The 138,005-nt window shown below is 47.9% G+C and overlaps 2 protein-coding genes across 3 annotated transcripts; both read left to right on the top strand.

Annotated features, from left to right (window-relative positions):
• Positions 1–59,669: 59,669 nt before the first annotated feature.
• nudt14 (nudix (nucleoside diphosphate linked moiety X)-type motif 14) lies at positions 59,670–83,223 on the top strand. Its single transcript, XM_018727261.2, has 5 exons — positions 59,670–60,250; positions 71,986–72,029; positions 76,770–76,834; positions 78,691–78,994; positions 81,548–83,223. The coding sequence occupies exons 1-5, from the start codon at positions 60,119–60,121 to the stop codon at positions 81,801–81,803; spliced, it is 801 nt and encodes a 266-aa protein (XP_018582777.1). The 5' UTR covers positions 59,670–60,118; the 3' UTR covers positions 81,804–83,223.
• Positions 83,224–94,068: 10,845 nt separating this feature from the next.
• On the top strand, positions 94,069–125,853 carry jag2b (jagged canonical Notch ligand 2b). 2 transcript variants are annotated; one of them, XM_029258417.1, is made up of 26 exons: positions 94,069–94,394; positions 94,785–95,105; positions 104,812–104,878; positions 108,457–108,729; positions 109,420–109,480; positions 111,844–111,974; positions 112,519–112,638; positions 112,815–112,928; positions 113,877–113,990; positions 114,963–115,079; positions 115,458–115,504; positions 115,693–115,866; positions 117,137–117,287; positions 117,400–117,564; positions 117,657–117,770; positions 117,860–117,973; positions 118,049–118,162; positions 118,321–118,437; positions 118,927–118,954; positions 119,702–119,787; positions 120,248–120,361; positions 120,666–120,781; positions 121,230–121,481; positions 121,758–121,889; positions 122,711–122,855; positions 123,972–125,853. In XM_029258417.1, exons 1-26 carry the CDS (start codon positions 94,326–94,328, stop codon positions 124,433–124,435), a joined length of 3,720 nt encoding a protein of 1,239 aa, XP_029114250.1. In that variant the 5' UTR covers positions 94,069–94,325; the 3' UTR covers positions 124,436–125,853. The 2 variants fall into 2 exon arrangements, with proteins under 2 accessions (XP_029114250.1, XP_029114251.1); XM_029258418.1 differs by lacking the exon at positions 114,963–115,079 and having other exon boundaries at positions 123,972–125,852.
• Positions 125,854–138,005: the final 12,152 nt, after the last annotated feature.

The following is a 138,005-nucleotide window of genomic DNA, read 5'->3' as shown; positions in this document are numbered from 1 at the left end:
CGAGCGCGTCGTGGACTCCTGCGCAATTCGCTGAGGCTCGTTGACTTACAATTACACGTGCATTTATTCATTTAGCAGACGCTTTCCTCCAAAGTGGCGGAAAGTGCACGGGAGGGCTCTACGTACCGGACAGGTGCAGATGCGGGCGCGTGATTCTAGAGGGCTTTTTTTATGGAGTCCGACGATAGCAAGCGTGGCCACGCCTTTCGGGGACGAGGTGCCATAGGAGCAGAGTCAGGCGTCACGTTGGGCTTTATTCTGGCTACGCACCTCACATCACGACACGTGCGGACCGACTCCGACAGTCTCCCTTTCTGGCTATGCTCTCCAACATCATGAGATCATCCTGAGGCTATTGTGCACTAGCACACACACACACACACACACACTCTCTCTTAACCCCTTGTCCCGTACGGGGTTGCGGGGAGCCGGAGCCTAACCCGGCAACACGGTGCAAAAGGCCGGAGGGGGAGGGGACGCACCCAGGGCGGGACGCCAGTCCATCGCAAGCACCCCGAGCGGGACTCTAACCCCAAACCCACCGGAGAGCAGGATCCGGTCCAAGCCACTGCGCCACCGCACCCCCTCTCTATTGCGCAATAGCTTAAAATTAAATTATGATGGAGAAAAACTATGTCCAGTGGAATAATGTCTTTTCATACTGCATTACCCGAGCGCCATTTGTTCTGTCTAAGGTGCGGTAAGCCGACGTAGTGCCAGCTTCCTAGGTGATGTTCTTTGTTGCTCACGTGCCTTATCTCCTTATCTGAGTGTTTCTCTGGGATGAGGGGCATTCTTAGAGCATTAGGAAGCCCTGTTTGCCCAGCAGACTCGAGTAATCAGTTGATCAAGTGCTCTCATCTCCGCTGCAGTAATTGCCTGTCTGCCGGGACAATTATCATTACTGCCCACCCAGGGCAGGGTGCTTACAGGATCTGATGCATCACAGCACCATCTCCTTTTTTCACACCCCTCCAGCTCTGCCAGTTGTACCCCCCCCCCCCCCCCCCCCACTCATCTCGCTGTCTCGCACATTTCTGCTCCCGCTTGACGTGTGTGAGCTGTGCGGTGATGTCACTCTCTTCACAGGGTCCCACGTGAAATGTCAGATCGCCGATTCGGGAATGCCGCGCCACTCCCAGCTGCTCTGGGGCCGGCGAGGTCCCCTGTCATCTGGGCTAATGGGAGGACCTTGTGGCTCTGCCCTAAACCCTGGACTCGTCCTCTGGGGACGTGTCATCTGACGGGGGCCTCAGCTGGTGAGGTCACATGACAATAAATTTTCTGTGGACAAGCGTGCTTAAGTGGGCCTGCGTGGAAAGTGCCTCCGTCCCAGGTGGTTACTCGCAGTCGGGCGTCGCTTGTGCTTTTTTCTCCCCTACTGCGTTAAAGACCCCCGGGGGGTGGGGAGGTTTAGTTGTGTCCAAGAGGGGCTCGGTGAAATCTGTATAGTTTAAAAAGATGCAAAGAAAAAACAGGAGAAATACCGATGCAGGTCTTTTCTCTTTTGGACCAGAACCACGACCAGTGTGTCGCGAGGGATACGCAGGAGGAAATGAAGAGAGGGCGTTGCGCACTGACGACACTCTTGGAATGCGTGAGTATTTCAAGTGCGACCAGACATTTTCCTTCCGAGAGCAAAACGCGAGCCTTTTTATCATTCCGTAACGCGGCTGCGGGGTGCTTGTCGGACGTTCTGGGCTCGGAGGGAATGGCGTCTCAAACAAGGTCACGTCTCCTGCTTCGGGCTCCAATCTCCCGTCAAGAGTTTGGCGGGGGTTGCGGGGGCGGGGGGTGCGGTGGATGGGTAGCACAGACCAGGAGAGTTAGCTGGGCCGGATTGTCATTAAACTGCTAATCAGCGAATGGATGGAGACTCCTCGCCCGGAGCAGGGGAGGGGCGTCGAAGACTGACAGCTCCCTCTGCCTCGGGCTTGTTTACATACAGCAACTACGCGGCGGCTCGGGGACCGAGGCCTGGGCACAGATACAGACGCCGATATGCGTTAATCCGCTCCGAGCCTTTGAAAAGGTCGGGGCGAGCGGCAGGTTCACGACGAGCAAGTAAAGGTAATCGACTGCAGGCTGCCGCCCTGAGCGTGTCTGATCCATCTTCCTGCATTCACGCGCACTCGCAGGACTTCAGACAGAACGGGGAAAAAAAGAGCCGTCGGGGGGCAAGCGGGTCTTTCTCCGCGCCGTGACTTTCCATTTCCGCACCACCCCTGCAGCTTATCGGGACTCTGCAAGTCGAATCTGCGAGACGACGAGCGGCGGCCTCGCCGCGTTCGTCTGCGGCCCCGGCTGACAGCCGGGGCAGAGTTCTGCGCGGGGCGATAAGACCCATCCGTCTTTGGCGAGCGTGCCGGTGACACACCTGGAAATGGAGAACGATGAGCAGAGGGAGCCGCGGCCGCCGAGTGAAATCCTGCGGAGGGAAGAGCCCTGGACGAGAGAGCGAGCCGGCCTTTCTAGCGTTAAGGGGAAGAGCTAAACCGAGGCAGCCCACCCCATCCCACCCAACAGTAATTGTCATGTCAACTCCCTAGGGAGCCTGTCATGATCATTGGTAGGGGGGCACGCCCGGGGAGGGAGCTCCCGGCAGACCCTGAGCCCGCAGAGCGACCATTGCTCATACCTGTCTCCAAGAGTGGGTGTCAGCAAACGTGGAAAAATGCAGCGCCTGCCACTTTTTTCCCTGGACGATGGGGTATCACGGCTCGCGGGGGTTGGCGCCGACTCGAGTTCACGTGCAGAACGATGACTTCCGGTGCGTCTGCGTCACGGCCGCGGTAAAAATGACGGCATCGTCGTCGTCATCCCCGTGGCTTCTCCCGTGAGGAAACGAACTCCCGCAAGGTTCGGCACAGTACCCTCACGTACCCCTGCGCACTGAGCCCGCGCAGTCCTTTTAAAAGACCAGCACGCCCCAACCCAGCGTCTACAGGTATTGAGTTTCAGCCGGGGCTCTTCATTAAGACGATTTTCCCCTGCCCTGCGGTGACACCCTTATTCAGTTGGCATATTAATTAGGCTCCATTCTCCTTTGAATTCCTCATGAAATATTTTAATCAATTCTTGTTTTTTTTTTTTTTTTTTTTTTTTTTTACAATTACCATTTCCTCCAGAAGGGAGAAGCCCTGTCGTTTTCTTCATTTGTGCCGAATTAATTGAGGGTACGGGGCGTTGTGACGGAGTACAGGAGCGCGGCACAGTCTCGCCTCCATCCCCGCGCCGCACTCCGTCAACCTTTCCAATTCCAGCTGCCTAATTACCTTCCTGCGTCCCACACCAGCGCTGCAGGTAATGCTTAATATTCCCCTACTATTATCTAGTTTGCAATGCATGCAATTATCATCTGAATTTCTCAGCATCCACCTTCGATCAAACACATGCCCCCCCCAATTATCCATAGTGTTTTTTTTTTCTTTTTTTAAACAGTATTTGCAGTCGGTGCCTTTGGCTTTTTAAAGACCGCATAAATTATTCAGCGATTAAGAGATTTGGGTAATGGGTGCGTTTCTGCTGCAACATAGACGACCGCATGTCCGACGTGTTTGGATGCTCTTGAGCAGATTCTAAGAACACGGAATGTTTGCTTGCTCTTATTTGCAAAAGAAAGAACAACCAGAGCTCCTCGACCCTGTGTCATTTCACCTCCTCAAGGCACCCTGAATCGGAAGCCACGGCGTCCTCCGTTACCTTGATGGTGCGATTTCATCACATCGTTTTTTCCGTCCGACAAGAACTGGACTCGGTCGCGGTTGCAACCGTCGATTCCTTTCCTTCTGCCACTGCACTGCCTTCCCTCCGTATTAAAGGGCACTTTTCAGAGGCCAGGTGACAGCCAGTGCTCTAATCAGAGCTGACACCGATATCTAAATCCAGAGCGGCGGATGAGCAGAACCGTGCCAGTACCGTGACCCGTGGCAGACTGCGGTCGCCAGCTCCGCAAACTGCCTCGCTCTGTTACATAACCCGCCGACGTGATGAGCGTGGAAGCACAAGAGCAGCAGCAATTCTTTCTTCCGCCGAGCCTTCAGCGCGGCACGGCCAACGCCAGCCTCCGCTGTGGAGATGGAGACGAGGATGAGAAGGGGGACGCGGCGCACGCTGGCTTGCTGGCGGCCGGTGGTCCCCGTGGCGTCGTTGCCCTTGGGTTGCCATCAGATGTGGAAGCACTCTTGACGGGGAGCTACGGTAATGAGCACACGTTCCCGGCTCCCGTTTCCCGCACACCGGTGCTCTTTGAAGGGGAAGAGAAGCAGCTGATGATGAAAAGGATCCCTTCTCTACAGGTCAAGTCCTCTACCTGAAGGAGGCCGCCCACGCCAGGCTTCACCCAAGAAGCTCTAACAAAGAAGGAAGGATGCGACTGCAAAGGATGTCACAGTGAGGTAAAATACTGAACAGGGTAAACTTTATTCCTCATTTGAAAAGAAAAAAAAAAAAAAAAACAAGATTTGAAAACATTTCTCCAACACTGTCCATCCCCCTATTCTAGTGTACTCTTGATGTTTGGTTCCTGCAAGACATTGCTTAGGTCACCAGCTGAGGTGCTGAAACCCTCTACTGACATTTTGGGGGTTTCACTCTCTCGGGGGACCCAGGAGAGCTGGTTCTCTGCAACATTGCGGTCCAATGTAGGCAGAACCCTGTTCTGAACCCTGGCTGTTGTCCTTCAGCCTGACGCCATGTGAGAGACAAAGCGTGATGGACAAATGGAGGTTTGCAGGGGGGTTGGAGTGCTTCGCAGTGCGTATGCTGAACGTGGAGGTCAAAAGCACGGTGTCCTCTGTCCACGTACTGCGGAGACAGGTTCTGCAAGCACAGAGAGAATAAGAATGCGGTCAATTAGCATGGCGGAGGAGAGAACAGCTGAGAAGTTCTCGCGCACACGTCTCACACGTAGTCATCGAAACGAAGGCGAGTCTTGAAATATTAATCCAGCCCACATCTCACCGTAGACCTCCCCCACTCTGGGGAGAAACTGGGTGCGTTTCAGGGAAGCGAGAAGTCGGCTGAACAAAGAGCACCATCAGCCTGAGTCACAGACGCGTCTTGATCAATGAAGAAGGCGCAATGACTACATCATCTCAGCGCTTCGACTTACCACCCTCAGAAGGTACACTTTAAAGAGCCTAACAGACCTGAAGCTGCTCATGTTGTTTTATTCATGTTTTCAGTTCTCTCAAAATGGTATTTTGGAAAACCCTTTGTATCCATTTGTACTGTTTATATCCGTTGATACCTGTCCAGTGAACTTTCCGTAAAATGCTTTTAGCATCTCCCATGCGGTGTCTTGTGATTCCTCATGAATGGAACGGAGGAGCGGCAAACATTTGTTTGTCGGGTTTCGCCGGTCCTTCATTGACAGGAAGGGAGGGAGAACTCAAAAAAGCACTGGCTGTCGACGGATGGTGCCGGAGTACAGCAACGCTCATCCGAAAAGTTCTCTCGCACAAAAACAAAAAGACCAAAGTAAAGTAGGCCCCCCATCCTCCCGAGCCACCCGAGTGCTCCTGAGGACCACACAATGGAAACGATGACTGTCGGTCATGATACCCATGTTCCCTCTATCGCGGTAATTGCTCCATCACTCATGCTGAGACTGAATGAGAATGAGGGGAGCTGCCTGTCCCATCCTGATGTCTGACTGGACAGGCGTAGGCAGGGGGGGGGCGGTGGGACGCCTCTTCTGCTGCCCAACTCATTCTGCACAGGGAGGTTAATTATGTCATTAAGTCAAAAACCGAAATTTTGCATCGGCAAAATCAATCAAGTTGGTTTGTGTCTTTGGGGGAACAATAAAACCTTTCTTTGCAGGACGGCCCTCACAGGGTCTCATTTGTCAGCATCACGGTGCGGCACGACGGCTGATTCATCTTCCTCCAAGACTCTGAGGGTCCTTTGTTGGCACCAGGACACACGACAGGTATGAAGTACGAGGCTCTCCCTCCCATAGGATGGCAATGTTTAAAAAAAAACTCTTTTGATCTGCAACCGGGAAATAAAAGGACGTGTTCCAAGCGGATAAATTCCCCGTTAATGAGTTCGTTTTTTAATGACATCACTTGCCTTTCCCCGCTAAAGGTCACACTTAGCCTGGCGGCTAGATATGTAAATTTAACCGTTTTCTTAAGAAACAGTAAAATTCCTTCGTTTCCAGCCCTCCCACCTGCCCCGTTCTTGGTGTGTGTGTGTGTACTCTGTACAAACAGGCCCAGGCAATGTGTGAACACTCAACGCTCCATTAAGGCCACTTCTGTCTTTTTCAGATATTTTACTTATTTCATCTGTTAGCCTGTGCCTAAATATTTATTCATCGCTTTTCAAAAATGTACTTTCGTGTCTATGCTTTCGTCCCGTTGCTCAGCAATGGTATAGCGCCAAACTGTTTAAATATTTAAGCCAGCCAGTTAAATTGCTACGTTTTATAAGTGCCTGGCAGTAAATCTTAATTAATGGACAACTATTTTGTTTGTTATTAATTTTTAAGCACTCGTCTGTTCACGGGAGTGCTTTGAACGTAGGCGTGTGAGGGAACGCAGCTTGCGACTCTTCTTTTCCAGCACCCGCAATGAAGAATACTTCCTAAGAACACAACGCCTTGCACAATAACCTTGTGCAGTAACACTTGGGGTCCCCCCCCACCCCACCCCACCCCCGCCCCGATTCTATCTGCTGCACCAAATGCACGAGGATGTGAGACGAGCTTGTGCAATTTTAAGAGCGGGGAGGCTGACTGACAGTAAGCTATCAATCAGAGAGATAACAACAGTTATGGTAATCCGCCTCTGTCTGTAGACATGCTAGTCTTGGCACTGGACTTTTAAAGTGCACCATTTATTTCTGATCCATTTTGACTCATTTGGCTTAATGGCTCACATTAAAACACTCTCTCTAGCCTTCCGTAATGGGGTGAATGGCTTAATGGGAATAATACGAGTGACTGCTGAAGCGAGGTACATAAAACCATGTTGAGGATAAAGGGAGTAATTGAATAACTGTGATTAAGCACTGATTTTTTTTCTCCTGCCTCCAAACACTTGGAAGTAGCGAAGAATGTTTTTCCCCCAAACAGTCCATTCGTTTTCAATAATTAAAGCATTACTTTTTGTAAAAGCTGAGGTCCATTTGCAATCCTTGTTTTGAGTTTTTCAGTTTTTTTCTTTTCTTTTTTCACATTTAATTCTGGCAGTGAAACTAAAAAGTGTTCCTGAACAAGAGTTTTCTTTAAACGTGGGACAGCATTGTTTTGTGCAGATTTAGTTTTAACCAAGAAAAAGACTTTTTTTTTTTTCTTTCACAACACCGGGAGCGTCTTTCCAAATCCATTTCTGGTTAATCAGGCAAAACCACAGAATCAAACCATCTATAGCCCAGGCTTCCCAAGAGTTCTCATGCTAAGCACTTTGACGAGAGGTTAACTCAGGTCAAATGAAACTATACACCTAATTTGGACTCTGCATCGATTTCAAGAGCGTGCAATCAGCGCACTACTGTCAAACCGTCTATGGCGTGGACACGTGTTACACGTGTAGTATTGACATGTTTACACACTAGAAGTCTGTGGTCCTTACCCTACTTGACCCTATCTGTCAATGAACGCTTCAGAGCCAGTCTTGCCCAAACAAACTGAGTCTGACGGGCCACCGTCTACACACATCTGGATTCGTGACGGCCAACGAGGGTAAGGTAAACACAAGTAATTACCTGCCTCTCCATCGCTGGGTTCACTGAGTTTTCATTGGGCTGTTCCAGTGTGATGGGGGCCACGGTGGGGCAGCGGGTTTTGCTGGGCCTGTTCTCCGGTGGGTCTGGGGTTTGAGCCCTGCTTGGGGTGCCTTGTGATGGACTGGCGTCCCTTCCTGGGTGTGTCCCCTCCCCCTCCAGCCTTACACCCTGTGTTGCCGGGTTAGGCTCTGGCTCGCCGCGACCCCTCTTGGGACAAGCGGTTTCGGACAATGTGTGTGTGTGTTCCAGTGTGACCCTTCCACGTGCTCCCTCTGTTGTCAAAGGCTGGAGGGGGGCACCATAAAAACCTGTGAGACGTGGGGGTGGGGGAGGGGTGCTTTATTATCCCTGCTCTTCTCTTTCTGTCAAGACACTGGGTGCCATGGGCTGGATAAAATCACACTGAGGTCACCCCTAGCACGCCTGTCCGTTGATCTCAGCACTACAGTGGGAGAGTCATGTGCCAGTCTCGCATCACTGGAGGTGTTGCTGTGTGGTCCTCGCACCCTTCCTCCATGGCGGGCAGTCAGAGAGCTTTTCTCTCATCGGTTGCAGGGTCACAGCACATCAGCTGAAATGGTTATTGTAGGGAGAGCGCTCCGGACCTTATCGAACATCTGCTGCAGTTTCTGATGGCAGCAAGGGTAATCGAATGCCTTGCTACGCTCTGGCCTCATCTCGTGAGGGATCGGGACAGGCAGAGGCGCCTCCAGACCCCGGGTGGGGTCAGTATGGCAGCGTCTCCACGCCTGGTCTGAGAGGAGTCGGGCGCTGCGTGGGCACATCTCTAGGGATGGGCCATGTGGGATCCATCAGACTCTGCAGACTAGCCAGTTCAAACAGAAACCACAAGCCTGTCTTTCTGGGGTGGAGGAGAGGAAGCGTGTGAGTGTGCGCGCACAGGACCCACCACACATGCATGGATCGGACTCTAATTACAGACTAATAAGTGAATAATTAATGTTCCCTCTCGTTTGGCTGCCGCTTTCATCTGAGGAAGGGTAGTTTTTGAAGCAGGACGCCATCTCCAAGTGGGGCGTCGGTCCGATTGGCAAGATCTGCAACTCCCACTGGGCCAATTGAGCCGCTGCTCCGGCTGGGTGGGTTTGTGCGTCCTTAATGAAATTCCCCTCCTCGCTTCCTGTAAACCTTCTCCGCGGAGCCTCCTCGGCTCCTGCCTTGACCGAAAATAAGCCCGAGTAGAGAGGCTCTGTCATAAGTAGGACTTCCTTTTTCTCCAGGGATTTTGAAGGGAAGGGGGCGCGGTGGTGCAGCGGGTTTGGCCGGGTCCTGCTCTCCGGTGGGTCTGGGGGTCGAGTCCCGCTTGGGGTGCCTTGTGATGGACTGGCGTCCCGTCCTGGGTGTGTCCCCTCCCCCTCGACCCCTGTGCCTGCCTGCTTGGGACAAGCGACTTCTGTGTGTGTGTGATTTTGAAGGGATCCAGAAAGCCAGGCAGGCTGGTGTTTCGTGTTTCAACGCCTGCCTCGCGAGTCCCGCACCAAACCCTCTGCAGCCGCTACCTCCTTCGTCCTGATCGCTGGACCCTGCTCAGACGTGTAAGGTCAGGCCTTTCTTTGAGAGGGAAGACCTTTTTCTTTTGGAACATGAAGGCGAAAACCTCCTCTGGCAGCTATCGCTCACCTGTCCCTCCCTCTCTCTCCTTCTCCCCACATCAAGTTGTACCGAAACCGTGATGACTGCACGTTCAGAACCAGGTTCCCTAGAGAAAAATCAGCTTCTGCGTTTGATTTGAGCCAGAGTCCTCCATTACTCGGAGCCCTCTCCACCTTGCCTCTTTATCGTCCTTCAGTTTTGCTCAATGCGCTGCACACCTCTGACCTCGAACCTGTCCATGGGAAACAGGTCTAGGGTGCAGCATGTTCTGGAAGATTTTGCACCACTGGCAAGGAACAAATTGAATTTGCAGTGGAGAAGAGACACAGTGTTTTAGCCACTGAGCTGAAAAACACCCATAGGTCACGCTTCAACAGGAGCACGCGCGCACACACACACACACACACACACACACACACACACACACACACACACACACACACACTTACTTAGACAGTGTCACGTGCCCCTGTGTTTTCCTAACATGATGCTGAAACTAAACACTAAATAATTTGCAGAAAACATTTGGTCAAATGGCCTTTTCATAAATTCTGGAAATGTGCATTTGGAACAAAGAAAGGCTTTTCATCCCTTTGATGAAACACAAACCATATATTTGCTTCCTTTATGTTTCAGTGGCTGTATAATGACAGACCGGAGGCTAAGCCCTGCGCTTCAGTTCCAAATGTCCAAGTCGGCATGGTGTTAGCATCCAATTTGCGTCGGGTACATCGCATTTACTGTGTTAATACTGCTTCTTGAAACCCAGCGTAAAGCTGTCTGTGAGCAGAATAGAAAGAAGCAGTCAGCCACCACCAGCAAACTGAATGATGGTGTTGCTGGTGTATGTTTAGTTGTTATAGCTATTAGTATTTATTTATTCACTGATTTATTTTCAAATACCTTCAGCAATACACTTATAATATGAATATTTCTTGATTCACTTTTCTTCTTCCGGAGGCACAGCGCTTCCACAGCCTCTGGGCCCTTCGGCCGTAGACTCGGATCCAGCTCAGACTGTGTGGCGTTTACACGTTCCGGCGGCGTCTGCGTGGGATTTCTCCGGGAACGCCGCTTTCCCCCCGCAGTCCAGAGATGTGTGTTCTTCAGATGAAGTGGAGATGCTGATTTGCCTGTAGCGTGTAGCTGTCTGAGTGAGTGTGTATTGTTACCCTGCATGAGACTGGTCTCCTGTCCACAGTACACCCCTCCCGCTATTATGAGTTACCTATTGCCACCATGATATGAAAAATCAAGAGTTCTCTTGTGCCCTCTGAGTTGCTGTCATGTCCATGCCCACAACTCAACCGACAGCACCTGACTCTGGTCCAGCACCTGACTAACTGCTCACCCTTTAAAAGACCCTCCTCAGCTCCTATACGTTTGCGGAATCTCATCAGAGACAACTGTCCTCCTTTGTGACGTCCAGTGCACACTCAACACTTGTTCCCCGTTCTCGTCTTCCGATTTTCGTCCCTTCACTTTGTTTCCCGACCACATCCACGGATCTTCGTTCCAACGCCGACCGCAGACCGACCGACCTTTCGCTTCATCACCTGACCTCGTCCATGGATCCTCGCTCTGACTCCGACCGCCGATCGACCGACCGTTCGCCTGTCTCCAACTCCGAGAACTTGCCTTATCCCCTGAATCCAGACGAACGACTCCGCACTTGAGTCCTGCCGTCCGTCCCGGTTCTCTCAGCCCCGCATGACAGTTGCAGGGAAGCCCTACAGTTATGAGCAGGCGCAGCACTGTGCAACTGCACTTCAAGTCTGCACTGCTACTCATCCAGCGTACTGGAGGGATTGGGCTCGGATTTTCTTACGAAAGCAATCAAAAGACCGAGATACGTATTTTATTTCATGTGCAACAGAACGCTTCCGGTTTGCATCATAAGCATCACCCAGCACCACGTCCGTGCAGCACAGACAACAAAGCGTAATCCCATCCAGACAGAATTGCATGTGCGAGCGCCAGACTGACCCGTCAATCACGCGCTAATCACGCTCGTCTTTGAGAGCCGTCGGCCAATAGGAGGCCGGGATGCAGCGCATCAGCAAGCGATGGAGGGATAAGGTCTTATCTGTCACGTAACGCAATGCAGAGCTGTCAGCCAAATTAAAGAGGGGAATGAGAATATTTTGCTGGAGCCAGCTTTTCAACGACCTTCACTGGGCTGGTGCTGTTTGATTTGTCAGAGGGAGGTTACCCTCCCTCACCACTGCTGCATTAACATTTAATCTTGGTGTTTTTTTTTTTTTTTCTGCATGTACTTGCCCTGAAAGAAGTGCTCCGTATTTGAGAAGCAAATGTGCAGATGATACAGTACGGTGTAAAAGAGTCGGTGCAGCACAGCCGCACGCTGGGGATGTGCTTCAGCGTCTCCTCAGCGCGAGCGGAGACGGACGGATGGATGGATGAGCCATCAAACACCCACGTGGGGAAGCACATGCGTAGCAGGGGCTTTTAAGGTTGGGTTGCCTTGTCTGAAGTTTCCAAAAGGAGAGGGGTCCTGGGGCTTCTCTGTGTTGACAAGGAGGAAAGTAGGGGGGGTTGGGAGAGGTTGGTGCTTCTTCTTCTCGTTTGATCTGGTCCTGAAAGCGAATCATCCGTCGCACTTGTTCCTCCTTGTGCAGAATTAACGGAATTGTTCCACAGTCACACTTGGCCGAGCCCGGCTGCAGGGAGACCTAATGGATGATATTTCCCTAGCCCTGCTTCCTCAGCGGTGCTGTTCACCCCTCCATCGCAGCGGCTCCCCCTCGGGGCTCCAGTTGTGCTCTCTCCTCGTCAGAAAATAGGCAAACTGATAGGGGACCCTTGTGTTGTTTCCACACGCTCCTGGTCCCGGGTTTGAGTTAAAACTACGTCACTTCAGGTAAAATCTTGAGTTCTTTCGAAAATGTCTTTCACTGATGACATTTATACATTTTACGGTTTTATACTTGGGTGCAAAGGAATTATGGTAGTTTTCATGTTTTCATCATTCATTGAAGGGTCTTAATTGGTTGTATATTTCTGACCAGTTTAACTAGGGGACAGCTGGCGGTGTTTTGGTTGGAGCTGTGACCTTTGGACACAAAGGTTGCAGGACTGATTCCCACCTCCAGCTGTAGTACCCTTGAGCAAGGTACTTACCCTAAATTGCTCCAGTAAAATTACCCAGCTGTATAAATGGGTAAAAAATTGTAAATAGCTTAAGATTGTCAGTCACTAAGGAGAAAAGCACGAATAAATGTTATGTAGAAGTGCTCCATTTACAACTCTAACGAATCAGCCAGACTAGGCCATCAAATCAAAGTCTTCCAGAATCCTTTGAACGAGAAGATCTAGTTTAGAGATGGTTGTCTTTTAACAAGTCAGCTCTAGAGAATGTGGAAAATCAGTCCATCGCAAACTCAAAATGATGTGGAATCCTGACAGGTAATTTCTTTGGAAAATGTCCAGCTGTACCTGATTTTCCTGCCAAATATATACATTCTAACATATGCATTTGCTAACAGCACTATTTTATCCAAAAAAATATTAGACTTTTATGTCCTGGCCACAGCGCTATGCTGATGAAGGAGTTCTTGGATTTCTCAAAAGCCTGCTTCCTGTTCCTGCTTTATATGATTATGAGAAGATTTAGCCTGTGAATGTCTATCTTCATGATTTCCCAGGAATGGCCATAATCACTGGTATTCACTCCAAAACTGGAAAAAGGCCTTTATTTCTCTTTTGCCACATAGACTTTCAGACAGTACTGACACCATAATAGACACAAGCTTTAAAGAACAAACTCCTACTTCTCTAGAACCTACGCTAGAATGATGATGCAAGCCTGCAGCGTTGGCATCGTAAGCATTCTGGTCCCTGGTTATTATCATCATGTATTGGGAGTTTCCTCACCGAATCTGTTTAGAGAACCCAGGAGTTCTGTGGCCCAGGGTCGAGCACGTGATGTAGGGAGTCCTGGGCCAAGGTCTGGGGCTCAAATCCAATTCCCTTATGACAGCCTGCTTGTCAGCACTGCCTGCTTTCTTGGGCACTCTCTCGTCCACGAGACAAATCCTCTGGTCTAATCCTCCCAAAGCCCAGGCGAAGAGATTCTCCCCAATTCCTTCCTTGCCAGTGACTCAAGTCTGTGATGTTCAGACAAAGCCCACACAAAAGGATTCTCTTGAATTCCTTCTTGCACAGGAGTTGGGTTTGTGACAGTCAGCGACAGGCCAGTTTCGCCCAGTCGTTCTCGGTGAGGAGACAGACGGACCTGAGATGAGCTCCCCAGCTTGACCGTGTTCCTCAAGCTGGTGGTAGCTAACAAAAACCGTGGCCTGAGCATGGTGAAGCGAGTGTGTATGGCAGCTGCTGCTCGTACGTGAGCAGTGATTTGTCACATGCCGAACGGAGAGCAGAAGCAGAGTTACAGAGATCTGGTGGAAGAACAGGACTTGTTGAACCCTTGTGAGCAAAGAAAGGATGATGGCTCATGCAGTCTGCAGTGACACTGTCACCAAGCCCCCCGCTTCCCCAGTGCATCACTCATTGTATCGTTGTGATCCTCAGAGAACAGGGATAGAGAGAGCAGAAGGGAATCGTATGCACACTGAATCGCCCCCCACGTGGACTGTCTTGGGGGACATTAGTGCCAAACTTCCTGATGCATACCTTGTGCATCAGAAGAGATGGAGAGATGTGAGAGGCACAGCAGGGTGTGTGTTTCTGTGTGGTCGGGTTTGATCATGGGGGTCGTGTCTCACCCAGCTCCTCAATGTTGGGTGAAGCTAATGACAGCATTCACAAGTCTGCAAAATCCCTTCCCCTTCTCCCCAAGGCTGCTGGGGCACCAGGCGTTTGTCTAGCACTCATGATTGCCATCCCTTTCAACAGTCCACATACATGATCTTAGAGACTCAACTGTCTACCCGTCTTTACAAAAAATGACATCAGAGGAGTCTCCCTACAATCAGCAGACTTTCTGTGCAGAAGCTGACCTCTGAAACATGTCTAGATATCCCTGAATGAGTTACCTTAATGTTATTGTGCAGATGTGCCTGCTATAGATTGTATTCCAGAGTAAAGCATGTAAAGGACATAAGAATTTAATTTCCCTTTTAAAAATGGTACAGTTCTATCAAATGATCTTCATTCAAATCCTTCTATGGAAACATTATCGTCATTTGCAAAGGCATGTTTCTATGAGAACCAGCAACACAAATCTGAGGGTAAATCCAGTCATTGGGGTTCAGTGTTCCCACGAACAGGGCACTTTGACAGTTCTCTAACTGTTTTGGACTCGGGACTTGGATCGCACTATGAAACTCTCCCGAAGCCAAGAAGCGGAGGTGGCGCTCGTTCCTTTGTGCACTGGATGTTCTGTCTATTTGTCTTGTGAAGCCTTTTCCCTGCAAGACAGTGCTCTTTTCAATATCCTCCACTAGCGGAAGCAGTACAGGAAAGGACATCAGTGCTGGGTGAAATGGATTGTGGCTGAGTGGTAAAGAGAGGGCTCTCGAAACCTCTCGCTCTGCTCCACTCCATGTAGGCCTTCCCAGCCTGAGCCAGCACACTCGCTGGTCACGTCTTCCATCCACGTTTATTCATTTAGCACACACTTTTCTCCAAAGTGACTTACATCTCAAAGAAAAATACAATGAGTGAATCACAGCAACACATTACATGCATACATTACAATGCATTACAGTTTCTTGTATACAGAGTGAAGTGCTTGGGCCTGGATGTTTCTTTGGTGTTCAGTATGTGCAATGTCTTCAGTGGGTAGTGTAGTGGTTACAGTTACTGCCTTTGGCTCTAGAGGTTTTGGGTTCAATCCCCACCTCCAGCTGTAGCACCCTTGAGCAAGGTACTTACCCTAAATTGTTCCACTAAAATTAGCCAGCTGTATAAATGGGTAAATAATTGTAAGCTTGTCACTGTAATAATTGCAACATTGAAAGGTGCTTTGAATAAATGTAAATTAGTCTTCCCATGTGTGTTTGTTGATTCACGGTGATGGAATCAACCTGTCTTACTAATACTGACACCTGGCTTCGACGTGCATAGACTGCCTCTTGGTTTACCACACCTGGATCGGAGCACAAGTGTGAGAGTGGAGCTGGAAAGGGCGAGGCTCCTGCTCTGCATCATCAAAACGGAAGCACCTCACCGGTGACATGATATGCTGAGTTCTTTTTCAGAGGGATCGGGACACAGTTTGATGTCATTGTATAAGAGCAGAGCAGATAAACCGTAAGTCTCTTGTGTGATCGGGAAACACACCGCCTACAATCTGCCTACACGTGTATTCCCGAAATGAGGGAATAGTTCCCATCCCCCCGTGAGGTACAGATCTAATTTAATTTAGTCAAGAAACTGGGAATTTGAAGGAACAACTGGGCACTCTGAGCTGAAAACTGGAAGACAAGGAAAGAGATGGCGGGCTTATTCTTTTATGGACCAGAAGTAGGTAGTGTGGGGGGGGAAAGGGCTGGTCATTCTAAGGTCAACTGACATTACTGACCAAAGAAAACCATCACCCATTTTGTACCCATCACCCACATGATCCTCACTGCATGCGTGTGTGTGTTAAAGGGTGTTTGCTCAAGGCCTGTGGCCCATTATGTTCTGCATGGGGGTACTGGGTTGAAAGTCCCACGTCCCTTTTGTTTCGGGTTGTGGTTACAAGGGCGCCTCCTGCCCTTTGTGTCCAGAGTGGGGCTCTACGGAGAGAATAACACATCTGCCAGGGCACCGGGCCTCACAATGGGGCAGTGGGTGCACAGCAGAAGCCTGCAGAGCCCGTGCCTCCACACAGGACCCTTCTTGGAGCCTCCATCTGGCCCGTGCCGCAACAGATGTTCGTGCGCGGAGGGGACACCCCTCCTCCACACGGTGCCTGTTGCTCCCCCTGCACTCCTGCACCCCAGCCTCTCTCCATCACCTCATTTAAGCATTCTGATCCTTTTCATTCAGCCATAAGTCTCCCAACCACCCCCCAGCCCGTTTTGAGCCAGTAAAACAATGCTAGTCACGGTGACTCCACCTCCTCAACCCCTACCACCACCCCAGCCGCGACTCTTTCTTCCATACGAAGGTCCCAGCATCGACTTTGAATTTCGAAGCACGCTTACAGTTGACAGCTGCTGTGTCAAAGTTCTGTGAGTTGCACATCCACATTTCACTTTAGCTTCTGCTTTGTTCCTGAATGGTCGTGCTCCTCTGTTTTCTTGCAGCGTCCACCCAGTCATTGTTTTTAGCTCGGACAGCACGTGTGTTATACCCGGGAGCTGCCATATGGAGCCATCAGTCATTAAGCATATACCTGTGATAGCTTGCTGCATAGTAACGCATTCACACGTCTAATACGTCCGCATGCATAAAACAAGGGCAAAAAACAGCAATATTTCAATGGTGTGATCACATGCTACTACCAAAGAGGATCCAAAAAAGTACATTCCAAATTCAGGTAAATTAACATGAAAATCAAATCTTATTCTTCTAATTTTTTCCTAAGTTAAACACTTCTATTCTCCACATCCTGTATTTATAGAGGGAATGGTACATGTAATTACATATATTAAAGTATGTAAGTGGGGGGGGTGCAGTGGCACAGTGGGTTTGGCTGGATCCTGCTTTAGGGTGGGTCTGGGGTTCGAGTCCCGCTTGGGTTGCCTTGCAATGGAGTGGCGCCACGTCCTGGGTGTGTCCCCTCCCCCTCTGGCCCTATGCCCTGTGCTGCCGGGTTAGGCTCTGGCTCCCCATGACCCTGTATGGGACAAGCAGTTTCAGATGATGTGTGTGAAGTATGTAAGTATAATCAGCCTACATTCCATCGTAATAAAAAAAAAGTTAAATTCTTTAATTTGTCCCAAATGTAGTAATGATGTAAAGAATAACGTGTCTTCAGCTGCAAGGCCATGGCGTGAGACTCGTGCCATACTTCGAGGCCATTTTAGTAACACCTCCCCTAAAATGGATCCAAGTGTGATTTCTCAGGGACAAGTTATAAGTTTGCTACGGAAAACCAGAAAGAAGTCTCATTTCAATGATGTGATGCTTGGTTCAGAGAGAGCCGCAGATGTGCTTTACTCAGCGTGTTCTTGTATTCGACTTGCTCAGTGCAACCGGAGTCCTTCCAAATGTATTCCAAGACTGGGATACAATATTAATTTCCTATTTCACATAATGCACACCTCACTGATCACAGCACAAGAAAGCCCCCTGTCCTGACCCCAAGCCCAGCCCCCCGGCCTGGCACTGGAAAACAACTCCACAGGGACAACAGTCTGTTGAGCGACACCAAAAAATGTAATTTCAGCACAAAAACTCTATAAGGCCTGAGCACTTTTTAGTGTTCACTGAGGTCAGATCACAGAAGTCCAGAGCTCCTTTTTTTCTGAGGAAAAGGAAAAACTGGAGCCTGCTTTAAATTCAGGATTATGCATATTTTTAAGGGGCTTGTCCTATTTCTGTTGTCTCTCTGCGTCTTTGAATTTTCAAGACGACGCTAGACATTGATTTCAGTTTAATGGAAACAAAAAATGAGGACAACAATCACTGCACTGGCGTGAGCTACTTTTCCACACTTTTCCCTTAACTTTACTGCCACAGTGTCCACACCTTCATTGCTGTGACCGCTACTTGTACCAAGAACTCAGGCCAGTAGCCTCATTCAACCCAAGACACGTACATATTCTGAAAAACCTGAGAAGATCAAGACATACCGTAACTCCGGGACTCTCTGGAAATGGAACAACCTCACAGTGCTTGGATACAACAAACAGTAAGACTATGGTCTCACCATCCCATGCACAGTCTTGGAACACAAGAAGCTCTGGAAGTGGAATTTGGAGGGAAAATGTATTCTTCTGGACTTTTAGCAGGTATTTGCTGTGTCCCTTAGAGCAGTTCCCTTACAGCCCTTGTTCTAGAGTTTCCCACTGCCTGTGGGCTAGGTGTTTCGCAAAACAGCAGGTGGGTTGCATATTCCTGAAACTGTTTGTACTGGAAACATCCCTCTCATTCAGATGTGGGTGGAGTATTATTGCCTGGCAACAAGGCAACTGTTGTTTTTCAGAGTTTGTTTTCTTTAAGGTTACCATCTTCAGATAAACTATCTCCTGCTGTTCATTCACACATTCGTCATCCTGCTTGAATCACCTTAAAGGTGAGCTCATGGAAAGAAGATGAGCTCATAGTAATAAAAATGTATTTACTATCTCAGTTTGTATGGCACTGTATGGTTTGTGTCAGCGAAAGCGAAACTTTCAGCGTTGTTCGATAAATTCTACTTTAGGATGTGCAATGTTCTGTGAGTGATTATGTCAACCGAGTGTCAGTGACCCGGGGGCACAGTCTATAGTGCTGCGGTGTCACAGTGGCTGAGTGGTGTGAGAGGACGTGGGTTTGATTCCCTGCCGACAGGCTGTTCAGGTGGATCGGTGACTCTAAAATCACCCTTAGTGTGTGTGTGACAAACAGAAAGTGTGTTTCACTGGTGTAAGGATGGGTGACACATTGTAAGTCATCTTGGGTGAATAAAGTGTCCACTGACAACACTGCATAGTGTTCATTGGAAGTCATTTTGGAGAAAGCATCTGCTATATTAATAAGTGTAAACCCAACTAGCAAACTGTGAGAAATAAAGGAAGGGCTCTTACATTTAACAGGGTAGAGCCCCTGACTACATTTGTCTTGACATGGTGGCAAATCAGAAAATCCAGTTTTACTGAATAGTGGTTCACAACTGCAACTGAAGTTTTTTTCCTTCTCTTCAAAGCCAACGAATGCTGTAAATGTCAAGTTGCCCTAAAGCAGTGAAACCTGATTAACTTGATACATAAAGACTTCTCTTTGCTGTTTGGATCTGTCATTTGGTTTGGTGAGTGTGATCCAAAGTGACACCCTGACTTTTTTTGACAAAATAAGTTGATATCTATAAAGTCATAGTCGACACACTGGAGTCAGTGTTCCCTGGTAGGACTGGCTTGTTGTTCGCTCCCATAATTGCTCTGGTTTCTGGTCTCTCACAAGGCCACCTCAAGACTAGCCTTCTTGGGTCATGAATTGGCTGTTAAATACCTGCCTGCATTATGACAATAATTCCTTCAAAATAATCACACCTAGCATCATTCACAATGATCTTCTGAAAGGAACAAGAGAAATTCTGGCCCAGAGATGGCAATCCCTTTGCTAATGCACATCCAAACAGTAGAACGGTGCTGCACTTCCTTTGACCTCACAAAGGGCCTCTTCTGATCTTTGGGCGCCATCCACCAAAGGGAGAAAGTCTTCTCCTGACCTGGTCCCAGATGCACACAGGGAAAGCACAACACCCGCGTAGGGCTTCCATAAACCTGCTTTGAACACATAGGTGCTGGAAAGAAATCCAGATGCACTTGTAACCCTTGACGTTTAAAAGACTTTGTTCAGTGCGAAGGCCTTAGATCACACAACTCCCAGTATGGGAGCAGTCAGTCCTTATGTGAGCTGTTTCCATTGAGAGAGGCAGATTACTGCACCCAGAGGGCTGGTTACTAACGCTGGCCTTGTATCCTCATTAAGAGATGTTCCGTGGCCTCTCTGCCTGTAGAGATTTCCACACCTTTTGCCAACATTGTAAGGGTTACCTTAAACACAGCACACAGAGATAAACGTGAGATCTGTGTTACTGTGTTTTTGTAGCATAACATCGACAACGAAAAGCGAGTAATCAGCAAATTCGAGCCAAGAACAAGGAAAAGACACGGAGAGGGAAAGCTCCAGGGGAATTTTACAATGGGCTACCTTCCAAAAAAACATCAAAAAAGGCAGTAGATTACAGAGACACTGCAAGTAAGGGCACTGAAGCAGGTGGGGGTGCCTGACCTGCTGGCGGCTATGAATGGGCGGAATGGTGTGATGGACCCTACTGACCCCCTCTGACCCCCGCACTGAACAGCAGTGGTCAGAGAAACAGACGGCGAGGGCGTAATTTGTGCTCCAGTTCTCCTCACACATAAAGAGCCATAAATTCAAGGCACAAAGCTGCCCAGTCCCACGCAACACTAACCCTCCACATGACAAAGGTGGTACAACCACACCGCATATGTCAGGAAGAAGCTTTTAAAGGACAGCTTTGGAAGGTTATCTTTTCCACATCTGCACTACTCACCATAAGGAATCTGACACCACCTCCTCCAACCATAAAAAAAGTCGGAACCATAGTTGTCAGGGAGAACAGGGCGTCATTTTTTTCGGCCCAGTATTTGTGCAGCAGTTGCTCATGTCTCCCCAGACTGGGGCACTGAAAGGCTTTGGTTGATCCACCCCAGCTCCATTAACTCTATGGATTAGATGGAAACTTCATGGACTGAAACGTCACACTGCTGTCGTGGAATCCACACTGACAGATGTTGGTGTTTGTCTTTTACTTTGTAGTATTCAAACTGTCTCCATCTGCATAACAAGCTTCGCTCTTTGATTACCATCAGGCAGAAGTGTTCCTTTCTTTAACACTTAGTAGTATCTTACTGTTTAATTTTACCTGTCTGTCTGTGAATTCAGTACACAAAGGTACGCATCTTAATGTCTTCACAGGGTTATTGTCGCTCCATTACAGCAGCAACTCTTCTGAGATCAGATTGCCCTGTCTCAGTAGGAACCAGCTGAATACCACCTCATTGCGTTGAAAAGGGTCTGCTCTTCCAACAATGCCAGTCAAATGACTGGTGGAGCAAAACCTGGGTGTTCCCACTTGGTTCATAGTATCAGGATTACCTATGAGGGAGGTAGAGCATGGGCACATGCTGTAACTCCAGAAGTAGCCAGATGAATGGTGAAGCCAGTGGTTGACTGCTCCCAGAAAAAAAGGCTCACTGCCTTGTCTATAGTCATTGACAGCTTCTGTTCTTGACTGCTGCTCCATAAGTTAGATCAGAACTCAAGCAGGGTCAGTAGTGACTTCAGAAAGATTACCCCTTTGTTTGTCAGTAACATGTCCACTCAAGTATGTTCATTGTTCAGCAGTTCAGAGACTAAATGCAGTCCAGCAAGACCTGAACCTGAATCATTACCAGCTGTTCTCTCTCCTGTCCATACACTGTCTCACTAATGATCTTGAATTCAAGGCCTTGTATGGCAGGTGACAGTTTGTGTCAGAACATGTCTTTGGACCAACACCCACGCTTCCATGGTCTGCTCAGTCAGTGGGAGAGGTGACATGTTGAAGGTAGTTCTTTCAGTCCTTGAGCACCAGCAGTCCCTTCTAAGCGTTTTCCATGTCTTTGCCCGAGAAACCACTCCCATTGCTAGCCGTTGTCTTCACACTGCTCCCATCTTGGTGATTCGACAGCAAAGAATGCGACTATTAGTTCTTCCCAGAGTTCCACGAGAATATGTGAACCACTATACTGCAGATAAGATTTCATAACCCCCTGTGACACATGACGGGGTATTCAGATTAGCATGCATTAGGAGAGACGTGTCCCTTCCAATCTTTGTGCACTGCAGCTGAATGTGTGCGGATGATCTCCCAGCAGACAGACAACGTCTTGGAGCCGCGAGCAGCTGATGACTGCAGTAACAGATGACCGACCCTGAGGAAACTGCTGCCCACGCGCCGTGTGGCTGACGCGACACCGGGGGGTTGGGGTTACCCAATGAAGCCAAGGAGGACATGTAAAACTGGGCATCCAATCTGTTCAACGGTACCCTCCTAACTGATCATGGTGCTTTTCTTAATTAAGTTAGAAGAGGAAAAAGGGCAGCTGCTACAAAAGTCATTAAAGAGCAGCCATGCCAACGTGGGGAGAAACTGTCTGTGGAGTGTATCTGTGACATCAGGGTTTCTGACTGCTGAGCAGAAAAGGAACACTCTAATCCTTTACCTGGCTTGTCTCAGCACAACCAGAGCTTAGCAAATGATGAGCTGAGCGTATATTCCCCCATATTTGTATAGTCTTTTTTTGTTTCTCTTGTGATACATTGAACAGGGTCCCTTAAGGGCTATATTTCGGGCTGCAATGAAAGCAGAATATTCATGTAACTGTTCCATGTTAAAATATTTTGCCCTTTTCAAACTCCATGTTCCTTGGGCAATACACTTATCTGAATTTCATACAATTTCCAAAACTTGTTACTTTGATTCCTCTGCATGGGGTCAAGTGCAATAAAGTGTTTTCAAAACACTTCCTCCAGATAGGGAGCGACTGGGGGGTGGGTCGGTAGGCTGCTCCTTTCTACCCCTTCAAGAGTAGAAGTGATTTCTGTGTCTCAGGGTATTCGTTGTTAGACACACTGTCATTGGCATCCATCAGTCTAGAAAGACCATGGAATTGCGCCTTGGTTTTGTCCACTTCACGGTGGTTTGCATCGCCGGCCATGACTGTGAAGGCCCAATCGAGAGTGACAGTCCTCGCCGCAGTTGCAACAGATGTGCTGGGTGCCGTTCATATGTTCCACGTGTGTTTGCGCTAGACACACTGTACCAGTTAGACAAGGTGGTTTGGGACTTTCGGAAACTCCACTCTAAAGTAGAGAGACCAGCAAGGTGGGAAAAGAAGCAGCTGGTTGTGGTCGGTCTACTTTGCCGTTGGGTTTGTCTAAGTACCTTGCTGATGTGGGATCACAGAGCCTTCCTAAGTGCGCTGCCAGGGCCAGGTAATTACTTGACATCAATTAACTTCCAAGGTAATTCAACGGAAAAGATGCTCTCTTTACTCTATTTTGTTGCTGCTGGTGGAAAGGCACTGTAATGAACTGTGCCGCATGAAAAGTAACAGACAAAGTGGAAGAAAAAACCCGGCAGGGGGTCTTTAAAGGACGACCAGTGGGACCGGCCGTACGAACAGCACGTTGGTGAGAGTTCATGTGCGCTCCAGAGCTGGACGCACGGTCTGAAGACAACGTGCCAGGGAAACAATTTGCTCTTTCAGCTGAGAACAAAGCCAGAAAATGCGTGCGGGGGAGTGGACTTGAGAAGAGCATGCAGTACTATGTGGAATGCTAACATTTCTGCCCTTATTCTACAACCCCCAGTGCCACCACCCAAACACTGTGGCTGCACCCCCCCCCTCATGCCACACGACAATAAAGGGGGTGTGCTGGATGCCTCATGAGAGAATGGATGGGGGGGGCTGTCTGCTGAAAGTGTGAAGAGAGAGGGAGGGGGGCAGGTGGTGCAGCTCGTGCTGGGCCCCACCCTGTGGAGGTTTTCCCATTGTGGCACCCCTCAAAAGGAACAGCTGTCGCACCCCCCACCCTTGTCTGCCTGTGTTTGCAGACAAACCCAGGGAAAGAGGTGACAGCGTAAGACCTCAATCGGCCGCCTGCTACTACCACGCTTGCCCTCAATTCAGGCGCCGATCATAACAAGCGTGTCCTGGATTCATATGAGCCTTCTCTGGCCCTGAACCCTCCATTGTTCTCCCCCCGAGCAAAAAAAAAAAAAAAAAAAAAATTGCTCAGCTGCCTTTGGTCTCCTACACTCCCTTTGATATGAGGAGATTTGCTCCAATGGAATGGCTGCTGCCACATTCCTTTGTGTTTAAATGGAGAAGAAGCTCCGTTCCATAATTCACCAGAATAAGAGCATCGCTGTGCCCTCCACTCGATCCCTGCCCGGCGCTTCGGCCCCACGGAGGGAAATCACTGCCATTCAGTATTTACAGAAGTTGAGTTCTTCTCTTTGAGCAGTTACAGATTCAGGATGGCCAGACTGTGGTATAAAGGTGCTCTTGTGGCTCATTGGTTCTGACAGTGTCTTAAAGAATGGTCTCCGTTTCTAGGCAAAGTTGATTTCCTGTACTGCAGGTGTCATCGCACTATTCTCTACCAACTTCCTTTGGAGAAACTTCTAACTGCACGAGTCTTCTTTTTTAGTCAGCAATACTGGTTTCTTGGGCGATATTACTACAGTACGTCCATCCGGTTTAGGCCGAACCGAGCAAAGCTGGACGTAGCCCGGCGGCTCCAGGGGTTGCTCCATAATGAGGGCTATGGTCTTAAGCGGTCGCACAAGCGAGGTTGCCCACCACTCACCTGCACAGGTCTGTTTGGCCCATTTGTCAAAGCTGGGCATCTCGCTGCAGACTTACTGGCTCTGCATCAGAGATGTTTAAAGAATAATCGAAAATTTACTTACTGTGCTTCTGCTTCCTATGAAAGATAGGATCAGCACTATTAGATTATATTGCATATGCCTTTGCGCTAAAGAAGTTCTCATTATGGTTGGCAGGCAAACAAAGAAGTAAACGGCGCCCCACTGCAGAGAGTATTTCGCTGAGGTAACTCACACTAATGGATTGACAGGTGAGCAGATGGGCGAGCTACACCGACACCGGCAATCTGGGCACTGGGATTATTTGGTGAGCCGTGCAACTGGAAAAGGCCCAATGGAAGAAGTGCCGCGAGTTCTCTGAGACCTGGCAGGTGTTGAAATAGCTGGTCCAGTGGGGGCCCAAGTTATCCGCCCATCCACCTGGACCCAAACTTCCTGTTATTACCGCTTTGATGGTACATGCTTGTCAACTTCCTTTTCTGCTGCCACTCTTGAGGACCAGTCTTCGGTACGATGGGCACTTCCCTCTGGTTTCCTGTCCGAAACTCCTGTTTGTTTAACCCGGAGGACAGCCGTCCATGTGCAGGATGAGATAACCACATCGGTGTTCTCCCCCACAGTGCTCGCTCCATGGGATCCTGGGAGATATCCGCATTATTCTATAACGCTCTTTCACATAAAATGAGATGTCTGCATGACTGTGTCTAAAAAATAGTGGCCAGTGTGCTCCTGAACTCAGAGGCCATTTGTGCCTTGCAGCTTAAGTAGGACTTTGACACCCAAACAGAAAGTAACTACTCTTTAAAAGCTGAAGAGATGCCAAAGGAACAGTCACGTCCCATGAAAAAGGACCTTCCTTGGCACAGGAACTTCAGGGATACTGCAGAAGATGGAATGCCACAGACAGTCTGTGGGGCAAACTAGAGGCAACATCACTCCTCTCCATAACATCCTTTTCACTTCTGTTTACAGGAACTGTGCTGCGTGAGGAAGGCGCTGGGGGCCCGTGACTAGGAGCCTGGGGACAACGCTCCCGTTCTGCTGGGCTTCGTGAAGCCGGGGGGTGGGGTTGGAGCTGTCTCCCATGCAGAGCTAAACAGGGCCATCTGGCCGGCTGCCCGGCGATGCCTGTCCTGCCAGCTTTGCCCGACACAATGGAGATATGGGGACCCGTCCTGAGGTTCCCCGGCTGGGCAGCTCTCGTGACAAAGGGAGAGCAGGGGGCGCCCACGGGAGTACCGAGACCAGGCCCGGCTGCTCCCTCAATAAACCATTTGTCGACAGATTAGCGCGGCAGTCAAAAACAAGGAGGAGAAGACAATAGCGCTTCCCAGGCAAGGGGTGGCACGGTCAGCGGAGTCTTCACTGCACGCACCGAGAAGACAGCAGCCCAGCATCTGGAATTAGAATGAGCTCTGGGTCAAGGGCTCTTCAAGCAAACGAATGAAAAATCTTAAGCTTGATGCGGCTCAGATATATTACATTGCGGGACCGGCACCGGGCCTTTGTTTAAATTTAAACCACAACCCTTGATTAGCAATGCCAATGTTAACTAGCACCGCTGTACGCGTTACAGTTAATTAGTAATCATGCTGTGACAGCTGTCAGTGTGTCGAAACACACCCTGTCAAACACAGTCTGCTGGTTCCCCTGTGGTACGGCGTTTCTTATGTTGCCCCAGGGTTGTGGGAGGTGTGTGATGCTCCGTGTACAGGCCTCGACACGATGCTGCATGGTCCTACCCCTGTATCCATCCTTTTGAGAGAAGATCTCTTTTTGCCCTGTGGATGTAGGGTGGAGTAGTGTGATGTGATTGATGGGAGAGCACAGGGGGTGTCACATGACTAGAAAGTGTCGCGTTACTAATTCATACACGCACTGGTGTCCTCTCCTTGCCGGGGTGGAGCTCCTGCCGTACTGCTCGCTGGCACAAAGAAGAGCTAAATAATTCATTCGGCCACCACCCTTCAACGCCACACCCTCGCGTCCTAAGATTTCCAAAATGCAACAAACTCGGTTTGGTCTACAAGCTGCCGGACGTGACGTCGTGTTCGACCGGGGTCGAAGGCCACACTTCCACAGCCGGGCCGCGTGGCAGGAGCCCCTCCGAAACGGCAGAGTTACGGGGGGGTGGCGGGGACTGTCACGTCGCTGCCTTATAATGTCTCGCTCTGGGAGTCGTCAGGCTGAGCTTCTTTCTTGTCACCCGCATTATAAATACAGGACGATGAATCTTTCATGCGTCTCCCGGCTGGGGTCACGTGACCGAACCTCTGCAGACCGGCACATCTCTTATTGATGGCCCATGGCACAGCGGAGCAGTGGGGTTCAGCTCTAGTTTACTGCAGGTCCACCAGAGGCTGGTGCGGTGCTGACCGGAGTCGCCGCTAAACATTACTGCACAGTCACTGCAACTGCATGTCGCCGCACTGTCGCTGCGACGGGCACACAATAAACCAGCTTGCACCCGTTCTCAGGGCTTGGTGACGTGGCGGTCTGCTCTGGTGCGAAGCTCAGCGTCGGGGTCACCTCCAGCAATCTTCGTCAGGAAGCTCAGCTAGCTTGTTAGCGCTCATTTTCATTCGCACTGCTACACCTTCGATTCCGCGCTCTTCCACAACGCAGAGCGCGTGCCTTCAGAAACACACTTGGCCCATATGCCCGTTTCCTTAATCACGACTCCACCTGCTGCTAGGGTACCCTTATCCTGTTTTTTTCCCAGAAGGCCTAGTTCCACTTAGCTCATATTCCCTGCTATCATCTGTGGGCCGAGCGATCAGCGCCACCACCCCCTCCCCACCCCCACCCCCACGCCTGCTTCCTGCCAGGGAGATGACAGACGGCTTCTTCTCCCCTGGATTCATGCGCCCGTCCTCCAAAGGGTTCGAGGAGCCGACTGCTAGCGACGGTCTAATGAGGAACTGAGGTGAACCCCTGTAAGGGCTATCTGTGACATGAGGAGACCCCCCCCACTGCAAGACAGGGGGCAGGAGTGCGAAAACACATAAAACCACAACGTTTAACGACAGGCGCCCCGTCATTCTAGCGGATTATCATTATTGCGCATATTTTTTTGATACTGTACATCGCTGAGCCTGTGTGCGTTCGCCTCCCCTGACCTCACATGGACAAAAACAGAAACCAGAAATATTACAGAAGCTGCCGGAAGGGAAAATCTACTTGGGAATTGGAGACGCACACGTTTTTATGGGTCGACAGTCAGTGAAGTTAGCAGCAAGCTAGCGGAGCCGGCGATGCTACGGTTTAGCTTGTGAAAAGAGCGCCACCCAGTGTGCGTGCACGGTGTACACACGCGTGCTTCTGAAGGCACACGCTCCGTGCTGTGGAAGAGCGCGAAAAAAAAGGTGTAGCGGCACACACACGTTTACACACCGCTTCACGACAGAATGAGAGTTTCGTTCGGACCTGCCTTAAGAAACAGAAACCGCAGTATCCATAAAGTTAGCATTCGACTCTGAAGAGTTTATTCTAGTAAGATTTCCAGATATTTCCTATTGGTGTTCAGTCTTTCGGACTTTGTTCGACAGGCCAGTAAAGAACCCCCGTCCCTGGTTCGAGTCCCCACCACGTCACAATGTACGTCTGTGGTAAGGAGGCCCGCGGCACAGAGGTTTTCGGCGAATGGTGCTCCGTGTTCTCCCGGCGTGTCCTGGCGCCTCATGAAGAACTAATTGGCTGCAGCAAACTGGTAGTAAAAAACCACGTGTAAAATTACATAAAAATGGTGTGGAGACAAGAGGACAGCAGCTCTCCTTCCTATGTTTGATGCCCTCCACTGTGGCCTCTGGACTCCTCACATGCCCAAATCTGGTGGCTCTACAGACATGGCTCCAGTGTCATGTGAAGTAAAGTCACTTATGAATTTTGCTCCGTTTGTGCCTGTTCCCCGCAGGTATACATGGGCTCCTGGTCTTGGCAACACAACTAGTACAGTACTGCATTAGATTGTTAGGTGAACACTGAGTTCGATGCTCTGTTTGCAAATAGCGGCCAACCCTCCACTGGACAAGCACACACACACTTTGACTGAAGCCACTTGTCCCAAGGGGGGGTCGCAGCGAGCCGGGGCCTAACCCGGCATCACGGGGTGCAAGGCTGGAGGGTGAGGGGACGCACCCAGGACGGGATGCTCGTCCATCACAAGGCACCCCAACCAGGACTCGAACCCCAGACCTACCAGAGAGCAGGCACAGGCCAAACCCGCTGCACCGCCACACCCCTCCGCTGGATAAGCAGTTATTGATAATGAATTATGGAATGAAAACTCACTTTCAATAGCTGCTGATCCTGCAGGGTCACCGCGGTCCAGGGCCTATCCCAGAATCATTGGGCGCAAGGCTGGGGGGGGGGGGGTATACCCTGGACAAGATGCCAGTCCATCACAGGGTGCCCCACCGCACACACACTCATTCAGAGTGGGTGTTCAGCTCAGTGAACTGGTAAATAGCCCCAGTAAAAATTAAAGTGTCAGCCAAAGCACTAAATACCTAGAAGGGAATAAGAAGTAGAAAACAAGCATAATAAAGAGAGAAACAAGTAATTAGTAGAAAATAAGAAATGGTGTAGTTGTGTGTACAAGCACACACACACACACACACACATTTTCAGAACCGCTTGTCCCATACAGGGTCACGGGGAACCAGAGCCAACCCGGTAACACAGGGCGTAAGGCCGGAGGGGGAGGGGACATACCCAGGACGGGACGCCAGTCCGTCGCAAGGCACCCCAAGTGGGACTCGAACCCCAGACCCACCGGACAGCAGGACTGTGGTCCAACCCACTGCGCCACTGCACCCCCCTGTGTACAAGCAAAACTAACATTAATCTTACAAGAGTGATTCCCCCAAAACAATTTAACCCCGTTATGTGAAGAATTGGTGCACATGCAGTTCAAGAACGATTGTTGGAACAGCGCCACCAGCTGGTGACTAAGATGGATAGTACAGTTTCTGAAGCAGACTTCTTCCCTGAAAGATTCCCTTCCAAGCCGAAGGACTAAATCACGTGCAGGAGAATTAATAGCAGCTGATGCTTCAAACAATAAGAAATGAACATGACTTTTTAAATGTTCATATTCCTACAAGTGGAAATAGTTAAGGCGGCACAGCAGGTAGCCCTGGTACCTCACAGTGCCCAATCTGCGTGGGTGTAGGTTTGAATCCAACTCACCCTGTGAGTTTACGTGTTCTCCATGGGTTTACTCCATCCAGGTGTACCCTGACTAGCCCAGTTCCCTGCATTTCCAGGATAGGCTCCTGACCACCATGACCCTTCCTTAGATTAAAGACTTACGGGCAGCAAATAAAAACAGCTGTCAGTTGTGCTAAGAGCAGAAACACTGAGCTCAACTACTTTAAGCCGAAAACACTGGAACGCCTCTTCATTTTCTGTGGTTTAGTAGACGGTTACGGTTAGGGCTAGGGTTAGAGTTAGCGTGGCGGGCCCTTTTATCTGTCATATTTCTGTCCATGAATTAAATGAAACAGGATGAACATTTCTGACATGTTTATGAGCACCTACTGGGCTTAGCATGTATTTGGCTGGGTCACCAAGGGAATCTGGCCAGGCCCACATTAAGTGTTGTATGTAAAATGGACCAGAAGCCAGATGTCCTACTGAGTTCTGAACTTGGGTTCTGGATGAAGTACCCCCAGGGTGGGTTAGCTTGTCCCGTGGTCCTACATGCCACTGCGGAGCCGCAAAGACGCAAGGACCAAGACCAAGACTGGCCTGTAGCTAGGAAACAGACATCGGCTGCAGCTTTGGTGCTGAGAAGAGGGTCGGTGGAAGGCTGTACGGTATTTGTCCCTTTGGGTCCATGCTGTTAGCTACTGAGATAAAAATGCAGTTCGCTCAAGAGTCAGAACACGTTAATAACAGGCCTGTGGGAGAAGAGGAAAGAACTCTAGATGATTGTAAATCTTTTTCGTCGGACCTTCTCATACAGAGCTGCAGGAGCGCTCCCACAGCAGCCCTTGGCCTTCCAGCTCTACTGTGCACCCGCATGTACCGTATCTGCATTCTCCTGCTCCTCCGATCATGTCTGCACACGGCTGTGACCCAGTTCTGTTCCGATGCCAGTAAAAAGAAATAAACAAGGCACAGTGAGAGATCGACGGTGAGACGAGAACGTGGCTTTGAGAGACGCCCCTCCGGAACCAGGGAGACGCGGGTGAGAGCAGCAGCTGCACTGACTCCCCAGTGGCTGCAGGGTCCCGCAGGACCATGTGAGGCCACATAGTCAGTGTGATGCAGCAGCAGGGATGCGACACCCCCACAGTTTGACTCAGTGTGTCGGCACTTTAGCAAGGACCCCCCGCGGGAGCTTGGCAGGGGATCGCCTGGCATTTGCCACTCCTGCCGCATGTCTCCCTCTGACACGCAGACACTCGATCCCACCCACACAAACGGCAGACGGGGGGGGGGGGGGGGGGGGGAAGACACTCTGACGGAAGCACTGACTGAAACACAACCCTTGCAGGGTGGGCAGGGTGGATGGGACCGTGCTGCGCCCTCTTCGCTACACTAGTTTATAGGGTCACACAACACCCAGAAAGGGAGAAACTACGAACCCCTACGGCAACCTCAATAAAGCATGGGAACGTGCTTCCTGATACCGACAAATATTCTTGATGCGAGTGAGACGTATTTGAGACATCAGCAGTGCTCAAGCAGCTCCACTGAGATCGCTTCTGACCAAAAGGGCTGCTGATGGGTTAATATCAGTCTGCCCAGATCATCAGTGATTCATGCTGCCCCTCTTTATGGTATCCCGGGGCACCAGACGTACAAGAGTGTGTCGCGTACAGCTCTCAGGAGTCAGTAACACACACAGTCCTCCTCCAAGCGGCACTCCGCAGTGACATTCCAACGCGACTTGTCAAGCCGATAATGTCCCCGTCACCCGTTTGTGAAGCAACGTATTTCACTGAAACGGTTCGGACGCAGGGCTCTGACAGCGCATCACAGGGTCGCATCCCAAACCTGCGCCCAGGCCAACTGTCCTTCTTACCCTTCATTTCCTCACTCATTTGTCACAGCACACCCCTCCCCCAGGCCCGTGTCCCCAGTTTTCCCTCTGACAGCACCTGAGCCAAGCAGCCAAGTTCAGCGTGAATACATGAATAAATTAGCAAGGCAGGCGATCCGAAATACAGTGGAAAACAGCAATCAGAGAAGCTGATTAAATTACATTAAATTACATTTGCTGTGACAATTTCTCTCCCAAACAGCACTGAAGCTTTTAATGGCAGAGACTTCCTGCATAATTAAACTGCCCCCCTACCCTCACTGACTGGTGATGATCACAGGGTGGGTAGCAAGTAAGATGGAGAGAATGGTTAAGGACCGACCGACTGGGCTGGTAGGTATCTGTCTCTGGGGCCAAGAAGGCGCAATCCCGCTGGCTGACCATCTTCAACAGGGAGCACAGGTGTAAGCGTAAGGCGTTCTCTTCTCCTATAAATGCCGAGAGGCAGAGTGAACATCGCCGGCGCCGGGCTAGAGGTGAACGGGTGCTCTAACCCAACTGCCTCAGCATTGCTCCACCTCACATCGGGGTGAGGGGGTACAGCAGGTGGCTGGACTAGCGGGTTCTCGCACGTGCTCTTTAGACCATGCCCGACAGAGCATCCGTCATCCCAGCACTTCCAAAAAGCAAGCTGAGGAAGTTCATGGAGCAGCCTGAGCTCCCTCCAAAATTTCCCCTGCCCCTTACTTTGCTCAGAGAGCATGCTGGGAAAACTAATGGAGCTGCTCTCCCACTGGCTTACTGTCCTTTCCTCTGTTTGTTTGTTTGCTTCCCCCACAATCCACGTGTGGGGCTGATGCTATTAAAATTCATACTTCCGTCTGTCAGATCTTTCCTTTCTAATTCATCCCACCATCAGTCTGAGCGCAAGCGTCGAGTGTGTGGTGTGTTCAAAGAGAGGCAGGGCGGCCCACTGCTGGCGCGTTCGCGCTGCGGTCCATACGGGACTCCAGGCTGCTGGTGACAAAAGGCTGTGAAATGCACTCATTTCTGATTCAGAGCTGTAGAAAAAGCAGAAAAATTGTGCTGCACATCAAAACCGCGGCAGCCGCGCAAAGAATTTTAAATGGGGAACGTGATCTCTTGTACATCAAACAGTTGACTGCAATTACTTTATTGTGTTCAGAGTACTGCACCAGAAAGTTCCAGATGCTGGAAGTCTCCAATTTTTTCCTGTTTTTTTTTTTTCTTTTTTGCTGTGAAGAATCACATGCTGGTTAGACAAGAGGACAAAAGCAAGCCGGTCTGTAGCCGTCCTTACAACAACGGGGTAAGTGCTGGCATAACTCAGAGAGAATTTCATTATTTCAGCAGCACTTGTTACAGTGGTAACTGATAGAACATGTATCAGCGCTGCATGTTTACTAGTTGTTTATTAAGAACATAATGGATGATCATACAGTATAGATAACTGCTCGTACAGAACTGAGGTAGCTGCGGCAGGAGCAGGGATTTGTTTTCGTGCCGACAGAAGAAATCGTCTAGGAGACACGGGAGCGTCACAGATCCCGGCTGACACAACTCATCTGTCTCGACATAGAATGAAGGGAACTGGGAACCGGGAAGTGACGAACCCTAACCCTAACCCCTGGATCACATACGACAAATTCCAGCAATGCGCTTCTGATTGGGTGCCTCGCCGTATAGCTTTCGTAGATATTTTATATGATCGAGATAAAGTGACCTTAAGTCGCTCGGTGTGCAGTAAGGTAAACTTCACATTATTTATTCTTCGTATTAATATCAATTAAGTCTGGGGCAGGCACTGCTGCGAACATCTTCCTTAACTCAGATGCTTTGTTTCTTTGGATAAGCAATACTGAAGATTAGGCCAGTATCTCACAGCAGCCAGTTATTAATGTATGCATGAGCCAGGTGCATGTCACGGTCCACGGGCTAATGGGGTTTGTCACGCGAGGGAGCTGGGTTTGCACGCTGACGCAGTGAAACGCTGACAGCCGCTGACTCCGCACCTCCCGTCGGCCCGTTCTCGTCGAGTTTCTGTGCACGGTTTGTGGCCCACGACCATCGGAAGGGGGAGAGCTGAAGAATTCGGCGCTCCTTTATCCAAGGCTAATGGCGCTCGCAGTGTGTGTGTGTGTGTGTGTTGGAGAGACAAATGCGGGCGCCCGCGTTGCACCTTCCGTTGCCAGGGGAGCAAAGGTAGCCTGAACGGGGAGCGAGAAGAGGCGACGCACCGACGGAGTTGAGGAAGAGCTCACGCTTTCCCTCCCGCTTTGTGACGTTGTGGGCACATCTGCTTCGGCGCACGAAGAACGACCTGCAGCAGGACTTGGTTGATGCCCGTCTCGTTAGGCGGTTGCGGGGACGAGGGAGCCGTGGAGCCGGAGAGAGCTTCGCATCTTTTAATCCCTTCCCACACAGGCGATGAGTCAAAGCAGATGAGAAAACAACACAAAGGAGGTGGAAAGAGCACATCAAGAACCATTTGCAACTAATCCTCATCTCCCCGTGCGAATAGATGTGCACGCTTTGGTGTTCAGGCATATATTACCGTAAGAGGCACACTTGTCCTCCTATAGCAGCTTTGGCTGGGTACCTACAGCTCGAACCCGAGCTGACCTCGCTGGCTCTCGCACGCCGCGTTATTGCAGCAGCTCATCCCTTGCTCTTGACGGAGTCCTTCATATTTCACCACATATTGCTTTTTCTTTGTGATGCCTCTGGCAAACAACACACTGTTCTATTTCGCTGTGAGCCTCACAAGACCACACACACACTGCCATAATGAAAGTGCACCTGTGATACATTGCCCTTGGTTTAGCCATTATGGTAAAAACTACATTTCACACTGAGATGTTTCTAAAAGACTAGCGGCTGTGTGTGTATGTGTGTGTGTGTGATATACTGTTATTCTGGCTCAAGCTTCACCCATTCATTAACACAGTCCTTTTCCTTTTACTCTGGTGAATCCTGTAACTGCCTTTCTACGTAGTCTTACTTGTTTTACAAACTGATGGCCCTTGTGTTTTCCAAATTCTCTGCATTTCACCTGCAATAAAAAGGATGGTTTTTTTTGTCCAGAACTGACATGATTAGTGTGTGGCGATACAGTCAAATTTGTGTAAGCAAATGAACAAAAATGGTTATCCATAAACATGGCATTTTCCAGTTCACCCTTATGGCTATGGTGACTGGGAATAATTTAGCAATAAAAATAAGTGATGCAGCTCAAAAGAATCACTCATTAGGTTCCTCAGACTCAAGGCACCAGAGGGATAAGGGAGAGGTTCCCTTGGTAGCCCCTCCACATGGTCCAAGGGAGAGACCGTAGGCCTTTTGAAGGCATTTCCTCCCGGTCCAGAGAAGAAAGGGAGACGCCCCCTGCTGGTCACCCCCCAGCGTAGCTTCACATGCGGATCCATGCGAGTGCCTGAAACCTCAACAGAGGTCATCACTCAAGCCCAGGGGGGCGAGCCAGTGGGAATAGAAGTAGAGCAGTAGAGGACAGACAGCTGATCAATGGTGTCCAGTGGGAGGCGCTGGCCTTCCCAGTTGGCACTTGTGGGCACGTGAAAGGAGTGGTGGCAAGAGAACCACTAAAGGACCGTTGCATGTTCAGCTGTGGGCACTTTCTTGTCCCCCAGGATACACTTAAGTGTGAAATCTCACCTTGCTCGTGGCGAATGACTACAGAGGTGTGAAAGTGACACCTCAGTCTCACCAGTCAGGATGGGAGGTAGCGTACCGGTAACAAAAAGTTAGAGAACCAGCTGGAAACCACAGGCAACCTACCCTGCCTTTTCAGAAATATACGAGTTTTTTGTGGTTTCTAAAGAAAAGGAGTGCAACGGGATATGCAATGGCATCAGAACCTGAAGCTGAAATCCAAGCACTTCCCATCAACCTTCGCCTTCCTGGCCATCAATAGCATTTCTCTGTTCTCTGAGATGCACGTCGCTTTGGAGAAAAGCGTCCGCTATACGAATAAAAGTAAATGTAATTGTATTACCCGTGAATCTTACAGCTGGAGATCAGAGATAAGTTTCTGAACCTCAGGGCTGCCAAGCTTCAAAGACTGCAAATCCAGCACCTACATGTACATACCGTAGTGTGATCAAAATTCTTCTTGGAAATTACACTGCGCATTGAGTATAGGATACTGTCATGAGGAGAACTCTAGAACATGAATATGGAAAAAAAGTGCATCTTACAGTGAAACACAACTCATGCTGTGGTATTCTGGATCAACTGGAGAGGCCTGATGGCTGAGGCCAGAAGACAAGACAGGAGGGAATAGTCCAGGAATGATATCACCATGACCAGGAGCTGTGTAGAGTGTGGTGTGTAATATGTTATACAGGAGGTATCTGCCGGACTGAGTCAGTGTTTCAGCATTCTGGGGGATGCACAGGTTTCTCTCATTTGTATCACCCAGGCTCCTGACTGATGAACTGAGAAAATTCGACATCTATAACTCAGATGCACTTTTGTTTCCTCTGAACTGCAAGTTGCTCTTGGGGAAAGCATCTGCAACGACCGAATGTAAAGTAAAAATATTTTCCAGTTTCATGGAGAGTTCCTTTCCTGACAGGTGCATGGGCCTGTAGGGAGATGAAGTATCTCTGTCTTGGACTCTGCCTGAACTGTAGATGGTGGCCAGTTATCCTCTTTGAGATATCTAAAGCTGCAGTGTGAAAAAATACATCTGTGGCGACTGGTGGAAAAGAGAAGAGCTGAGCATGGACAGAATTGCAGTGATGGCAGAGTCTGTGAGAGGCATTGACAGAGCGAAAGGGAGGCTCTGCAGACAAAATGTAAGGGGCCGAGAACTGAATCCTGTGGAACACCGCTTGAGACAGACTGATCCAGTGGCAATCCTTCGATTCCAAGCTGTTTTGGAGACGAAAGTAGGATTTGGTGGTTGATGGTATCAGTTGCAAGGGGGATGCAGTGGTGCAGTGGGTTGGACTGGGACCTGTTCTCCAGTGGGTCTGGGGTTCAAGTCCCACTTGGGGTGTCTTGCAATGGAATGGTGTCCTGTCCTGGGTTTGTCCCCTCCCCCTCCAGCCTTATGCCCTGTGTTGCTGGGTTAAGCTCCAGCTCCCTGCAACCCTCTATGAGACAAGCAGTTCAGATAGTGTGTGGGTGTGGGTGATATCAGTTGCTGCAATGGAAGACAAAGAGAAATGGTATTCCCTGGTGGTGGATAATGTGGGGTTGCAGGGAAGAGAGAGCATGGAACAAAAATAACTTTTACTGTATTTTCGTCCTTTTATCTCATCATTGCTGTATTTGACTTGTGGTATTTTTGTTATTACTTTTTGGAGGCCGTACACACATTATATCAGCACAGTGAATTAAACGCACCATTGATGGGAGACAACTTGTGATTGCAGTAGAAAGCACATACATTTTGAGTGTTGTACTGCTAAAAAAAAGGTACCTATACAGTGTTTGAAACTATGAAATACAATATTTAGAACTGAAATAAATGCAGAAACTGAAAACAGTTTTTTTTGTAATTTTCAAATGCAAGCATCCCTTTAATAGTCAACTGTGGAATAAAAGTGTCTTATAATGAGACACAGTCACAAAATAGAGTGACATCTGCCAGGCAATGTCCAGTGTAGTGTCCTATAACTGGATTCGAACCCTTTAGAGCAGCTGAGGCAGGGATTGTGATCTCAGCAAGAGCCTTGAGGTACTCCTGGTCCCTGAAAGCTCTTCCATCTCCAAGAAGGAGCGGGACCTGGAGCGTGGAGATGTGCCCACAAACATCTGGAGGACCTGAAAGCAGATACAACACACTGATGTACTTTCAGCCTTGACACTATTAGCTTTAGGGGCCTTTAAAAGCAGAACACGGGCTCCCCCTAGTGCTAGAATTGTGTCATGACTTCATCATCATCATCATCATCATCATCATCATCATCCATTACATAAAAACCACACATATGAAATACTGGCAGAATCTAGTGATTAAGCTAGATGAGTAGTGAGACTGAGTGTTAATATTGACGATGATTGTAATCACTGGTTACTATATCACTCCAACATGGATCACACATGCTTCGTACATATAGGGGAATACATTACAGAATTCTTAGCTGTTAGAAGATGCTTTTCTAGGAATGTAAACTGCGGCAAAGCCAAAGTGAAGTCTTGCCTAGCGCAGAATCAGTGCTGCTGAGTGCTCGTACGACGATGACAAGATCGACATAGGAATTGCAGTAACGGTGTTGAGTTCTCTGGTGCTGTGGGCTTATGATATGGGCAAAAGGGCCTTGTCCCTGAGGCAAGGCAAGGAAAGAGGGGAGGCAGTGGGGGACGCTACAGTCGGCCGGCTTTAATTCGTTCCCTTACCACCTAAGCAAGGTAACTGAATTTTGCAGTAATCCAATCGATGTCGTAACAGCAATCACCGGTTTCCTGTTTTTCTGCTGCCGCAGGCGGCACAAAACAGTTTTCTCATGCAACTGGTGAATAGGAGCAGCAGTAAAGTAGGTGGTGGAAGCGGGGATGGGGAATTCAGCTCTGACAGCAGCCCTGTGTTGTCCTGAAGGTTGGCGGAAACGGGACGGGTCCCAGAGGTGAAAGGGTTAATTAGAAGATAAGAGTCACACGCTGCCCATATAGCATGGTCTGGGCTATGTCTCGAAAGGGCATTATGGGAAAAGGGCACAAAGCAGCTTTGTGCTGTTGTCGGGCCTTTTCTGTCTCTGCCTGGAAAAATTGGAGCTACATGGTCACATGGATGCTGTGTAATGTGTGCATAACCCAAGTATCCCACTGGGAGAAACACTAGTGTCATGTTGTGTAAAAATCTCTTTAATGGGAAAGAATCCCTGTCCCGTTAATAACGAGTAAAATGAAAACATCTTCAATTTTTTTAACATTTTTTTTTTTACATTTATTTATTTAGCAGACACTTTTCCCCAAAGCAACCTCCAATGAACTCTATGTAGTGTTACCAGCCCACAACCTTATTCACTGCGGTGACTTACACTGCTAGATACACTACTTACACTGGGTCATTCATCCATACATCAGTGAAACACACACTCTCTCGGTGTCACTCACGCACTATGGGGGAACCTGAACAGCATGCCTTTGGACTGTGGGAGGAAACCAGAGCACCCGAAGACTTACACTGCTAGATACCCTACTTACACTCGGTTACTCATCCATACACCAGTGGAACACACTTTTTCTGTTACTCACACACCATCATAGCGCCGTTAGTTTTCCTGGCTTTTTTCTTTTTATATTTAAAGTTTAACCGTAGACAGTGTCCACTCAGAATTAATGCTGCAGGAGAAGTTGTGTCTTGTTGATAATCTTGTTGATGCTTTACTGCTCCATCTCTCATCCGCTGGTTTCTTCTTCTGCGTGAACTTCCCAGGAGTTCAGCCACGCTGCCCACGAGCACTAAGGCAGAACAGTTTTACACATTTGCACTTTTACACACCCAGCTCTGGTAGCATCTGTCAGTGTGTTGCCTGGCTGAAGGGTGCAGTGCTTTGCTCTGGTTCACCTCCAGGTTTTCCCCAAGTGTTTCCACCAGCTGGCGCTCTTGTCAAAGTAAAGAGGCTCGACATACGTGAGAAGGCCACAGACACTCGAGCATGGGCAGTTCTCCTTGGGTTCTTAAATTCTTCAATAAAGGAAGGAGACGGTGACTTATATCAGTCATTTACATTTATTCGTTTAGCAGACGCTTTTCTCCAAAGTGACGTACATCTCGGAGGACAATACGGAAAGGGCATTACGCCGACAGAATGAGCGCTTTGTCCGTTTCTAACCGTTTATCGAGCACGTGCTAGATCATGGGAGAAGTGACTCTAAAAGAAGTGAGTTTTGAGATCCTTCTTGAATGTTGAGAGAGATTCAGCAGTTCTGAGTGAGTAAGGAAGGTCATTCCACCATATGGAGCCAGAACCAAAAAACCCTTGTGCTTTTGATTCTGGACCTCTCACTGCAGTCTTATCGTAATCAGTGTAAACTCATTTTTTTAGTAGTAATTAATATAAAGCATAGCTAGGCGGCACGGTGGTACAGCGAGTGGCGCCACTGTCTCACAGCACCGGGGTGGTGTGAGAGGACATGGGTTTGATCCCCGCTCAGTCTGTGTGGAGTTTGCATGTTCTCCCCTTGTCTGCATGGGTTTCTTCTGGGTGCTCTGGTTTCCTCCCACAGTCTAAAGATATGCTGTTCAGGTTCACTCATGGTGTGTGAGTGACAGAGAGTGTGTGTTCCACTGATGTATGAATGAGTGACCCATCGCAAGTAGTGTGTCTAGCAGTGTAAGTCACCACGGTGAATAAGGTGTGTGGGCTGATAACACTACATAGAGTTCATTGTAAGTCGCTTTGGTGAAAAGTGTCTGCGAAATAAATTTAAATGTTTAAAAATTCTAGCGGGAGCAAAGAAATCAGCGTTACTTCGTGTACACAAATAACGTTAAATGTCGTTGCTAATTATACGGCCACGTGTGCGAATGACATCTTCCTAATTCTGATGCAGCAGCTGTCAGGTGCCTCATTGTTCCAGTGTTACCGGTGTCTTGTGAAAGAGCAAAAGCAGGAAGGTGTGGTGTCCCGTTGGCCTCAGGCTCGTGCCCTCGGCGCGGTTCCTTCCCTCCCTACTGACGTAGGCCACGCTGCTGGATGTTTACAGTGCACCTTCTTACTCTGGGGGTAAGGTTAGGGTGTTTAAAGAAGGTCAAAATAATAAAAATGTGAAGTGAGGAGGAGCTGCATGACAGCACGACAGCAGACCCTGTTCGTAGAGCAGTACCATGTGAGCAGTGTCCTTCCAGGCCACCGAGTGACGCAATAGCAAAAGCTCGTCCCGGGGTAACCTGGACCATGATCTACTCACTGAACCCCCCTGCTGATCTTGCCAAACGCTCAGGTGTCCCCAGGGCTGCGACACGCTGAGCTGATGACGTACAAGGTGGACTCCGTCTTGGGTTGTGCATCGCGCGGGGCCAGCGAGGTAGGGTACAAGCCCCCACCAGGAGCTGAAAGACCAGAGGGCACTATCCCCACGTCGTTGAAACACGCTCTGCTTGGTGCTGCGGCAGAACCCTCCCACAGTGCGCAGCCCCCTCGGACAGCCCCCCCTGCGCGCACTGTGCGTCTTGCACTTTCAGTCCATCGCAGCACCGCGCGCTGCCTGTTACGGGCTGCCTCCCGTGCCATGCCGCTCACCTCGATGATGGATGAGCGTTCAAGGTGTTGCTTTCGCTTTGGCTGGCAGGATGTTTGTACGCCCTCTCAAGCTGCTCTGCTTCATCCTGCTTTTCTGGCCGATTTTTACTGGTGTCTCAAAGGTCCCTGGGTATTTGGCTTTGGACTCTGTCTCTGAATTTTGCCAAGCATGAAACAAAGGCTGTCATGCAGTCTGGAAAAAGAAGTCCCAAATACCCAAAAGGCCCCGTAACCAACTTTCTTCTGTCGCCTTTTTTCTTTTCCAACAATGGAGCAGTCTTGATTTGATCAGCTTTTGAGGGCGATGTCTCTGAAAGTCATCAATGCAAATGACAGGTTATTTACAGGGGCGAAATATACTGCTAAATCATTGGGATCGCGGGGGGCATGGTGGGGCAGTGGGTTGGACCGGGTCCTGCTCTCCGGTGGGTCTGGGGTTCGAGTCCCGCTTGGGGTGCCTTGCGACAGACTGGCGTCCTGTCCTAGGTGTGTCCCCTCCAGCCTTACGCCCTGTGTTGCCAGGTTAGGCTCTGGCTCCCCGTGACCCTGTATGGGACAAGTTGTTCAGAAAGTGTGTGTGTGTTATTGCGATCTTCATCAGAGGTCTTACCTGTGGCTGAGTTTTACACGCTGGAATAATGACGCGTGGTAGCGCCGGCCTTCGAAAACGCTCTCGAAATCTGTCGAGTGAAAGCTGTTGTGAACAAGAGCCGGGGGGGGGGGCAATATCATTTACCGACTTCTGACTTCATGCGTCAAAGGGCGTTCGTGACATTTTCTGTAACGTGAAGACTAGAGAAGAACACCGGGCGAACCTATACGCCGTAATGCGTTCCTGTTTTAAGAGATGCTTTCTGAGTGCAATACGTTCCATCCCCAGCCGTACTGTTTCACACTTCATCCATTTTCACAGCAGGATACTTCTGTGAACCAATTTAAGGTCTTTTCAAAAAGGTTCAACACCAATACTGCTCCTGGGACTTCAGCCTTTTTCATTATTTGTGTTATATGTATATTAGAAAATATTGTGCTTCGCTTTGTTTCTATTCAGTCCTTCTGTTGAGTTAGAAGCAAATAATCAAATTGCCATGAAGTTACACAACAGAAAAAGTGACAGGAACATCTCGTAAATATAATGCGCATGCAAAAAAACAGTTCATAGAGCAACCAATAAAAAGACATTTTATTCTGCTAAGCGACAAAGGATGGGGAGGTTCAGCCGATACCCGCTCTGTGGTGGGTCGGGGGTTCGAGTCCTGCTTGGGGTGCCTTGAGATGGACTGGCGTCCCGTCCTGGTTGTTTCCTCGGCCCTGCGCCCTGTGTTTCCGGGTTAGGCTCCGGCTCTCCATGACCCCACTCGGGACAAGCGGTTGTTGCGCACGGATGGATGGAGAACATGATCTCAAATGCTTTTTTTGCCCATTTACACAAGTAACCTCTTTAAATGACCCTCGTTCTGCCAGAGGTTTAGGCCAAACCTTCATTTGTCAAATAAACAGAAGAACATGATTCATTTGGCATTTACTGCCTTAGCAAGCACTTTCACCTTTTATAACAACTGGATTTTTTACTGAAGCAATTCAATCTAAGTGCACCGCCTGAGGGTCCAGGAGCAATTTGCCTTCTTTGAATTTACGCAATTCCTTACCTGCCACACCTAATTCTTTCATGTTTAACTTCAGCTCAACACCTCTTTAAGGTGTGTGAAAAATGACGAAGAATATCACAATCCCGTGGACTGTCCGTTCTATTAAAACAGCCCAAAGTTAAAGGCTGAAATTCCTCTTATCGCTGAAAATAACAGTAGCGGTAATAAATGTCATAAATAATAATTTGGCCATAGAGCGGTGTTCCGTAATTTATGACAAATGCTCTTACGGATGTCACGGTAACCATGACTACAGAAAACAATTGACTTTGCGAACCTTATTGCTGTCAGCGTCTGAATTTACGTTTCATCTGGTTAGCTTCTCAGGTCACCAGTCGTTGAAAATGTATGCACAATATACAAAATATGTACAGCAACTGTTGTGGGCTCACTGGTCATTTACACAAAAGCAGAATTTACTGTATTAAGCAGGACCACAAATCCATCCTCGGCCAAATGCCAGGACGGTCATGAGTATAAGCAATGATAAAGTGTGACAATACCCCAGAATGGAGAGATGCATGAGAAATGTTACCAAATGTTTTCAGCACAAATTATGGATGGTAGTTATATTCACAAATTATAGATGGTTGAGTTTGGAATGTGCCAGTAGAATTCTTAGGAAAGTCATCAGACACCTCCAAAAAGCACGCTGACAGGAATGTGGTCATGTCCGTTCTTCTCGGTTAATGCGATATATCCGCGTGTTAAGTAGCGTTTCGTCGGTGGGGGGACGGAAGGGATTTGGCCCTGCCGAAGGCGTGCTGTCCGAGAGCGTCGATCCGCACCGCGGCTCAGGTGTTCGTGCGCTTGTGGTTAAGAATCTCAAAGATCCAAACGCCATAGAGGCACAGCATCAGCCCCAGCACCGGTCCTCCCCCCTGCACACAAACACATCCTGTTGCTTAGTTGACGCTTACTGTTTTACCCTTGTGCAGTGGGATATGTTACAGTACCTATTCGTGTAAAATACCTCCTTCGGTGATACATCGGTAGAAGCCCTTCTGGGGATTGAACCGGTAACCTTCAGCACATGTGCATTCATTCATTTAGCTGAAACTTCCCTCCAAAGTGACTTCCAATGTTAAGATACCTACAATAATTTACACATTTATGCAGCTGAGAAATTTCACTGGAATAACTTAGGATGGGTACTACAGCTGGAAGTGGGATTCAAACCTGTAACCTCCAAATATGAGAGTAGCAATTCTGTTACACCTTCTACTGCCCCCTTGTCAAGTTCCATTATTATTTCGCTCTCTGTTGCAGCACATTCATAGAAAAGAGTTAAAAGTTCTGTTCCATGCTGTCCCACGTGAAGATGTTAAGACCTCCAATCGGGTGGGCCCTTCGAAAATGCCCCCCCCCGCGAAAGACCTCCAGGTGAACAGGAACAGGCTAGATCACCAGTTGCGTGGCTGACTTTGCCCTCTGTCAAGGACCGTCAGTCACCGAAGAACGACACGTTCATAACCCAAGTGAAGCCAGTCTTCTTCAACGAGATGAAACTGCGAGAAACAGTTAGAAATTTGCTATTTAAAAGGCCGTGGTATCTCATTTGTACGACTAACGAGGACCTGTAAAATGCATGCCTTCCAGCTAAATGGCCTTGTTAATATTCATGGAGTTACAAGCTTGAAGTTTTTAATTACAAGATATTCAATTTTAATGTGTTGTCATTTAAACTTTCTAAAGAGAGTTTTTTTTTTTTTCTGGGATCAAGTTAATGATTTTACGCTAATGGTTATCTGTACAGTTACAGGGGGCACGGTGGCGCAGCAGGTTTGGCCGGGTCCTGCTCTCTGGTGGGTCTGGGGTTCGAGTCCCGCTTGGGGTGGCTTGCAATGGACTGGCATCCCGTCCTGGGTGTGTCCCCTCCCCATCCAGCGTTGCGCCCTGGGTTAGGCTCCGGTTCACTGCGACCCTGCTTGGGACAAGTGGTTTTAGAAAGCGTGTGTGCGGGTTATCCGTACACTACATGCCAACATTTGCATACAATAGTAGGTGCAAAGCTTTCAAGCCTGGATTGATCATGAGGCTGGGAAGCCCTGGCTGCCATTGAAAGCGCTGTGCTGATAATAGGCCTCATATGAGACCGCAGCTGATGTTGCAGTGGCCAGAGTCAGTACTTGCTTAGATTCATGTTAGTAGGTACTGCTTATGATTCCCTCCAGGGTAACCGCAGGCAGGACTCGGGTAGCGTGTTGAGCTGTGTCGTACAGAGGGTGGCTCATTCCCATTAGCCACGGATGGTAATCAGTTAACGCCAAACTGACAGGCACTAGGAGTGTCAACTTCCCACCACCCACAGCTCGTACTTGAGTCAACTCGTTTGCGCAGCTTCACACATACGCTACTGGTGTGGGGGCGTCTGTCTGCAGAGTCAAGCTTTGAATGAATCCGGGCACCAGGCAAAACCCGCAAAGGCCAAAACGCTCGCATGTCTCATTTAAGGCTGCATCATTCTTTGCCCCCGCTCTGCTGTAGAAGGAGAGATGAAAAAAGGCCTGGCTTAGGAATGCGCCATTTCGCAAAGGAATGGATCGGCTGCCCCCTTGTGGTCGAAGCACCGCGGTCATTTGAGACGGCATCAGCTGGCATGGCCCGGCGGTCAGAGAGCTGGTGGCCCACAGGCCCTTGGGCTTCCCGGTCCTCCACACTGCATGCTGTGTGATCCTTGCCTTTTAATTAGAAAGTGTTGCTGTCAGCTTCTGCAATGGGTGGGAGAGTGTGAGTGTGAAACAATGAGCGATGACAAAAATAAGTGTGTATATTCGCCTGGTGATAAGATAATTGAGCGTGTGTTTCCATAATCAAATTTAGCCAGAGATTTTTTTTTTTTTTTTGCATAGGAACCCGAAAGGCTGAGAGTGCAAATAAGTTTCCGTGCTGCGGAGACCGTGGGGAGCTGCAGTAACGCTGACTTCTCCATTCATACCGAAGAAAAGCCATGACAAGTAAGGTCTGCTGACGAAACTATCCTAAAATCATCTGTTCCCCAAATCAATCCGTAAGCAAACAAAGGGACGTAGAAAGAGCCCTTGTGGGTCTTAACAAAACAGTCCCCAGTTTGAATGGCCACTTAGAATTTGAGGGATACGAAGGAACGGGATATGTGAATGATACCTGAGTTTCCATGAGGACACAGAAGCCACAAAACCTTTCTGTAGGGATATGACACATATTAAAAGAGACAATAGCTGTAGGCAATATACAGACAGAGCAAGGAATGCTGGGCAGGCAGAGACAGGCTGCGCTTGAGCTCTCCCTTACATGCGGGTAGCATACCATGATTTGTCAGTGCAGAGGAATCGCACCAGCAGCACAAGTGTACCGCTTACATTATGGGGCCGAACCCCGGTGGACCCCAGTGAACCATCGACCACCTCCAAGAGAACTAAACATCATTAGATTTTACGATGTATTCCCATTTCGCTTTCCGACTTGCTCCCCTCACTTGGTAAAATAAGTGTTTATATTAAGAACAGGTCTCATTCGCACTAGTGTTTGCAGAGATTAGCATGACACAAAATGATTCAGCCCTTGCAATATCCCTGCATTGTTAGGACTTCCTTGCTGGCTGAACGGGGTGCCACCAGGGTGCGTTCCGAAAAGAGCCCTTTATCGGTGCTATCTGCCGGACTGGCCGGGCGGCCGCTGACAGCTCCTGCTGTACACAACGATGCAGATAAAGGCAGCGCTGTATAAATACGGCACAAGCTGCGGTAAAGCGGGGATCGGGAGGAAGGCGGCATTGTAACTCCAGCACAATGGGTTCATTCTTTGGCCTGGGCAGAATAACAGGGCGCTGCTGGAGCTGGTGGCACGGAAAGGGGTCCTCTGGGAGAAAGCAAGGGGTCCCCAACAGCTAACGCCCTCAAAGCTTCAGGGAGTTCCCCCGCAAGGCTCTTTTTCTCTGTTACATTTGTCATTTGCAGACTTTAGATAAGAACAACAACAAAAAAAGCTCAAGGGTCCAGTCTTTGACAATAACGCTGCACCGCCCTGGCATAACAGCCCAACACCCTAACGCAATGAGTTAGGGCCAAAGCCAGGCCCTGACCACTCCTTGCCCTCCGCTTTCTCTACAACGGATCACAAAGTTGGAGTCGAGTGGGTGCAGGCGGGAGGAGAGTGTTCCGTCTTAACCCGAGAATCCAGGTGCAGAACCCAGCCACGGGCACAGCTCTCGACCAACGAGCAGGCCCTTCCGTTACAATTGTCATTTAATTTGCTGACACTTTTCTCCAAAGTGACTTACAGTGTTAAGCTCACACACACACACAGTCTGAAACCGCTTGACCCAAGCGGGGTCACGGCGAGCCGGAGCCTAACCCGGCAAGACAGGGCGCAAGGCTGGAGGGGGAGGGGACACACTCAGGACGGGATGCCAGTCCATCACAAGGCACCCCAAGTGGGACTCAAACCCCAGACCCACCAGAGAGCAGGCACAGGCCAAACCCGCTGCCCCACCGCGCCCCCGGTGTTAAGCTACTACGTGCAATTATTTACCCATTTATATACAGCTGGGTAATTTTTGGCAGAGCATTTCAGGGTAAGCACCTTGGTCACAGGTACAGCAGGAGGTGGGATTCAATCCTGGACCTTTCGGGAGCAAGGAAGTGGTTTTAACCACTCCTCTATCTTCTGCCCTAAATGCCCAACAAAATGTACCATCCAGGACTTAAGTGCTTACCAGCCAATTGTTATTAATGCAGTGTATAATATTGCCGTGTAAGGTAATACTATAATTAGCCTTTTGTGTTCATCCAGATGCACATTCCATTGACAGCTTGACAAGAAGCGGCTTTTACCTTTAGTGTGCACTCATCTCATGTTTTTCAAGAAGGCCCAATTAAAAGAAACGTTGCAGAAAAAACAACTGACGTTTTTAAGATGTGCTGCAACATAAACTCACACACATCCATCTGTTCTGAACAATGGGGGGGGGACTGATTCACCTGCAGCAACGCATTGAAATGATACGTATGCTTACGCTTGCAGTGGTATTTACACGTGCAACAGGCCTTCTTTACAAATCCTCGAGCCGACAAATACATGTTGATTATAACCCTTTTAAAATCCAGATAACTCGGGAACGGTCGCCTTTGTTATTCCAAGCAACGTAATCTAGCGCTGATCCTGTCGGGTAACTTTACCATCCCCTCTCCATTCAGCAGCACATGAGTCGCTTCTGTTCTCAGATAAGGAGCCCGTCTCCTATTTCAGAGGTGAAAATTAACACAGGGAGCTCAGTGAGAGTGTGAAACAGCTGTTCACACAACTAATGAACTGTACCTTCCTTTTGTCCTCTTCGCAGCAATTAGTAATGGACCCTAACACCATATTGCTCCCCGGCTTGGTATGTTGAGCCTTCGTGAGTAAAAAGAGAATAAATAAATAAATACATACACACACACACACACACACACACACACACCGTCTGAAACCGCTTGCCCCATACGGGGTCGTGGGTAACGGGAACCTGACCCAGCAACACAGGGTGTAAGGGGACACACCCAGGATGGGATGCCAGTCCATTGCAAGGCACCCCAAGCAGGACTCGAACCTCAGACCCACCGAAGAGTAGGACCTGATCCAACCCACTGCACCACTGCGCCTCCTGAGAATAAATGCAGAATAAATGAAACACCATACTCTGCCAGGTATTATTAATTATTGTTTAAATTAGGCCATTATCTAAGGTGACTTACAATGTCATCTGTATGCTAAACTACTTACGATTATTTACTCATTTACATAGCAGGGTATTACTCACCAAAGCAATTCAGGGTAAGTACCTTAATCAAGTGTAGTACAGCTCGGAGCAGGGTTTCCACTGGCAGGCAAAAGCTCTATCCACTACATGACCCCCTGACCCAGAACAAGCAGTTGTATTGTTTATTTGCCATTTGGCCAACTTCTTTATCTAAAGCAATTTATAACTGGCAAGAGCGTGAATGAACCCAGCACCCTTTAGGGTACAAGCCATTGCAACTACACTACCAAGTGTTCTGTAATAAAAAAAAAATCCAAATACAAAGTAACACATTGTAGATCACAAATAAATGAAAAAATAGCAGTCGGTTCAGATTCGAAAATGCGAAGAAAGATAAACCATTTGTCACATTCTCTGAACTTGTTATATCCAGCCAGTCTACATCTAGCTGTTTTGATAGTTATTAGGCAATGGATGTTAAGGTACTTACAATGACTTAAGCATTTTACAGCTGGGTGATTAGCATGTGTCCCTCTGTGGGACTAGTGATGTATCCACGGGATAAGGGTGTGCTTTAGAGAAACATGGTCATGAATCTGGAGCATCATATCTGTGAAACCATGAACAGCCGCTGCTCCTAAAGCAGAGACTATATTTAATGTGAAATTTTACTTCTACCAATGTACATATGCACTCATTTCAAAATCTTTCTTGGCATTACATGTATTCAATGGGGGAGAAATTTGTACTACACACTTGTCTCTTCCTGTCGTTTAGCTAAAGAGCTATTCTACTTGGCACGGACGTATAGCCTCGAAGTTGCTTGTTCCATCAAAGATACTGCTGTTCCTTCAGCAAAGTACACACACACATTGTCTGAACCACTTGTGCCATAAGGGGTTGCGGGGAGCCAGAGCGCAACCCGGCAACACAGGAGGGGGAGGGGACACACCCAGGACAGGGCACCACTCCATCGCAAGGTATCCCAAGCAGGACTCAAACCCCAGACCCACCAGGGAGCAGGAGTGGGTCCAAGCTGGTCCAACCCACTGTACCACTGCACTACTGTGCCACCCCATCCCCTCCTTCAGCAAAGTACTTAAACTGAATTGATTCAGTAAAATATTGGGTCAAAATTTGCATTGGATGAAAGAGGTCACTCTGTTTTACTCTCCCATGGGTAAACTTCCTTTGGTTCCGAGAGACACAGAATAAAAGCGGTGAGTGACATACCTCTGACATTAGATTGCTTGTGCACCTACATTATCATACTTTATATCCATGTGTGTCCACGTACCTCTTTAGGTGTTTATTTTTAATCGCACTGAACAGCTATTGTTCTTGCAGGTCCTCCGTTTATCGTCTCTTGTGTATGTCTGTGTCTTCCAGTCGTGCCTCTTGTGGGCTTGGGCAAGTATCACAGATCAAGTTACACTCCCCAAGAGTGTCTGATTCATTATTCATCAACACATGTCAATTGTAATAGAGGAGCGGGGTTGGAGCACGGCTCGAGACAGTTGACCATGCATTTAGACACACTGGAGCGAGCTTTAGTTTACGTGGAACCCGTGATCCCTGAAGCATCTAAGAAAGATGGGAGGAAATGCAAAAATGAAGGAGTGGGACCTGTGCAGTTGGAATGCCGCATGGCCATGGTGGTTGAGCCCTCTTGTGTAAAACAATGGGATTTGGGTTTCAGTCCCATCAAAATAGCTCTCCTCTCCAGGAGGGACCAGCTGTTTCACAGTAAATTGCCAGAGATCAAGGCCTGGCACGCCTGTCGGGTCCTTTGGTTCCCTAGTGTGGGCCAATGGCCATCTGAGCGAAAGGCCAGGGCGCTCCGACAGTTGCTGTACCCTCCGGCTCTTAGGTTCCTTTTAAGGTTATTCATATTGCAGTGGGAATCACTTTCTGTGGCCTGAAGGAGAATGGCGAAGGAGCTCAAGGTATATTCATATCTATTTATGTAACTGTATATTTCCTAATGCTGTCTGGTTTGCAAACTTCTTGTACTGCTAAAACTGAGAAAGTGTTTGAGGGTTTTGAAGTCTTGCATCACAGCTTTTGAACTGATATTCTAATCTTAGAAAATTCCTCTACTTTTTTCCAAACTGGTGTCCCACTTTTCAGGAAAAAAAAAAATTGTTAAATTTTTTCCTGATCAGTGTGGGTTGTCCTAATGATTGTATGTATCTTAGCAGTTCCAGCTACAAAGGACCGTGCTTTTCTACTCTTGGTCTCTGCCATTGCGTTTTAGCACACTGTAGAAGGGGCTTTTGAGAGAGGGTTGGGGGTTCCATAAAAAAATGACCTTGTCCAGGCAGCAAAGCTGAGACTATGACAACAATAATAGCCCTGCCTAAAAATAAAAGGGGCAAAATGACAGCGGAGGTTTCCATTACAAAGACCCAGGATTGACAGCAGGGTCTCTTTGAAAGCAAATGACAAAAGACTAAGGTCTCTGGCGATCAGGTTGCCTTTTTCTTGACTCCACCTGGGAAAAAGAAGGTTATCGAGGACCGTTTGAAGAGACAGCAAGCAGCCATCTACATCCGTCTGAGGTACAAAGACTGTACTACAACACACTGGGCATGTGATCCGCTACCACTGCTCTCTCGTGACCTGCGAACGTCTCACTGCTGTGACAAGTCCGCCACTGGGCACGCCCAATAAGCCGAGCACTCCGGCTAAGAACCCTGCCACCCTGATGTTTTCCAGTTTCACCTTCCTGCTGAATATCGGCTGCTGGTCCATCTACAAAAAATATCTTGACATTTCTAGAAGTTAAACTTTGATTTGATGAAAGGAATATAAACATTGTGCTTGAAAGTCATATTTACCTGGTCTAGTTTTCAAAACTGTACCAATACAGTGAGAAAGGAGGCTTTCAGGGAATAATCATAAAGAAATTGTTTGCTGTAATGCAGGTGTTTAGGATATTTCCCTCAGAAACCAAAAGACAACTGTATGTAATGAAAGAAGGACCTATAGCATCACAGGGACCAACATAAGCCTGCTAAGGTAGGTAGGACTTGCAACCAAGGCCACGTTATACCCACCAAATATACTCTAAGGAGATACCTATAGGCATCTTGCATCGATCCCCACCTCCAACTTCAGTACAAATGAGCAAGATACTTACCCTAAAGCTGTATAAATGGGTAAATAATTGCAAGCTTGTAACTGTAATAATTGTAACCTTAACACTGTAAGTCGCTTTGGAGAAAAAGCATCAGCTAAATGAATAAATGTATGTAATATAAATCTTATCTACCAAAAGTATTCTTATAGACAATATGGGTACCTTTAAAAATGCAACTCTGACATCATCCTTTTGTCTTGATACATTTTACTTTTTGAGATAGAAATCAACTCTCCATTGAACTTTTATTGTGTCATTTCCCTGTACTGGAATAGAAGCACACCTCTGACAGTTATGAATTGTTCACTACAGTGATATGATGAAATTCGAGTGGAATTTAAATAATATTTTAAATAGTTATCCCATTTTAAAAATTACCCAATTTTTTCAACGAAAGGTTACTGGTGCAAATTTATCATTCAAAAACACTTAACATAAGTAATGCTGAACATGATTTGGTAATGGGTTCACCAGAAAATGGTAATAAAGCAGGAGTGTACACCATATGGCCCATAAATCCGTTCACTATAGGCCAGGAGGGAGCCATAACTGTACACCCATTATTAATGAAAGAACCTGTCTTTGGGATAGAAAAACATTGCATTACCAATCAAGAAATTGTGTTAGTAGTTTTGAATGGGTTATATGTAGTTTAAATAAAGCCATGTCAAACACCATTGAAGCACACAATAAATAATACGGGCAGAAGGAGCAAGGGTTTGCTTCTGTTAGTGATGAAAAAAGAGACCACATTAAGTGAGCTCCATGGTCGGCCTCCCTCATATGACCTCATCTCTTAACGTACTGCTAAGTTTCAGAAATTGCCTAGTACGTTGTAAGAGAGAGACAGATCATAACTCAAAATGATGAAAGTTCACGCCCATCACACCCACTCGCTTTGAGGAGCAGGTTAAGAGATTAAGCAATAAGGGCCCAGAGAAAGGAGGGCCAGGTGGATGCCTTTACAAGTGACCACAGGGGCAAAGGAACAGGGAGGAGGTTTAATGTGTGGCTACAGTGCATCTTCTCGTCTTTTAAATCATTGACAGCAATTTGACATTGATGTGTTAATGTACTAAATGTATTCAGAATGGTACATAAGAGTATGCGTGGAAGGATAAGAAAGGGCATAGTTCTTGAAATATGTTAGTAAAGATATGCCAGTGACCTGAGTTCTTAACTATTAGAGACCGGTACATTATAGATGTATTTTTTAGCCCTGTATATGTAATCTTAAATGAGGTTGCATGTCCTGGACACCCCACTCGATTCCTTATTTCACAATTATGACTTCATGCCTTATCGGACTGTGCAGACAAGCAAAGTTGTATTCAGAGTCAGGCAACCCAGGCCGAAGAAAGATGTACTCATTCATTTTCAATAACACATTGTTTTGCCTTGCTGTATTTACTCAGATGCGGGTGAGCTGCTGAAGCGTCGTATCCTGCCCACGTGTAGAGCTTGGGCCCAGGGCCCAGGCAGGAAGCTGGTGGGCCAAGATTGGGTCCATTGGAGGTGTGTGGCACTGTAAGCTGGCTTGGCCTAGCTGGGTGGTACTGCCAACATAGTATCACAGCTCAGGCAGATGGATGGATGGTCACACCCATCCCTTGGAAGTATACTGTAGGCAGGCCCAATGTTTTTACTGCTAATGCCAAACATTAACTTGCTCATGACTTGAGGAAATCAGGGGAGGTGCGAAGTAAGGAGATAGAGTCTAGGTTCCATTTCATTAGGGACCTAAAGAATCACAAAAAAATTCTCCTCGTAGTTAACTGCTGAAGAGCAGCACGGAAATGTGTCAGTCAAGTTTATCCCGAAGTGAATTGTAAGGCCTACCCAAGTATTTCATAAACTCTGATAGTGACTCGCAGATAATGCTATCAGCCCTCGGATAGTGCTATCAATCCTAAACTAAGATACACAGCATCTTAATGCATCTGCACAATGGTGGATGACAATAGATTTGTATGCACTGAGTCACGTGCATGGAGGATAGGGGATACAGTGCTGTGGGACTGTGGGGATTTCTGCCACTTACTCCCTAGGGAGCATGGATGATTACACCCTCATTATCATCTGTGGCCATACACACTATGGATGTGACCTTGAGATAAGCACACAGAGTCCTTAACTGTGGAGAACAGAGAGCAGGCTGCTGAAATCTGGGCTCCTCTGTGACTAAAAGCAAAAGCCAAAAGAGGGTGGCTGAAAGGTAGGTGCATATAAAATATAAAAAGATTAATTTTGTTAGGTGATGTGAAAGAAGTATGCTCTGCACTATGACATTTCACTATATTGTCTGAATATTGCACATGGCTAGCTTTATTTTAGTGGCAGTAGATGGTGTGGTTAGAGCTGCTGCCTCTGAACTTGAAGGATTCATACACCTCCTGATGCAGTACCCTTGAGCAAGGTACTTACCCAGAAGTGATAAAGTACAAATTACCCAGATGTGTAAATGGGCAAATTGTAAGTAGGTTAACATTGTAAGTTGCATTGGAGAAGAGCATCGGCTTAATGAATAAATGTAATGCAAATTCTTATTCTTAATAGCTAGACTAAAATGCGTGTTATTGGACAATTAAAAAATGAGTTCATTGCTACAGTTTTTAGCTCAAATGTTCCCCAATAAAACTGGGGCATTTTGCACTATTTCCAGCTCTTTCCCATGGGACTGGAGTGCAGAACATCTCTCAGCATCTTGACAATTAACTAGCTCTTATTTTCCAGAAGTGTTTCACACCTTCTAGTGGAAAGTCATGGAGATTTGAGCTGCTGCAGCCACCAGTGCAGAGCAAGAGGGGAAAGTTAAATTTCAGTGTAATGTTTAAAGGGGGGAGCGCAGTGGTATGGTGGTGCAGTGGGTTTGAGCAGGTCTCAGCCCAACCCACCACACCCCCCTAAGGGGGAACACTCTTTTCACTCACTCACACACACACACACACACACACACACACACACACACACACACACACACACACATTTTCTGAACCGCTTGTCCCATACGGGGTCACGGGGAACCTGAGCCTACCCGGTAACTCAGGGCGTAAGGCCAGAGGGGGAGGGGACACACCCAGGACGGGACGCCAGTCTGTTGCAAGGCACCCCAAGCGGGAATCGAACCCCAGACCCACCGGAGAGCAGGACCCAGTCCAACCCACTGCGCCACTGCGCCCCCCCACATTCTTTTCAATTTTTCCTTTACATTACATTGTGGGTGACATGGTGGTGCGGCAAGCGGCGCTGCTGCCTCACAGCATCTGGGTGGTGCGGGAGAGCATGTTCGATCCCCACTCAGTCTGCATGTTCTCGCTGTGTCCGTGAGGGTTTCCTCCCAAAGTCCAAACACCTGCAGTTCAGGAGAATTGGTGACTTTAAATGGACATCAGAGTGTGAATGGGGGAGTGTATATGTGTGGCTACCCTGCAATGGACTGGCATCCTGTCCATGTCCAGTCTATGCCGCCCCTCAGTCTGACACCCAGTGATTCCAGGATAGGCAACATATCACCAGGACCCTGATCAGGACAACCAGTTTCTGAAACTGGATGGATTATACGTTGCATTATTCTGCAACGCAACTGGTTAGTCATACAATCTAGTAAATTCTTGTTATAAAAGCATCGTTTTGTATGTTCTCTTTGTATTTCAGTAAATTTAGGAGCAGTGTACCTCTGGCTGCTGTGCCATGCTCGCTATTTCTTTAGGTGAACAGTCTGGGTGGCTTGTAACCTGCAATAGTACAAGACTGCGATCAGGAAGAAGTAGAGTATAATACATTTACATTTAATAATTTTGCTGACACTTCTCCAGAGCCACTTAGAATGTTACACTTACAAAGATTTACTCTTTTATACAGCTGGGTGGTGTGTGCTGTATCAATGCAGGGTAAAATGCCTTTCTCAAGGGTACTACTGCTGGAAATGGGCTTTGAATCTGGGTCCTTCTGCCCAAAAAGTGACTACTTCTGTAAATACAGTATATATCTGCTAACAATGAATGAAAAACACACGACGAAAATAACAGCATTAAATACTAATCTGTGTATAAGACGGGGGGCGAAAAAAAAAGCCTGTGTAAAATGCATATTATATTAAAGGGAATTAAGGCAGACGCGACAGCCTTGTTTGTGGGCTTTAATAAATTACCAATAAAATGATAGTAATTGCGGGACGTTAGAAGCTGTGCATAAGCGTGTAGCGGAAACGCTGTTAATTTAAACCCCACTAGCAGCGCAGTTATTCCAAAAGTTCGCGGTTAAGTGGAAATAGGCGCTGAACGGGGTGTGTCGGGTGAAGTGAAGTGTGATTTTCGGGATCGAGGTTACTGGCGGGGTGGGGGGAAGCGCGCGCTGCGCCGGCGCGAAACGCTCCGGGAGTCGCGCGGGAAGCATCGCCGGAGAAGGAGCGCGGTTCCGCACAAATGTTGGGATGTTTTGTCGAGAAAAAGAACGCTCGCCTTTGCGCAAATGTGTCTAACAGCGTGCTGCATAATCATGATATAAGGAGGCATTTCGAAATAATTACTATACTGCTATTAATTATCAATGGGGCACTTTTACAGAGGCGATAAAGTCAAAATACAGCACTTCCGGTTTCACAGATCCATTAGTCTAACCTGGGTGTTTTCATCATTATCAAAACTTACTTCGTCCTGACAGGGAAATTAATTAACTATACTTATGCTGTACTTGGCCTGCAGGTCTTTGGAATTGGCCGTAGATGGCAGAGAGGTTAGAGTCGACACCTTCAGAACCAACCCTGTCGCAGCGTTCTCGATAAGGATTCCAACCGTGAATGATTAGAATATGCAACTATATAAATTTAACTCTCTAAGTCGCTTTGGACGTGGGTGTCACGTAACAGTAGTAATATATTCCTTTGTTTTCTTATCCATAAGTTAACATGAGGGCATCAAGTCTGCTGTAGATTGCGGGCTATTTCACGCGGTATCACCTTTGCGAGTTGACTCGCGTCCTGGCTGCCGAACACCTGCCCCACAGGGACCGCGATGAGCTCGCAATGTTTACTTTTACTGATTATGATAAGATTATGATAACGGCGGCCTGAGGAATGTACGCGCGACAAGCTGCCAAAATTTCAGGTGCCCTTAGGAACATAATTTACTTTCAAAGTCGTGTACCCCTCACACGCCAGTAGTTTCAATTCCACTAATGTGGAATTTTTATTTGTAAATGTAAAGTCTTTGGCTGCCGATTTTATGATCTCGAGTCACGGCCGTCCAAAAGTCCTTCCAATAATAGGCCTATGATGTAGATTTTTTTTTAACGTTGGCTGGAATAGGACTAGTGATTTAGATTTTTTTACACTGATTACTGTATAGTTTTTACCTGCCACTTTTAATCCAAGGTGCATTCCCTTCAATTAAACACGCATGTGTAGAGCATGGCAATGTAACACACTCACTTTCACACACATTATGGACAATTTAGAGTCACTAATTGACCTGAAACATGTCTTCGGACTGTGGGAGAAGGGAGCAAACCTTTCCGGAGGGAACGGACTCAATTGCAAACTGCACACAGGGTGAGATGGAGTCAAAAGTGGGTTTGACTCCATCTCACTCTGTGTGGAGTTTGCATGTTTCTCCTATTTGCATAGGTTTCCAAAGACAGTTAATGTTTATGAGTTTGCATTTGAAGTTGAAGACAACATAACCTGAATGCGGAATAAAAACAATTATATACCTATTTTTACAGCAGGAGTACTAATCAAACAGTGGAAGGTAAACCGAGACCCTTCAGACTGTAGGGAAACCGCTCTAACCCTTGCCAAAACATTCTCCCCAGGAGTGAACCTGGAAAGGTTGAGACACGGCAAAATTGGTTATTTACTTATCATTTTCATCCGTGTCCATCGTTTCATACCTCTGTGAATCTCATCTAGGATATATTTCCAGTGTCTTAGGACTGCTGCAACATTTCCGGTATTTCTTTCATTTCCCAATACAAAAAAAACTGGCCCAAGTGTGTGTGCACGGCTGATGGACACTAAATATTTTAATGCCTTTCTGTAAAGTTCAGGAACAACTTCAGTGACTTTGTGTTTATTTACAAGGCTGAAAATGGTTCAGCCCTTTGTTATTTATAACAATTTTTTGGTATGTACAAGACAGTGTTGTCAGCAATCAAAGGAGACAGGGTTTCTAGATATAACTGGTGTAAAGAAATCAGCTTTTTCTGATAAAACTTTCAGTTATAGGACCCTTGAGATGAGGCATAACCTACCAGCCAATGATGGTGATGCCACATCAGTCAAAACATTTAAGCGTAGACTTTTTGTTAGTATACTGTGATTAGAGCTGCTGGTGCTGTTTTTTCCCTTGTCTTTGTGTTAGGAGTTTTGTTTCCTATGTTGCTCTCTGGCTTTTCTTCCATACTAATCCTCAGACGTCCATCTTATTCTTTAGTACTCATATTAAGTCGCTGTGAAGGATGCTATATGGGAATTCATTGAATTGAATAGACCTAGATTACAGATAGAGTTATTTGAAAGGTAACAAAAGATCATCTGGAAGTCAATGTGGTTTTTTTACATGTCAGTTGTGCCCTGAAATGAGGTGCAGTGCCAGTAGAAATTTTGTTAAACTAAAAATGTTACAGAAATAAATGCACTTGATTTTGCAGGTAAAATGACAAACACACACACACACACATTTTCAGAACCGCTTGTCCCATACGGGGTCACGGGGAACCAGAGCCTAACCCGGTAACACAGGGCGCAAGGCCGGAGGGGGAGGGGACACACCCAGGACAGGACGCCAGTCCATCGCAAGGCACCCCAAGCAGGATTCAAACCCCAGACCCACGGGAGAGGAGGACTGCGGTCCAACCCACTGCGCCACCGCACCCCCAAAATGACAAATATTGGAACAAAATATATGTTCACTCAGGCTTATAGTTTTACAAGCACAAAGGGAAAAATAATAGCAAAACTGTCAGTGGTGTTCCTGGGAAATGTAAGCATATCAAGTACCTTCCCTTCTTTGGCAGATGAGTGCTGTCTTGTTTATACTTTCTGGGAGATCAAGTTTCCTCAAAGAGAAACCTGGCTGAATTGAGTGTGAATCTGAAACGAGCTTAGCCCTTCTTCTTCATTTATCCCACTATTGTATGCTGTTTAAGAATATTCATATTAGTGTGTGTGTGTGTGTGTGTGTGATTTTTAAAAGTAGCTCACTTAACATACCTTATGAATATCTGAATACTTTTAAAGTGTGTGAGGTGCAGCAGGTATGCTGCACAGTGACATACCTAGATATTCTTGTTTTCACTTTTGGCTGCTTATCATTTCACACTTGACTGATGTTGTCTAAAATGTGTTTGGAATTACTTAACCCAACACGTTTACAAGATAACCTACGAAATAGAGCTTGGTAATGTGGTGCATGTGAAACTTTATCGTTTTGCGTTAACATATTTTTATTTTATATTCAGTTTTCCCAAATATTTGCTTTCCCAACACTAATTTTCTTACATTTCTAGAGGATGATGAAATCTATTTTAATTAAGGACATCACAAATAAAAACAACGGAAATAAAAACAACAGAAAGGCATTGCAGCTGCAAACTTTTGGATACCTCTAGGCGATTGGAAAACCCAAGAAACAGAACTTTAGGTAATTTAACTTTGCTTCTGATTTACGTATAAATTTGTCAGAAATGGAGTAACGATTTGATCTGAAAGTTATAGACTACCTTTGGTGTAAATTTCATACACTTAGACTGCTCTATTTCAGAGCTCAAGATCCAAAACAGTTATGGCTTCGCTTAGCCGTCTGAATGCAGAAATGGTTCCCATTTTTACAGTAAGCTATTATTTTCTACTGGCTATTTAAATGTTGTACTTGAGGCTCTGAATCCTAATTACTCTTGTTTAGGATTGCACACACACAGAACACACAAAGAGACTAAACGTACGTACAATTTTGATTAAATTAATTGAAATAAGCCCTTTTAAGACTGTTCTGGTCAATTTTAATTTCACTGCAGGCAAGCGCACACACACACACACAGGGACTTTGGAGTCACCAGTTTATCGAAACTGTATTTCTTTGGATTGTGGGGGTCAGCTGAGGACAGCACAAGGGGAGCTGAAGCTGGACTCAGATCTGCAAACATGGAGCTACAAGACGACATTGTGGCCCTACGAGTCCCTGTGCTGCTATTGTTTTTAATTTGAAACGGATAAACGCTGGCATGCTGTGTATACAAGTAATATAAAAAAAGTAATTTGTGAAAAGCAATGTTTAGATACTGTGAAATTTATAGCTGCCTAATGAAAGCTAAGGAACAGTGAATACAGGCCTATTATAATCTCTGCTGACAGAACTAATATCGCCTTTTTATTTTCCCTTGTATGTACACTATCTACTCAAATTCTTTAGCATAAATCTATATTGTCTTATATTCTTATGTTTTAATAACTGCAAAACATTGTATAGTATTTTCCAGAATCAAATAGGATAGAACAGAAGCAGAAAAAATAGATTAAATACCAGTCCTATAGGACTCTGATGTACTTTGTGATGTGCTTAATGTTTATTTTGTAAAAGTTTTAAACGACTTGAGACAAAGCGATTAAAGTCAGAAAATTCAGCAAAAATAAATAAAGTGGTCCTACAGGACACTGACAGGAGACTGGCGAGGTCATGTAGGGTTTTTAGATTCCTCACACTACAGAAAAAAAGAACATACTGTGTATTTCAGGGCTTTTGGACTGGGAGGTCGTTAGAATTTAGCTCTTGTTACTTGCCACACTGTCAGGTGTTGAATAACACATTTTGTGGCTGCATGTTGTTGCCAAACATCATCTATTTGGAAACATCGAGGAAACGAAGGCGTCAGGCGAAAAGGGGGGACCGCGAACACGAGACGAGAAGCGCGCTCTCCACACTCAGGCTGTCCTCGAGACGCATTCCGACGGTGCGCCTCTATAGTGTCCTTTATGGGATCCCGTAGGCTCCTCTCCCCGCTCTCCTCCGTGGATGCTCTGTTGGTGTGGGGACACCGGGCGGTGCGGCAGCCTTCTCTTAATAATGGAGCAGATCAACAACATCCAGGTGGTTCCGTGCACCAGCTCAGATTACCTGAAGCCACTGAGGGTGCATTACAGCCAGGTGAGTCCATGCAGCGCCCTCATGCATGATGAGCGGGCTCGTACGCGGACTGCATCATCATCATGTCACCTTAGCTCGTTAGCGCCCAGCCCCCATCATTCCCCAGAGCAGCCCCAGCCGGCGCTACATCCTTTCGAGTACATCCTCACATACCGCCATGGGCGCTTTTTTCCCCCCCTTTTTTTCTTTTTAATTTTTAAATAACCTTACAGCCACCGAGCACTTTTCCATCGCGGTCGCAGACGTTTAGGATACACGCTTGAGCCGGGGAAGATCTGACTGGCGGTTACACACTAGCGCCGCGTCCTTTCGCGCTCTTGTCTTGCTGCAAATCCAAATGACATCGCGGCGTGACACTTCTGCTGTTTTTTTGCAGCGTCTCTCCGTTTGCGTTGTCCATTCTGTTATATACTCTCAATCTTATAACTTACTTGTCACGCTCGTTAACCTAAATTCAAGGCCAGAACGCTCCATTTCTAGTTTTTTTTGTTGGTAAATTAAACCAGTTGGTAGTCGCACATTTTTGTCACCGTTCCTTTTTTTCCATTCCAGCAGAAACGGAAGCAAGAAAGGTGGGTTTGCTGCCTTTGGGGTCCGTGAAGACTGTCCCAAGGGCTTTTTCTAGTCAAGATGCATAGATAGCTTCGTCTATACTATAACCAGTATTTGTTTGTCCAAATTCGCCCGTCCCAGTGAGTGACCTGTCACGCGGTCCAGTCAGTGCGCGCCCGCGCGCTGCTCTGCTCTCGCGCTTGCGTCCTAAGCGAGGCGTTCCTCAGGGGTCAACACTGGGGCCCGTTGGATTGGCGCCATGGTGTGCGCTGCTCAGACATCACGCCAACGGAGCCATTTGGGCAACACGCGTTCTTCAGCTGTGCTGGCAGTGCAGTTCGTACTGTTTGCTTCGCAGAGTATGCTGAGGTACTTTTTAAAAACAGATTTGATACATTTGTTCTAAGAATGCGAGAGAATACAGGCCTCCTTGTATGGCCTTCGTTCAGCTGTTATGAAGATTTTTGACAGTTCAGTTTGTCCTTGTGTGTATTCCTTGTAAGCCACAACCCAGACTTTGATTTTGATGAAGGCGTGAAACCTCTACTGATTATTTTTACATATATGGTAGGAAAATGTATTTTTTTTTTGCTAAGGTCAACAACAGACACAGTTGACCCAAGTGTCTAACTTTCTTCACTGAGAACCTCCTCAGGTAGTGTGATCCATGACCATCCTTGAAACAGAAACATTTCACCCTTGTGTGTACGTGTTTCCCCGTCCATTTGCGTCCTGCCACTCATTCTTTCAGTATGTTCTTGTGACTCAGCTCTGCTTTGTTCCATTGTTAATGAAATTCAGATAAATACTTGACTAAATAACAAATGTTATCCTCTGCACATAAACATTTTAAAACTGCCGTTTCCCTTTATTACGACATCGCACAAATCATAGTTATATCCCCACCTTCATCCATGTAATTGTGACGCATCGCATTCTCTTCATACAGCTGGGTGGTTCTTATTAAATGACTTGCAGACAACAGAAACGCCGAATTTCCTTAATGGATATGTTGTATTCACTATTCAGCTAGTTTATGTATAAATTAACTTTCTCTTGGCTTTAGAACATGTGTCTCTGACATACATTACTAACTGCCTACATAATATTTTCAGCAAATTAGATGAGCTCCCAGTATCTGACTTTGAACGCGTGCAGGGTTTAATGATTTATTCCTTTTCTTCCATACCTTGACATATTGGGTTTGTTTCCTGTGCATGACTTGTGTCAGCAGTACTTAGTGATTTTTTTTTTTAAATTTTTTTTTAATACGAGATTACGAAGTTTGTTTTCATAGAAGATGTGCGCCAACTTGCCTTTCTCTCATCACTATTTCCCCACAAAATACCTTATGCCCTGATATTTGTGCCTTCTGGTAATGTATTCCTCAGACTGGATGGGAGGTTCAAATGGTATGTCTATTGTGTTCTACCCTAGGTTTGCTGATGAGTCACTATTCTACCTGATTGGATTAAAAGAAGAGGTGGGGAGGAGGAGGAGGAGGAGAAGGGCTTTCTAGCGCATTCCTGACAGACGTTCAGCATATAATGCCTGTTGGCCATTAGCACAGTGAACAGGGTCACAGTCTTGCTTTCGGTTACTATTTGTCCAGTTTTAGAAAACACTTTTCTCCATAAGTGCATGGAAGCTTTGTCATACAGCGTATCACATAAATAGGGTTTTTTAAGACTTAAGTGCAGATTGTGAAGAACAAATAATTCATGCCCCTGTTCTCTCATTACATTGCAGAAGTATCTAGTATTTAAAATGCTTTTTTTTAATGACCTTTACTTAGATGATTGGCTTTTTCATACATCTCCTTTATACCCACAGTCCAAAGACGTGCAGTTCAGGTGGATTGGTGATGTTAAATTGCCCTTGTGTGTGAATGAGTGAGTGAGTGTGTGTGTGTGTGGCTACCCTGCAGTGGAGTGGCGTCCTGTCCAGGTTGCACCTCCCTCAGCCTTTCGCTCAGTGCTTCCAGGATAGGCTTCAGATCACCACGACCCTGCCCAGGACAAGCTGTTATTGAAATTTGTTGGTTGGTTTGGTTTTGTACTTCATACACTGTCTTAAGTTAACTTTTAAAGGGCATCATTTTAATATGTAAACCATTATCAAGATTTCAGGAGTTGTGGGGATGTTATTAGTCACATCTTTGAGTGAAGCAGTGTGACATGGTAGAAGTTGGTATTTTCGTTAAAAATCAACATGCAGTTCAATTCTGAAGTTAAGCACGGGGTCTAAAAGAGCTGTGTACTAGAACAGGTAAACCTTCACACACTTAAAATGCAGTCCTGTACGATCCTTTGTGGTTGTCTTTGGTCACCTAATGCAGCCCTTACAGTGACTTCATGTGAAGCTTTTCAGTGAGCTGCGGATGCAGAATTGAGTCACTGTGCCACCCACAGATTGCTAGAAGATGCCAAACCTACCAAAGCCCACTTCTTAACCCTCAAAAATATCTGTTCCCCAAGGGGCTGACTGTGCTCTTCACCTGATTCAACTTGGACCTTTTTGACCTTCCAGTTCAGATGAGGAATCTAAAACTGTGTGTTGCTTTTTTTAGTATTTTAATTTATTTTTTTCACTGTAATGCTGTTCTTAATGCTGGGGACTTCATTTTTAGTGGATCTATAATTTCATAGCACATGTACCAAAAGGTAGCTGACACACAAAACATGCAAACCTGGTTTCAAATGACGGAGAGAAACTTGCTCAGGGGGCTCTAGCGTGGTAATTCAAATAGCCGGAACTGCTGGTGTCAGCCCACGATGCTGCTTGTTCCCAGCAAGGAGCGTAACTTTCCATTATTTAGTCTAGAGTGTTCCTAAGGTAATTTTTAGTTTTCTTTTTTCTGTTTTGCTGATGGATATCTAAGACATTGTACTGGCAGACAAGTTTTCACAAGACAATGGCTCTGTGTTGTTAGAACAAACTTGTGGATATAAATAGCACATGTGGGGTTATGGTAAAATTTGGACACTAGATTTGATTTTTGTCTACATTTTTTTCTATTAATTAACTAGTATATACCAGCCATTGATGGTTCAGCTTACAGACATTGTTTGCTTGGAATTTTTTTTACTACACCAAATGGACTGACAATAACAGCACTGATCTGCTCGACTTTTGACCTTGCTAGCTTAATACTGACAGTATAAATAGAATTTTGCACAAAGTAGTATGAAGGTGGTGTGTAAAAAAAAAAAAAAAAAAAAAAACCCACCTTATATGAGTCATAAAGACTAGCTGGTGTCATTAACAAGGTAATTTGACAAGACAGGAAATGACTTCAGACAACCTTTGCTGTGTGGGAAATAAAGCTGCACGAGAAGGTTGGTGCCTAAGCACGTATTGCGAAAGGAGCTCCATAAGCAGCAAAAAAAATTTTCTTGAAGATCATATCAGCATACGGGAATAAAGAAAAAGACCAAACAAAGCAAGATTAAGCCTTATCTTTGTTTACATTGAGCTGCCCAGGACGCTTGGTGTTATAACTCCGTGGCCTTGGAAGGGTCAATGTGTTGAGGAAAGGTGGGGTTCAGTTCTTTAGACCTCTACTATTGCATCCAGTGCTCTGGCCTCTTGGTATAGGGAATGACGGTGTTTTCTTCCGATGTCCTTATCCACCCAGCACCATTTCATCAACACCTTGGATCGTGGTAAATTCCTCCATTTCATGCATTTCAGCGATTATTTTGATTTCCTTCTGTTGCCTCCTGGAATTCCGCCTTCGGAGTGAACTTGGCAACTTGGCTGCACATGTCATCTCAGCCCTGCCTTATTGAGATAGTTAAATGCAGTGTAAAATTCTTTCACCCAGAAGGAACTTTCCAACTTGAAGGTGGTAATTTATTTTACACGAATCTCTTGCCTCCTAAGAACGGTACTTGTGGAATGTGTCGGTTGTAGTTTCCCGAGCGAACTTTGTCCTTTTCAGATTGGGATTCATTTAAATGGTTGGATTTGTATTTGCATAAATTTGATGATGTGGGTGGAAGTGGATGTGTACTTCAGTGCCAAATGTAGACAATCACAAAGGATGTTAATGAAGATGATGCTGGGAAGGTGATGGCCTTACTTTTTTTAAAGGTGCCAGAACAGGGTGAAATGTAGCAATTGGATCAGATCCCTTGTTTGGGGGGCAGGTAGCGTAGTGCTTGGAGCTGCTGTGTTCAGATTTCTAGGTTGTTGGTTTGAACCTCACCTCCTCCTACAGTGCCCTTGAGCATGGTACTTACCTTGAATTGCTCCAGTAAAATTATCCAGCTGTGTAAATGGGGAAATCATTGTAAGTCGCTTTGGAGAAGAGCACAAGCTAAATGAAAGTGTAGATGGTATGGAGTTCAGCCTGCAACCAGACAAGACCACCTTATTCATTTTGCTTCAATTCTGGGGGTTTCAGTGTCATATCAGTTTTATTCTTATTATTTTTCTTTCATATTATTGTAATCGGTGGCCACTGCATTGGTCTTTCCAGGCCTGGGGTCAGTGCAAGGCAGCGTTCCCAAGACAGAGGAAGTGGTCTGTCTCCAGCAGCCCCCTATCCGGCCCCACCTGGTCCAGGTTTTACATGCTCTGTGGCGTCGGTCTAGAGGAGGGAGATGGAACACTTTCCCAGTGAACGCGGAGCCCCAGCCCCGTTGGCATGGCTGCTTGCTCACACTGGACATTGTAATTGTGTCCTGTGTAGTGTTTCCCAGTGAGATTGTGAATTGTTAAGAGGAAACAATGGATGGCTTTGCTATGAAAGGACTTGTAAATCATTCAGTGTGTTCTAACATAAAGTGCAGCTCCATTATGATGATAAGGAGTACTTTTGGAAGCTGATTTCAATGCTTTCTGGACTCTGGGAACGACCTTCTAGTTTAGGCTCATGTTCTTTAATAGCGAGCAGAACAAACTGTATTTGGAAGTTTTGAGTGGCTTTGTGCCTGTTGTCAATTTTTTTTTTTTTTCTCCATTCTCTGCCAGCTTGTGGCCTTTCATATGGTGTTATGTGGAATTTCAGACTTAACCATATTTTCTTTTTTATTAGGTAAAAATTTCAGAATCTCCTTCTTTGCGAAGAGAACCTCGCATTTTTCGCGTGGGAGCGACGGGCCTCCAGTTGGTAGGGTGGGGTCTAGCGCAGCCACTGCGCTCATCATCTTGACCGGTAGTGAAGGCAGCGTCCTTTCCTAGGTGTGGGGGCTGTGCCCGGTCTGTCTTTGTGGTCACACAGACCGAGGGACCCTCCAGGAAATGAGGGAGTTTGTCATCTGGAACTCCGCTCCAGCCGGTGCCTGGTCATCCATTCTTGAATACTGGTGGGAGTCGGAGGGGCAGCGGTAGGGGTCTCTGTGCGATACGCACCTGTGGCGGAAGAGTCAGTATAGGGGGAGTGTGGGGGCTGTTATAGGGGCAACGTGCAGATGTGAGGGGTTCTCTGACCGGTCCCGATTCCATACCCTGCTGTCTTGTAGCCACCCTGCTGTTCGTCGCTCCCGAGAAGGAAATGTGACGTTTGATGTAGGATCCAGCAACGCTTCCCGGGAACAGGCCCACTACCAGCGTGTTTCCTGCTCACACACTGTAGTGTACAAGTACATTAACTGTGAATCGTGTGTCCGTGTGTTTGTACGTGAGCGTCACAACATCCCCGTTAATCAGTCCAATGCGTCAACCCGTGGAATGTGGGGAAGAGTTCGTGTCGCACATTGTTTCAAGAACCGTATGGAGAATATGTCTGTTAAAAGCATAAATAACATACATTGTTTTTCATACCATAAATCCAAAAACATGGTCACGGTCCATTTATATGCTCCTTACCTCCCTCTCCACCTACGCTTGTTCTCTGTCTTGCGCGCGCACACACACACACCGGGAGCAGTTCGCTGTGATTTCTTGCTTGTTTCGACACACAGATTCCAAAAAAAATGTTGTACTCTGTAATTAAATGTAAAATCTGAGCCGCAGTTTGTATGATGTCAGTAAGTAAGTGTCTCTTTATTGACTAATGTGTTGGTTCTTTGGGAGATTTTACATTTATGGGAATACAAGCACATTCTATATGCATTCTTTGTGGGGGAAGTTTGCTCTATATTCCGGAGGGCAAAAGTGTCGTGAGGTTGTGGCTTAGGTTGAAGAAAACTTATTTGTATCAGGTTGACGAGCTTACGGTGTTTACATAAAACAACATATTTTACAGCCTTTTCAGCAGCTTGCTCCTACTTGTCCCTGTGTGGTTAATGCCTGGTTGACGGGTGGTTTGGTTCTGCTCTCCTCTCCCCCGACTGCGCCCTGCAGCCCGTGCCAGGTGTCGTGTCTGAATCTGCCTTTCGTTTTGTAGAAAATGCGTGCAGCGCTGGCGCCTTTGCTCTCAGCAGCGCTCAGGGAATTTGGGCTTCGAGTAGGAGAAAGATGCAAGCAGAGCACGGCGCTGGGGAAAGATGGGGAGGGATGCACAGTGCCTGTTTTGACATGACCGCCCATGGATGGGCAGGGGGTGTGGAGCACAAATTGGGCAGGATGCGAGCGTGCCAGTACTTCCTGTTCCGTTTCAGGTTCCAGTTGTGCTTGATGTGACCCTGGAAGGAAGCGGGCCGATCTGCAAGCCTCCACTGGAAGGAAGGAACGCTCCACCGATGGGCGCGTGCAGACCGGCATACCTTCTCTCACCCTCAGGGGGTGAAGATTTTCGGGGATGTACGCACAGACTGCTCCACCTCAACATGCCTGAGAAGCACCTGGGCGCACACTTGGCACTGTACACGCCACTCCTGCTATTTGTTTTTTTTTTATAATTACCCAGTGGTTTTACAGTAGCTCTTTTACCCATTAATACAGTAGTATATAGAGTATACTCAAGTAAGTACCTTTTTTGAGGGTACAACTACAGGGACGGTGCTGAAATTCGAACCTGTAACCTGTCGATGGATAATTTCCTTCACCGTGCTGCTCCCGCTGTGGAGGCATCCGGTGTGGTACCCCAGGCTGCGTGGGCCTCGTGGGAGCATCCTGCAGCTCTGTACTGTCCTCTGCATGGTCAATCTCTGCTCTTGTGGGAGGAACATGGGGAAGGGCCAGCAGGTAGTGACTAGAGCCAGTGAAAGTGACACAGCTGTATAAATGGGCAAATAACTGATATAATTGTAGCTTGGCATGAAATCCACACATTTTAAGTCTGAGACATTTCAGCTAGATGATTAAATACCAATAAATAGTGACGCACACGCCCTCTGGGTACTACTGTCTGTGACTTAAGCCGCTGTTTTCTAGGCAGGTAAAAAGTAATGAATTATTTCATGGTCGGAATTTATGACTGTGATTGTCGCTGATAATCTGTCTCACGTTAAACTGTGAAAAAAGTCAGACTCCGAGCACTAAGTGAACCCCCACCCCACCTTTTCCCAGCTTGCCCGCAAGGTCTGACTCAGTAACAAATGAGGCTCAATGTGTCCTTGCAAGAGGTACGGTAAGTGTCAGGAGGGCCATTGTCACCATCCCAGTAAGTGAGTGTAGTAATAGAGTGGTGATGGAGGCTCTAGTGATGCCTTACCTGTACCCCAGTACCGCAAGTCGCATAGTGCTTGAAGCTGAAGCTGTCACACTGCAGTCTGGAGGTTCCTAGGCTGAATCCCACTCCTGCTGTAGTATCCTTGATCAAAGTACTTTGCCTGAATTGATAGTGGGGGGTTGGGGGGGTGCAGTGGGTTGGACCGGGTCCTGCTCTCTGGTGGGTCTGGGATTCGAGTCCCGCTTGGGGTGCCTTGCGACGGACTGGCGTCCCGTCCTAGGTGTGTCCCCTCCCTCTCCAGCCTTACACCCTGTGTTGCCGGGTGGGCTCCAGTTCCCCGCGACCCCGTATGAGACAAGCAGTTCAGAAAATGTGTGTGTGTGTGTGTGTGTGGTGATAGGAGTACCCTGCTCTTTAAATGGATACATCATTGTAAAGTTCATTATCTAGCACTGTAAGTGACCATGAACAAAGGAGTCAGCTTATTATTATTATTATTATTATTATAAGTAAGGAAGCAGGTAATCTCTCATTTGTGCTCCACATGTAAGTTTCCTCGAAAGCGATGGAGCTTAGGGGGTGCAGCTTTCGGGTTGTTTGTGGAAGGTGCGTGACCTAGTGACGAGCTGCTGGTTGTGCTCCTAGCTGCAGCGCTGCTTTCTCTTTAGTCTGTTTATGTTTGGGTTTCTGTCTAGATGCAGGGCAGCGAGGGAAGTGCACCCAGGGGGCTGTGCTATGGGCGATGGTGGGGAGAGGGCATTGAGTCTGCTTAAAAGACGGGGGTCAGCGGTGTTGTCCGACGGCAAGGAAACGCGTTTAACGGCCAGCGATTGAGGGTCAGGGTCCAGAGTCAAAGAGAGAGTTAAAATGCAGATTTCTTCGGGGGTTCTCTTAAGGACGGCAAATACGACTGCATTCTGAAGACTTCAGTTGTATCTTTTTAGCCGTGTAAGACGAAGGCTGAGAGGTGAACCCCAGGGGTAGGGTGCAATGAGGGCTGTAGGCTTGTTGCCTTTATGACCGTAGATTGGCTAACTGTGGAGATGGGGCAGGTGCGGAACCTCTTGAGGTTGTCGTGGACGGTTTGTCCGAAAGGGTGCGTTTCCTTTGACGGCGTAAGAGGTGATCTCGCGAATCTTGGGAGATGGTGCAGACCACTACTTTGCCCTGGGCTGCCAAGGACGTCCGAGGTGGAGCAGTTTGAGGCCAAGCAGGAAGAGCACCGAGTGACCCGTAACGAAAAAAAACAGCGTTGTGTCCTCCATCATTTCTGGAGCTCTTTCAAAAGTACTCATCTGCAAGCTGGGTTACGTTTGGCTGCCGTCAAGTTAATTCGTGCGAAAAGCTCCATCCTGAGTGCGTTTGTGAGTGAATGGGGGAATCATTAAATGCTAATCGCTGATCTTTCACTGCAGCTGCCCCGACAGAGGCAAGGATGTTACCTTCAACTTGGAGAATGATAATTGAGCTTTCGGGTCCAAATTATAGATTGTAGACACCACCCCCGCAAAGCAGTGTTCTCTTCAGCATGGACAGCTGCGTTTAGGGTTGTAAAATGCATATTGTGGCCTTGGTTCGACTGTATTGCATTTCACCTCGAAAAAGCAAAATACAGAGTTCAACTGTAGAGTAACAATACGGAAAGTGTTGCTTGACAATGAGAAAATACACAAAAAGAGCCAAAAACATGTTGAAGGTATGTGTTTTAGGAACCCTGCCCATCCTTGACCCGACTTGTCCTGGCTGTTGCCCTCCCTGGTCCGGGAGCGATGTGATGTGCCGCCTCCTCGTTCGCGTGGAAGGAGCCGGGCTTCCCAGCACATGCGCTCTTGTTGCAGCAACGCTGTTTACTCAGCCACGAGCGGCTGGTTTCTGGGAACAGATAACCCTGGAAAGGGCTTTGCTTTGACGCACCTTCCATGTGTGAGCTCTGTGTGTGGCGGTCCCCTTGTTCCACCACGGGCACCGCTGATGACTAATGGACAGTCCCACAATGCCACGCTGCGGGCCAATGGAGCGCCTTCCTCACTGTACCGGCAGCTTCCCATGGGAACTCTTCAGCCCGAGGTCCAGTTCCGTAACCGCTCTGCCTGCTTCTCCGCGTACAAATGAGAAAGGATGCAGCTGCAGGCCCCGTGGCCACCTGTGGAGCATGGTCCTTTTTTCCACAGCGATCACGTTACTGCTCTTCAGACTACGTCATCGCACCTTGCGCAGGCCGTGAGGGTGTGGATACCTACAGAATGTGGGCACCTTCACCTTCCGTTGTAACACATAACGTCTTAAATTAAATTAAAACCTTGCATTTTTTTTTAATGCTTCATATAATATTGATTATAGTGGCTCGTAGAAATGATTCGCAGCGACCGCCGGCTCGTGGAAACCACACAGGGCAGCGCATCGCTCTGGGTTTTCCTCCGATCCACTTGCGATGTGTTTGCAGCTTGTCGAATCTTGTTTTTCCTGCCTGACAACTTAAGTGGCAATCTGTCAAGAGATTGAGGCCCAGTTACAGATGATGATGATGATGGTGGGCCGGTCTTCCGCAGGGTGTTCCACTCTCATTGGGTCAACCGTTAAAGTGAGTAATGGCCTCCCCTCCTTGCTGGCGGAAGGCGCTGATGATGCGGGTGAGCCCAGGAAAGCTCTGAAGAAGCACCGAAAGTGTCTCTTTGCTTGGAATCGTCTTGCCGCTGCCTCTGGCTCTCTTCACTTTTGAGCCCCGCTGTCAAGTGCACGCGCGAGTTCATCACGAGAAGCACATCTGTTCCATCCCGTAAAGCCGGGCGCTTGGCTGCAGGTGCTCCGTGGCCTGGAGGTGCATGACTAAATATACAGCGATTGTGTTTGAAACAGCTGTTAGGCTTCTTTGTGGGTTCAAAGCCAGGATTAGGCTTGTAAAATGGCATTTAGCAGCACCTTAACCACAAGGGGCGAGAACAGCGTCTCCAGAAGGTAAGCCGGCTACTGGAACCGCGCACACGCCGATAGAGCGGCTGGGTGCGATTCGCCGTTAAGATCACACACACATCCCCGCATCGTTCCGCTCTCGGGGGCCTCGTGTCTGTCCTGGGGTCCGGAGAGGATTTCACGCATGGTTAGACGACATGACGGCTTAGCTCGGCGACCCATGGGGGTGAAGCAATTTCCTCACGGTGTTTATTTAATTTATGGCACTTTCCTTTCAGATCACCCACATTACTTGTTCTTCCTGCAGCTTGACATACCCATAAGTCTCTCCCCACACAGTTTTTTGTGCAGGAAAACGTGTGTGGGTGTTTAATTTTTTTTTTTCCCCCCCCTTATTCTCATATTTCCTGCATTCCAAAGTGTGTACTGTATACAATTGCTCGTTGTACAGTATGTGCATTCTCCTGTGACACCTGGATGTCATAACCTGATAACAGAAATAGCAGGATTGGAGTTTTCATTGTTCATGTTTTTATCCTATAATAAGTCGTTCAGTTATAAAATATTTCAAAACATGACTGCTCTTGTTTTCTCGGTGTAAAGGTGCCAGTGTCATTACGCCTCATGAAAGACCTGTCCGTAAATGTTTTTTTTCTTTTCCAGCCGACGAGACTGAGTTGATTAAAAGAAACCGTTCGAGTCACGAGGACGCAGCTCTGATTCTTTTCCTTCTTCCTCTGTTTTTTTTTTTTTCCATGCTCTCTCTTCACAGAATGGAGCCAAGAAATCCTGGGACTTCATGAGAACCCATGACAGGTGAGAGCACCTCAACTTTCCCCTCTACGTGCTGTTCCTCGTACGGTCTGAATGTCCGTGCCGCCTCTTGTATGACTGACACTCATTTTTCAAAGGCCTTTAGGATATTCTCTTCTCACCGTGACTCGGAGTCAGAGCCTCTTCGTCTTTTTGTTTTGTCACGGAAGCTTTCGGCCTTCGACCTTAGCAGTCCGGTTTGCGTCCATCTTCAGGGTAGGATGGTTGCCCGTTGTGTTGGTCGATCCAGAGGGGAATGGACAGGAGGAGGGGTCACAAGACCATCTGATGAAGGACTCGGTACTTCATAGATGGATTTCTCTGGCTTGATGGGGAGGTCCAGACCTCTCCTCCATGATAGCCAGAGTGAGCAGTGAGCTGAGCTCTTCCACTGGGGGGGGAAACCTGGGCTCCGCTTCCGTTCACCCTTGCGGAAACCACAGTAAGTCTTAGCAGGGGGAGTATTGGCAACCTCTTTGGGGGGGTCCACATGGTTTGTCCCTGTGAAGATCATCCCAACGAATGACAGTTGCTGCTTTGCTTTCATTCAGGGATAGGGAGCAAGAAGTGTGTTGGGGGGTTGGCTGGTTTTTACTCCAGTTGAGCTCTTAATTAACTGTGCATGATGAGCAGGGTACAATTCATGTAATGTTGAACTGAATGTAACAGCTGAGCGGTCAGCAAATGTTTAAATACGTTAAACAGGATTTATATTTTTTTTTAAGAAATAATACTGAATGGGGGGCGTGGTGGCGCAGCGGGTTGGACCGGGTCCTGCTCTCTGGTGGGTCTGGGGTTCGAGTCCCGCTTGGGGTGCCTTGCGACGGACTGGCGTCCCGTCCTGGGTGTGTCCCGTCCTGGGTGTGTCCCCTCCCCCTCCAGCCTTACGCCCTGAGTTGCCGGGTTAGGCTTCGGTTCCCCGCGACCCCGTATGGGACAAGTGGTTCAGAAAGTGTGTGTGTGTGTGTGTGTGTAAAATACTGAATACTGAATGCTGAAATAGTCTAAAATAGCATGAAACAGTGAATTCAATCACACACACACACACACACATTTTCAGAACCGCTCGTCCCAGATGGGGTCACGGGGAACCGGAGCCTACCCAGCAACACAGGGCGTAAGGCCGGAGGGGGAGGGGATACACCCAGGACGGGACGCCAGTCCGCCGCAAGGCACCCCAAGCGGGACTCGAACCCCAGACCCACCGGAGAGCAGGACCCGGTCCAACCCACTGCGCCACTGCGCCCCCCTGTGAATTCAATCATTTTCTCTTAATTTTCTACATAAAATTAAAAGAATTACCACTATTGTTTCTAGTTGTAACTGTGAGGATGATAACCTCTGTGTTTTTCAGTTGATTAAGGAAACTATGCATTCCACTGAGGATCAGTATTGACTTAATTTTTAACGGGTGGCACAGCGAGTAGTACTGCTGTCTCTCAGCGCCCGGATGGTGCTAGAGGACGTGGGCTCGATCCCTGCTCTGTCTGTGTGAAGTTTGCATCTCTCCCCGCGTCTGCGTGGGTTTCTTCCGGGTGCTCTGGTTTCCTCCCACAGTACATGAGACAGAGTACAAGACATGTTGGTCAGGTTCACCCATAGTGTGTGAGTGACAGAGAGAGTGAGTTCCACTGAGGTATGGATGAGTGACCCAGTGTAAGTAGTGTATCTAGCAGTGTAAGTCACCACGGTGAATCAGGTGTGTGGCCTGATAACACTACATAGAATTCATTGGAAGTCTCTTTGGAGAAAACCATCTGCTAAATAAATAAATGTAAATATAAAATGTTAACCAAGTCATGTAGTATTAATTAGTGTTATCGATTTAGTTTGCGCTAACAAATACAACATATTTTGCTGGCATTAACATAATTGTTGCAGTTTTCTTGAATCAGCGTGAATTTGGTGACATACAGTTTAAAAATATGAGTTTGCTGCCATTCCTTGGTCAGTCAGGTTGGAATTCTACAATTAATTTAATCGCCAGCTAAATCTTGGCAAATTAAGAGCTCGGCATGAAAAAGGGGCACTGGGAAGTTGTCTGTCTATCTATCTGTCTGTCTGTCTGTCTCAATCAATCAATCAATCAAAAGGGGAGGCAATGCTTTAATGCTGCTGGTTTAGGCTGCATGTTTGGTGTACTGCTGCTCCTGGTTCGCCCTCTGTGCGGGGGATGTGGAGGCAGCTCTCATGGCTGTGGTGCGGCCCAGTGGTTCTGTTGATCTTCTTCGTACGACGCAAGGGCGTGGAGCGGCAACCGCTCTTGGCTGGAAGGTAAAGACATTAAGTGTGAGCATCTGCTTGGGTCGTTGTCGTTGTGGATATTTGAGGGGAAGGTCCGGCTGCTAATCTTCTGGGGGGTCCGGAGAGGAAGGCCATTGTCAACTGACCTTCTCCGCTTCGTCTTTGCGATGATGTAAGCCCAGGGCCCTGGGGACCGAAGGTAGAACGGGCCCTGCTGGGTTCTTAGCGCTATTGTTTTAGCTGCTGCGGCAGAGCAATGCGGTCTCGGACCCGCGTGGTGCGCTCCTGACGCGGGGCCGCCGTGACCCACTTTCACAGCCTGGGTGTTATCCAGGCGACCTCTTTATCGCCTCCCTGCAGCCTAGGGGGAAAGAGAGGCCGTCTGCATTCTGGAAGCTTCCCCTTCCTGGTGCATTTGTTCTTGAGGTGGGCGGTGGGTCCGAGGCAAGCTGTCGAAACACGGCTCCGAAGGCAGGCTCCAAAAAGGGAACGAGACTTTCATTATCAAGGACCGAAATTAATCTCGCAGGCTGCAAGATAAAGAGCTTCCCTCCCTGCTTTTATAACGCGCTTGTTGTTTTTTTTTTTTTTTGTTTTTTTTTCTCTCTCGTTTCTTAAGAAAGACGGCGGGCCACGCCCTCTCGTCATGGGAAAGGCTGGGTTGGGCTTCCTGTTTCCTCAGCCGCTTCCGTTTTCCCAACACGGCCCCTCGGCCGCCTGGCTCCAGCAGCGCCGCGCACACAGACGCACACAAAAACGGGCAAGGTCACAAACACGCAGAGATGTGTATGCGTGCAGCAACGCTGTGCGTTCTGAATACCTCTCTTCTATTTTTCCTTCAGCTGCTCTCTCTGCGTGTGTGTGTGTGAGACCGGAACACGTGAGATGCGCAGGGCAGTCTTGGGGACACGGAAACACTTGCGGGGCATCCTCTAGTGCTCTTGAAATCGCTGACGGCAGTAAAGAGATGCCTTTATGAGCGGTGCAGTTGTAATGGCGTAACAGCCGGCCACTGGGGCGCGCTGCCCGAAAACGCAGTGCGGTTCTGATCAGCAGACCCTCCGCAAGCTGGCCGCCTCTTCTGCCACCTGCCCCAGCTCCAGGCTTTGTGGTTTTTTTTTTTTCATTTTGAGGAGGTAGGTCTGCTGTCAGCACGTATACCACCAACATCAGCATGTCCTTCAGGTCCAGGTGGGGAGGTGAGATGCAGTCCCCGCCCACCCGACCACCCCTCGCCCTCCAGGACTGTGTCGCTAAGAGCCGAGTACTTAAGCTCCTTCGCTCCAAAGGATCTTCCGTCCTCTGTGTGAAGAGGCCAGGGAGGCCCACTGATTCTTTGTGCGCGCTCTCCTTTCTTCTCCGAAATCCTATTATAGTGAGATCCTTAGGATCAAGATGTTTTTCCTTTATTTTCCGAATGCGGGTGAAGAGCGGAGACAAAGGCTCGGGCGTTAATCCCGGGCGGACGGAGGAGCGCGGTCCCCCAAACCCCCGTGCTCGGTCGTGTCTTATTCGCCGACTTATTCAAAGACGCGCAGCACAGAACCGACCTTCTCTTTAAAACGGGCAGAGGGCGTGTCACGGGGTAAAACGAGGGGGAAGGAACTCCAGAAGTCCCTAAAGAGTTCTCTCAGAGCGCATGGGGGACACAAAGCTGGTGTACGCATTAATTAAGCCCGTAACCTGCACCTTTTCAGCAGCCCCCCCAATCAAAGCCCGTGACTTAATTGACGTTGTCTGCTGTCCTAAATAGTTAGGGGTGTGGAATTTTTTTTTTCCTGTTTTGTTACGCAGTGGAAAAGCCTTCCTGTTCACCCATCACCCTCTGATCGGCACCTTGCGTGGAGGTATTTACGTGGGGGGGGGGGGGTGTGGGAATGAGCTCTTTTAAGAGAGTCCAGAATAGAGGGAGTGTCGAAGCTGCAGGTGTCACGTACCCCTTGTTTTGGCTCACGGGCTGTAATATTGTCCGTGCGTCATTTTAATAGCATTACCGTCACTCCAAGATGACAGTTTGGCCACGAGTGTGTAGAGGACTGCTATTCTGATTCTTGTTGTCAGAGCTGTGTTTTCACCCCGCAGTTTGGGACAGATGCCATCGTAAGCATTGTGCCCAGCAGGGAAATGTGGACACACGCAAGGATGTGATTTGCAGTCACTTATGCCAAAGACTTCCACGGGAGCTCGCGTGTTTAACAGTCTGGCCCTTTCCGGTAATAGGACACCGGCTGTATGAGGGAGTTTCGCAGGCGATGTCTGATACAAGCCAGTACAAGCTAAGCCCCCATAAAGCAGGCAGAAGCGACATTGCTTTTGGCCCACAGATTGTCTCTAGGAATTGTTTTTTGTAATGCTTTTCTAGGTATCTCCTAGTAGCTGAAGGGAGATGTTTCCACATGGGAGGAGATCCTGAGCAACGCCTTGATGGTAGACTGAGGGCCTTGAGTGGCAGCTGCTCCCCTTCTTATTCTTCTTATCTTCTGTCTCTCTTTTCCGCAGCGTCTCCGTCCTCATCTTCAACACCACCTGCCACTGCTTTATCCTGGTCAAGCAGTTCCGCCCAGGTACTCGGAGAGTCTCGTCTTTCCGTCATACCGACGGATGGCTGATCCTGTTCGGGCCGCGTGCCTTCCTCAGCAGATCCATACCTCCTTCGAACCCGCAACCTTTCCGTTTCACGTCGACGTCCTTAAAAACTGCACTACCTTCCAGCTGGTGGCTCTTTCTGTGCTGTTTAAGAGCTCACCCTGCAGCCATTCCCAATTGGCGCGTGTCGGGAGGTGTATGAGTGGGCACGAGCAACATGCATGCTGGGAAGTCATTTTCTGCTTGGCTGCCTTTCTCTCCTGCTGCAAAGCCATTATAGATGGGATTCTACTCATTCTCCCACTGGTGTGCTCCCTGCTGCATGAGTGTGATGAAATGTCTTCATTACCTATGCCCCCTCCTCACAGTCCTAACACTCCCAGTCCCGCCCCCACGTGTCTGTGCTCCTTCTGGGAGACCCACCCTCCGAAATGATCACTTGCTGTCTGCCAAGTCACTTTTCCTTTGTTTTGCTTCTGTTTGTACAAGTAGAGTTTGTTTGTACTGCAGTCATAAAATGATAAATTACCCAGGTTTAGCCTGCATGAAGCCCATCTTCCCCACCACTCAATACAAATTACCCTCCCTTACGCGCCAAAGTCCTCCACTCTTTATGTCTTGGTGGAAAGCTGAGGAGTGTTGGAAAACCTTTTTGAAAGCTTGCCCTCTGACCCAGGGTATCTGCTGCCTGTGAGGCAGACCTCAGTCCTGCAGAGAGATCCCAGATTGGTTCTGCCGCGGCCCGTCGGAGCAGTCCTGCCCCATGGCATGCTGCTCAGCCCAGTTTCCATCACAATGGGCTTCTTGATAGTTTGCCATGAGCTGAGATACTGAAACACCCCCAGAGCCTCCCCATCGATTAGCTGAAAAATAGCACGGATATTAAGCATGATCTCAGAAAGTGCCTGGTTCCAGAAACCCTTGTGAAAAGTCCTTGGGACGTGGAGCTGCCGAGAGAGGAAAAAAACGGTCCTTTTCCATGTTCCTCGGTGGGCCAGGACACAGTCGCTGCCCCATTGTTTCCCCCAGTCTCTGGCTGGGTCCCTACAGCACGTTTAATAATGGAAGGAAAGACTCACATTCAGAGGGATTGTTTTCTTCTGAGCAACACAGTGGAAAGCAGTAAACACTTCTTTTTTTGTAAAGAATAATATTCGAACAATGCACTTTATGGAATGCGAGTTGGGATTTTTTTCCCTTCCGCACGGTCCGTTTGTGAACATGCTCGCTTTGTCTGTGTGGCCCTTTAGTTCTTCCTTTGTGTGTGTGTGTGTCAGTGTGCACGTGTGTGTGAGTGTTGCAAGAGTGTGTGGGTAAAGGGGGGCAATTGCTAACAATGGGCGATAAACATACCGGGGCAGAGCGTAGAGCGACAGTTAGGGCTGTTGTCTTGGGGTCTGAAGGTTTCCCGTTCAAATCCCCTCCTGCGGTGGTACCCTTGAGTAAGGCACTTACCCTGAATTGACACTTAGAATACCCTGCTGTGCGAATGGGTAAATCACTGTAAAGTATTAATTCTTATTATTTATTCACTTAGCTGATGCTTGTCTCCAAACTGCTTTAAAATGTTCATCTACTGACAACTGAAGGGGTAGGTCTCTCGCTCAAAGGTATGACAGTGTGAGCGGGATTCGATTCTGGGTCCTTTAATTTGAAGGCAGCAGCTCCAACCGCTGCGCTATCTGCTGACTGTTCTTGGACAAAGGTGTGATCTACAGTATATAAATAATAATACTAATAAGCAAATAAACATTTACTGTATTTTTGAGAGCGTCTAAGGAGGCGCGTTCATTAAGCAGGCAGAGGCAACACTGACCGACAGTCTCACGTGCAGCGGTGTACATGTGCGAGTGGGAGAAGAGCCAGTCGGCGCAGGCCAAGGAGAAAGCTGCCGAGGAGGACGAAGCAGAGCCAGATGAAAAAGCTCCTGCATCTGATGCCGGGTCGGATGACAAGGGCGAGGAGTCGGGCCAAACCGTCGACGTCCCCCCAGCTTCGGCCGGCGTGACCTACGAGCTGTGCGTGAGGCCCGTGGACAAGCCTGACCTTTCCCTCGAGGATATTGCCCGGCAAGAAGTGCTGCAGGAGTGCGGCTACGACGTCCCCGCCACCAAGCTGCGCAGGATCACCTCCTACAGGTACTCCCCGCATGCGACCTTAGCTCCAGCGAGAGCGCTGATCGTATTCCCTCTCTCCAGCTGTGGTGGGTCTCGAAAGGCTTTATCCACCTGGGGTGGTTTACAGCGACCACAATAACGTAGCCTGCTGGTCAGTGAGAAGTGTTTTACACGTCGGTAGTTTATAAAGCCTGTAATCAGGTGGCACCTGGAGAGCAGCGCCGCTCTTTGTGCTGCTATCAGCTGTAAAACAGGAGGCTGGAGCTCTAAAGTGGTGGCTGATGGCGCCGCAAACCGGTCTGCGTCCACACCTGCCGCCGTTCCCGCGGGTCTCCGTGATGTTTTACAAGTTTTTTTTTTTTTTTTTTTTTTTAAAATATTCATTTCTGACTGGTGTCGCAAAGACCTCAGAATCACCTTTAGCATAAATACCGTGCTGGAGAAAAGTTTCGACGGCGTTTCCTTACAAGGTAAGCGCCTGGATCGGTTATAGACTGTAAGGAAACGTGATTGCTTTCTATCTCTTTTTTTTTTTTTTTTGCAGTAACGGAACCAAAGTTTTTTAAATTGCGTACAGGCAGAGGTTGTGGTCTGAGGGTGTTCCACGCATCTGTGGTCGTGTGTGTGTGTGTGTGTGTGTGTGTGTGGAAGCGATGCTGTCGACGCGAGGCTGCAAAATGAGACGTCCGCAATCTAACGGCTCATCGGCGGTTCAAGCTCGGCGCCATCCTGAAGACGAGCCTGTAAGACCAGCTCCCTCGCGGCCTGACACGAAGTGACCCTCAGGGCCCTACTGCGCCTCGCTCCTTGTCTTCCCCACCTCCTTTACTTCTGCGCGTTCTCCGTTCCCAGCTACGCGGGTCGGATCGCAGGCGTTTACAGGAAAACTAACGTGAGAGTAAAGGTAAAACGCTGGCAGCTGCCAAATCTCAAGTAAGAGCCGAATCGACGCGGGATACGTTTTGCTCGTATTTATGTTACTGTGCTGCCAATGTGTTTGTTGTTATTACGTTTATTCACCCATGTTCGTACTGTTAAATATAACAGCGTGACATTAAGTGTTGAGCATGTGTCTGTGGTGCCAGCCACCTTTTCATCCGCCTGGTTGTCCGCAGTCGTCTTAGTGCTGTGGGTATTCTGGAACGGTCCGAGTCGTCCTGCTGCTTTGGCCAAGAGGAGTCTCCATAAGCAGGGCTGCGCCTCATTCCCTGCTGTCTTTCTCTTGAATTCCTCCCACTCGCCTTGGCGATAACTTGAGCTTAGCAGCCAATATAGGGGGTCTCTCTCTCTCTCTCTCTCTCTCTCTCTCTCCCTCTCTCTCTATCTCTTTCTCTCTGTTTCAGTGTGTGTGTCTCTTCCTCCAAACCTCTCCAGATGGCAGGGGTCGCTGTAGCCCTCATGCCCCTATGAGAAACATGTCAGACATAAACTCCCCGAGCGACGGATCCCCGCTTCCCGTGCAGACAGATACGCTCCGAGCCGGGCCTGTCCTCAGCCATACCTGTCAACGTAGATTGAACTTCTTCGTCTTCAGCGCCTTTTTTTTTTTTTTTTTTTTTTTTTTTAAAAACACACGGAACAACAAATACTGCTGTTTGTTTGGGGGTGTTTGTCTAGTGTTGGTTTGTGGGAATGTGCATGGGCTTGAGCTGGCGTGCTCATTGTTCCCCGCCGTTGAAAGGCCAATTCTGCTTTTGGGGCTCTTTTGAATCGAAGCATCTTTTTAATGAAAAGGTTAAGGAAGAAGACGGATGCACGGGACGTCCCAGCAGGAATGGATCGTTTGGACTTGCACAGAGGATGTTCGCAGCCATTCTGTGCTTGTGAGGATTGCAACTTAATGGTGTGTCGCTCGGCACTGAATAGCGAAGCGCACGGCCTCCCCGCGGGACGTACAGCCCTCTCTTTGATTGTGCTGTGAGCCCATTTGGCTATTTACTTTTTCTTTTCTTTGTTTATCTCAGACACTGTGTTATGACGCATTTTATGTGTTCAGACGTTGGAGTACCGTAGGCCAAGAAAGCTTTTTCCACCGCTTTCCTTAATCCTTCGGAAGCTGCGCTCCACTATGCAGGTGACGGTCGCGGATTGTGGACGGTCTGCCGCCACCTCACCTGGGACCCTCGGGGCTTCCCGTTGGGTCGCCGTAGCAACGCTTCAGGTGAAGGCGTAGCGAGGTGGCGGATGATGAGGCACCCGCCCTCCTGGCGCCAGGGCAGGATGCAGGCAGGGTTTAGGACTCCAGATCAAGGCAGCTGTGTCAAAACACAGTTTTGCTCCTGGTGCTCAGAGGAGGAGCGCCAACCTTGCAGTTGTTCCACTCGGGGGAACTTGCTCTGGGACGGTGTAGCAGTCTCTCGGTTGGCCAGCAGCCTGTACGATTGAGGCTGCCATCGTTCAGTTACTTCGGAGCACGCTGCCCGTTGGCCAGCAGCCTGCAAAACTGGCGCTGCCATTCGGTATTCCATCAGTGCTGTCCGGGGGGTGACTGCGGGGGGTCTGAGAAGCAGGGGACTGGAAAGTGTGGCTTCCGTCTGTGACTAAAACCAGCATTTTCTACCCTGCCTCCTGCAGGTCGGGCGTGGGCGTCACGGGCGCCAAACAGACCCTGTTCTACGCCGAGGTGTCAGACGAGAACTGCGTGGGCGTGGGCGAAGGCGGCAACGAGGCGCAAGAGGGCGAGCTTGTCGAGGTGGTGAAGGTGCCGCTGCACGAGGCTATGAACTTCGCATATGATGAGAGCATCCCCAAGACCATGGGCGTCATCTTCAGCTTTGTCTGGTTCCACAGCAACATGGCGCCCAAGTACAAGATCTCCACCAACGTTTAGCATGCACAGCTCAGATCAGACCCCGCCCTCTATTCTGTCACGTATGCTGCGCACTTTTCTTTCCTTTTATTTCAATGTCAGCATTGAGTAGATGTTGCGTATTCCGTTTCCTTTACTGTAGTGACTTTCTTAGTGTGCATCACTATTATTCCATTCTCTCACTTGATTTCAGGACTAAAACTGGAACTGTTATTATTTATTATATTTGTGTAATTTTTTTTTTTATCACCGATTGGGGTTCTAATTGAGACAGACTCATTAAGTGTAGAAAAAGGGTGTGATGGAAGGGGAAGTTTGCCATCAGCATCATGAAGTTTTGCTGTGGAATTGGAGATGGCCTTTGCAGAGAACGCCCATATCCCAGTAGGTCGCGTGGGGAGGAACACCACATCCGTAAGTTTTAACTTATATACTGGTAGTCAAAACACGCTTTAGTTGTGCAGCCAGCCAGCAGCTGCCAGTGCTGAGACACTCACTGGGGCGCCAGGTCAGCAAGGTCCCGCAACAGTCTTATGGGAGTGGCTCTTGCAACAATCTCAGGTTCTACAGTTTCGATGAAACATTCAGGGAAAATGTAAAATTTACACCGCATTCGCACCATGTTAAAAGCCACTTTCTGCAGCAGATGATGTAGGCGCAGAAGACGTTTTGCTTTAGGTTCTTATTTAGGAAAAGGACATCATCTCCACACAAAATGCCGCGGAACTGAATCTAGAATGTGTCTGCTACTGCAGCTGAGACCACGTGAGTCGTGACACATGCTGAAATTATTCTAAAATTTTCACAGCCTGAAAAGTTCAACACCGTCGAGGTGCTGGCCTTGAGCGTTATAACATGTCACAACGGCAGCGCAGCAGCAGCAGCAGCGTGTCTCTGCCTTCGGATGAACTTTATTGCGTTTTGGCTCACGATGGCAGTTGGGAATTTAGCTTCAGGCCTGCCCCGTCCTCCGTTGTCGTTCGTTAATGTCACCGGCTTCCTCGTGCAAAAAAAGTGTGAAATTTCAGCAATAAGAACTTTGTGGAACTGTGGTTCATGAGGGTGTGTATGATACTGTGGGGAAGGAGAGGAGCAGGAAGAGAGCAGGCGGGTTTATCCCTACATGAGCGAGGGACACTGAACAGCTCACTACTTGATTCGGTTTGTCTCACTTTACTCCCTTTGTCACTTTTAAGCAAAGCGACTTTTGGGACAGAAATTTCTGTCTTGCAGTCAAATATGACGATTAATATCTCGTCCTGTTCTAAAAGCTCTATCGGAATGGTTTTCACACTTGTCAGACAAGCACTTGTGAAACATACAGGTGGGGCAGCTAGTGATATGTGCTGAAATACAAAATATTTTGGAGAGAGACCAGAAGGAAGCTGTAGTGAATAGAATAAAATGCAAACTTTTAGAAAGAAAGAAAAAAAAAAAAAAAAAAAAAAAAGATTTCAACAAGCTAAGGGTGGAGACAGTGTTGTCTTTGGGGTATATTTTTAAAGCTGATGCTTAAATCTGATTTTAAAGTTTGGCAATTTACAATGCCCTGGCAAAAAGAAAGAACAAATTTGTTAAGGGTTGAACGTTATCAGCATGCAGTGACAACAGTTATATCACAGTATATTTTATGTAACTTGCACTGATATTCAATTTGTTTAATTGTCATAATTACGGACTACCGGAAAATGGTATTAATGTTGACTTTAACTTGTGTTACCTCTGTGTTCAGAATATTCTGGTTTGTGTATTTTATTGAAATGAATTTGCTATATTAGTGATATTGATGGAATTGCAGAATGTCAGATTTCTTGTCTGCTTGTATTTATTTTACAAAATTTGGTACACTATCATTTTTTAAAAACGTACCTCTTTTCACATGATGCCCTGCATAAGTATTGCATGTTGTTTGTTTGTTCTTCTTGATTTCCACTGAGTAAACTGTAAATAAAAGAGCTTGATCCCCACACATCATGGAGTGAGTTTACCTGCTGGTCTTCATGCCATCACCTCAACGCCGCCCCCAAAGGATAACATTTTCTGCTTCCTAGAAGGTACCTCTGGATGGGACGATGCACATGCAACTCCGAGGGGTTGCCCACCAGGTGAATACCGACCTGCAGTGGATACACACACACACACTCTCTTGCATACCAATACAGACTCGCGTAGAGTTGCTGTGACTGTTTTTTTTTTTGGTTGACCTGTCACTCAGTACTGAACAGCCAATGCACTCCGGTGATCTGCATGTTTTGATGAATCCTGTGGCGATGTGCTAAAGCCAGCAAAGGGTGAAACCGATCAGCCTGCCCTCCTCGTGTTCAGGCTCTACGGATTGCGGCTAGGGCACGCAGGTGGAGTCGGAGGGAACGGACGCGGAAAAGACAGGTTGCTATGGTGATGCATGTTTAACCCTCCCTTTCAAGCGGAGTGGTAATCATTAGAGAATCGCTTGGCGCGATGGAGCGCAGGAGAGGAAGGCACTGAAGTGAAGGACGCTGAGCCTTCTCTATGGCAACTACAAGGCCCATAACAACGAAAGGCTCTGCATCAACAGGGCAGCAGTCCAGAGCAACCAAACCACCGGGGTCTCCCTGTGTATTTCTGTAATCTCGCTGAACGCTGCTCACATTTAATGTCTTTTTTTTTTTTTTTTTTTTTTTCTGTGCTGTTGGCCAGATACCAGTCCACATCACTTCCTGGTCTTCCTCTTCTGCTACATTCCTCAGCTGTCATTTGTGTCAGTCACGGGCTGGTTTTCCCAGCATCCTCCTCCTCTCCCTAGCGCTGCAGCTGCCTGTGCCCTGCAACTAGAGACTGTTAGGACAAAATGAAAACAATAACGATGATGGTATTCATAATGAAAACAAAATGACTCTCGCAGTCAAGTAGACACACTCGGGAATATAAACCTCCATGTCGTAGAGTGGTGTCTCTCTACCAGTGCCAGGAAAATAATTGTAAAGCGCCTCTCGCTCTCTATAAAAATGCCAATTAAGGTCATTATAAACATTTTTTGTTTTTCGCGCTGAGCTTTTATGTGTGTTAGGAAAACAGTTTCTTTGGCCTCAGAATCGGCCAAATGGACAAGCTCTTTGATTCTTGCTCCCAGCTCCTGAACGGGACTTCGCATTTGAGGGAAAAAGCCCTGCAGGACCTTGTCAGAATCCGCCGTCCTATCCACGCCATCCGGCATCCCCTTTTGACTATGAAAACAATATTCAGCAATGCGTGTTTATACTTATATCCGTGTTTATCAGCCTTTTCAGAAGGTAGTCATGAGATCTGCCAATACTGATATATTCTTTATTTCGTGAGGAATTCCACAGCTGGTGAGAAAACATCTAGCCTGCTGTATGTATGACGGAGGCATGAGGAAAAACCAGCTTTTTTTCTCCTGTGTGGGCTACATTGTAGTCCTTCCACCACTTTAAAACGCTGGTGGCCTCCAGTATGGTATAAGAGTTATTTTGAAGCTTTGAAGGTGTGTACCGCTAAAACTGCTGTCCGCTGTTCTTCTAAACAAAGTGGTGGGGGTTACAAGACAGAGGTACACACATACTGTGCATCATCTTGAATTTTTGTTTCACTTCCAAAATCTCAAAAGAAGATTTTTGATATTCTGCTATGACAGTGATTCACTGCAGCATGTAGTAAGTACACAATGCTGTCAATCATGGTACGAGTGCGAAGGAGGAGGAACGATCTTTCAACCCTCGGGACATGGAGCACCCGCCTTGACATTTCTGGGGACCGGTTGGGCATGAAAAAGATGACGAAACGGCAAGCGGGCTCAGAGCGCGCTTTGTTCGACGAAGGGCCGAAGTGCTGGAACTCGGCGCTGCCTTGACCAAGTTTGGAGCGAAAAGAATGCCAAATTCTCAAGAGCAGCACGCAGAAACGTCTCCGCATGTGACGTTTCACATTTGTTCTCCACACTATTTACACATACGATACGCGCTATATACAATAACATACAACTTCACCCGCAAGTTTACGAGGCCTCAAATGATCAGAATTCACTTGTACCAGACTATCAAGTGAAATTTGTATTCCAAAAAATACACAACGGATGTATCACCAGAGTCATCAGACGTGACTCTGATTTCTTCTGGCATGCAGCTCAGTCAATATATTACTTCCCTAGAGAGAGGGCGAGGAGAGGGAGTGCAGGCAAACCCCCAGAGTGATGCGGATGCTTGATAAGTGTCCCTGGCAGCAATCGTGCTGAGTTGGTCATTGCTATTACAAATGTGTACATTTAGTATGGTTACCTTTCCATTCATTGCGAAATTTTCTCATTTTGTGCGGCGTTGATGCACCACCTTATAAAGACAGAAAGTGGGACAGAGTGATTAGTGATGCTTTTTTCCGTAATCTGACTCCAAGGAGCAACGGCTACATTCACAACTGCTGCACCGCCTCTACAAACCAGACCCAGGCCTTCTGTCTTGGTGGCCATCTATCTTCCTAAATCCCTGCCTCTCCCTCCATCATCATTTCCTGTGCCCCCCCAGTTTCATACCCTCTCCCCCAGGTATAACAGACCACTCAACTGCAGCCACTTTCTTCCTTCATCTTCAGAGACACCTGTATGAAAACGAGCGCAGTCGGACGCCAAGAAACGCCCTTTGGGGTGACGAGAATTTATCAGGAGTCTCATTTAATATCACTAGTTCTTTGTGTTTGCGAGGACCAGATTTGGATTTCCTATGCATGTCGTGTTGCCCCAACAACGAGGCAGTGCAAGACGTTTAAATTTATTCATTTAGTAGATGTTTTATGTTAGATATACTACAACAACTCCCTACAGTCATTCGCCTATTTGTACAGAAGAGGAATTTAACACACACATACGCACACTACAGCCATTTACCTGAAACATGTCTTTGGACTGTGGGAGGAAACCCATGCGAACACAGGAAGATTCTACAAATTGCACACAGGCTGAGAGGCAACTGAACCCACGTCCAGTCGCACAGCTCAGAAAGTGAGTAATCATGTTAGCTTGGTCTCCATCCATCCATCCATCCAATTTCAGCACCTGCTTTCCTGAGCAGGGTCATAGTGGAACGGAGCCTATCCTGGAAACACTGGGTACAAGGCTGAAGGGGGTTGCATCCTGGACAGGTCGTCAGCTTCTTCTCCGAGTCTGAATTCATTTGCGCTTTTTTCGTTGTTTTCTTTTGTCTTTACCGTTCTGTGTGGGATTTTCTTCATTAATGGTTGAACGAACGCGTAAACACACCATCATGCGTATGTATGTCTGTGAGTTTGTTCTGCGCAGAGTAAGGGAACAGCCTTGTTATATTGCGTATAATAATTAAAGTGAACTGCTGGAAGTAATTTGACCCATTTTATAATGAGATTGGTGATATTTTACAATAAACTGGTGTGAGTTTTGGCACTCGGGAATGAATTTAAAAAAATTGCCATTGAAGGTCAGGGTAAATTAGCTGCGATTTACTAGAATTTACCTTATGAGGGATCTTTCGGGAACGTATTATCTTTCCTAAGGTGAGGGAAGACTGTACATGTCCAGTGAGGTGTAGAGGAAAGCAGATCCCCACCACCGATATCCTGATGGGGCAGATAAATGTTCCGTGCCGTACACATCGCATTTCAACATTTCACATTTCCTACTTTTGATATGTGTGAAGTTACCCGCTGCTGGTCGAGGGAAGCTCCCTTTTCAGAAGACAGTTGGAATGTATATTTGGAAGGTTTACCCCCTGGTTTATTGACCGGGTAGCACATTCGGCTTTGCCCGAACTTCGCCCAGGTGTTAATGAGAGGAGGCCTCGGCAGAGCCCAAGGGGGACCAAAGGGTCTGAGCTGGATTCGCCGAGTCAGGCTGAGTTGACGCCGAGGAGGCTCCGTCGGTGCTTCTGAAGGAAGCGGCTTTTCTTGTGTCACCGCAGGGTCTGTGTTCATCGTCTGAATCAAACCAGGGCAAAGGATGTGGACTGCAGAGAGGCGGGGGTTGGGCTTCAGTTCTGAACATGTTGGAGGATTTCCTGGATGAGCAATTTCAGACAGAAAAATATTTGGAAACTCCTGTGTGCTTCCCCCTTGAACACCAGCCACCCCCCGCGTGAAATTGGAGCTACAAGCTGATGAGTCACAAAGTCACGCAAAAGGGTGACATCACTGACGCATTTGGGGCCTCTGTCCGGCTCGGCCTACCCGTCCGTGTCTCCTCGAGCCAAGGCCAACTCGGCCGGCGCGGGATCCAACAACCAGTTGCTCGTAACACCTGAGACCTTTCAAGCACCGTGAGACGCTTCCGGTGTCCTGAAAGGCCTGCTTGCAGGAACAAGATGCTTTTCAAGGGAAAAACACTAGTGCAGATAATTCCGAAAACAGCGTGACCTATGAAACATCATGTTTCGTAAGAATTGAGTCAAAATATGAAGTCTTGTTTATCAAGCAAAAAGCGGGAAACGGTCTGATATTTCAGAATCGTGGCTTCGGTGGCGGAGCTGCGTCTCTTCATATTTCAACTGCACTCGTCTTTATCTGCTCCGTAGCTGTAACAGCGTGAAAGGGACACTTTGTGAAATGTCCCCATTTCGGTTTACTGTCCGCCCCTCAACGCACTGCTTCGAGGATTTGCGGAAACTCGCATGTCATGGTGAACTGCTCAAACGGCGGCCGACGGGAACCAGCGCAGGGCTTCTCTTCTGCTTTTGACAAGCTGCGATGTGAGCCTGAGCCCACCACACCCCGGCAGGAACGACCCACTGACATCCCACGACCTTGTGGTAATGACGTATCTGTATTTCCCTCTCAGAGCTGCAGTCCGTGACGGTACGGGAGGAAAAAGCCGCATGACGAACGGACGGCGTTTGTCACTTCGCCTCCGCCCACACGGTCCCTTCAGATTTCTCACTGGCCTTTGGCTCCTGGGCCTCCAGCTGTGTTTGATGAAGCCTGTTGTAAAACGTCTCAAATGTTAAATGCGGAAGGGGAGGGTCTTTGCACCTGCTTTTCGTGAGGAAACATCTGCCGGGGAGGAACGGGGGTCACCTGGTAGCCAGGTCCCACTGTGCGCCCGCTGATCCTGAATGCAGAACCGCAGAGCCTCGGGTTCCAGCCGTCCCAAGGCGACGGGCAGCGGTTGCCTTTGTAGCACAACCGCTTCCTTTCCGCATCTCTGTCTTCCTGTCAGTCACCGAAGACCCTAGGTGGGTTCGTAAGTGAATAAAATGCCTCTGTGCCGTTAACTCCGTGTTAGCGTTCTCCTCCGTTTCACTTTTGGACCGCTGCACTCTCCGTGCCCACAGAGATTCTACAGATCTTAGCTCGCCGCCGTTTGCAAAGACCACATGGAAATTGCCGCGTATCCATGGAAACTGTATCCGTTTAACTTATCCCACAGATCAGAGCAGGAAAAATCTGGAAGGTTTTGTTTCAAAAAGCAGCAACGAGGAAAGCAGCACCGTAGTCTAAATGTTGACCCGCAGCCCGTACGGGCGTTGCGACCGAACGTGCGGGTCTTGTAATGATCAAGAAAACCGAGCTGCGACCAAAAAAAAAAAAAAAAAAAAGAAAAAACTGCAGTTAAAATGTGACAACGCGCAAGAAAAATATGACGCGTCCGGATCGTTTTGACCTAATCTTTGCTCTGAGTGAAAGCCATGGAACCGGCCTCCCGGGTGCGTAGAGGACAGGAGAGAAACTAGCCTGGTCAGATGCCTCTTTTGTAAAGTGACTCAGTGTGCACCCAGAACACAAGAAAGACGTGCAGGAAGAAAGTAGAGGGATTATATCACAAACGATCTGCTCCGCTGCCAGAGCGCTGCTCGTCCTCTATGAGTCCGTCTTTGGCGGCGGCTCACGAGTGTTTTCCCGAAGCGTAACGTGTACCCGTGAACAGCGCAGCGACACACGCACACTGAAACATCGTAGCGTGTAATGATATTACAGTATTTATAGGTGTCTAATCTCGTGTCTTCCACCCCCCACCCCCCAGTTTGTCAGCATGTCTCTTTAGCGCAGATGCCTCCCAGTCCAGCACCTCACATCCATGTCTGCGATGTGAGGCCTGCCGGAGGGGCGGGACAATGAGGAAATGTGCGGAGGGCTGGGCAGAGGTGATCGCTGACAAAAACGTGGTTGAAATCGCACAGCGGTAATTAATACGCGCTGTCTTTTGGAGCCGCGCCGCGTGTCGCTCGCACACCTCGAGCACGTTGCGATCACCACGCGTGTTGCAACACACTTCAGTCCCGATCAGGCAGCAGGCGACCGTTGATATTTTCGCAGGGGAACTTGAAGAGTTGCTTTTTTTTTTTTGTTTGTCTCTCCTTGCTGTAAAAATTTCCTCATTCTTCATGGAGGGCTATTTATTTATATCAACAGTCTGTGATTAAGGCCTTTTCTGTGCATGGTGACACAATACGCGAGGAAAGCGTGTCGGGGTGAAAATGTCAAGAGTCGAGGTCACTAAAGGACGGAGGCCGTTTGCTTTTGGTGGTGTTTTGGGGAAAATTCAACCAGCCACTTCTGCTGTTGTGGTACCTCTGATGAACACTAGACATGAACCACCAGTATGCGGTTAAGGATCTTACCCTGTGACAAGAGACTTGCAGTCATTCATCTGAATGATGTTAGTTAATAAGTGACTGCATGAATGGGTACGGTGTAAAGCTGTAAGTCACCTTGGATAAAGCAAACTGTGGAGCAAACAAACAATAAAAGTACAGATGGTGTGTTTTTTTTTTTTTTCTCCCAGTTTAGCGTAAACATGAACTCTGGGAGATCGGTGAATGCTTTTCGCATTGCCCTGGCTTCTGTGGATTTCCACGTAGCATTCCTGTATCTCATTCATTTCCAATATTAAATGACCAGCTGTTGATTTCCAGTGCGTTTACCTACAGAGGAGAGGCCAGTGTTACAGCGTTCATTATGTCCAAAGAGGGCAACGGGCTTCCAGACTGACAGGGTGCGAGTAGGTGTATGTATTTACCCCCAGAACAGGACTCGGGGACTGACAGTTCATTTTAACTGCTGTCCGGTAACCATGAACTTTGGAAAATAACTGGTTGTTCCGGAAGATCCGAATCCCTCCGCAGCGTGCTTCCTTCTACTTCCCGCGGCAGACGTTAAGGTGAGGCTTATCTCTGTTTTTCTTTCCACGTAGCCTGCATTTCTGCACCATCCAGCATCTCAGCCCCCATTTTTTGGAGGGAAACCCAGTGCTTCCAGTAGCCGCGGCACCCCGGCCGCTTCAGCTGCTGAGCACGACCCAGGAAACCTGCGTCACAGATCGCAGGTTCACTTTTGACCGTCTCCCTGTCCCCCAGCCTTCCGATCCCTCACACTAGCTGACCACAAAGGCAGCTTATCAAAGCGCTGAAAATGAGATAGATGTTCACATCTGCTTGGAGCAGGTGAGTCATTACTTTATGGCTGTTATCATCCCGCAGGGGGCAGTTGAAGAGGCCATCAGTGTGCCGGCTGTATGACGAGGGAGGGCTCAGCCCTAATGGAACGCTGCCCCGGAACATACGCCCCAACAGTGGCGTCTTTACCGAGAGACTCCGCAGGACCATCGGCCTTCCTTCACTGCGATAATTGGCGAGATCAGCTGCCCCTATTTTTGTAAAAGTTGAAAATAAAATGAAAGCGCTATTTCACTCGTCTCCCCTCAAGGCAGCAGGTAATTTGGCGGTAAAGGAAATGGAATTATGACAAATTGGCTGCAGGTTCCAGTCCCTGGAAAGGGCCGAAACAGTTGCAATAAAATTTCTCAATGTATGAAAAGCTAACATATTTTATAAGCCATTAAACTTTACTTATAACAATAATAAGCCATTATTGTTTTTAGCTGATGCTTTTGCCCAAAGGGACTTACAATGCTAGATGGGCTACACTAAGTGACTTATAGTTCTCTACACATCCACACACACAAAGGGCGATTTACATTCTCCAGTTCAACAGAAATGTAGTACGGTGCTATAACCCTTTCCCTCTCAGTCCAGATTCTTCACCCATGCATGTTCACATGTTTGTGGTTCTGTAAAGGAGTGGCATGTGGATGCGACGCGATGCGATACGATGCACATCCATGTCGTTACGAAAGCACATCCCCGCATGCGCCCATCTGCACTCCTGTCTGGACTGCGGTATTGTTTCAGCGTGGATATCTAGAGTGTGCGTGGACTGCCAAAGTGGGTCGGGCCCCAAATGGGGAGAGATAAAATAAAACCGGTGCGGGTTAGGGAGTGCTGCATGGCACCTGGGGGGGAGATGAATAATGGATGAGGGGAGCAATCCACTCTGTGCTTCCCATGAGACCTCCAGCACACCCCCATCACTTTCCACACCCCCATCCTGACTCCTCTTCTTCACCTGACACTTCTATTCCATTTACTCCTGTCACAGCTCCGACTCAACCAACACAACAACATTCCTAGAAACAGCCTCTTTACCGCGAGTCGACGAGTGAAAGTGAGGCTGTTGTATTTTCCAGATACGAATTTTTTGCGTCAACATCTCTCGTAAGCGTCGGCTCATCGGTGGCGTCACGCCCGTTCTGTCACGCTGCCTGCGCCGGCCCAACAGGTAGAGGCGTGACGACCGTTCGTCCGCGCCAGCGAGTTGCGCACGATGGGAAACAGCAAGGTGGGTTAAAAAAGCGAGTAACACTTACTTACTTGTGCCTACTACCCCTCTTGGGGCATAGGCCGTCAACAAGGGCTCTCCAGGCATCTCTGTCCTGGGCCAGTTTCCACGTCCCGATGTTAAGGGTGGCTTTGGTTGAAAGGATGGTGATCGGCTGAGCAGCTTCCAGATGCTTCTGGCTTTCACCACTCCGCGTCATAAGACTTCCAGCTGGAAGCCCATCTTCTCCCAAGGCCGAGATGTCTTGAGTACTTGTTGGCGTTTCTATAGCGGTGTGGGTTTTTTACGGAATGGGGTCGCTAGCCCCACGCCCAGCCTTCCTCCTTTATCTGGGCTTGGGACCGGCAGGGGACCACGAAAGAATCCCTCGGCGGAGTTAAGCGAATAACACACACGCCGTTTCCCCTCCGCACGGGAGCCAGGTGATCCAGGTGTCCCTGGACCTCCCGTTCGCCGGCTCGCGCGCTCGAGGCCCTCTGAGGTATGTGTGGTAAACCTTCGTAAACGAGCAGAACTGAAAAACGGAACTCGTCGCAGGTCGGCCGACGAGCTTCGGCGTCGGTTCTCCTCTGAAGAAGAAAATTTGCTCAACGACAAGCGAGCGGAAAGCCGGCGGAGCAGCGGCTGGAGCCGCGCACTGCCATCGGGGCCCAACGGGCGCAGGTTGGACTCTCAACAAATGGCTGTAACTTGTAAGCAGCTTGATCCAGGTACTCGCCCTCACTTACTCTAGTAGATAAACTTCACCCAGCTCTGAACGGCTACGTAATCGGAAGCAGCTAAACATCGTAAGCCGCTCTGGCGAAGGCCCCAGCCGCACGAACACATATATACGTGTGGTAGGAGGCAAACGGGCGTCACCTCCTTTTTGATCAGGTTGTATTTGACGTGAGAACGATACTTGTAAGACGAGAACGAGCGCGCTGCTGCTAACAAACGACAACAGCGTTGTTGTCAATCCCGAAGACGACGGACGGTGCAGTTTGGGTGCAGTTACTGTGTTTCCAGTAGAGGGCGCTAGCGGCCACACTAAGGAAGGCGCTCGCAGAGGCCGCGTGCCCTGTTTATTCACGCTCACCCGCAGCGGAGGCAGCGTCCGCGTCTCCTTTCCCTTCACGATTCGATATCAAACCAACATTTTACAAAGTCGATAAATTAGACCGATTATTTGTTACGTTCCCCTGCAAACGAGCCGCGAGTGTGGTGAAACTTGCGTCGTCGGCATCACGTTTTGTCTGCACAATAATTTTAAATGGGTCTCGACGCCTCAGCAACTGGACCAGAGCGTGGAAGAAACTAGCTATTGTGGGAAATACAAATATAAGAAAAGTGTAAGTGAAACTGCTCATATCCTCGGCTGAAAACGTCAAGAACGCGTTGCCGTGAATGCGCAGCAACATTGGGAGAAAGATTCAAGGAAATGTGCTCCCTTAGGACATTAGTTAGATGAAACATTTTCAAACAAATAATTACGGCGCCCGCGTAAAGCGCGCAGGTAGAACAAATGATCTCGTCAATCAACGAACAGAGGCGACAAGTTTTTTGGAATCGCTCCGCCTCTCTTGTTTCTGATTGGCTCACGGGCCGCCCTCGCCTAGCGCGGGACCGCTCGTCTGTGAGTGGTTCGCTCAGCTGCCAATCAAAAGCACATCTTCAGGCTTGGCTTCAGCTCCTGAACATATCAGTTGCCGTGGCGGGGTCTGAGGGAGGGAGAGAGCAGCGGCTGGACCGTCGGCGCGTCGTCTCGGCTGCTTCTCAGCGCGCATCGCATCCCATGTTTCTGTAGAAATACCGTAGGAACGGCTCACGCGTGCGAATCGTGCATGCCAGGAGCGGAGGACCCTGTCGCCGGCGTACGGCACCTTCTCGCCTTTTTCATTTTTCACCCCGATGATACACTAATTATTAAGAGGCATGTGGAATTCTATAAGGATTACGAATAGCGTTTTATCCGTGTGTCTTGTGCTGACGTTATGGAGTAAGGTAAGGAGACATTTTCAGCTTCCAGATCATAATATTATAAAAAATGGGGAATTTTGCGCCTGAACTAATAATCAGCGCTCAAGTTGGGGATTGTGGTTTGTGCGATTGGGACAAGTATCGTTTTAATAATTGCAACAAATCACGCAGCGCTCTCTTCCAGTTAATCATGTGATCCTTGCAATTCTCACCACATATGGGAAGGTAGTGAGATTGCATTTCTACTGTCTGCGCGACTTAATTGTATTTATTTATGCGAAGCGGCTCGATTGCGTCGCTGAAACTTTGCGCGTTGGCCAGAATTTAATAATGTGCATATTATTTGTATATTCGACGCCTCCGCCGCGCTGCTGCGGCTCCAATAAAAACGGACGGTACGTGTGCCCGCTCTAGGTGTCCTGGGGCTCGGGCTCCTTCGAGCTGCAGCTCATCTCCGTGCAGAACGTGAACGGCGAGCTGTCGGACGGCAGCTGCTGCGACGGCGCCCGGGACCCCGCCGACCTGCGCTGCGCCCGGGACCCCTGCGACACCTACTTCCGAGTCTGTCTGAAGGAATATCAAACGAAGGTCACGACCACCGGCCCCTGCACCTACGGGAGCGGCTCCACGGGCGTACTGGGTGGGAATAGTTTTCACTTCAAGATCTCCAGGAACGGCCAGAGTGGTCTGAGCGATGCTGGCAAGATCACGATTCCTTTCCAGTTCGCTTGGCCGGTAAGTACCGCGATTGCGATTGCTTTTTTATTTTTTTTATTTTATTTTTTTTTCCTCTCTTCCCCCCTCCTTCAACGTTTCGTTGACTGTTCCCCAGCGTGCGGCGCTCGGCGCTCTGACATGACATAACCGAATCAATCGGCGGGGAAAGGAGTCGCGCGCGCGGCCGGACACGATGCGCGCGCCCCGCGGTCGCGTGCGGGCGAGCCGGCGGCTGTCCGTTCGGACTCCGTCCTGCGGGCTGACGTGCTGTACGTCGCCACTTGTAAGACCAATTAAAGAAATTGCCCGCAAGCCGTGCCCTGTAGAGGGTGTAGCAGCTCGCCGTGGCTTCTCTCCTGCTCACTTTCTTTTATTGCGGGCATTGAGGCGACAGTATTGATGAAACATTTTATAAATCGTTCAGCGTCGTAATACTTTCATTAGTTTTTATTAACATTCTGGCTATATTCCCACTTATCACTTGCGCATGTGGGATTTTTGTCAAGAATGGAATAGCGTTTGCTTTTTTTTTTAAAAATAAAAAAAAAATAAAAGGTCCTGGTGGATTGAACTGGCTTTAACTTGACACACGGGTTCAGTGATGAGACGCCTCGTGCCGCAGCGGGGAAGTGAGAACGCGCTGCCCGCGCGGGTGGTGGTGGTGGTGGTGGTGGTGGTGCTGCTGTTGCTGCTGCTGAGCGTGAAGCGCGCGCGCGCGGGCGATCGACCGCGCGGATGGGCGGCGCGCGCGGCTGCACGCGAGAGCCGTGTTACACCGTGTCGCGGGCGGCACGGATTTAGGGTCAAGTGTGAAAACGCGTCGCGGCGGCTTTGTCGGCGCAGTCGGGCGCGTTTACTCGAAGAAACGCTTTCGTGTTAAAGTAGGTGCGACTCCCCGAACGAGTATACGCAAACCAGTAGAAAAGCTTCCTCGAGGGGTGAGAGTGAAACCCGCGCGCTCATTTACTTCACACTTGGAGAGAGAACTAGACCAGACACGTACAGCCAGGAACGTAGAGGAAATGCGAGCGAAGCGTTTTCGTGCTCAAGTGCTGCTGCTGCCCGCTTTGCTGTTGAGGAAGCTGTGTCAAGGATAAGCGGCGCGTTTATTTTGGAAATCAGAACTCGAATTATTTCACAAACGCATTCCTTTGTCTTGCCCTACCCCCCTGCTTTTATCTTTCTCATAGCATCATTAGCAGAATAAATGTAGTATTGATTTTCGGTGCTGGCTGAGAGCAGAACAGTGTGGAAGCTCTCCAAGGGTGTGTGTGTTTTGAGCAAAGCTTCACGCTCTGCTGGGGGGAGGTCTGATCGCTGCCCTTGAGTTAGCCCCCACCTGGTAGTTGGGCTCTGGAAAGCCACTGGCTTTAGCCACCGTTCCTTTGCCGCTCCCTTGTTTTGACACGGCAGGAGCCAAGAAGTTGGATGTTTTCACTTTTTCGGCCTTTCGCAGTCGCACACGGAGTCCTAGAAGTGCTGTTGCCTGCGCTTTTCCTTGGCAGCTAATGAAATTGCTGGCGGAATGTTCTCCGCTGCAACGACATCTGCTTGGTGCGAGCTCGGTGTAACTCAATCCACAATGTCTTGTAAAAGGATACCCAACACCTTCCACACATCACAGGCCAGCCACCTGTTGTATTTGTTTCCTTTTTTTATTATTTTTTCCCCCATGATACCTCCTACTAAGGATGCCGATGGTGACTCCTATGGGTACCATTCCTTTTTTTTTTTTGAGGTGATCTCACCCTTGAGTGCCAAATTTGTGAATTTGATTTGCTCCATGCTTGAGTAGTCATGAATGACAAAGTACCTCAGTTTGGGAAGGTTGTTGCCTTCTGATGCAGGTGAAATTGAGCTATTTTCCTAGGGATTAAACCTACAGTGCATCTTAGGCTGCCCTGGTGGTCAGACATTACTCTGCCCCCTGGTGGACAAGTGTTTGAATCAGTCTCGGTAGCAATGGCACCGTTTGCTGAAGTTTTGCGAAATGCACCGGTGGATCTGCATCGGCGTCTCGATCCAGAGCGCTTCCGAGGCCAGTCGGCCCACCTTCAGCGGCCAGAAGCGCGTTGCCATCTCTAGCAGGTTCTTGGATTGCCATTTTGTTTGGCCTTGTTGTGCTTGTCCTGTTTTATGTTGTGGCTATTGGGACACTTGGTAGTTGTTGCAGGCATTTAGCTGTAAAGCAGCTAATTTGGAGGATGTGCACGTGAGGGGCGAAGTTGACATTTCTATATTCTAGAACAAGCCAGGCTTCAGTATAATTGTGTTGTACCATCAATGACAAGTTTGCTTTGGTCGGCGGTTGTAATATTCACTGTCGCTTGTCAGGACATCGAAAGGGGAAGCCCTGTCCAGGCCTTCGTGTACGGCTGTAGAGCTATAAGACGGGGATTCCCCGCCTGGTGGACATGCCTTGCTTCGAGGTGAACGGCGGCGTTAAAACGGATTGTGTTCCCCTGGGGTATTGCTCGCCGCTCTATGCATTGAGTGGGATGTGTGTTCTGCACATTTCTCTAAGTGCCTTGCACCAATAATGCATTGGTACAGGTGCTGTGCTAAATTGATTTGTGTTTTTAACCATTTTGCTATGTAATCCCCCACCCCCATGACCCTCATTTGAGCACGGGTAGGTGACAATGCAGCCACATCCCTCTGCTGATGGAAAGCGCTGCACTCAGCCCCTTGTTTTAAACAAACCTGTGCTCCGCAATGCGTAGGAGGGCTGCCTAAACGTCACCCCTCAACGTTTGTGGGAAAGGGTCCTCTTACACGTTCAGTGTGCCTTTGTTTGTCCGTAGATAGTGACTTTATTTGTGGCAGGAATGAGGTTCGGCACCTTCCATCAGGATGGGAGGGGCTCTGTACTCCAAGGCTAAATGACAGCTGCACTCATGGTGGATTGTAGGCTTGCTGAGGGTTGCCAGGAGACTGCCTAATAGTCCTTTAGTAACCAATTATCTATCTTCCCCTTCCCCCCACCGTGGCCTTTCTGAGGGCAGACCCTTATGTAGCCCTCACCTGGAACCGGGTCCAAGGCACCATAGAAGGCTCTTTAGTAATGACTCCTGTTTCCATTTAGTTATCAAAATCTAAATTAAGCTGTGGTGCTGCTGCCTCCCAGCCTAGTGCTGTAACTGTCTTAATTCAAGGGAATACGTAGGTCTTTCCTCCTGTTCCAGCCGAACCATGTCGCGCTGGGTCGGACCCTGGGATGAGAACTTTTGCAAGGCTCGTGCAGGTTTTATCACGACCCGTCGCATAGCTCCAGCATGGAGCTGTCTATACTTGCTCCATAAAGGCTTTTGGGGAGGGTGTGGAGGAGTTCGGCAGCAGAGGCTTCTGCCCCGAACAAGAAACCCTTTTGTCTTGTTTGCTCGATAAACATTTTTCCTTTCCGTAACCCCAGGGGCGCCTGGCTTTGTGCAGCATGGTTCCCATGCAATGGACAGAAGGATGCTCAAAGGCAGCTTTCTACCCCAGTCATGAGGGTAGTGCTTTCAGGGCCAGATGTAGACAGAGGCTTCTTTATTTAGAAAACATGACCAGCTGTGACGCTACAAATCGGTGGATTCCCCCCCTCCTTTCTCATACAATCTATGGATATTTTTAGACTCTAAACACCACCCCCCCTCCCCAAGTTAATGTTCCAAACAGTAGATGAAGCTGGTTTTCCCCCATCTATGTCCCACTTCCTTTCAGCTCACAGTGTAGTCATTTGACCTCAATATGAAAATGTTCTCTTGATCCGTGTTCTTTTGATGGCACCTTCACTTTCATCATCGTACCAGTAAGCAATCCAGGTAGGTTCACCTGATGTCGTAGCAAATCGGAGAAACGCAAACTTCAGTTTATCGGCAGAGATTTTGCTGCGAAGATACTCAGTAGTGATGGTCACTTCATCTATGGTTAAGTGTTGAGGGTAGGACAAACCCAGCCATAGGGGCTGCTCCAAGGTAGAGAAAATTCTTTCCCTTGCCGAAAGAGAAGTGACTGTTTAAAATGCCTACAATGTGTGAAGTGCAATTATAATGGGCATTTACAAATCACCCCGTTGACTAAGTGGCTCTGCTTCTTCACACATGTACTGTACTTGTAGTGTTCAGAGGTGAGGGGCCTCAGCCAGATTCTTATTGTGTTTTTTTTTAAGGCTCCATTGAGCGCCGTTAACTCCATCCCTTGATGTGTCGCGTGAACAGCCGGCTGTTGGGGTTGAATAACCTATCTGAGGAGCATATGCCGCGTTGCCTCGTGCTAGCGGGAGAGCTGTCCTCATTAGGACGAATGTATTGAGCTGTGTTGAGACGAAGGCAATTGCGCTGATTGTGAGTGACCCCCGCACTGTCCTGCCCTTTGTGCTGAGAGGCACCCTGCCCGTGTCAAGCTGCTTTAATAAGCCTAAAAGCCCAGAGGCTGCAGGTCCGCTACGCAGCCGTTGTGAAAGCGTTACGGGAGTGTTATACGAGTGCCGCCGGAGGGATTGTGTTGTCGAACGGCCCTTTTATTCCCCGGCTGTTGCCAGGAAGCCAGTGGGGTTTTGTTTCGCCTTCTCGGCTCGGGTGACTTCCTCTAGTTCCAGTTTTAAATAAGCTGAGTGCGTGAGGACCCTGGCGGCTCGCTGCCCGTGTGTCCTTTGCCCTGGCAGAGGGTGCCTTGCAGGGTGGGTGAAGGGGGTCGGGGGGGGCAGGGCAGAATCTGAGAGAGCCGGGTAGTTAGTTATCTTCTGAGCGTTTCCACATCTGATGTATGTTTGAGTGTTTTGCGTTCGTTAACAAGAGCCGACCCTCCCCCACAGCCCCTCATTTGAGGAAGGTAAATGAAATGCATGCAGGTGTTCCACTCCTCAGCGGTGTAATTAAAGCACGCTACTACACAGCCTGTTTAATTCCCCCTTGACTCTTGTACCTGTGTGAGATGATTATGGAGCTCTGCAGGAAGCGGCTCCAAGGGAGGTGTGGTGTGGTGGCCTGTTTTAATGTCAGGGTGGGGAAGACTGGGTGCAGTTGAAGGCCCAGTTAAATCCAACGCTGATGTCAATGATTCCGTAGACACGGTAATTTTGGCTCCTCTACCAAAGAGAACAATGGAAATGTCCAGCGATATGAAGTTTTTGTCCGCTGCACCGTGATCTTCTGCAGTGTTGGCCGGTTCCAGCAGTTCACCCACTATTGATCAGTTATGGCTGTTGGAGAACGTAGTGTTGGGTCAGCGAGGAGGAACGGGGGTGTCAGTGTCTCATTTCAGGGCCTTGTTGTAAGTGCGTGTAATGTCAGTTATAGGAGGCTAGAGTCACAGGGAGCATGAAGAGATGGTGACTGCATGCATGGTACGGTAAAGGACTGCTCACCCTGTCAGTCGCTACTTGTCCAAGAAATGAGGGACCTTGCCCAGGGGTTAGGACACCAGCGTGGCATGTGGCCTTGGTTCATCTTAAGGGGCAGGCTGCCTTTCTGCTCAAGTGTTGCTCATAGGATGCAGGTGCGTGCGTGTTTGTGTTTTTCTGCACTGCTTGTGTGCGCGAACGTGCTGCTCCCTAACCCTGCTGGTTAATTGGCACTCTGACCAAGAAGTGTGTTGACGCATCGTTAATGGCCATGTTGGCATAGTAGCAGCACGCTAAACAACCGACGAGCGTATACACAGAGAGCATGAGCTTGGTGACGGAGCGTTTGGGGTTTAGCTGCCCTCGACTGCCAGTTCCCTGGGGGGGCAACGTATCCTGTGTACCCGTTCCATTCGATGTGGTGTGCTTCTTTGCCCTCTGCCTGCTTGTTGTTAATGTAACTGGAAAACTTCTTAAGCTGATATAGTTTTGTGACTCAAACGTAACAAGTTTCCTGCTGCCCTTCCAAGTGTGCTTCTGTAGAGGAGCCTGGTGACTCTGCTCTGGAAATGAAATGGGGAGGTTCTCAGACCTCAGATGTCATTAAGCATAGCTCCCAGAAGAAAGGGGCTGCTTCAACACCATTGTTGCTCTGCCTTTCACCCCAACAATGGCTTTAACACAGCCATTGTCTGCTTTACCATGTCTAGTAGGAGGGGAGAAATGCCAGTGGTCTCTGGCAAGAGGGTTGCATTGAGACCGTTTGTTCAAGGTGCCTTTGCTTGCTCTGATGGGACTTGTTCCAAACATTTTCAGGTTCTAGCATTGCGCGTGCCCTGAAGTGGCAACTTTGGATCCAAAGTTTGGGGGGATAATATTAGAATGTAAAGATCTTCTTCTTTGAAGGGCTGGTCTGGTATTGCCTTCACTAAAGCCACATTGATAAAGTGGGTAAATTTTAAAAAACCATTTTCACTGTTCTTTTGTCACCAGTGTGCTCATCTTGTCAGTGCTCTGAATCCCAGGGTGTTCGACTTCATATCCTCCATCAAATCAGGCCCGTGCACCTTGTTGGTAGCCCTTCACAGGTGGCAGTGTCTCTGCCGGCTTTAGGAGGCTACAGTGGATGGTCAACATGTTGATGTGCAGCATGTGACCTGCTATGATGGGCTGATGAAGAAATTTTGAAAAGGAGCTCTGTCCCTTCAGCACTCACTTTAGGATCCTCTGAAGCCATTGTGCTGGGGGGGCAGCACTCTGTTTTAGGCTAATGATTGATCCTGGGGGTGTGACTTGCTTGGCAGTGAGGAGGGAGGGTGGTCATCACAACGGGGTCATCTCCTTGTCCCTTTTCTGCTCCCATGCCATGTCTAGACTTGTCTGTTTCGAACGCAGCTGTGCTGGTTCATTGGTCCGATGGTATTGAACCCTTTCCTCTTACGCTGGACACGAAGTGAACCAACACCCATAAAAGCACACAGATGAGTTTCTAGGCTTGTAAGTTGTTCTGGCTGGTTGAGGTCTAGTCTTAGTTTTTAACTTGTCCAGCTACTGTGTACGATGGCAAGGTTAATTAATAGTTCTGACCTTGCACATCATGAATTTCCCTAGGGACTGTCCTTGGGCATTGCCTGAAAACCCTCTTTCCTGATGGCTTAGTAAGAAAGCGTGTGTGTGTGTGGGAGAGCCGTGTTGAAGGTCTCCAGGACTGGATTATATACAGCTGCTGACTCCCGTTTGTGTGCATGTTCTCTTTGGAAATGTCATGCTTGCTTAATTTTCTCAAGTGAGAACACATTTTAATTAACAATAATTAAATGAAGCCACAGCTGCTGCAATAAGAAATTAAGCATTTGACCAAAGTTCCTGTGACATTTAATGTTCTGCACTGTTCTTGCCATGTTTCACTGCAGAGCTTCTTATTAATTGAATTATTAGACATTAAATGGGGTGGGGGGTGTTGTCACTCCACATACTGGTGCCAGTGAGGAAATCTTGGCAGTGCTGTGATTGGACCACTGGAGTCAGGTGTCTGGGCTTCAAGGCTGCTGTCTCAGGCAGGGGAACTGGAGGATGTTGGGCTTGCTCTATACCTGTCTGAAGAACATCCCTCTTTGGAACATCACAAACCCAGATAGTCTCACATTTCAATGCCAACCTTTCAAGATGAGGGAAGACTTTTCTGCAGGCTCTGTATTGGTGGAGAGGATGGTGGTTCCACTCAGTGCTTATTGAAATCTGCAAGCCCACAGGCCTTCCTGGGCAAGATCCTTTTCAGTCCAGTGTGGACTATGTGGGGAATGTGAGCAAGTCTGAGTAGTAGCTGTACTTCTGCTGCAGTGTTGTGCCAGTGGACTCCTGTCTGGTATTCCCTCGGGGAATCATGTCAAGGTCTGCGGTCACATAACAGGGCCATTGGTAGCCGTCCATATAACGGAGCAGCTGGAGCCTGTAGGGTGGTAGATAAGTCAAAGCGACCGACACCCTAGCCCTTTATCCAGCTCGGAGCTTGAGATCACTGGCAAGTTGACCCCCACAGCTGGCTCCAGACCATTCCCGTAAAAAGCTCCAGACTGGCTGTCTGTGGTTGCGACAGTCATGGCTGTGCTAGGGTGACATCCCTTCTGTAGCTATACCAGAAAGGTCACTGTGCTTTCTGTTGGTCTGATTTGTGCTTCAGAAAAAAAGACATCCAGGGATCAGGAGCACAGTGACATGTTAACCTTGAAAAGGAGGGGTGGAGCAGTGGGTTTTGGGCAGATATCTTTGCTTGCTTCATGTCTTGCTTCAGAAGCCCAACGCAAAGTAGCCTGGGATCAAGTTTCCCGGGGAAGCTCCCTGGTGCATGGAAACTGTGTCAAAGAGGTAATTTTTAATTTGTTGACAGAGTTGTTCCTTTCAGCTTGTGTGCTGTTGCTGTATGAAATACTTGCAGAGCTTTCAGCGGCTGTTTCGTCTTTTGAGTTGACGTCTTCTGCACGCTGTCCCGTTCCCAGGGTCCGAGGGCAGCCTGTTAGCCACCCCGGAACTGATAAGAAGTCTCCAAAGTGATTGGAGACCACAGCAACTGTAGGGCCTCTAATCTGAGCACTACTTTAATCTTTCTTCAAACACCCCACCCTCTACCGTGGGAACCGCCACCTGTGTCGGCATCAGACTGCCCTCGGCCGGCCCTTGTAGGTGCTCCCACGCTAGGATCAACATCCGTTTCTCTGCAAGGGAGCTCGACTGTGGCAGGGTGCTCCCGTAATGGAGCCCTAATGCGCTCGGGCGATCGATCGCTCGGCGTCGCCGATGTCAGCACTGCTCACTGTTCTCGTAACGGTCAGACAATGCAAATCATTATACTGATGCTTCAGATGGTTGGCCTAACATAACTGTAAATGTGGAATTTTGGTGTCACTAACGATGCCTTGCTTCCTTGGCTCCGGCACAGGGAGGTGTCTTCCAGAATTCTGGATGGATAGACGACAATATAGAACTTGTTTGTGTGCCCCCACCCAGGCTATGTTTTATAAATATCGCTGTTATCAGGAGCGCAGCGGCACTCGGATACAGCAGACCCAGCGGCTGTGGGAATGAGCCGGCAGGGCGATGTCGGTCATACCCTGTGGCGCCGACCCACCTGTCCGTGGGAATGGGCTTCTCGTGTGGCGGTTTGCGCTTGGAATGTGACTCTAGCAGTGTAGGTGGATTTCTGCTCTATCAAATTGTGAGGGGAGTGATCTTCCTCATCTTCCCCGCAACCTTTCGTCAATCTCGCATCCCTATGGGCCGTGACATCAGTATGTGTGAGTTTGACTTTCCCGTAACGAGTGACGCATAAACGCCATGTTTTTTGTTTTTGTGTCCCCCCCCAACCATGGTGCATCTGCTCCACTTCTGATGTAGTCTTCACTACAATGTACAGATACTGATTCACTGCCGTGAGGTAACAATGAGAAGTCAGTGTCTGGGCTCTTGCGTTTGGAGCACGCTCTGCGACCCCCCCCCCCCCCCCCCCCCCCCCCCGTCTCTATCATTTGACGCCTCAACAGCCTCTTCTCTCCGAAGACCTCCTTGGCTGACCACCGAAACGAAGGAGGATTTGGCAGCTTTGTATCCCTGTAGTGGGAAAGGGAGGCCTTTGGCTTTCTCATACACTCATGCTGTAAAAGTGTTTGTAGTCCTTAACATTTTTGCATTCAGTGATGTAGGAGGCAGACAGAATGGCCTTGGATGTTCATGAGTGTATGCCTCCAGGTAATGGAATGATGTTAGTCACAGTCTGGGGAAAGGACCGACTTGCGTCACATTAGACGCTGCCTAATATGTGTAACTTTTCAAATATTTTTCTTCTTTGTTCCTTGTCTTCTGAGCTGAACTGTAATGTCTTAATCATGGACTCTTTCCTTCCAGCGGGCATACACTCTCATTCTGGAGGCCTGGGACTGGGACAACAACACAGTGACAGCATGGCCCAACAGTGAGTACATCTCTTTTCTCTCATGTTGATTATCGGCTTCTGCCATCAGATTATCGGCTTCCACCAGGAGGTGCTAGAGGGCGCAGGGCAGTTCTGAACACCACGTTCAAGACTGCATTTGATTGTCTGTGGCATATAAATATCAGGTTGGACCGATGGACATTCCTTTCATGGTGTTTATGTAATGGGGTAGTCTTCATGGCCTGCTGCCATCTGAGCAGCCGGGTTCCATAACCAAGATGTTTAAACTTCATTGGTGTTGCTTTTATGACTAAATTTGAGGGTTGGGGGTTCTGTTCCTTTCATTGAGTGCCAAAGTGTAGATGGGATGGGCTTGGCTGACAACATGGGATAGCATGCCTTGATTAATGCTTGTTCTCTTCATAATCCATATAATGAAAAAATAGTGTAGGATAGGAACTGGTGACGCTGTCTGGAGTAGGTATGCTACTGGAATACTACAGATCTGCTCTGAAGTGACTTGCATAACTTCTAAACCTGCTTTTAGTTGGAGCAGACTTGCAAACAGTGCTGCCTGCTGTTGATGAGGTGATTCGGTGGGTAGGGGCTTGTGGCATGGATGGCTGTTCTGAAGGCTGTTTACATACAGCAGTTTCATATATTTATATTCCAAGCCACCTGTTTATTTTATGCTGCTGATTTTTTAAAAAAAAAAAAAAAAAAAAGAGGAAAGAGGTTAATGATGGAATGCAACCAAGGTAAGAGGCAGAGGTGGGTTCTTCCAACTGCAGATGAGTTCAGAGAGCTGACCCGGGCATTCCTCTCCAGCGTAGCAGACCACTGCTAGCGTTCCTTTGTCGTGAGCTCACCACCACGTCCTGTTCCCTGTTTCTCCCCCCCTCCCTCTATCTTCTCTGAGACAAAAGAAGGCCCCTGGGCAGACACAGGTGGGTCTGCTCAGCAAGGTCCTCGAACTGCCTGCTGCTTGGTTCTTCTCTGGGAGTGCATCTTTCTTTTTGCAAGTTACCAAACTTGCTCACTAAAAATAACTACAGCTGATATCTCCAGGGGAGGTCACCGAGGCTTACTGGACCGATGGTATTCGAGCCACTGGGAGAACAGTGTTCCTCACCGCTTCTCTCGCAAAAGCCCTGCAGCTTGCTGTACAACAGAGCAAAGGGTGGCTCTTAAAGCAATGCCTTGTAGGACCCCTCCCACCTACAGGTCTCTCAGCCTCTACCTTCCAAGTTATGGTGTAGTGCTGCCCAGAGCAGGCTTTCTGTGACATGGCCTTCTCTTCTGTATATTGCAATACAGTAGCCATGCTTGTAGCATTAGTCAGTACCATCACTGAAGAAGGTTGGAGTATCCCTTAAATTGAAAACCATTGCCCATGGAAGTAGTGCAGTACTGCTGGACCAACTGTAACCTAGGATACTGCGGAATGCAGAGATGCCAGCTTGAATACCAACCTTACGGTTTCACCTGGCTGCTTCACCAGTACGCTACGTACGAGTGTCTGCTGCTATGGTGGGGCTGGGCTGCGCTTGCTTGTGCAGCACTGTGACCGTGACATCCAAGCGCAAACCAGCTGGCATGAGGGCCCAAGTGTAGAGCGGGCTTTCAGTGCTCTTCTAGAGCTGTGAGGAAAAGTAGGCTGGGCTCCTGTCTGGGGCTGCTGCCTCACTTGCTGGGAGCATCAGAGGAATCTGGCTGTACAAGTGCAAACAGGTGGGGCTGACAAGAAGCGCACGCCATGCGTGCACCTACGCTAACGCGTACTCCCACACATACACACACAGGCTGCTCCTACGCAGTGATAATAGAACTTCCACTCCCGGTCACAGTGACCTCTTGGTTGCAAAGGGACTCAGCAGGTCGTTCGCTTCTGCTGCTGAAAATCTGAAGTGAGCTGAACCTGGTGACTGTGGTTCTGCAGTTATGCTCCATCTGCGTACGGGACTTGATCCACGTGTCCTGCAAGGATGTGGTGAGTGGGGAATGGACCTGCAGAGACACTACATGTGCTACTATCTTACTAAATCCAGTGAGTGCTTTCACTGTTAGACCCTTCATTACCTGCTTATGCTTCCCCCCATGAAATTGGCCTGCCAACAGCTGCCTGGCAGGTCCACAGCTATGGTGAGCCTGGGTTCAAACGGCTTCAGGAAGGGGTCCACCATGCACTGTTTATCCTGCAGGAAGTTGGCTTGCTGCCAGTGTTTGGACACAAAACAGAGCGGCTGTTCGCCATTGTTCACTGTCTGGAGGCAGTGGGCTATTTCTGTTGTTGTTCCTCAATTTGTCTGACAATGTCATAAGAAGGCGAGGAAGGTGTTTGGGTGGGGGGGGTGGTGGAGGTGATGTGACTGAGGAAATGGCAGGCAGCACCCTGTTTCTCGGTGATTGTTCATTGCAGCTGATGCCAGTGCGATAACTGCTGTTTTCATCGGCGGAATCGCTTTAAGTAGTGAAAGCCAAAGGGAACCTTAGTGCTAAAGTAGGTGGGAGGGATGTGTTAAGCTCAGGCCCCCCCCCCCCCCCCCCCCCCCCCCCCCAATCCAAGGGGCTGTGCTAAATCAACCCCATACACCATGTTTTAAAATTCATGCAGTTACCTGATTCTTGGCTTTGTGAACCCCATGATTGCTGTGCCCCATGTGTTTCAGCATACTGAAATCCCCCCCCCCCCACACCTTTTCAAAGCTCTTCCTGGTAACCGTTGCCTCAAGTGTCTCCTTGGAAGCTTAGAGCAAATGATTGGCCTGTATTTTTATATCTAATAGAAGGAAAGGTTGCACCCTGAGGGATGTGGTTTTCAGGTGGGGGGGTGACAGCTGATCAGTGTTGTTCTTCAGAGGCTCTCGATGCTCGTGTATTGAGGGTGTTTTCACAGCAACCCTGTTCTTTGGCTAACATCACATCTCCCTTCCTTTGAGCATCATCCATCAGTGTTAAAGGCATAAAAAAAAAAACCTCCTCTTACTGCCACACCTTTCACTCCCTTTGAGCAATTGTTGGGGTCCTTCCTTTGGGCTTTGTTTCTTGATCCAGAGGTGTGAGGGTCTCAAGTGGCAGGGTTTCTGGCAGCAAGGAATGCAGCACTGGTTTTCTATTCTTTTGGTGTGGGTTCACTCTTTTGCACTTCAGAGAGCATGGGGTTTGTCTGTTTTAGGCTGTTTTTGGGTGGGTGGGTGGAGAGAGCCTACTGTGTGTCCCTGGCCTATGTGTGCTGTGAAGGCTGCTGGGCAGGGCTGTTTTTCTGCGCCTTGAGAAAAAGCAACAGGCTCTTCCGATTCCAGTTTGTTCCAGCATCCCTATTATTTCCTTACTGGCTCCGAAGACCCAAGAGCTGGATTTCCTGTAGGGGATAGTTGAGGGAAAGGGGGGTTGGGGGTCATTGTGGGCACCAACTTCACAAAGCAGGGAAACTGGACGTTTTCATAACTAAACAATCACCCACCCTGTATTTGTGTTTATTTCTTTCTTGTGTTGGAGTGGATTATATTTGACCTGCAGTGTCCTGGTCTGATCTCCTGAGTAAACACCTTTCAATTCTAAAGGATTTTGTTTCCCCTGCTGCCTCCTCACCGCCCCCCCCCCCCCCCCCCCCTTAGATGTCTTGCGTGGGGCAGGTGAAGAACTGCTGATCGAGCGGAGCATCCGTAAGGGCGTGATCAACCCCGGAGACGGGGGTCGGACCATCCACCACAACGGGCCCGTAGCTAGCTTCGAGTACAGCATCAACGTGCGCTGCGATGACAACTACTACGGCCACAAGTGCAACAAGCAGTGCCGACCACGGGATGACTACTTTGGGCACTATGTGTGTGACCAGTTTGGCAACCAAGTCTGCATGGAGGGCTGGATGGGGCAGGACTGTCGAACGGGTGAGTGGCTCTGAACAAATCATTTCATGCACAGGTCTGGAAATAAATGCATAACATGCATTTCACACCCATTTTAGAGCTGTTGGTCCATTTAGTGTGGCTGATGGTGTAGAGTTTTGTGGTGGTAATTTTGTTTGGTATAACTGGCTCAGCTGTCTTCAGTTTGAGTCCAGGGCACTGAATCCAATCTACAAAGCCTTTAACTTGGGTGCCCCCAGAGCTTGTAGCCTAGTACATCTCTCACCAGATGAGCTGTCTTCTAGTGGGGGTTTGACAGGGAGGTTCATCCTGGAGTTTCCATTAACACGCCTCCCACAAACAGGCAGCAGACATCCTGTGGCAAAGTGATTTATGTTATATGGACCCAGCTGGCTTATTTTCCCTGTCTCTATCCCCCCCCCCCCCACAGCAAGTTGTGGATCATCATTGTCAGTGTAATCTTAACATGTAGTTGCCATTGATGTTCTCTGGGAAATATTTATAACTTATCAAGGCTGGTGTTGGGCTGAGATTTTGAGTATGTGAAATGAGAGGGTATACAGGATAGAACTGGTGAGTATCAGGAGATTTAGTATAGAACATAGGGACACTGTACTGACCTAGCATGCTTTGTGTCATGAAGATAAATACTTCTGCTCTTCAGTACTTGTAACAGTGAAAATGAATAACCCCCTGCTCTTGTCTTTACAGCAATCTGCAAACAAGGCTGCAACCTGCTGTATGGGACATGCAGCACTCCCGGGACATGCACGTAAGTCCACTCCTTGATCAGTCTCTTGATCCTGGACCACCTGATCTGTGGCTCGGGCTTAGAGCAACACTAACATTCCTAAAACTGGACAGGTAGGGCAAAAAAAAAACACAGGTTCAGTAAAACTTTTGTCCTTCAGCTGGATGTGTTCAGGAATTCATGACTTAATTTCCAGGACAACACTGAATAAGGCTTTTTATTTTGGTTTTAACCACTCTTAGTTAATATTGATACTACCTACATTGATAACTGCCATTAATGATCCTGTGACCTTTAGCTGGTCCTGCAGCCTGGTCTGTTTGCCTGTCCTATTGTGTGGATCCTTCTCGCTCTGGTAGCTGCCTGCTCATTTAAGAGGTCCCTCTTCGCAGGTTGCTTGGGATGCATCTTGCCTGTCACTTTGAACTGTTTTTGTTTTGACTTCATGTGTATGCCTGCTTTCAGATGCTTGTTTATCTGGTTGGTTATAAATAGCTCCTGGAGTGACAAAGCTGCATGTTTTCACAATGTGGGTGCAGCTGAGGGCCAGTGGAGGAAGTCCACGGGATGTTTAATCCAAGGTGTGGGAGGGTCAAAGTCCTGGGTTGTTTGCTAAGATGTGGGGACCAGCTGGTGGGGCTTTGAGACCAGAGGAGTCATGGGTTCCTTTTGCTGTGTTCCTGTCCAGATTATGTTCCTCAAGCTTTGAGGAATGGGGGGGGGATACCAAATTCCACAGCAGCCCCCTCCAAAACTTCCAGTGAAATACTGTCTGTAGCTCCTAGTCCAAGGCCTATTGTTCTGCTTCCTGTTCCAGAGCGGCAGCAGCCTTTCTTAAGCTGCATTTCCTTCCCCAGGAGCGAAGTGCTGGGTCCGACCTGCCCACGTCATTAGCTCTTCCTGTCTACGGCTTGTTTTGGCGTGGTGTATCCCTGGTCTTAGGGCAAGCAACTCCTCTTCCTCCATGGAAGGAAGTGCCTTGAACACCTCATCCTGCATTGTAATTGGTCCACGCTCCACTACCCAATTATTATGGACCTGAACTTTTAGCAGGCTTAGAACTTAGCCAGGTTTGTAGAGCCCACCTTAGGAGGCTTTGTCCACCTATTTTGGGTGGAGTAAATGGCAAGTTATGTAGTTCCAGGCTGCTGCTTCAGGGAACTAGAGATTTTATTGCAGCATTGCAGTAAGATTAATGTGAAATGGTACACTTCCTAAGGTATGACTAATTTGCTGCATAGGTTTAACAGGTGCTTTGATCTAAGATGACTGCTCTATATTCATATAGGCTGCAAGGCATTTAACACAGTTAAGGTGAATGTTTTTCCCCTTTGAAAAACAAAGTATCCCTCTTGGGATAAGAACTTGGAGCTTAGTGTCCAGTTCAACACTTTCACCCATTGCTGCCTGTGTTTTCACCACTTTCATTGGTCAACATGCCAGAGGAATGGGATGTAGCCGTTTTCATATTCATCTTAGACCAGCATAGAGCAGACCATGGCCAACATTCAGTCCTGTATCAAAGCAGCTATGTGAAAGCCATGTGTTTCAGAAGTGTAAATATGTGCACCACCATACAGCCATTTCCTGGATGTCAAAAGACCTTGGGGAAGATGTAGACCGCTTGGATTCAGGGAGCTATTTTTGAAGCATTGCCGTGTCTATTTTAAGACTGGCTGGCTGGAAGTCCTAAGTGATGGGGGATGATCAGAGCCATTATCCTCCCCAGGGTCACATGATATTGGTATAACAATGTGGTATAAGCCAACTTGGTCATTTCTTCATCTTGTACGCAATCTTATGCCTTTGAACACACTTCCCACTTGTGTCCCGTACATCAGTGTCGCTAAGCTCCGAATCTCAGCGTCTCACTCCGTAGCTGAAAGAGCTGTAAGTGTCCTGTGTTCCCTGAAAATGTCGGTCTCTCCACTCACAATACCAGTTGGGTGCTTTGTAGCTAGGAGTTGGACCTATCTTTGGGGTTTCTGTAGGCTGGAGATAGAGGGCAATTTGAGGGTGGGGTTTTGGAGACCTTGCTTTCTCAACCAGTTGCTGTAGTTTGGCAGATCCTGAATTTTGGGGGGGGGGGGGTCTTAAAATAGTGCAGGTTGAACTGACAAGACAGCTGGAGCCAGGATAGCGCTTGCCTTAGAATAGCAGAGTGTTGCCATAAACCAACTGATTAGCTAACCCTTCACCAGCCCACGCTGTCACCCTCACATATGCTTCTCCTGGCCTACAGAGTGCCTCTACATCTACTGCCTTGAAATGCTCCCCTACAGACAACCAGAAAGTGTTGTCTGTTTACCAGCCAAAGTATGTGATGTTGGAAACCCAGATTTATGGTACCAATGCTTGATTTGATCACAACCTTTGTTTGGCAGGTGTAGATATGGTTGGCAGGGGCAGTTCTGCGATGAGTGCCAGCCCTATCCGGGATGCGTCCATGGGACCTGCGTCAAACCTTGGGAGTGCAAGTGTGAGAAGAACTGGGGAGGGCTGCTGTGTAATAAAGGTGAGGAGGGTAAAGGTAGAGGGGTAGAAAGTAAAGCACGGAGGTTCTCGGTTCTGGCTCCGTCATGATGGAATGACCCCCCACTCAGAACTGCTGAAACTGCGCACATTTAAGAAGGGTCTGAAAAGTCACCTCTTCCAGACTCACTTTGCCCATGATCTCTCAAGGTTATGTATGGTGTAAATGTTCGTGCACCATAACTTTATGATCATGACCAGATATGTCTTTACACAGCCACTACTCCTGTATGTATGTAAATGTTTGTGTACCTTAAAATTTGCTAGGTGATCAGGAATAGTCTGTTTCATGTAGTTACTCATGTGATGAACATAGTTTCCACCATGTGCACCAAACTTAATCACGTCTCCAGTTATTTCTTTCTCCTAATGTAATACACAAATTTGTACATTGTTTTGGTGAAAAGTCTGCTAAATGAATAAATGTAAATGAGGGGGATGACACTGGAGTGTACCCCAAGACAATCCCTTGGTCCTCTATACAGACTTCGGTTGGTGTACTAAACTAGCCTTCTGTTTGTGCAAAGATCTGAATTACTGTGGGACGCACCAGCCTTGTGTGAACGGAGGGACCTGTATGAACACAGAGCCAGACGAGTACAACTGTGCCTGTCCCAACGGTTACTCTGGCAAGAACTGTGAAATCGGTAAGCAGGGCACGACCAATGCATCCTTGCCACCAGCACACTGCATTGCTCACAAAGATGTATGTTGTTGCCAGGCCCATCGTGTGAATTCCTGTGGGCAATAACTGGCATGCAGCCTTTCTAAAGTGCCATTTTGCATCTGACCTCATATCTGCTTATCCTTCCCACCCCTGCAGCAGAGCATGCTTGTGTTTCCAACCCATGCGCCAACAAAGGAACCTGCCACGAGGTGCCTGATGGATTTGAGTGCCACTGCCCACCAGGATGGAGTGGCATCACTTGTGCCATAGGTGAGTCCTGGAGCACTAGGTCCATTGGCCTGTTGGCTGTCCTCAGCATCAGTGTTGCAGACCCCTGCTTCCCCGTAGCTGCAGGAGCAGATGTATTCCTCTGCTGGTGGGCCCTGTCAAAGTGCCTGCATGCTGGGTGCACAGCTTTAGCGCAGGAAGGTCTCCCACACTGCAGGGTCTCTCCAGTGTTCTGAAGTCAGCATCAGGATTATAGGGGGGAATGATTGTGACCAGAGGGATGAGACTAGACAAGGGGATTTGCATAATCCCTCCTCTCTTTGAATCAGCCTGTGTCTGAGTATTTGAAGGAGGATGAGCTCCTGGAGGCTCCGCCTTATTCAAGGATGCTCTAGGTGTTTTTACCCCCAGCTCACCCTGCCCCCCATGTGCCTGCTCTGGTGCCCCCCTCCCAGTCCAGCCTCTGTGCTGAGAGCTCACAGGGGGTCTGGGACCATGGCAGTATTGTCATGGCAACATGGGATCTTCTGCCAGAATTCCCCCAACCCCCACAACTCATGGAGTTGCTAGGGTGGTGCCTCTCTCTCCCTCATTTCTCCATGCTCTCTGCCCCCACCCCCAATCAACTTCTGCCTACCTACTTGCCACCACAGAAAGCACTACCCTGGAGAGAAATGTCTTTGTGCCTTTATCACAAGTGTGAGGATTGGGGTTTAATGGCTGTTAATCTACTAGACCTGGATTAGTTAAAGGCTAATCATGTTATAGTGTGAAGTCAAACATGTTTGTACAAAAGCATAAAGCTCTTATCTGGAGCAGTGTTAGTCAGTGCCTCTGTTAGCAAGTACGCTCTCTCTGGGGGATCAGCTCTGGGGCCAGTATCTGCACAGCTTTGTGTGTGTGTGTGTGTGTGTGTGTGTGTGTGTGTGTGTGTGTGTGTGTGAGAGATCTGTCCAAGTGTTGTCCACTGATGCCAACTTGACTTTTCAGACACAGATGAGTGCGCCTCCAACCCTTGTGCCCAGGGCGGCACCTGTATTGATCGTGAAAACGGGTTCGAGTGCATATGTCCCCCACAGTGGGCTGGAAAGACCTGCCAGATAGGTAAGAACAAAGGGGCTGGGTCTCTGCCTGATGGGTGGGTGGGAGTGGAGCAAAGGTTGAGGCTTGATTGCATGTTTTATTTAATGCAATGTTTAATCATGGGCTGACAAGCGGCCAGCCTGCAATTGGGTGTGTGCCCCTCTCACCATATTAAGCCCACTTTACAGTGGATTTCTAATTCGAACCAGCTGCATGGAGAGGGTTGGGTGTTGCCGGAAACCTGATCCAGGTGACTTGAGTAAAGTTATAAATAATGCACGGCCTTGCAACTGCTCGCCTTGGTACTAAATTTACACTGGGCAGTGGGGGTGTATCTCTGAGTGTATATCAGATTGGGGGTTGGGCTTATGTCTTGGGGGGTGGGAGGACATTTTACCCAGGTCCTACTAGAGGGGCCAGGATGTGTGGATGAAGGAGAGCAGGAGAGGAAATGGCTTGTAAGCTGTAAACAAGAAGAGCCCCCCTGGACTCAGCTCCCCTTTCGTCCATTAGACAGCACCTGAACACTAGCGTTGGGTTTCATGGAGACAGGTGCACCTCACAGAAATTATTTGCACATGGATGGCCCTCCCTGAATATTTTAAGCCCTAATGAGAGCGAGGTCTTTGATGGGATTGGTGTTTGAGCCCCTTTCCTTGCCTGATTTCTGCTGGAAATGCAGGGCTCTGGTTTCCACCCCCCACAGCTTGTGAAAACACAATGGTGATGAGATGTGAGACTTCTTTGTGGCATGGTGCACAAAGGGTGGAATTGCGTGCACCATGCCTGTTTTGAATTCCATTATGGAGTTTATGAAGGCAAGCCTAAGGAAAGTTTTAGGGAACTTCTTATGGTGCATCACATGTGAAGAGCATTGCAAAGCTCTTTGGTGGATGACTGATGTAGGGTGGTGGTTGGTGGTGGTGCTGGTTCTTAAGTCTCTCTCCCTCTCTCTCTCCCCACATTTTTCTGTCGCACGTGTCTACTCCGCAGATGCTAATGAGTGTGTGGAGGGGAAACCTTGCCTAAATGCTTACTCTTGCAAAAACTTTATTGGTGGATATCATTGCTACTGCTTTCCAGAATGGACCGGACAAAACTGTGATATAAGTCAGTACCTGTATTCGCCGTGCCACTGTCCTCTTTGCATAACTTCCTGCTGCAACTTGCAGGACACCTTCTTCTGCGCAGCTCTTGATCAGCAGTCACTGTGCTCTGCAGCTAATTGAGTCAATCTTTGTATCGTCTTCTCAGCTCCACTGTTCATCACAAAGTCTAAATGCACATGAGACCTAGTTGGAATGAAACAAGCACTTGAGAAGTGTGTTCACTCTGGGTGATCTCTTGCATGTTGTTTAATGGCTTTCTCTTCTGCTATTTGCCTTGAAGACTAAACTGTTAACATTTGCATGCTTGTATCTTCGGACAGCATGATCCGTACAGTCAATGCTCTTTGTGTCTGGTAAAACGGTCTCATTCTTTCTACAGACATCAATAGCTGCCATGGACAGTGTCAGAATGGTGCCACCTGCAAGGTCAGATATGGGATGTCCTTTCCCACCTTTTATATTATTACAGCTCAATTTTACTTAGTAGCAGATATACTGATGTGATCATGGTCTTTCAAAATGCCATGTTAGTCTTGCATATTAACTTCTATTCAGACATCTGTGGTGTGCTGCTGTACTTTAGTTTTGATCATAGCTATATTCTCTCTGGACAGGAGGGTCCTAAAGGGTACCAGTGCCTGTGCCCACCAGGCTTTGTGGGTAAACATTGTGAGATCCAGAGGAACAAGTGTGCCAGCCTTCCCTGCCAAAATGGTGGGCACTGCCACACCCTGTTGGACAGCTTTGTGTGCGACTGTCCGGTAGGCTACTCTGGCACCATGTGTGAGGTGAGTGAGGGGTTGGGCGGAGGTGGTGAATCCTAGCTGATAGTCCTATGGTGCCATTGGCAAGAATGGAAAGGGTAGAATATCACTAACTAAACTAGTCTAGCGCTAGCAATACAGCATTATCCGTTTTAAATATAAGTGTGGATGCAATTGAATCCCCTCCCAAACCTGGAACCTTTTGGTCACAAGCCTAGTTTTTTTCCAACCAGTCCCTAAACTGCTGCCTGGAATCTGTAACTGCTCAATGGTGGTAGATCTGGAGAGAGATGGGCATCTCCCCTGTGAATGATTACCAGCAATGTGCCTCTGAATATCAGAGGTAACTGCAGGAGTAAAAGTGTCCCCACAACAGCAGATGTGTGTTTATAAAAGGCTTGGATGTGTGGAATGTTCTGACAAGGAGCCAGGAGTGTTGGCTCACCACACAGCCTAAAAATAAGGCTGTTATAGATGAAGTAACTTGTATTTGGGGCACTCTGGCTGGTGGTCTTTTCTCATGTCCTGTGGAAGGTGATGTCTACTAGTGAGCTGACAGTAGGTTCCACCCTTTTGTGTTCAGGTGTGCTGTGGATGAGGTTTTGATAAGATAAGAAAATGATTCCTGGAAGTGGAAGGTGTTGTAACACTGAATAGTCTTATTTTGGAGGGGGGACTGGACTTGGTCTTTGTATTTATCATTTACATATCCTAGTTAGAGATGGAGCATGATCTCTAAACTCATAAACGCAAGCTGTCAGAGAAGACGCATCCGAGGCTTGATGAGCAAAACCACCAAAGCATCAGGTGTACAAGCAGAGTCCATCCCTAAATCCAGATTACTCAGTTTAGCTTTAAAGGACCATGATTGTGCTGCTTATTTATGTGCCATATCTCAATTTTTTTCCCCCTCCCTGTCCCTCCCCATTTTTTTAATGATTTTGATTTGGCAAAAGCAGGGAATGTGGAGAATGTGAGCACATGAATGTTGCAATGGTGGCTTGAGCTGTTGCTTTTTAGACTGTTTCAAGGTGGGGGGGTGGGTGCTAGTAGGGAACATGTCCAGCATGGGCCTCATGTCTGCACAGTAATTAAAAGTGAGAAGCTGCCCCATGGTCCCACAGCCCTGCTAAGGAGTTTAGGCATAAAGCAGATCTCCATTTAAAGAGCTTATAAGTGGAGGGCATGGCTTATCATGGTGTTTATCTCATGGGTTTTAAGTAGGATTGGAGCTCCAGGGCTTGGAACAGACATAGGCTAACATTTTACTCTTTCACTGCATCTCTCACCACAGGTGCGGAGTAATCCCTGCAGTCCAAACCCTTGCCAGAACAAGGCTGTCTGTCACAGTCTTCTAGATGACTACTACTGTGCCTGTCCTGAGGCGTATGAGGGGAAGAACTGTTCCAGCCTGAAGGACCACTGTAAAACCACACCTTGTGAAGGTACAAGCCTGTAATTCTCACTTCTGTTGCTTTTTACTTCAGAATGGTTATTTATGCATTTATTTCAAGTACAGATTTTCTGCAGAGGGTTTATGAGTGTATGCATTTGTAGTGATTGACAGCTGCACCATTGCTGTGGCAACCAACACCACAGAGGAGGGGGTGTGGCATATTTCATCCAACGTGTGTGGTCCCCGTGGTCGCTGCATCAGCCAGCCAGCTGGCAACTTCACCTGTGCCTGCGAGCACGGCTTTACTGGGACCTACTGCCACGAGAGTAGGTCTTTGCCTTCTGCTGTACCCCCTGGAAAGGCAGTCATTGGGTGGTTTCTTCATCACCCAGTCTCCCTATCTCTTCTGATCTTTCAGACATCAATGATTGCCTGTCGAACCCCTGCCAGAATGGAGGCACCTGTATCGATGGCATTAATTCCTTTCAGTGCTTCTGTCCTGATGGCTGGGAGGGAGATCTGTGTAGCCTTGGTGAGCTGGTTCTTTACTGTGCGTGCTGGTCTGCTGGCAGCATATTTTTACTGTGCTGTAGAGGGACTGACACCCTATGCCTGTTACAGATGTGAATGAGTGTAGTCGCAACCCTTGCAAGAACGGTGGACACTGTGTGGACCTGGTCAATGATTTTTACTGCAAGTGTGCTGATGGCTGGAAGGGCAAGACATGCCATTCACGTGAGTGAGGGCCTTGACATGCATACATGTTTGAATGCATTCACATAACTGCTCACAGCTGTTTGTGTCCCATAGGTGAAAATCAGTGCGATGTCAGTACTTGCAGTAATGGAGGTACATGCTATGACCATGGTGACACCTTCCACTGCGTCTGTCCCCCAGGATGGACCGGCAGCACCTGCAATACAGGTGAGTCCGGTCAGGTGGAGCACACTGTTGTGCTGTCACACACCTCTGCTCTGAGGAGTCTTTGTGGATTTTAACATTTCCTGCCCTTTTGTCACTGACTAGCGGTGGATTTGCTATGCCAGTTGTTTAACCTCTGTCCCTCCCCTTTTTCATGGCAGCCAAGAACAACACCTGTGCATCTGGACCCTGTCAGAATGGTGGTACCTGTGTTGGAGGAGGTGATGCCTTCACATGCATATGCAAGGATGGCTGGGAGGGACCCACTTGTGCACAAAGTATGCCCCCTCCCTCTTCCCCAGACTCTTGTGTCCCAGATCTGGAACACAATAGTAGTGGTGGTGTGGCACTCTTCAGTTAAGATATGAGTTTAACATGTTGACTGACAGCTCAATATCCCACTTTTTTTTTTTTAAATCAGGGCTTAGATAAGCCAAGTCGGTAATACATTATGAAGCTGTAGGGATCCTACCTCATGAATCACATCCCGTCAGAATGAAATGGAAAAGCATAAAGTTAGTAGTTTCCATTGCAGAAACTATCAATGTTCTCCATTTGGTTTATTTTGGCTTTCTTCTATGGATGTCCTGTAGGAAGTAGCAATACTGAGCCATCAGTAGCTAAATTTAACACCTACTGAACAGTAGCCTTATTTATCAGCTGCACTAGATCACAGTAGTAATTCAACTTTGAGTGCAGATGTGTGAACTACACAAGTGCGTGAGGAAAAGGTTTCCTTTCATTCAGTTTTTCTCTTCTTCTTGCAGATACCAATGACTGCAACCCACATCCATGGTAAGTTTGGTTAAACAAGCCCTGGCTCTTTGTCTCACTTGAAGAGGGTGAATACTTCTCAGACTTGCCAGGATGGTTGCTACTGTCCTATTTCCAAATGCACCACCCCCAGTCCTGTCTCTCAACACCAAGGGGGGCCTGCATAGCTATAGCTCATCCAGTTCTATCTGTTCTACAGCTTGTTCAAGGACTGAAATTTGTAATGCTTTTACATTACTGTTAAACCCAACACAACTTGGTGTTAGACCATTTACTAAGCCACTTGGTTATTTGTCCATTTATGAAGTTGGGTGATTTTTACTGGAGCAAATCAGGGTAACTTCAAGGGTAATACAGTTGGATTGGGATTTGAACATAGAATTTTCCATTTGGCAAACCAGTGATTAATGACACTACCTGCTGGCCCTTTAATTTCATTGCTAAATCAACCTTTAAGCTGACAGCTTGGCCACCTGAGCTTTTGCTAATCGGAGAATGACACAGAAAAATGGAGGGTGGGGACTATAAACACCCTCTCTGCAGTTATATATTTTTGAGCCAAGGTCCTGGGAGTGGTCATGGGATGTGGGACCTTGCTTGGAAGATTCAGTTCAGTTTTTAGGGTATTGATAAATAGGATCGGTCTTTGTGATACCGGCCTTCCTGTCCTATGTCTTGCCCTAAAGACCCACTTAATCCACTATTTTATCACAACCAGTCTGGTGAGTTTTTGTTACAAGTTGCCATACATTTGCTTGCTTTCTGCAGCTACAATGGTGGCATCTGTGTGGATGGGGTCAACTGGTTCCGCTGCGAATGCGCTCCTGGATTTGCAGGCCCGGACTGCCGGATCAGTAAGTACCAGTGTATGTTTGTGTGCGTGAGATGAGGGACTTGGAGAGCTGTCAGTTTGGAAACCTGTTTTCAAAACTTAGATTTTGAAGCTTTTTGTAACCTTTGACTTCTGTAAGCGGAGAGGTCAGATGAATTATTCATTGACGCACCCCCCATTGCTCTCTTTACCAAAGAAGTGGATCCTTTGTTTCCCCTCATCTTTCTCGATGCCAGTCTTTCTTGACTCACTCTTAAAGGGACATGTTCAGAAGAAACGGAGGGACTCATTCCTGCATGTGTTAGCTTCATTACCATGGGAGATGGGACTAAGGGTCCCTTCCATGTCATGAGGCTCCATCTAGGGTTGATCAGTCAAGTTTCACAAATTTGCTGTTGATTGGGGGTGTTTAATTTATTCAAAGAGATTACACATGCAAGTGCCCTGTTATATGATCTCTGATCCCCCTCCACCCCATGCAGACATTGATGAGTGCCAGTCTTCACCTTGTACTTATGGTGCCACCTGTGTGGATGAGATCAATGGGGTACGCTGCATATGTCCCCCTGGCCGAGCCGGGCCTCGCTGCGAGGAATGTAAGTAACTTGCCTTCAGGAAGCAAGAGACCCGAACTTTCTTGCTGTATCTAAATCACTTGCACTGTCCAAGAAGTGCAAGCCCCATCTCATTTTTGTACTCCTGCATTATTCTGTTCAAGTACTGCGTCTCTTTTGCTTTGTAGACTTTGAATAGTCAGTTATGTTTTGTACTATGCATATTTATGCAAGCATGTTTAATAAAACATGTATAGTATATTGCATGGCAGTAGGGTCCTACAAACAGCACACTCCATGCATATTTCTGATACTGCATACTGATCCCAGTTTGTTTCCTGTACAGTTGTAGGCCTTGGGAAAGCTTGTCGGTACTTGGACCTGCAGTATCCACACGGCAGTCAGTGGGATGAGGAGTGCAATACCTGCCATTGCATCAATGGAGATGTCAAGTGCACTAAGGTAGGCTTTTCCCCTCAAAACAGTGAACGCCAAAGCTTTTACTTTGTTTGAACAGCCCTATGCTAAAACTGCTTTTCCTTAGCAGGGTCATTCTTGAAGCATAATGCACTCGGCTAGGCAGAGTACATTCCAGGCTGTATGGCAGTCCGTTGCAGTTGAGCAGTGCCATCAACTTTTTGTCAATGCTATGCCTTCCCCCAGTTGCTATAGTCTTAGCTTGCCCTTTCATTGTTGGATACCTGCAACTGCATCTTAATAGCACAAACTATTTTCATGGCATTTAACTGATACCCCATTTGATATTAATGGGAACACTTGAAACCATACTGGCTTTTTTTTTTTTTATTGATGTCTGAATGCATTCAGAAAACTGACGTTGCAGAATCCTCTTGCCAAAGATTGTGTGTGTGTGTGGACAGTTCAACATCCGCCTGTGTTGCGTTCGCAGGTGCTCTGTGGTCGTCTGCCATGCCTTCTACAGACCGCCCAGGGGCATGAGCAGTCCCACTGCCCCAGGGGACAGGAGTGCCAACAGCATCAGTTTCTGACCTGTTTCTCACCCCCGTGCCACCACTGGGGCATCTGCTCCTCATCTGACCCCCCAGCCCCCATAGACACAAAGTGTGAGCCTAGGAGTGATCACTTGGACAGCAGCTGCGTTAGGATCACACTCATCTTCAGCAAGGACAAGGTTCCTGTGGTGAGCCTCTTTCAGGACTTCCTTATCCAAGACACCAGCAGGACTTGTCCAGCGGAGATGTCCATTCCTCAGGACAAAATCATATGCGTGTCTTTCAGTTTTTTTTAATGCTGTTGTCAGTCAGTGAATTAATCACTAGTTAATTTTGTGGAATAGGTGATTTAATGAACTGCTGAGGTAGAATATATCAGCTACTTGAATGTAAAGTAGCATCACTTTTTGCTTATCCCTGTGTTTTTGTATAAAGTCATGTTTTCACACATTTGTTGGCTCCAGGGCACCACTGTTGAGAACATCTGCACAGAGCTGAGGTATCTGCCAGCAACTCGTACCGTGGCAAGAGAGCACTCCCTCTTGGTGCTGTGTGACCTCTCCTATTCCAATCCTGATGCTGTGGAGGTGGCCATAGTGAGTTCACTTAATTATTTTTGTGGGTGAATGCATATGTGCATCCCCCCCTCATAAATTGTTTAATGCTTCTGTACTCATGCTATTACAGAACATTTTTCTTCAGGATACATTAAGGAATAGGTCTGAAGGGTTTGTCTGCATATACGCATTTCACGGACAATATAGCATAATCTAGAAGTTCTTAATTTAACTACTTAGATTACTGACTGCTGGCTCAGTGAACAAAAGCTTCAAAGTTTTTTTTTTTTTTTCTTTCTTGCTTTTAAAAACCCACTAACACATCTGTTACACATTTAGCCAGCTGGGAACACCTTACTACTTGCTGCCTGTGCTTGAGCCTGTGTGCATGTCAAGGGCCTCACTCTGACAAGTTTAGTTTGGCCACCCAGGTTCTCTGCTTTCAAGCCAAACACAGGGGAATCAGCTGCTACAGTGCACAGATCCCTTAATGGATGGAAATTAGATTTTTCTAGTTTATGCCATGTTTCTGGGATTCACCAGAGGGTCTGTATGATCCTTACTGCCCCTGTTTCAAGGCTGTGCATTTGCCCGTCTGCCGCACAGTGCAGTTACATCACAGTATCTGTCCACCACATCACAGCCCGTCTGAGCTTCTGTACATTCACCAGTTGCCTGCCCTCTGATCTGGTCTGAGACGTAATTATTGTGAATGCTAAAATGATGTGACATTGGTGTTTTGGGTGGAAGCTTGCTGCAGGTTCAGCATTGAGATAAGAGGGGACTGAAATGTCTTAATGTCATGTGATTCCACAGTAGAAGTGCATAAAATCCCAGTCTAACCCCTTCTCCTTCCAAAGTCCTTCCAGAACGAGCAGGACCACACCCCAATCCAGGAAGTGGCCAGCACCATTGTAAACGAACTGTCAAAGCGCCACAACAGCACCATCATGCTGGCTATCGTGGAGGTCAAGGTGGAGACCCAAGTCATGTCCCCGTCAGTTGGTGAGTTAAACGGTTTATGTGGGACTGTGGCTGGTGAGGGGAAAAATTTCCCTTTGCCAAGTCATTCCCCCCCTTGCACAAATTATAAAGTACAGTATTTATTGCAAACATTAAATGACTGCACTTTTGCAGTATTTCATATAATAAGCTGTGAATAAAAGCAAAATTCAGGCTTACTACATGTGTATACCAGACTTTTGTAATCCTAGTAGTGCTTATTTGCAAGTCCATGCAGCTTCAGTTAGAGGGGGAAAAAAATGGCAGTATTGTTGCATTTCCAGTGTATAGGTCATAAACAATTACTGTATGAAAACAGCCTTTGTTGAAGTGAAACGAGTATTTGCATTTAAGTTGGCTGACACTTCACTTACATTAAGCTACTTACAATTTATTCATTTTATACAGCTTGGTGACTTTTACAGGAGCAGTTTAGGTTAAGTACCTTGCTGAAGGTGGGATTTGAATCTGTGACCCTTGGGTCCGAGGTCAGCAGCTGTAACCACTATGCCATCAGCTACCCACAAGATAGTTTAACTGCCTTTAGCAAGGTAGTTAATTTACTGAGTTCTCAAACATGTATGTCTGTGATGCAAAGATTTTTTTTTTATGGCTTTTGCATGTTGCAATGCTAACATACTTATGGTTTTAATTTAAAAACACAATAGACAGTGGACTTGTACTCCTACTTCCCCTGCAGCAGTTCTTTTGACAGGGTCCACCTGAGTTGCACAATAAAACAGGTTGGATTTAATTCCTGTCTGGGGTAGCAGTCCAAATGTTTAAAGCCCAGCTTCTCAGAAGGTAGCTGGAGGGAATCATGCCATTACTTGTCTAAACATTTTGTTTGAACTAGAATGCTGAGCAGGTATTGTTTGCTGGGATGGTTGTGTTCTGGTATGTACATGGTTTAAGATGGCACTTTTTATCCATATCTTCTTTATCTGCTTATTCACCTTAGTATTTGTTTCTGGAGAAATTCAGGGTAAATGCTGAACCTCATGGGTACCACAGGAGGGTGGTTCTTAGGTGGGCAAATCCTTAAGTATCGGTGTAGCATGGTCGTCTCTGATGCAGAAGTCCTAAGACCATGTGATTGTCTTTCCTGGCTTCTACCAGACTACTTGGTGCCTCTGTTGTGCGTGCTCTTCTGCGTACTCTGGCTCTTCTGCATCGCCATTTGCATCTGGTGGACCCGCAAGCGAAGAAAAGAGCGTGAGAGGCGGCGCCGAGCACCAGTGGAGGAAAGTGTTAACAACCAGTGGGAGGTGCTGAGGCCTGTGGCACGCCCACGCTCCAGAGACAACCGCGATGCTCCACAAGAGTGCCAGAAGCTCATGCTCTCCCATGATAGGACTTGTGATGGGGTGGCATCTGAGGGGGAGGAGCTGGAGACGGGGGGGATGGAAGTGGACAAGTGTCCCCCCCTTAAATACTCAAAAACTGCCATGCAGGCTGTCTACTCAGCCCGAAGCCCCCCTCTCAAAGGACCTCACCGGACGGCCCATAGCCCCAAAGACAACCGTTACAAAAACATCAATGATTCCAAAGGCAGCGAGGGGGTCAAAGACCACTATGTATGAACCAGCATTAAGAGGGGAATGCTCCATATTATTTTCAAAGTAATTTTTATTTTTTTTCCTCTTTGTAAATTATTTGAAGCTCTGTGGGAAAAGCTCAGAAGACTGCTTTTGATATTCACGTTATTTTCTATGTACAGTACAAATAAATAAAAGCTTCTTTTTCTTTTTACCAGAGGTGAGAAGAGGCCAGATTTGTTTTCAATGTTAAGAGCATGGAACAGGGGAAAAAGGAGAAAATGGCATTGTGTTGTGTAAATTTTTTTTTTTTTTCTTTACAGATTTTTTTTTTAAATGCCAGGGCGCTGTCTGTTTCTCTGGAGGAAATGATGTGGCTTTCACGATGTGTTCCACAAGGCACGGTCTTGGAAAGACATTGAAGAATTGTCTGTTGACAGCACTCTTCTCCCATCACCTATATTACTACTACTACAGCCAGCCACCTAAAACCTGCCTTACTGTGTGCATGGCAGGCTCGAAGGGCTGTGGGAGCTTCAGGTGTTGTGCCTTTAGAGTGGCCTTTGTATCATCGCTTGTCTTCTCAGTAACTGCACGAAGATCTCAGTATTGGTATTAGTAGAAAGTGCCTTTGGGGCCCTTGGCCACAGTTACTAGCACCCACACAAAGGGAAACCTGACGCTTTAGAACTCTTCGTATCACCGCTAAGGTATTTCATAAACATTGTACATATGTATATAATAAAGGATCCGCTGTGTATATTTGAATTTAGTAACTTAAGACAATTCATTTTTTATTTTCTTTTTTACAATGCCATTCCTTTTATTTATGTGTAATGACAATGGCTGGTTTTATAACAGTCCAAAAGATATACAGCATCCTTCTTTACCTTAAAATCATCCATATAATCATTCATTTTTGTTTGTTTTTGGTTGCTTTATTTTTGTAAAGAATTGAAACACTAAATGGTTGTTTAATGCGTGCCTCCGTGTTTGTTTTGCTTCTGTCAGTCCCCTATCCTGCCTTTGCTGCTTGTCTTTGAGTTGACCTGTGAAAGTCCCAACAAAGGGTGAAGGCTCTAGCCTGACTAGCTTTGCTTTGTGACAACTAGAATGTGTACCAGTGCATTTCATTTTTTTTCTTCTTCCTTTGAAGACCTAATGAAGGGAACAATTTTTTTTATTTTTTTTTTTTTTCCTCTGAGCCATTGTGTTAGTGCAGTTTCTGCACTGTGATGGCAAGGTATACCAACTAAAAAAAAAAAAAATGGATTACCTCAGTCACAATGAATATAATTTTCTATTTTCTTTCTGATGTTTAACATTGCTTCACTTGGACATGCGTCTTGTTTTAATATTTGGCATGATGCAAAATAAAGGAATTAAAATGCTACCTGCATCAGCTGGTAAACCGAAGTTAAATTTGCCGAGGGGGAGAGGCAGGGTGGGGAATGAGGAGTAGTTTTGTTCAGAAGGTTTGTTTTGCAAAGTCCATTCATTCATTCAGTGAGATTTTATGTAAATAAACTTATTTATTAAATTTTTCCCAAGTGTCCTTCAAAAAAACCTTCAGTACACAGAGAAAACGAGCACGTTCTAGAAAATGCAAAATTTAGTGTTATTGCTTGTGTATAAACTTACTGTAAAACAGAACTGCATGCAGTTTTTAGGAATGTACTAGAATTTTGGCCACTATTTCTAAACAAGGGTGGAAGAGAGATGGTCTGCCAGGGCAAGTTTTCTAGGGGGGTCTACTATGCTCTGCAGTGTTTCGCATCCAAAATATTCTATTTTATACCAAAACTCTGCATGAAACAGCTGTATGCTACATTGCTGCGGATTTTTTTTTTTTTTTTCCCTCCATCGCTTATCAAAGTGGCAATGCCTTCCTGTGTAGAGTCACGTTGCCTTCGTTAAAATCCATTAGCGTCACTGGAAAAAGAAAAGCCTTAGCGAGACCTCCATCTCGGATGTCGCTGCAGACGGTCCTGGGAGCTGTGTGCCGCCAATGACCTACTTGAGTTGACTGCAGCGGTGGGGAGGGGTTCTGGATCAGGGGCCTGCCCATGTCTCGGAGTTGGTGCTGCAGCTGAAAGCCAACACCAGATTCCTGGAATGGCTGGTGGCAGTCAAGGTTACCACCCCACATAGGTTTGCACACATTTTATCCTGTCTCCGGTGTTATGTGCACAGACTGGGATGCTTCCATGAAAACTGATGTTTGGTTGCTCTACTGTTTTTACGGTTGTATTCCAGTGTGACTCTGGTTCCTTTGAATATTGCACTGAGTTGTGCGTGAAGTCCTATGAATGGTAGTGTGCTCGCTCTAAAGTAACGGTGCTGACAGTGCAAGGTGCCTTGGACAATGGTGTCAAAAAGCTGGAATCACATCTGCTCTAGGTAGCTTTGGTATTATAAACTGATCTAAACATGCTTGGCCTTACCTCAGATATTTTGTTGAGAAACTGGTATGTTCATAGACTTTTGGACAGTCTCAGGATGCATCACTAAACAGGCTACTCATCTTGCCCTCTGCAGGAGTTAAAGGGTGCCTCTTCTGTTTCTGCCCTTGACAGAAAATGGGACCCCTCACATGTCATCTGGAACCAAGAGTAGAGTAGAGTAGAGACACCATGCAACTGCTGACGTAGAGAACAGATGGCAAAGAGATGTTGCTTCCCAAGCTGGAACATCTCAGAAGTGGCCGTAGTCGCTGAGGGAGTGCATTTGTTGTGTCTGTACACAGCAGATGGAATAGTTGTGACAAAGACAGGTTACTTTGGGTGACCCCCGACCGTTTTGTGAGCTGCTTTGTGGGTGCAGTGTTTTCTGCTGAGCCAGCGAAACCAGTACCAAGGACTCGCCAGGTTCCCGCTCTGCACTTCAAGCTGGTGGAGCCTGACTGCTTCAAACCCAGCCAAGAGAAAGAGACAAGCTGGGTTGTTAACGCTTTGCCAGACACCAATCTGCCACAGACAAGTGCTGCCTAAATGTGTTTGTGGCAGTTCAAGGTCAACGGTTCCATGCACATGTGAGGAGCTGCTCCAACCATCCCAGTGAGTTCCATGCACTTGGGTCATTGTGAATGAAAGGGGGGTGGAGGTCACGTGGGGGAGATGTTTAAGTACAGCCCTGCTGAAAGAGTCAACATGGACTGTAGGGAGTTGAGTTATGGGTGTGGAGCCACCTTTACCTTCCAGGCATGGTTTTTGCCGGTGTTACAAGACAAAGCACATTCTGCACCTTTCAGGGCTTGCCCAAACCTAGAACACCCTGCTCCCGGTGTAATTTAGCGCCACAAAGCCTGGAAAAGTACATAATCTGAGCAGTGTCGGGGTTAATTTCAGTGCGAGTGTGTCCGTATGCAAAAGCAAATTTGATCACTTTAACGTGACTTTTCTCCAGCGTAGACACGTTCTTCCCAAACCAGAACGGCAGTTTTACTCCAGTTGTGCCAACTTGCTCGGACAATGTGCAAAGCAATAGCAAGAAGCTATTGTCTAGAGTAATTTGTCAGTTAAACATAAGAAAACGGTTATGTGAACGGCTGGGGAGGAGAACTCCATTAGCATCATTTCAGTGGAGAGAAGCCCTTTACTTGTACCATAGTTATGTGGTATGTGACGGTGCTGTTTTTTTATGCTGGGTCTAGAATTGCAGAGAGTCTAGTTTATTTCTGGCCTGCTGGAGTAGAGACATTGAGTAAGGATGGCTGCCGTCAAACGGGTGTGTTCCATTCGGGTGCAAAAGGCCAATGAATTATCACTGTTCTCCTTGCAGCCCTCTCTGGAAACTGACCACTTTGTATTCCTTCAGACAGGTCATTTGGCACCTGCTCTCAAAAGCATTATCTTTCATGGTCTATTGAAGACTTTTAATGTGTCATCAGGGTTGTTAGAAAACCATTACACCCAACTGCTGGCAGGTAAAGGATGTGGTTGACGAGCATTTTCTGGCATGTTCTGAAGACTCCCTGGTCGTTAAGCTATATTACGACTGTGGGTAGAATGCCACATCCCCAAATCTTATGTTATTCTATCCTGGGAAAGCTTCTTCACTCGAATCTACTGAAATGTTGTTATGGAATCACTTGTTTTAATGCTGTCTTGAAATCTTTCATTTGGAGGATTCTGCTGCCTGGCGGTTCTACCAGTGTCTTGTTTGGTGGTAAAACATGGCTACCACAGCAACCGTCATGAATGGAATGGGCAACCGCTGGACTCGGTACAGGCGTGGCCACAGTACTTGCCACAGACCATTGCGGTTAGGGAGGGTACTCTGGGTTTTGTGGAAAACAGGCAGGCCACGATCCTGTCTGTGGTATTGAAATGAGATGCAAACATTACTTTAAAAGGAGCAAAAACCCATAGGCACCTCCAAGCATAGGGTTGATAACGTTACTCTGCTCTCGTGACCCCAACAATGCCTAATATCCTGCCTATCTTCGTCATACCAGGACACAGCATAAACAACCAAGAAGAATCACAACACAGACTAATTACATCAAGATCACCTGTTCAAGGTACAAGTTTTGCACCCTGTGCAAGTCATACATGCAACCAACCAACCAACGTCTACAACCGCTTCTCCCAAGTGGGGTCACGGTGAGCTGGAGACTAACTCGGTAAGACACGGCGCAAGGCCGAAGGGGAGGGGACACACCCTGGACAGGACACCAGTCTGTCAGAAGGCGCCCCCAGCAGGGCTCGAACCCCAGACCTGCTACACAGCAGGCACTGGCCAAACCTGCCCCCTCTAGCAATGGCTACTCTAGATATGTACTGCGATCCTGTTGAGCGGTCTTGCAGAGATGAGGTTTAAGTGGCGTTGTAATTATTAATCCTTTTATACATCAAAGTAATCTTACTGTATCAATTCAGGGTAAGTCCATTGCTCATGGGCAGTAGGTAATGTGTCAGTCTCATATTGTCAGATGGTAAGTTTGAGGCCAAAGTAAGCAGTGATAATTTTTTGCAGTCCTATTCCTGTTTCCTGGCTTACGAAGGAGTAACTGGCTATGTGTCCAGGAGGTGATACAGGATGAGCGCTGCTTTGGCTGTTAAGCTATCGTGGATCGTACTTGGACGACACTGGTCTCGCACTGAATTGGTATAGCAGTCTGCTCCATCATACCTGCTCCTGTGACCATCCTTGCTTGTTTGCTGCGATAGAATGTGCTCCGGAGTCGTACTCCCGAAGACATCTATATTTACCATTGTCTGTACCGGAGGCTTGTGTCACTCTGCAGGAGTGAAGTTCTTCTAGGAATGTATCTCAACACGCTTCTGCTGCCTGTCTTCTCCATCACCCCGTTACCCTGGAAACCTGAGCAGAGAATTCACATTCATAGAAGGTTAGATGACAGAGAGGTGCTCTTGGGCTAGAATGTCATTGTCTCGGCTGCTGCCTAAATGGATCGTTTGGCAGGGCGAAGGATTGACACGCATCACGATACCTCACAAACCCTAGGGTTCCCATTATTTACATACCGAGTACACTTATAGATACACGTCTCCTTAATTGCGCTTTTCTGCCGTTAACACTTAAGGCAGTTTCTTTTCACAAAGTCACAGCAGTCCGCAATTTTCCCCGCGCATTCTATCTCGGTGAAACATGCATGTTGAAACTCAGCCAAAGCCTAAAACAGTTTAAACACGCTCTCCTGTAACCTTTCCCGGTTATCTCGTGCATGGTTATATGTAGGTGTGACAGAAGCGTTCGAGGGAAACTTTTTGACGTAGTGCTCTGTGTGTTGCGCAAGCCTTTGATGTAGTGTAAAAATCCCTCTTGCGCTCCATGTTCAGTTACACGTGTCCTTTTGTCAGCAAAGTGTCCGCCTTATCTCGACTTTGACCAATGACTCCGATGCTCGCTTTTAGAAAGAAAGGGAGAAAGGGCACATTTACAGTAGCGTAATCCGCTTAATGAATTATAAGGAATAGCTCTCCAGTGACTCTTCTGAATAAACATGCTCTTTTTCCCCCTGGAAGCCATGCTTAAAAACATGCACTGGTGCCAAAATATTTTCCTGAACAATGTACTCTCACTCCCTGTATAAACCAAGTGGCTGGCTGCCATTACTCCCCCACAAGGGAAATACTTGGTGGCAAGTTAAGACAGGGGGCAGGTTGGTATCGATGGTAATGCTTAAAAGAGAAAGCAAGTCCATTTGAGCATGTCTGAAGTGACGTTTCGCAAGCAATAATCCAAGAAATTCCAGAAAATAAAACGTGAAATTTGAGTGGGTTCTTGGCAAGATGTGCGCAGTTTGAGGTGGGTGGGGAAGGCTGTTACACAAATAGCAATGGTGGCGACAAAGCTTTTGATGGATTTGTCCTGGCCGCATGCCTCACCTGCCGAGATGAGATCTTTGGGGTCGTCAATCACTTGTCTTCAGGTGGCCGCTCTGCCTCCGATCGTAAGCCTGCGAGTCTGTCTGCACCCTGCTCGTACACCTGCCTGTCAGTTTGTTCGTGCACCGGGCCTCCTGCAGGTTGCTTCTGAGATGGTCCATACTCATGGAATGCCTCCTGCCCCATGGCCAATAAAAGTGAGGGTGGTGGAGCGAAGCCAGTAACATGGCGTGCTGCAGCAAGGCCATCTTGGGTTACGCTGGCTCGCGCCCCAGCTGCTTTTGCTGCATGCCCGAGTGGGCACCCACTAAGAGCTGTGCAGATGAATCCAAGGGGTGCAGCTGTTTGTGGGCCTGAACAAACAGCAGCTCAAGGCAGCAGGTCTAAGGACATGTGTTTGTTTGCTCCCCCTCCTTACCCTTTAACCCCCTCCCCACAGCTTGCCTTGCTGTAGGAAGCCAGCATGGCTGGGGTTCTTACTGAAGGCCTTGGCTGTCAGCGCTTTTGGATTGTTTACAGGGTTGGCAAGAAGTTAAAGAAAAGTTTTGAGTTTTGTTATGCTTTATACATTCGGTTTTTTCTTCTACAGCTTACGGATTGCCGATCAAGCAACAAATAGGATTTGTCACAATATGTTTTCCTGTGGTTGGAGTATTTGTGGAGTATTTATGGAGTCTTTACTATTTTAAACCCTTGCTGTACCCCAGGCAAGGGGTCATGGAACGTTGCCTCACTGTGCTGCTTTCCAGAAATGGGCGTAACACAATGGGGTGAGGGCTAATCTGGTCCCCTTCCATTCCAACCCCTCTGATCCCTGTTTGCTTCCCCACAAGGAACCTGGTGGATCATTTGACTCGCTGCCAATGCACAGGGACTGCTCAGAATCCCACTTCTCTGCCTTCCATTACGGCTTCACTCTTGTAGACTCCAAGGTGAACTGCTAGCAGTTTCTACATGCTTCCCCTGCTCAAGTTCAGCTTTTCTGCCTTGTACCTCATTACACTTTTGGGAGTCTACACCTTCATGAACCCCTAGGCTTACAACTCCTGGTCAAATCCTGCTATTTATTTTGTTACACTATTGTCAAGAGGAAACATCTCCTAGATACCAAAGGAACTTAGCAGTTCATGGACAAAATGAGGCATTTTCGCTATACAGTCCTGGCTTCCCTGGAGTCCTGTGTGTGCTGCGTAGGGGAGCTTCTTTGGCTTTTGTGGGACAGTGGTCCACAGGAGGTCTAGGCCAGATGTACTCCACCCAGGAGCTAGTGGAGGAAAGAACAGAGGAGGATTATATTGCTTGGCCTTGTGCTTCAGGGCCTCTCTGCACTGAAAAAGGTCAGGGTCTCACTGGCAGTCAGGGCCATACCACCTGCAAGCCTTTCCAGGAAAATGATCAGTAATGAGAGCAGGTATGCTTGTCAGTGCTGTGTTTTATTGTTTGTTTCCAAGGCTCTCTTGTTTGTCTTGAGTTCTTCTCTATATCCATAATTGTCAACTGAGTACCTGTGTCCAAAAGAAAACCATGTCTGAAAAGGCCAACTACTAATGTAGGCTACCCAGGTCAATACCAGGAGACTGGTAGTCATCCCAGCCATGTGGTTGTGCAGCAGCCGGGACAGAGATAGCACAGAGCTTGGGGAACTGAGGATGCCAACAAAAAGTTGATGATTAAACTTTCACTAGGGGTTATTCTGTTGAATAAATGAATAATATGTTAAAATCCAGAGTTTTTTTTTCTTAATCTCTAATGTACATACATTCCAGCCTCGATGCCAGAGCTAGTTCATGGCAGTGTTTCTTTTGTCTCAACTTTCTTCTTGGATAGTCAAATCTTTCCTCTCAAGATTGAGTAGTCGTAAATACTCAGAGCTTCTCAAGGTTAGGCATGGGATAATCGGGGAATCATCTTTGGAAAAGGTTTCATTCAAGTTGTGCAGCCCAGTGTCAGCAAAATGTTTCCAAAATATACCGAGTTCTTGAGTTTCAAAGCTTGTTAAAACACAGGGTCTCCATTCTTTTACATCAAACTAAGCATTAAAGCTGTGGTGTAAGCCTTGGTATTCAGTGACAGTTTGTACCACGGTTTGATCTTTTTTGTAGTCTTCTAACGTACTGGTGCTGCAAGTCCAACTGAATGCATTTTTGACTCATGTCATATTTTAAATGAAATTTTATTTTGTTTTAGTCCAAGCCACCTACTGTCACATGCATCAACCTATCTGCCCCCTTGGGGAAAAAGCCATAGACTTCCATGGAAGGTCACAAGGCACAGCTGGGAGTTGCTCCCTAATCCCAAACCTCGCCATCAGTATTAAGTGCAGCCACTATCCTCCACAGTAATGAATCCACAATGTATCAGTCTCCCTGTGGCCATCTCATTCCACTCCCACAAGAAACCTTTCACAATAGGCGTGGGACAAAACAACACAAAAGGCCTGAAATTCTATTCATCCTGTTCATCAGCAGCCTGCTCCGAGAGGCGATTGTCTCTACCAAGATTAATTTCCTGAAAAATGTAATACCGTCTAAATAACTACTCTATGACGGGGATTTGGACTGATCTTATGAACAAGAGCACAGCCATTGCTAAATATCTGCATTTAACAAGTGATAAAAATAAAACATCAACTTCCTACTCCAAAAGTATGGACAATTTCACAATACAGAATTGTAGAAGGGATTCAATCAAAGGATGAACTGAATCAAACGAAGGCTCTTGGGTAGGCCAAAAATGCATAGCACATCTTTGAACTACGACTTAGTGTCGTTAATCAGTATTTAGTGACATACACTGGTATCAGTAATTGATTCTGGTGCCTCAATGTCTTTTCTGTCGCGCAATGTCAAACTAAGAGAATATGAACTCTTTCTGAGGTGGGAATGTTCTGAGAGCCTGTGATACCGAGGTCAGAAAGCGAAGTGCAGCAAGTATATCTTCGAAAAAAATATAATTATTTGGACACAAATGTTTGTGTAGGTAATGTGCACACGTAATAACCCGGTGGAGTGAGACAAACTACGCTGCCGAATCTCTTGGAGTAAAAAGACAGTGGGGAGCTGTAATTAGGGATTCACTAATGGCGGACACACCAACGCCCTCTTCCCAGTGACCTTTCATTGAGTGAGCATTGTGTTGTGTGATTTGCTTCAGTTTCACAGGACAAACAGTCTGAAAGTAATTTAATGGAAGTCAAAGCACCGTTCTAGAAGCTTACACGGAAGGGCTGGGGATGGTGGACCAGCATGCAGTGCAGTAATCGCTGCCATTTCATATTTCCGTCCTGCCTGGGCATGCACTGCTTCTGCTCCCAGCTCTTATTCCATGCTAGCTTCTATATATCATTCTCAGTCAGGACTCGGGTTCATCCGCACTGTTCGAGGGAGGTGCTGTGAGGCAGATGTGAGGACATGGGGGGGTCGGGAGCTTTTGACAGCTGAGCAGTGTTACCTCAAGCCCATCCCTTCACCCACGGTTCTTGTGAGATGCCCAGCTGAATTGTGCGTTAGACCCATTGTTTTTCCCAGGGGAATCGATGAGTCCTGTCGTTCTCCCGCGGTCACCGTCAGGTGCTCCCTCCTCGTGCCTTTGCCCTGACACGAGGTCAGCTGGAGAACTTTCTGGAACTGCCTTCCAGGAAGCGATAGGCACGTTAGAGGTGAGGAGGACGAAGCCGTCGATTGCCGATTACCGTTGTGAATGACTCCACATATTTGCAATGTGAGCCCAGACATGTCTGTAATTGTGTAGCCTGCAGTAGTGTAAATACGAACTAACCTGCCCCGCTGCTGCTGAGGCAGCGCGTCCAAAGGAAAACGCACATTTTTTTTCTTTGCACTGAAGTCAGACTTGCATGACTCGAGGCTGTCTCTCGCAAGCTAATGTTACGTTCCGCTAGCATTTTACCCACAAAGACCCGAAGCATGACAGAATCCCGACTGAAGAGTCAAACTAAAGGAACACCTCCCAGAGCTCATTTTAAGCCCGCAATTGCCTCAACCGCATCTACGCCCCCTTACAGCTGCCTTGTGTGTCAATGGAAGAAGCAGTGGACGCTGCATTTCCCACAGAAGTTCATTTCTGAGGGAGGGCGCTGACATGAAGAATTCATTGGCAGCTGCACTATTGCAGCCACTTTGCAGAAACAATGAACTCCAGTCCTGCATACTGACACTGGGTTGGGCCCCTGTGCTTGGACGTGACGGGCTCATCGGCCAGATGTTGTGTTGATGCAGCTGTGCTCACAGGGGAAGGAGTGGCAGCTCCGGACAAAAGAACGAAAGAGTTATTCGGGAGTGGTGCCCCAAAGGGGGCCAGAGGCAGGCGTTTAGCCCCTCCTTGGCCGTGCGCTGACAGGAAGTGGACGTAGACATGGAAACGGGACACGGGGGGTTGCACTGTGGCGGGATGTGTTTGATCTTCAAACATGTGGGGATCTGTTGAAGGGGTTCCATCCGCTGGGTCAGGATGGGGCTCTTCTGTGCTCCACAGGGAGCTGGGGGGGGGGGTAGATACAAAGCAACAGGAAGATCCTGGGGTAGCAGGAGCTCATGTTGGCAAGCGCTCCTGTTGGCATTGACCAAGCTTTAATTAGGCCTTTTATCTCGGCTTGAACATGTGGCTCTGGCTCATGTCTCCGCAGTGAGGCTGGGCAGTGGGTGTGGCCCCTCCATCTCACGCAAAGACCCTCCGATACACACGGTAAGCTCACATATTCCTACTGACCCATTGTTAGCACACTGATGCTCGTTTTTCGCTTGCAAAGACACTGCTCGGGTTCATTGTTACCCACATATGTAGTCCAGTGTGAATGACACACACACACTTTCTGACACCGCTTGTCCCAAGCAGGGTTGCAGTGAGCTGGAGCCTAACCTGGCAACACAGGGCGCAAGGCTGGAGGTGGAGGGGACACACCCAGGATGGGATGCCAGTCCATTGCAAGGCACCCCAAGCAAGACTTGAACCCCAGACCTACCGAAGAGTAGGCCCTCGCCAAACCTGCCGCACCCCCCATGAATGGTTCTGCTAACCAAAAATAATCAATATTCTTTTCTAACAGGGAGATCTATATTTTATCTGTCGCTGAGAGTCAACCAACAGTAATCTTTTTGCTGTCTGCGCAGGGAACTGTGGGAAATGGCTCAAGGTCAGCCCTAATTTGTTCACTCAAAACCTAAAGCATTTCAACAAGCGAAGCTGCCTTGCCCGACTGCCTCTGCTGGCCTGGTTTTGGAACAAAGAACCCGGGTCAACCCGTTCGAGCCTTGAATCATTTCACACCGGACGGATCCCATTTGGATGCCTGTGAGGACGTGTTGAAGGAGGTGGGTTAATTTCATCTGCAATCAGAAATACCCAGACTGAGTACTTGGGAAGGAGCTTAGGGAAGGATGGGTGGCGAAGGGTGAATGGCATCATTGACAGTTTCTCTGTAGGAAACCAGGATCGTTAGTAGGAATGGATCTGGGCAGTAGATGCCAGCTTCCCTGTTGACAATCAGCCCCACCTCCATCCCCCCACACCGTTTAGGTTACACGAGCATGGGGCGAACTGGAGGGGTGGTTTATGTGTCAGACGAACGAAGTACGCGAGCTGCTTGCGACACCAACGCACGCTGCCAATGATCTAGCAAAAATAGGTGCTGAGCAACTTACCATGAGGAAGCAAGGCAAAGTCATTAGGTGGAGGGTTCATCCCTGTGTTTCTGGGTCATTGTGTTTAAAAACAGACTCGTCTCATGAGGTCAGCCAGTTGGGGGAACACCCTGGCTTCAGGTTCACTGGCGTGGGAACCATGCGTTGATCTGGCACACAGCATTTACAGAGCGGTGCTACCCAGCGCCGGTGCTCACATTGACCGGAGCTGCATCCATTCGCCCTGGATGTGGTTTGTCCAGCAGAATCACACCTGCAGTGTTTAGCTGTGTAAAGCCCATGTCCTCCACTGGTTTCTGCATCTGAAAACCAGGAGATCGAATTAAATGTCTTTGGGCCAGTATTTCCTGAGTGATTAGTCCGAAGTCACTTGAACATATATTGTATGTAAATTGGGGACGTGTTAAGTTCCATCAACTCAAATCTGTCTCATGCTTTCATGGGACGGTATAGAAGTTTATGCATCATACCCCCAGACACAAATACATTGATTACAATACACCCATGTCTAAGAGGAGTGGGAAGCCACCCTGTCAGCAAATTCACATTAATAGGGGGTCAAATAACCATTATTTCTTATGAAAAGTGTATAATTTGTTCCCTGACAAAGAATACGCTGCCTAATGTTAAAAATTTAATACGTTTCATGCATGATGACAGCATATTTTGTAATATTTGTTAAAAATTTTCTCAATTCTGTTACTTATTATAGAAATTATTGAAAGTAGGGCTGTGAATTGTGCAGGAGATGGAATGATTTCTGGACTGCCAATGTCCTCTAACCATCAGGGAAACACTTTATTTATGACCGCATACTGGTGCGCAGTTTATTAAAGCTGTATATGTGAGTCAAATAGTTTAATACTGACATGCTTATGCAGTTCATTTGTAAAAGTTAATGGATCCGATATATATTTTTTTTTGTGCATTACCGGGAAGAATGAAGTCACGCTTATTAAGCCGTTCGATGAAAATTGGGTAAGTAGTTTTGTAAGCCCTTGCTGGTGCTCTTCCCCTCTGCTGGTGTAATTGGCTCGAACGGCGAGGAGGGCAGATGAGCGGCTCACAAGAAAAAGCTGAGCTTTCGCCAGGCACTGTGATGACATGCCGAGGAGCACTGTCTCAGCAGCCCCCCACCTCCACCCTGCCTCCGCAGACTTGTGCGGGAGCAGACAGTCACTCCACGGCCCATGATGACGCCAGCTCTACATAACCCTCTCCTCCGGGAATGGGCCGTTGTCAGGGCCGACATTCCCTTGGTGAGGTAATAGCTCTGGTCTTCTGGGAGGCGTAAGTCTCCCAGAGTCCTTCTTGGTTGGTTGGGGGGTGGGAGGCACCTGTGCGCTGCCCTGCCACCAGCTGAAGGGGAGACGGGCAGAAGCGCCTGTCTATCGAGAGCCGACACCCTCGTTCCCAGGGGGAAAAGCTGATTAAGGCAACGTCTGCGTACTGGTTCACACAGGCTGGGGTGCTCAGCACTGTTCCCAGGTGAGTGAGGGACCATCATAATGATAGTCATTAAAGCACCGTAATGCAGTAATGAGCTGGTCCTCCCTGCTCCTCGCCACTTGACTGCTTTAATTACAAAGCAGGTCTTGGTCACGT

The sequence above is a fragment of the Scleropages formosus genome, chromosome 15 (genome assembly GCF_900964775.1).
Source record: "Scleropages formosus chromosome 15, fSclFor1.1, whole genome shotgun sequence".
NCBI lineage: Eukaryota > Metazoa > Chordata > Actinopteri > Osteoglossiformes > Osteoglossidae > Scleropages > Scleropages formosus.
The sequence above is the reverse complement of the archived record's forward strand: the minus strand, read 5'-3'. Positions and strand labels throughout refer to the sequence as shown.

What these genes read in the sequence shown, in the direction of transcription:
- nudt14 (XM_018727261.2), top strand. Translation starts at nt 60,119, where the DNA reads ATGCTCTGTTGGTGTGGGGACACCGGGCGGTGCGGCAGCCTTCTCTTA. An exon ending in TGAGGGTGCATTACAGCCAG is followed by an intron (nt 60,251 to 71,985) that starts GTGAGTCCATGC and finishes CTCTCTTCACAG; the next exon opens with AATGGAGCCAAGAAATCCTG. An exon ending in GGTCAAGCAGTTCCGCCCAG is followed by an intron (nt 76,835 to 78,690) that starts GTACTCGGAGAG and finishes TCTCACGTGCAG; the next exon opens with CGGTGTACATGTGCGAGTGG.
- jag2b (XM_029258417.1), top strand. Translation starts at nt 94,326, where the DNA reads ATGTGGAATTCTATAAGGATTACGAATAGCGTTTTATCCGTGTGTCTT. An exon ending in AGTGACAGCATGGCCCAACA is followed by an intron (nt 104,879 to 108,456) that starts GTGAGTACATCT and finishes CCCCCCCCTTAG; the next exon opens with ATGTCTTGCGTGGGGCAGGT. An exon ending in CGGCAGCACCTGCAATACAG is followed by an intron (nt 118,163 to 118,320) that starts GTGAGTCCGGTC and finishes TTTTCATGGCAG; the next exon opens with CCAAGAACAACACCTGTGCA.